The sequence below is a fragment of the Amia ocellicauda genome, chromosome 23, assembly GCF_036373705.1.
Source record: "Amia ocellicauda isolate fAmiCal2 chromosome 23, fAmiCal2.hap1, whole genome shotgun sequence".
In the NCBI taxonomy this organism is placed as follows: Eukaryota; Metazoa; Chordata; class Actinopteri; order Amiiformes; family Amiidae; genus Amia; species Amia ocellicauda.
Genome location: NC_089872.1, coordinates 22238519 through 22377734, shown reverse-complemented (window position 1 = coordinate 22377734; position 139216 = coordinate 22238519). Strand labels below are relative to the sequence as shown.

General features: G+C 50.5%; 7 protein-coding genes across 13 annotated transcripts; 4 read left to right on the top strand and 3 right to left on the bottom strand.

Annotated features, from left to right (window-relative positions):
- The first annotated feature begins 12368 nt into the window (after window positions 1–12368).
- LOC136719131 (FERM domain-containing protein 6) lies at window positions 12369–27188 on the top strand. 2 transcript variants are annotated; one of them, XR_010805360.1, is made up of 14 exons: window positions 12369–12474; window positions 18243–18401; window positions 18676–18766; window positions 20273–20352; window positions 20544–20620; window positions 21090–21276; window positions 21373–21528; window positions 21773–21838; window positions 22034–22102; window positions 22528–22702; window positions 22817–23125; window positions 25389–25520; window positions 25947–26031; window positions 26191–26322. XR_010805360.1 is itself a non-coding variant. In XM_066696976.1 (14 exons), the coding sequence occupies exons 2-14, from the start codon at window positions 18243–18245 to the stop codon at window positions 26464–26466; spliced, it is 1842 nt and encodes a 613-aa protein (XP_066553073.1). In that variant the 5' UTR covers window positions 12369–12474; the 3' UTR covers window positions 26467–27188. The 2 variants fall into 2 exon arrangements, 1 of the variants encoding a protein (XP_066553073.1); XM_066696976.1 differs by having other exon boundaries at window positions 25967–26031; window positions 26191–27188.
- Window positions 27189–28054: 866 nt separating this feature from the next.
- Window positions 28055–41809, top strand: tarbp1 (TAR (HIV-1) RNA binding protein 1). 4 transcript variants are annotated; one of them, XM_066696974.1, is made up of 30 exons: window positions 28056–29063; window positions 29592–29689; window positions 29862–29931; window positions 30064–30206; window positions 30344–30396; window positions 30496–30593; window positions 30700–30835; window positions 30946–31042; window positions 31216–31305; window positions 31560–31698; window positions 31786–31882; window positions 32040–32206; window positions 32412–32506; window positions 32760–32918; window positions 33229–33425; window positions 33716–33920; window positions 34057–34245; window positions 34351–34538; window positions 34626–34697; window positions 34788–34908; window positions 35425–35535; window positions 36686–36835; window positions 37094–37180; window positions 37417–37625; window positions 37971–38067; window positions 38160–38331; window positions 38444–38620; window positions 39158–39282; window positions 39636–39772; window positions 41107–41809. In XM_066696974.1, exons 1-30 carry the CDS (start codon window positions 28094–28096, stop codon window positions 41267–41269), a joined length of 4812 nt encoding a protein of 1603 aa, XP_066553071.1. In that variant the 5' UTR covers window positions 28056–28093; the 3' UTR covers window positions 41270–41809. The 4 variants fall into 4 exon arrangements, with proteins under 4 accessions (XP_066553072.1, XP_066553071.1, XP_066553070.1 ...); XM_066696973.1 differs by having other exon boundaries at window positions 33196–33425; window positions 37986–38067; XM_066696972.1 differs by having other exon boundaries at window positions 33196–33425.
- A 139-nt stretch (window positions 41810–41948) lies between these two features.
- Window positions 41949–46362, top strand: LOC136719133 (beta-3 adrenergic receptor). The gene is made up of 3 exons (XM_066696979.1): window positions 41949–43199; window positions 44247–44407; window positions 44579–46362. The coding sequence occupies exons 1-3, from the start codon at window positions 43007–43009 to the stop codon at window positions 45758–45760; spliced, it is 1536 nt and encodes a 511-aa protein (XP_066553076.1). The 5' UTR covers window positions 41949–43006; the 3' UTR covers window positions 45761–46362.
- Window positions 46363–49228: 2866 nt separating this feature from the next.
- On the bottom strand, window positions 49229–85440 carry slc35f3b (solute carrier family 35 member F3b). Of its 2 annotated transcripts, XM_066696977.1 has the most exons (8): window positions 85170–85440; window positions 83686–83915; window positions 56087–56417; window positions 53987–54206; window positions 51520–51645; window positions 50750–50942; window positions 50434–50523; window positions 49229–50080 (listed from the first exon to the last, which is right to left on the bottom strand). In XM_066696977.1, exons 1-8 carry the CDS (start codon window positions 85352–85354, stop codon window positions 49842–49844), a joined length of 1614 nt encoding a protein of 537 aa, XP_066553074.1. In that variant the 5' UTR covers window positions 85355–85440; the 3' UTR covers window positions 49229–49841. The 2 variants fall into 2 exon arrangements, with proteins under 2 accessions (XP_066553074.1, XP_066553075.1); XM_066696978.1 differs by lacking the exons at window positions 83686–83915; window positions 85170–85440 and adding an exon at window positions 63950–64182.
- Window positions 85441–92652: 7212 nt separating this feature from the next.
- Window positions 92653–97963, bottom strand: kcnk1b (potassium channel, subfamily K, member 1b). Its single transcript, XM_066696885.1, has 3 exons — window positions 97387–97963; window positions 94668–95063; window positions 92653–94445 (listed from the first exon to the last, which is right to left on the bottom strand). The coding sequence occupies exons 1-3, from the start codon at window positions 97739–97741 to the stop codon at window positions 94183–94185; spliced, it is 1014 nt and encodes a 337-aa protein (XP_066552982.1). The 5' UTR covers window positions 97742–97963; the 3' UTR covers window positions 92653–94182.
- An 8376-nt stretch (window positions 97964–106339) lies between these two features.
- Window positions 106340–126264, top strand: map3k4 (mitogen-activated protein kinase kinase kinase 4). Of its 2 annotated transcripts, XM_066697305.1 has the most exons (27): window positions 106340–106566; window positions 111375–111562; window positions 113505–114925; window positions 115576–115830; window positions 116635–116787; window positions 116913–117070; window positions 117279–117395; window positions 117490–117589; window positions 117764–117847; window positions 117931–118188; window positions 118301–118450; window positions 118570–118731; window positions 118834–118967; window positions 119066–119144; window positions 119319–119397; window positions 119544–119637; window positions 120416–120532; window positions 121061–121161; window positions 121279–121359; window positions 121838–122029; window positions 122130–122200; window positions 122367–122483; window positions 122875–123034; window positions 123154–123276; window positions 124567–124673; window positions 125287–125466; window positions 125565–126264. In XM_066697305.1, the coding sequence occupies exons 1-27, from the start codon at window positions 106535–106537 to the stop codon at window positions 125583–125585; spliced, it is 4734 nt and encodes a 1577-aa protein (XP_066553402.1). In that variant the 5' UTR covers window positions 106340–106534; the 3' UTR covers window positions 125586–126264. The 2 variants fall into 2 exon arrangements, with proteins under 2 accessions (XP_066553402.1, XP_066553403.1); XM_066697306.1 differs by lacking the exon at window positions 120416–120532 and having other exon boundaries at window positions 106341–106566.
- A 530-nt stretch (window positions 126265–126794) lies between these two features.
- agpat4 (1-acylglycerol-3-phosphate O-acyltransferase 4 (lysophosphatidic acid acyltransferase, delta)) lies at window positions 126795–137616 on the bottom strand. The gene is made up of 9 exons (XM_066697307.1): window positions 137491–137616; window positions 132668–132879; window positions 131472–131641; window positions 131068–131229; window positions 130631–130784; window positions 129999–130101; window positions 129720–129795; window positions 129393–129591; window positions 126795–128171 (listed from the first exon to the last, which is right to left on the bottom strand). The coding sequence occupies exons 2-9, from the start codon at window positions 132843–132845 to the stop codon at window positions 128080–128082; spliced, it is 1134 nt and encodes a 377-aa protein (XP_066553404.1). The 5' UTR covers window positions 132846–132879; window positions 137491–137616; the 3' UTR covers window positions 126795–128079.
- Window positions 137617–139216: the final 1600 nt, after the last annotated feature.

Genomic DNA, 139216 nt, shown 5'->3' with positions numbered 1-139216 from the left:
TGCAGTATCACAAACTGGACAGTAACTCGTCCTATCATTTCCACAATGCTACAGTATTCCTCTCCGCTGTGGCCCTTTACACAGTGTGACTGGAGGAGAGGCGGCGCCATGGTGAGGCGGGCGAGACAGCAGGACCTGGCCTGGGATGGAGATAATGTGACCACACTGTGCTTATCAGCCCAGACACACTCAGGTCTCAAGGCTGCAGCAGCGGATTTCTCAATTCTATTTGCAAGAGCATTTTCTCCCATATTTACTATTTCACTCTTATCTCCCACATATTTACATGAGGCTTATAAATCTCCAACTGACTGACATTTTTCACATTCTGTCTTTTCTCTGAATTGTTTTTTTAATAATAGCTTCAATAAAAAAATTACTTGATTATGTATTCATATTATTGTTTCATCATCTGAATAAAAATGTGTAGCACATCATTCACACCTAACAGCATGTTAAAGAGCTCTATTAGTCTTCTTTGGTTCTTCTGTAATTGCTCTGTAAAGACAGACAAAACACATTAGGAATTTACACCTTGTATTTCATTGAAATAAATCCTCCTGATGAAGACAGATGCGTCATGGCATTTAAACAATAACAGTCTTGGCTCCTGCCTGTCCGAACCCAAGAAAGAGCAGAGCTGTGGCCTGAATCACAGCAGACCGCTGGGAAAAGACTGTTTACTCTGGAATTAGAAGCTGAAGGCAAGACATTCCCTGTTCTACCACAGGATTACTAACAACTCCCATTCATCTGCAGTCTGTCACAATGGGTAGCAGGCTTTATTAGTATTCTTATTAATGTTATTATTATGTATTTCCTAGCAGATACCCTTATCCAGGGAGACAGTTTTCACAAAAGGGCAATAACTTCTAACTTAGTTGCTTTGAGTTGTTTTGTGGACTAAGTGTTTTAACAATGTTTCACTTGATTCAATTGACATGGAGGAAGTATATTGTCCTGTTGAGCAGTCGTGACAGGTATTTTGCATTTGCCCTTTTTTGTTCTGAGTATGTGTCCCACTGCATCAGCTGCCCACAGGACTTCCAGCTTTCTGCCCACATCCTCGAACCCAGAGTGCATCTGAAGACCAGTCCACCTGCTGGGCTGATGGAAACTGTACCTGTCTGGGTTTTATGATTGATAACCCTCACTGTACAGCTATATGATTCACAATACAGGAGGTTGGGAGATGTCTCCACTCCACAGGCCGTGTCAGAGCTGCAGAGAAGGAAATTAGATTTCCTCACAGGTTCCCTCAGGCCGTTCCCAGAGCCATTGGAGAAAATGACCTGAACTCCCTAGACCTCCATTAACATGCTCTGATGCGCATAGATCTGCTGATTGTGGATTTTATAAACTTGCCTATTTGTTTAATTCTAAAATGAGATCAAAGGCATTTGAACATTGTTCCTTAAGTTGGAATTTTTACAATTAAGGGTCCACCTTTCCTTCAAGGGAGCTCATCTTATCTGTGGATCAGGAACGTTTTCACACTCAGTCATCAACTCTTATCTCTCCTCTGGGCCCCCTGCAGAGACCCAGATAATGGGGATTTCTCCATATGTGTATGACAAAAAGCTTTCCAAGTGTGGCAGCTCCCCATGTGTTAAGAATGTTAGGCGTTCATTACACTTGGCATCAAAGCTTTGGATGCGCTTTAAAGAACAGAGGGAAGTGTGTGTGTGTGTGTGTGTGACAGAGAGAGAGAGAGGAGAGAGGGAGATGAACAGGAGGAACAAACTTTGGGTTTCATTTGAGTTCTAGGGCTTCCACCATATGACCCCAGTGTGCAAATCCAGCCCACACCAGATGACATGAGCCTGACATAATTTTACCTTAACCAGGAAGTCCATATTGTTGAAAAACAAAAGTATATTAATAGAACATATTCAGCCAGCCTATTGACGTCCAGGAGACCACGGCAGTGTGACTTGAGATCAGAGTGACATCACTGACCATTTGCCAGTCCTCACTGTGGAGCACGTGGTGCCCAAACTACACGGGACACCTGAGTCATTTGGTGGTGAGCAAACTTTGTAAAGATAACGTCTTCAGAGGGATCTCTGGAAAACAACATTGCTCAGGAAGTGAAGTTCGTGCATGTGCTCCTGATAAGGCTGAAACACAGATCACAAAGAAAGGCTGAGCTCCACCTCATTCCTTTTGTTCTCTTCCTGCTGCATCTATCTCAGAGAGATAATATGCAAACATCTCCATTTGAAGCCCTGACGCCTTTTATCTCATACAGAGGGAAAAGCACAGAGGACTATCTTCTCAAGAATGGAAACCATACACAGTGATGGTAAATCACTCTTCTGCAGAGACATTCTCTTCCAAAAAAGCCTTCATTTCCCAGTCCTTACGTTAATCACTACTCCCCACCAACATGTTCTCTTCGTGTCTCAAACCTTATTTTCCATTGAATGAAGAAGAAATGTTCAGATATAACATGGTCAAATCATATCGTTTACCTATCAGTCAGTGATTTTGTATTTTGTAAGTCTGTATTTATTATAAGGCATAATGTGTAGGCAGATAATGTCGTCTAATTCAGCACTGCAATAATGTCTCCATATCTGCCAGGATAATTAAATCATCTTTAACCATTTACTGTCTTAGAAGTGTTCCCCCAGTTCCCAGCAGGAGCATCAACCCCCTGATCTGCAAAGCCCCCGTCTGCCTAAACCTGCTCCTGAGGTGTGGTCACTAAAACTGGGGCTGTCTGTGCACATGGACGTTGAGTGCAACAGGATTGGAGTGGGGTGGTTGTGTGCTAATATACAGTGCAGACAGCGCTGTACCTGCAGTCCCTGGGGGGCTGCGCTCTGCACACACACTGCAAACACAACACACAGCCGCGCCCTGAACGGCAAGCTGCGGCTCCGCGCTGTTTAAACAGCCACATCGCAGCCGCTTTCCTGAGGCCCTGCAAGCAGACAATGAAAAGCAAAAATAACTCGACTTATCGACAACTGACTTATCAGTTGAAACGTGCTCTTACTGTCACAATGCTCACAATAAAACTAAGGAAAAGTGAGGATAATCCGTTTACCCAGGTCAGTTGGGGAACGGCTCTGTACGGCCCTGTGAACACGGCTGATACCGCGACTCTCTGAAACATGACCAACTCTGGAGCAGACTCAGAGCTAGACGTGTTATATTTATATAGTGTCTTTCTAAGTTGCCCATCAACAGCTGGCCTTCCCTTAACCCTGACCTGCTACTGACCGGCAGTCGCTGTGGACAGTACAGTAGTGTCGTGTCTTTGCTTAATGACTATTCTCCATCGGCCTGGCTGTGCAGTGTGAGTCACTAGTGTCTCTAAACTTATATTTCTTCCCTCAAGTTAGATCTTTCAAACAGAGCATTTCACAGCAGTTGTCACAGGTACACATCATGCTTTGTTCAGGCGTATGAATCTGTTTCAACCAGACCTGTGCTCGTATTGACCTGTCCTAGTGCTGCAGCGCCACCTGGTGGAGATTCTTTGTGTGCCTGGGATCCTGCCTGTGCCCCGTGTGAACCTCAGCCTCAGCCTGGAGATGACTGAGAGCCCCTGTATGTATCGGTGGAGGTGTAGGCAGGTCGCTAGGGCCCGACCCCTCGGTCACGGGACAGCAACACAGAGCTGAGAAGGTTCTCTGTGTTCGTCTCTTTTGTCATGTCTACCTGAGCTTGACTGCCATTCAGTCACACGGTGTGCAGCCCAGAATGATATTGTCACTTAACAGAGGCGCCCCCAGCAGTGCGGCTGATTCACGTTTTATCTTTAAAAACATCTGCATTGTCTGCCTGTTGCTGTGAGCCCTTGCCAGAGTATTTGTTCTAAGCCTGAGATAAACGCTCTGATTAGAGATGAACAGGCGGTGAGGGAGCCTCCTTCAGCCCCTGGTCCTCCTCCTGAAGAGGCTGTGCAGCTTGCAGAGTGCTGGGGTTACTGTTCATGGATTTCACTGAGATTTCTGCAGCCGCACTAATGAAATTGCTGTGATGCTTCAGAATTACACTTTGACACATTTTTCTCTCTCAGTCATGCGATGAAACAACGCCTGACAATTCAGGAGTTATCAGGAGTGTTAAGAATTTCATGTCATTTTGGAATAGTGCCAATAATTGGAGATGTTTTGAAATGCATTAGTTATAATGAAGCAACGATTTATTTTTCTTTAAAACACTAATTAAACTGCCATTTTAAGGGTGATAATTAAAGACTCTTGTCTGTTGTTCAGGCAGAGGACTGGGTGAAGAGTTGTGTTGTTAAGTGACAGTTCAGGTGTTCAGTGGACCCCAGGGACCCTGTAAGCTGCCTCTGCCCAGTTAGGGGGCTCAGTGCAGGTGGAAACCCACTCTTTCAATTTAATTTCATTAACTAATTACACAAAAACACAACCAGGCCATCTCCTGCCAGGAATGTGTGCCAGAATTAACTTACGTACGTGGGGAGCTGCATTGTGTTTATTTTCTGCCTTTCATTTAATTGTCTTGTGTTTATGCACTGCTAAATAATACTACTGCTACTGTACAGGTGAAGCACCGAGCAAGACGTAAGGTGTGTTCAGGTTTATCTTTGTCTTTACAGTTCACTAGCAGGTCAGTGACCCGCACTCACAGCACCCCGCTGTCACTATGCTTTCTAAAGGGCATGAGGCAGTGTAGGCAGTGCCAGGCTGGCGGCGCCCCCTCTTGGCTGGGCTGCAGGGTGAGCACAGACGTTCAGGGCGTACAGGGCTGGCCTGGCCTGGCCTGTCATTGCCAGTGATCATGTCCAGTTCACAGTGCGGCTGAGTGCACAGCACTGAAAAACAGTGATAATCAGAGTGCACACCTGTGCGACTGTCTCCCCCCGTTAACTCGATCACTCGACTGGAACAACCAGCCTCTCTGTCTGCTGGCAGGTGCCCCCCTGCCGCGATCCCCCCCGCCTCTAACCAGGTCACCAAGGGTTAATTATCAATGTAGCTCTTGGTTACATTCGACTCAGGTCAGCCCGAGCTTTTCCTCAGGAAAATTTTTGGATTTCTGCTTTTTTTACTAAATTATAATTTTACTAATAAAATAACTAGACTAACTTTAACTATAACTAACATCATAGTTTCTTCCCAGGCTGTTAAATTGAGCTCTAAACTGTGGACATGTGCTCATGTTTACCGGGGCATATTGTTATCCACATTAAATAACCAAAGGCTATGGGAATATCTATCCAAGTGCCCGTCTGCAATATGTGTAGGTTTGTAAAGCCCGTTTCGCCAGCAGGAATGTATCTGAAATTAGAAAAGCAAATAATAATACTTTCTAGAGAAAACAAGAAAACGAAACAAGAAGAGTTCTAAGAGAAGCAAGTTGTCCTGCTTAGAATGACATATACTGAGGCATTATCAAAGAAATACATTAATCAACTTCAAATTTAACAGGAAATACATATTAATAAAGACCACAGCAGTCAACTCATTTCAGCGATACGTAGCCATCCTGGTAAAACACTTTCCTTCCCAACAGGAGACATGGCTGCATCCAAAGCATAGTCACTCTGTGAATAGGAAGAAGAGTTCATGATTAAAAAGCAAGCAATACAACACCAAATACCTTATGAAATCGCAAACTATGACAAAATAACTAGTGTAACACTAATATTAAAAACTTGTTAATACTTAGACATCTGTACAATATTGTACACATGACCTGGTGGCTAATTGAATATACATAATGGAGTGTTTCAGCGGAGGCTCTGCAGACAGGCTGCCTGCACTGAGGGATTCATTCACTGCCATGGGATGCCTGCTTCAGATGCCAAAGTGCGCCTCAGGCCTGAGAGTCTGTGTGTCTACAATGAATCATCACACTCACTGTGCTGCTTTATTCTCCATTACTGATTGAAATATTTCAACTCAGGCAGGAAAGTATTTTTAGTGAAAAGCAAAAGGAGATGAATTCTGTGGTGAGCAACATGACTCTCCACTAGGGGGAGATAGAGGCTCAAAAAACGAATCTGCATCTGAATAACGGCTCTAACCTGCCCTGTACTCAAGCTGTCTGTATTGCACAACATTGTCCGAATAGTCACTTTGCTACTATAGCTGATAAAGAAAGCACTAAATAACTGTTACACAGTGTGAGCAGTAACTGCTCCTCGGACGCAGAGGTCTCTGCTATTCTGCCACTGGCACTGACCTGAGTCCTGTGCTGCAGAGAAGAGCCGCTTGTCCAGTGAGCAGTGTGTTGCAGCCACAGCGTCACAAGCCACGACACAGACATGTCTCTGAGCAGCCAGTGTGGCCCCTGTGTGGCTGACCATTAACACAGACTCACATGATGACATGATTTTTTTTTATACTGCACTGTGATGCTTCCTACTATACTACTGTACTGTATAACATGTTTTAAATATTATTTTCAATGCACTATTACCAGCTAATTTTTTTCATCTCAAAATCCTTAAGCCTACGTTGAACAAAACAATGCCAATGTGTCATTCTTCCTACCACTTTCTCTGGGAAAGTTAATGACATTTAAAGAAGACATTTATCCACAGGGTGGCGCTGTTTGTGTGTGTGTGTTCACATGCCTGTGGAACTCAGAGAAACTGACTTTTAAAATCACAGGGTTTGAAAAATATATCTGAAGTATCCAACTGTTAATTTTAATCTGACATAAAGGCAAAGTCCCATAAGGTTCACTGAAACACCGTCTACAGGGAATACAGGACATTTATACAGCACCTAAATGCTCTTCACAGCTGATTTCTGTGGCTTTGTGGGGATCCAGATATCAGTGCTTACAGTTTTTTACGATCGCTATGACAATTTTTTCAATACTATTAACAATTTTCCTAAACTCTTAACACAGTTAGCACAACATCCGTCTGTGTAGGCTATACAATTAACACATTTCTTGTTGCTTTGACACAAAATGCATACAGTTAACCCAAATTTAAAATGCTTGAACTTCTTTTACACACAAGCTCAACCATGGATTTTTACTGCCAAATTTACAAATGCTTTCGCACTGTATGTCAGAACAGATAACATCATGTTTTAAACTTAACTTATAGGCTAAAGTCAAAGTGATCAGCTGTTCATATTGTGAATTGAAACACAAATATATCCCCTGTATTTTATTCCATTGCTAATGAGAAACAGCTGATTGAAGTTATGCAAATAAATAATCTGATTCCCATCTAGGAAACAGGTGTTGAGGTTCTTTCAATCGCATGACCATATGGTATACAGTAAAAGAGGACCTCTTTGGGCTGATCTTGTGTGGAAAAGGAACAATATAGAGCAACACAAAGAAAGTAAGAAAAATGCCTGCACGAGGGAGAGGAAGACGAGTACCAGGACAAGGGAGAGGAAGAAAAGTACCAGGACAAGAGAGAGGAGTGGGACAAGGGCAAGGGAGAGGGAGAGGAGTTAGAATGCGTGGTGGTGCTCAAAGAAGGTAACCCAGAGCTAGGGTAACTGATTAAATAAGAGTTTCTATCATAGACCATGTCATAAACCACGGGCTATCATACAGAGAGGCTGGTGAACGAGTACAGCCAGATCTCATCCGGGACACAGTGGCATCCATTGTCCGGATTTTTCGAGAAACCAACAGGTAGGATATTGTATAAGGGCTTCTCCTACTGCAAAGTGTAAATAATTTTACAATGTATTACAGTGACTGTATGCCTCCGGTCTCTAATATGTAACTGTACTTAGTCTCTCTAAGGATTCAATGTCTACCTCCCTCAGGGGGCAGAGGAAAGCTCCTACATGAAGATCAGGAACTTGCTATTGTCAACATGGTGTTTGCTGACAATGAAATAAAACTGAAGGACATTCAGTCCAGAGTTGTAGAGGACAACCTTGTCTTTGCGAACATTGCAGCAATCAGCATCACATCCATTCGAAACAAAGTTCCTTTTGAAAGGAACGGTGAGCGCATCAAAGAACTCCGTCGCCAATAAGTCCAGGTAAGGTTATGCAATACAGTCATTACTGTACTATACATAGTGTGTTTTGCAGTAAACTACTCTATAAACCTGGAGTACAGTAGGACATACAGTAGGTATACAGCAAAGCATTTACACACACTGTGTCTGATTACTTTCAGAGAGTCATGGATTTGGAGGCCAATGAATTCACACATTAAATGATCTACGTTGACGAGGCTGGCTTCAATTTGGCCAAAAGGCGTCGGTGCGGAATAAACATAATTGGCAAAAGGGCCACAGTTACCGTGCTGGGCCAGAGAGGAGCCAAAAACCCCATGTGCGCCGCAATCTCCAACAACGGTGCACTCCTGCATAAATGTGAGATTGGCCCCTACAACACCGACCGCCTTCTCCTGTTTTTAGAAGACCTGCACAAAAGACTGGTGCCAGAGGTAGAAAGGGGACAGGTGGGAGACCACTTGCCAATATATGTGATCACATGGGACAAAGTGGCATTCCACCATGCCCGTGCAGTCACAGCCTGGTTTGACGTCCATCCGAGGATGATGTCCCTTTTCCTTGCCCCTTACTCCCCTTTCCTCAACCCCATTGAGGAGTTTTTCTCAGCCTGGAGATGGAAGGTTCTTGACCATCGTCCACAGGACCAAATGTCCCTCCTGGATGCAATGGATGCTGCATGCCAAGACATCAGAGCTGAACACTGCCAGGGGTGGATAAGGCATGCCAAAAGATTTTTCCCAAGATGCCTTGCCAGAGAAGATATCAGGTGTGATGTGGATGAGAACATATGGCCAAATGCAGAAGACCAGGCAGATTAGAAGATGTGTTTTTTTTCTTTTTTTTTATTCTTCTGTGGCTTTTTCTGTTTGTATATTTTGTATTTTCACATAATAAATGACAGCTATATTGCAATTTTTTGTTATCTTATGTCCTGTTGCAAATAAAGCCTTTACTGCAGCAATTCTGTCTTCTTTTTTTCATGTGTGTGTGTGTGCGCGTGTGCGTGTGTGTGTGCAGAGAGCAGGAATGTTCTCAGGGTCGGCCCCCCCGCCAGAGCAGCTGATCTCGGAATGCAGCGTTCCTATGGAAACGCGTGGCCCCAGTTGCAGCCCCCCCTCTATTGTCCAGGGGCTGATTGAGATGCTTTGTTGGATGATGTAATGCGCTGTATGCAAATGAGGAGAAGAAGCTGTTACGTCCCCTTGCAAATAGAGAAAACAGTCCATGGTGCTGCTGGGGGGCAGGGCGGGAGTGGAGTCTGTCTCTCTGAGGAAGCAGCGCAGATCCTCCTGTCTCCAGCTCAGAGACACACAGGGACAGGTGAGACTCCAGCAGAGAGAGACAGTGGTACGGCACAGGGCAGATTAGCTCCAGGAATTAGTCTCAGCTGCTTAATACAACTTTTAACCTCTTGTGGAGACTTTGTCAGATTCCTGTGAATGGACGATAATAAGTTGCTTGGGGTAGATTCTCCCCCTGCCCTCACTAAGCCGAGTTAAATCGAGCCGGTCAAGCCAGATGTTCATTCCACTTTGAAGGAAGGAAAACAAAGGCACAACAACATGCATTCTTGTGACATTCTCTTCACCACCACCATGTGCATTTCTTTGTGAAGGAGGTAATTCCCTGTATCTCCTGGGTCACCTCAAATTATATTTAATTTATAAACTCAGATTTATTATAGTTACAGATGGTTTCTTTAAAAATAAATGTCACTGAAATTTGCAGCTGGAGAAAAAGCCTCAGAATCAGACAGCCACCCTTTCTCCAGGAGACAGGAAACGATTAAAAGATTTACTGTAGATGAGTCAGAGACACAGCTTTCCCACAGAAATGTCCCACCATGACACCCAGCCACTGAACACAACCCTCCCCAGGCCTGGTCCTGAGTCCGACTGCTGTAGTCCTCCCTGCCTCCCCAATGCCCCCGTTGTCCCAGGACATGTCCTCCCTCAGTGTCCTGCTCAATGGCGAGGCCTCAGTTGCCATCCTGGCTCTTTGCGGGAGCTTGTCTTCTTCACTGTTCTGCTCTTCAGATCCTTTCTACAGGCCTTTCCACCCAGAGACCAGCTCTCCTTCCCTGGGGCTCCCTGACACCCCTCTCCCTCTCTCCTGGCCTCCTACCCGCAATCTGAGACCCCTGACACACACAAGGAGGATGGTTTTACAGTCACACAATTATCAGTTATCATAGAATAGCAGAATTTGTCAGATTATCATAACTATTTAGATAAGTGTATTGACCTGTCACACATGTTGTTTAAACTGAGAGCTGAGGAAACAGTGAGAGACAGAGGACTTGACCCTGACGAGGGACAGAGACACAGCAGCCGTGAGAGATGGGCCTTCACTCCTCTCAGGTTTATTAGCTGCGGTAACTTGAGGTGCAGGTTCCCACACCCTGACCCACTAGAGCTGTAAGTCTACAGAGACTACAGAGTTCCAGGAGATAGCACTGCACATTTGTCCTCAATCAGCTGTAAAGATAAGGTACAGACCTTATCTTTACAGCTGATTGAGGACAAATGTGCAGTGCTTCTGTGAAAGGACATGGACACACAGACTGCTCCTAATGAATCCACTGGTCAGCCCCCTTAAACACGGCCACTAAAGACATGTCTGATTAAAGTCAGGTGATGTAAACGGCAAAAGAGGTGTGTGTATTTCAGATTTAACAGCATCGCTCTCAGGGTAGCATCTTCAAAGTGGGGCTTCAGAGTCGCGCTCCACAGCCCTGTTTGAACTCGAGATGCTGAACAGATTGTTCTTAACAGGTTCACCAGTAATAAGTCTGGGACCAGGCTTATCAGCTTATCTTTAGCCTGTTAAGTCATACCTTTTAAATTGCTTTTCTGTGCTCTGGAGAATCACAGCTTCTCAGTAAAAGTGGCACAAACAATTCTCCAGAAATGTGCTGCTCCTAAGTTGCAATACAAGTGCCTACAAGTCCTTTATCAGGGTTTATTGCAGTTCAGCATTGTAAAATAACAGTCAAGGTATGAAAGCAAAGTGAAATCATGGCAAAGCATGGAGAGCTCTGGCAAACCGTCATAGAAAGCATGGCCAAGCAAAGCACAAGGTATGTGGCAGATTTAAGGTGGTAAACTTTCATTAGGAGTTCCTTTGTCACCTCGTCAACACTTCTGTGAAACAGGACACCCCTTACTGTGTGCCTCCCAACTCAAGCAGACGAGTGCGTAGGTCTGCGGTTTGTCTTGACGATTGTTAAATTGCTGGCACCAGAGTGCAGCAGTGTCACCCCCATCGACAGAACACAGGTGATTCACGGGTGCAGCGAGAGCAAGGTTTCCTCTTTAGTGCGTGACACTGTGGGGACAAACTGTATGGAGACAAACAGCAGCTAAACACTGACTCTTCATGTACACTGCCTCCTGAAAAGAAGACATGCCAGTCTGCATGTAGGTGCTCCTCAGGAAATTGAAGTGCGGATGAGTGGTTGGGACATTGATAGATTCCTCCAGGCAGCATTGTAAGGCTGTGCTATTGTCCCATTGTGTCACTCCCAGGGAACACACCACTCCCTCCTATCGGCAGATTACGATGTTGATGCAGGGTTTCTCAGCACACATCAGGGGACAAGCATGCTGGACACGGGAACCATTCACCGTGTTTCCTGCATGGCTCAGCCTGCTAGTCATGCTGCAGGAATGTAAAACACCTAAGCCCATGCGTCTTATCTTTCCCAGGAATAAGGAAGTTTGTAAATGATAATGATAATCGTGATGATGATGACAATTAAAACCAACAATCATATCAACAACCAACCAATCAAAATTATACTATTTAAACAATCATATCAACAACCCCTTGTTATACTACTTTACTGTATATGTCTTCTCAAATGTTCAAGCAAACCTCCACATCAATGTGAGAATAAACACTATTTCATAGATACAGTTAGAGAATTATCTATAAATGGTTGTGTATCGCAGGTTGCCCTTGAAGACTAGGGAACGACAGAGCAAAGTATACAGCTGTGTGTCACACTGTATACCTGCTCTGTGACTGAGTGTGAGAGTGTACTGTGTGTCACACTCAATCACAGAGCAGGACTGAGTGTGAAAGTGCGCAGTGGCGCTGTGTGACTCGTTGTGTAGGCATGCACACACCTGTGCGTCTCTCTCCTCACTGGGGCTGAGCATGCAGCACGCCGGAACTCCGACAGGGGTGTACCGAAAATAATTGAATTCCAGGTACAATGAAATATCTAATTTATTACATTTTAAATGTTGCAGTTTTAGTTTCACACAATTTACTTGAATATATAATTGAAACAGTAAAACACAGATCTCAGCACTTTCATGTCGCTCAGTGTGGGAGTGACAGGCCGCCCCCGGGTCCGGCGCTGAGTGGGCTCTTCCGATGGGCGGGCCGCGGTGTCTCGCAGGGCTCCGGCTGGCGCAGGCGCAGAGGCGCTTCATTCGGTGAGCGCAGCGGTCGCGGAGAGACCTGCAGGAGAGGAGCGCCCTGCCGGAGTTACTTCGCTCTCAGGCGGCTTTAACGCGTCCTTCATTTGGGTGAGTCCGGATCTCTGTATAGTCCACAGTGGGATTGTTATAGACGCTATTAATGTAACTGAAATAGCAGCATGTTATTTGTTGATATGTTGGGCTCTTACCCGGCTGAGAGTCGCGGCTCCCGGCAGCTCTTGTGTCCGACACTCATTTCAGCGGAACCTGACCCGTCCAGGCGCACTAACAGACTTTACAGGTCTGCGCATTACACATGCTGCTTTGGGGAAAGAGTGACTACATTAATACTGTACGCATTTTACGAAACATGAATAACTAACTTTGCAATAATATGGATGCACCTTATTATCATAGTTGTTTTTGATGTCAAATTAAAAAATCTATTTCTGTACTGCTACTGCATTATAAGCCAAGTGTTATGATATTCAGACACGTTTTTTGTCCAGAAAGACTGTTTGGATGTCTTTGGCTACAATTTCAATATAAGGGGTTATGATTTAAAGAAAGCTGTAGAAGGAATACTCTTATCTGTTCGTTTTGTTATTGCGAGGAGCCCTGTGCCAGTGTCGTGTGCGAGGAGCCCTGTGCCAGTGGTGTGCGAGGAGCCCTGTGCCAGTCGTGTGCGAGGAGCCCTGTGCCAGTGTCGTGTGTGAGGAGCCCTGTGCCAGTCGTGTGCGAGGAGCCCTGTGCCAGTGTCGTGTGCGAGGAGCCCTGTGCCAGTCGTGTGCGAGGAGCCCTGTGCCAGTCGTGTGTGAGGAGCCCTGTGCCAGTGTCGTGTGTGAGGAGCCCTGTGCCAGTCGTGTGCGAGGAGCCCTGTGCCAGTGTCGTGTGCGAGGAGCCCTGTGCCAGTGTCGTGTGCGAGGAGCCCTGTGCCAGTGTCGTGTGTGAGGAGCCCTGTGCCAGTCGTGTGCGAGGAGCCCTGTGGCAGTGTCGTGTGCGAGGAGCCCTGTGGCAGTGTCGTGTGCGAGGAGCCCTGTGGCAGTGTCGTGTGCGAGGAGCCCTGTGCCAGTGTCGTGTGCGAGGAGCCCTGTGCCAGTGTCGTGTGTGAGGAGCCCTGTGCCAGTCGTGTGCGAGGAGCCCTGTGCCAGTCGTGTGTGAGGAGCCCTGTGCCAGTCGTGTGCGAGGAGCCCTGTGCCAGTCGTGTGCGAGGAGCCCTGTGCCAGTGTCGTGTGTGAGGAGCCCTGTGGCAGTGTCGTGTGTGAGGAGCCCTGTGCCAGTCGTGTGCGAGGAGCCCTGTGGCAGTGTCGTGTGCGAGGAGCCCTGTGCCAGTCGTGTGCGAGGAGCCCTGTGCCAGTGTCGTGTGCGAGGAGCCCTGTGCCAGTGTCGTGTGCGAGGAGCCCTGTGCCAGTCGTGTGCGAGGAGCCCTGTGCCAGTCGTGTGTGAGGAGCCCTGTGCCAGTGTCGTGTGTGAGGAGCCCTGTGCCAGTCGTGTGCGAGGAGCCCTGTGCCAGTGTCGTGTGCGAGGAGCCCTGTGCCAGTCGTGTGCGAGGAGCCCTGTGCCAGTGTCGTGTGTGAGGAGCCCTGTGCCAGTCGTGTGCGAGGAGCCCTGTGCCAGTGTCGTGTGCGAGGAGCCCTGTGCCAGTGTCGTGTGCGAGGAGCCCTGTGCCAGTGTCGTGTGTGAGGAGCCCTGTGCCAGTGTCGTGTGTGAGGAGCCCTGTGCCAGTCGTGTGCGAGGAGCCCTGTGCCAGTCGTGTGCGAGGAGCCCTGTGCCAGTCGTGTGTGAGGAGCCCTGAGCCAGTCGTGTGCGAGGAGCCCTGTGCCAGTGTCGTGTGTGAGGAGCCCTGTGCCAGTCGTGTGCGAGGAGCCCTGTGGCAGTCGTGTGAGAGGAGCCCTGTGGCAGTCGTGTGCGAGGAGCCCTGTGCCAGTGTCGTGTGCGAGGAGCCCTGAGCCAGTGGTGTGCGAGGAGCCCTGTGCCAGTCGTGTGCGAGGAGCCCTGAGCTAGTGGTGTGCGAGGAGCCCTGTGCCAGTGTCGTGTGTGAGGAGCCCTGTGCCAGTGTCGTGTGCGAGGAGCCCTGTGCCAGTGTCGTGTGCGAGGAGCCCTGTGGCAGTGTCGTGTGCGAGGAGCCCTGTGCCAGTCGTGTGCGAGGAGCCCTGTGCCAGTCGTGTGTGAGGAGCCCTGTGCCAGTGTCGTGTGTGAGGAGCCCTGTGCCAGTCGTGTGCGAGGAGCCCTGTGCCAGTGTCGTGTGCGAGGAGCCCTGTGCCAGTGTCGTGTGTGAGGAGCCCTGTGCCAGTCGTGTGCGAGGAGCCCTGTGGCAGTGTCGTGTGCGAGGAGCCCTGTGGCAGTGTCGTGTGCGAGGAGCCCTGTGGCAGTGTCGTGTGCGAGGAGCCCTGTGCCAGTCGTGTGCGAGGAGCCCTGTGCCAGTCGTGTGCGAGGAGCCCTGTGCCAGTCGTGTGTGAGGAGCCCTGTGGCAGTGTCGTGTGTGAGGAGCCCTGTGGCAGTGTCGTGTGTGAGGAGCCCTGTGGCAGTGTCGTGTGCGAGGAGCCCTGTGGCAGTGTCGTGTGCGAGGAGCCCTGTGCCAGTCGTGTGCGAGGAGCCCTGTGGCAGTGTCGTGTGCGAGGAGCCCTGTGCCAGTGTCGTGTGCGAGGAGCCCTGTGCCAGTCGTGTGCGAGGAGCCCTGTGCCAGTCGTGTGTGAGGAGCCCTGTGCCAGTGTCGTGTGTGAGGAGCCCTGTGCCAGTCGTGTGCGAGGAGCCCTGTGCCAGTGTCGTGTGCGAGGATCCCTGTGCCAGTCGTGTGCGAGGAGCCCTGTGCCAGTGTCGTGTGTGAGGAGCCCTGTGCCAGTCGTGTGCGAGGAGCCCTGTGGCAGTGTCGTGTGCGAGGAGCCCTGTGCCAGTGTCGTGTGCGAGGAGCCCTGTGCCAGTGTCGTGTGTGAGGAGCCCTGTGCCAGTGTCGTGTGTGAGGAGCCCTGTGCCAGTCGTGTGCGAGGAGCCCTGTGCCAGTGTCGTGTGCGAGGAGCCCTGTGCCAGTCGTGTGCGAGGAGCCCTGTGCCAGTGTCGTGTGTGAGGAGCCCTGTGCCAGTCGTGTGCGAGGAGCCCTGTGGCAGTGTCGTGTGCGAGGAGCCCTGTGCCAGTGTCGTGTGCGAGGAGCCCTGTGCCAGTGTCGTGTGCGAGGAGCCCTGTGCCAGTCGTGTGTGAGGAGCCCTGTGCCAGTCGTGTGCGAGGAGCCCTGTGCCAGTCGTGTGAGAGGAGCCCTGTGCCAGTCGTGTGCGAGGAGCCCTGTGCCAGTGTCGTGTGCGAGGAGCCCTGAGCCAGTGGTGTGCGAGGAGCCCTGTGCCAGTCGTGTGCGAGGAGCCCTGAGCCAGTGTCGTGTGCGAGGAGCCCTGTGCCAGTGTCGTGTGCGAGGAGCCCTGTGCCAGTCGTGTGTGAGGAGCCCTGAGCCAGTCGTGTGCGAGGAGCCCTGTGCCAGTGTCGTGTGCGAGGAGCCCTGAGCCAGTGTCGTGTGCGAGGAGCCCTGTGGCAGCCGTGTGCGAGGAGCCCTGTGCCAGTGTCGTGTGCGAGGAGCCCTGTGCCAGTCGTGTGAGAGGAGCCCTGTGCCAGTCGTGTGCGAGGAGCCCTGTGCCAGAGTCGTGTTTGAGGAGCTCTGCGACAGTGTCCAGACACAGCGCTGTAGTTCAGTAGCTCCATTTGAGGACGGTCCCTTTCCCCATCCGTGGTGGAGTGCAAGACCAGACTGTGCCAAGATGCCCCCTGTCCCGGCTGCACCAGTGAGTGGACCGGCTTTAGCAGCTGTCCATTCTCTGCCTAAATGTGAGGAATGATCAACTTCCCTGAAATTGTAATGAATAATGATGGAGAACAGCCCTGCCGGTAATCACTTGTCGGGTTAATTACTCTCATTCTTGGCTGGCAGAGTAGTGTGGCCCTGTCTTGTGTTCACAGGGTCTCTTTCGGCACGGTCCCTGCCTCCCTGGCTGGGCTCTGCTATTTACATATGTATTTCCATTGAACACTCTTGGGTTAATGCCAGAACTACTGATAATAAGAGCAAAGTAGAAAGTCAGAAGTCAGTCACAGCCCAAGTAACCAATCATATGATGTCTACACAGGGGACAGGTATGCTTTTTATTATGAGGCCATTCAATCATAAAGCTCCACCTCTACAGCGTGCAGCACTAATTTATCTGAACACTTAATGTAATTCTAAATCATGTGGCATTTGGAAATCCTACTTTGAATACTACTTTAATACCAAATTATTTTAGTGCGAGTGTTTACTCACAGCTTACTGCTGGGGGGCCAATTTGTTAAGTTATATAATTGCTGTAGTGGAAACTGGAAAAGTATAGCAATGGCTTTGTTGCTTGTTTTTCGAGTTCTTCGTGTTCTCAGTGTGTCGGGGTTATTGTGTACAGAGGTGTTTACTTTCACACTCGAGAAAATGCAAATGCGTTACTTGATCAGATAGGAATGCCAGTCAAACAGCCCCTGTGAAGATAACTGTAGTTGGCAGACAATAGTGCACCGTCAGCGCGTGACCCATGTGCTATTAGTCACTGCCGTGGGCGCAGGTCTGACCATGTGGCAATATTAATCGCAATTCACCTTGGATAGGGGCGTCCACCTTTCAATTAATAAAATAGTGATTGGGACACACAAAGCCCTGACTGCTCCAAACTGTTGTGATTACCTGTTTACCGGCACTGATAGGAAAACAATCGCTGTAACAGAACAAGTGCTCATCCTTTTTCTCCACTGTCTGACCAGCTAGCCATGTTCTTTGTCTTTTATTCCCCCCCACCCGTGAATCACGCCAGCTCTCCGCTTTGCAGAGATCAGCACAGTCATCGTTTAAGCCGATTAGTTGATTTGCAGTTGGTGTTAATCGCTCGAAGGCCGTACCAGTCACTGAGCCTGGTCAGGAAATCGTGGCTCTCAAATACTAACAATTTGAACCTTGTGCTGTGAGTTCACTTATTCACGTTTAATCGTGTTGGACTGTGTGGTCCCGTTGGAGGAGACGTGGGGTGGCTGCTCGTCCACATTCTCACCGACTTTATTGCAGCAGTGCATTCGGTCACCGGTGGTCTGAGGCAGGAGCTTTGTGATCTTCATGTTTGCAGTAGCAGTTGTATGGCGGGCCAGTGTTATTTTTTAATTAGGTGCGGAAGAGACTGTGGGGGGACAGGAGGGCTCTGTAGGTCAGGAGAGGTCACCTGTTCTAACATCCTCCCTCTGCTTGCCTCTAATGGCACAGATTACACTAGGTTCTCCCAATAAATAACCTGATCATTTACAAATATTTGGTGGAAAAACAGATCGTTGTAATGATGTTGCCTGCTTGTTAAGTGTCCTGTAGGCGCCGGCAATTTGGCTTTTCTCCATCTAGTAAGCCGGGGACTCTGGTGGGCCACCACACAATCACAATGGGTTTCTTTGCCTCATTTCCCTCAAGGAATGCAGCTGTGGCCACAGCAGACCCCAGAGCTGGGTCAGCAGGGCTCGGAGTCCCAGGGTGCACTTGGAGCTGTGCTGGGGGCTCCGCACGGGCCGTGGGGGGTCCTGCTGGACTGCGGCTCCCAGATTGCGACTCAAAGGCATTTCCACAGCAGCCTCCCTTGCGTCAATAAATATAGGCACCAAGAATGAACCTTGAAAAAGTCTGTGCTGTTTTGTTTAAAGGATTGTACTGGAGGGAGGGGTCATATCTCTGTTTTATAGAGAACAGTATGTAGAGACAACTGTGCACTGCGGGGTGTAGCCTCAGTGTCGTGCAGATGTGCTTAGTAACTGACTTTGTGATGGTCCATCGGCTGGGCTGAGAGACAGAGCTGTCCAATAACTGTTATTAATGACCCGTGTGTGTGTTTGCTATTCAGATGAGATGCACAGCGCCGGGCTGCTCTCCGCAGCGCCTCGGGGGTGACGGTGACACAGGACTGTGTGTGGGTGCTGAGGACAGAGCTGAGATGGCCAAGCAGGAGCGCAGCGTGTGTGTCCTGCTGCCTGACAAGGAGCGGCTGGACATCAGTGTTGGGGTGAGTGTGTCTGCTGTTAACTGTGCCCCCACACAGCCCAGCAGGAGGGACACAGACCACAGAGAAATACAAGCAAAAAGTGTTCTCTGAAATCCTGATTTGCTCCCGTATTTGTGTTTTGAAGTGTGTGGGGTAGTTCCAGCTGGAGGTGGGTGAGGTGTCCTCGGTCTCTGTCCCTAAATAACTGCTGCTCTACCATCAATCCACAGAGAACAATTCCTCCCTGCCTTTACATCCCTGTCCCTCTCCTGACTCATTGTGTGTCTGTGCGCAGGTGAAGGCCACGGGGCAGGAGGTGTTCAGTCGTGTGTGTGAGCTGCTGAAGATCCGGGAGCCTCACTTCTTCGGGCTGAGCGTTGTGAAAGGTGACTGGCCACGCTGTGAGAGTGTGAGAGTGTGTGTGAGAGAGAGAGGTATTACCTGCTCTCCCCAGGCTTCTGGTCATTCTTGTTGTCATTGTCAATAGCCACTGGTTGATTGGGCTAAGAGTGACTTGACTAGAAAGATTTGATTTTTTTGCTTTGCTTTGGGAACCCAGTTTGGTTTTGTTTCTGAAGCTGTGGGTCAGATCCATTCTATCAACTCAGTTTTCACGCTGAATCTATTGCGAGATTAAATGCATTTTTAAACCACAGTGCCTGCGGATCATACTAACATAAGACAGTGTCCAGTTGAGAGGAGCCCATTCACCCCATCATGCTTGTTTGTTGTCCATTAATAACTAAGTGATCCAAGGATCCTGTCCAGTCTGTTTTTGAATGTTCCCAAATTGTTTGTTCAGATTGTGACGCCTCTCTGTGTGAAGAAGTGTCTCCTGTTTTCTGTTTTGAACGCCTTGAAGCCCAATTTCCATTTGTGTCCCCAGGTGCGTGTGTCCCTGCTGATCTGGAAAAGCTCCTCTGGTTTGATGTGGTCGATGCCTTTCATAATTTTGAAGACTTGATTCAAGTCCCCACGTAGTCTCCTCTGTTCCAGGGTGAAAAGGTTCAGTTCCTCAGTCTCTCTCCTCTGAACTGCCTCTAGAGCAGCTACCAGTGGCTAGTGAGGTGCTCAGCAGTGTGCACAGCGCAGTGTGAGGGTGAGGCTGCAGTCCGTTTCGCTGGGTCCAGAGTCCAGGGTCCTGGTGGGACCTGGGTGCCTCCTGCCTGCTGGTTACATAACCTATAGACCTCTCCTTGTTTGCAGTCAGAACTGCTGTGGGCGGTTTGAATAATTACAGGTTTCCAGTGTAACTTGGGTACCTTTATCTTTTGAAAAGCAGCTACAAGGTCCCCCCCATGTTAATCGTGTGAAGCTTGCCTTCACAACAAGGGCTCTGTGTCTGTGCAGGATGGAGGGGTTCAGCGCTGGCGGCGATTCCAGTGATATTATTTTCATTAGGCTGGAATGTAGTTCAGCATTCCTCTCTGGTGGAGGAGGGGGAGGGAGCTTGCAGAACACAGTTCAGTCTTTTTTAATTTCATCCTTTGGAAAGATTAATGATGTCTCCGTCAGGCGTTGTTTGTGGGAGTTGAAGTGTCTGACGTGTGAACGTGGGGCGTAGGCCTGCGTGTCATTATTGTGCTGGACACGGAAACGCAGGGCTACAACACAGAGCACCTCATACGAAACGTAGGACTGCCCTAGCTTGTCCCTCTTCACATCCTCCTTCAAGAAGAGACTGTCACCCCTTCTTTACTGGAGCGTAGCGATCCTTAAGCAAAGCACTGCCTGTGTGGACGTGATGGCAAAGTGGAAAGAGCAGGTATTCAGAGCAACAGTGTGAGTGGACCCAGCAGAGCACAGAGCGACACAGTGGCAGCTCGCCTGTCTGATTAGACACGTCTGTATAAATCACCTCACGTGTCACTGTTTCTTTTGTTCTCTTTTAGACAATGAACATATCTTTATGGACCTGGAGCAGAAGCTGACCAAGTACTTCCCCAAGGAATGGAAGAAAGACGCCAGTAGGGTGAGTCCAGGAGGGTCTGTGTTTCGGAGAGCGGTGTGGACTGCCCTGCTGGACTGGACTGGGGTCTCGGTGACAAGACACGGCGCAGTTGGCCTCCGCTGTCCCCGAGCGGCTGAGCCCAGTGTTCCGTGTGCCGTGTGCCGAGAGGGGCACTGCTTCATCCCGGTATCTGACCGCCTCTCTCCCCGCAGGGCTCGGCCCGGCCTGGTCCTCCGCTGGTGGCCTGCCTGAGGGTGCAGTACTACGTGGAGAACGGCAGGCTGATCAGGTGACATTCCCAGACTTGATGGGGTCTTTATTAACAAACATAAATAATACATCTGTATAACTCAGTGGTTTTTGCGTGTGACATTTATTCAGTAGCAGAATATTTTATTTTTAATGGATTAAAATGCTGCACGGAGTGTGATGATTGTAAAATGTTTTAGATTCCTCCTCTCATTCCTGGAACAGTGTCTCAGGCAGCCGTTTCTCAAATATGTCTATGATGTACATTTAGTTTTCACACCCATGAAACTGTCAAACGCCCATTTGTGTTCAGTTAAACGGATCCACAGTCTGTGGTAGTGTTGTCACGCCACTGCACACACACAGCGCACAGCTGAGAAGAGTCATTAAAGGAGACGCCAGCAAACTATTCAGAGAATTAGCATTCCACTGTCTCCTGCAACCTGCACTGGAGGCTGGATTAGGGTCTTTGCTTTGTCGTGGAGCTGACCATCCCCTGCCCCCCCCAGCGACCAGAAGGCCCGGTGGCTGTACTACTGCGATCTGCGCCAGCGCGTGCGGGGCTCCCGGTGCCGGCATCGTGAGGAGGCCTACTTCCTGCTGGCAGCCTATGCCCTGCAGGCCGATCTGGGAGATCACAGCGACCGGGAGCACAAGGGGCAGTACTTCCAGCCGCAGGACTACTTCCCTCCCTGGGTGGGTGCTGCACCGGGGCGTGGGGGGGCGCTCTGGAGTGCACAGGGCAGGGCGATCCTGTGCGATGGCAGTGTAACAGCTGTGCTCTCCCCCCAGATCATTGCCAAGAGGGGCTGTGGGTACATCCTGCAGCACGCCCCGGCCATGCACCGCGAGCAGAGGGGCCGCCCGGCCCGGGAGGCGCTGCTGCTGTTCATCAGAGAGGCCTGCCGGCTGGAGGACGTGCCCGTGCACTTCTACAGGCTGCACAAGGTCAGACGCACACCGAGACCACACGACACGCGTGATGCTATCATTGCACACTTTCACCAGGCATGCGTTTGTGTGTTCTGGTATTTATAGAGCTTTGTGAGAGTGTTTTCCACAGAGAGGTGAGGTGATGAATGCAAGTTTGATGATGATTGCTGTGTCTCGGGGCTGCGGTGCAAGTGGCGACAGCAGAGAGCCGTGCAGGCGGCGGCTGCTCCTGCGTGTCTAACGGCCCTTCTCTCGACAGGACAAGAATGACGAGCACAGTGCCATCCTGCTGGGTCTGACCCTGCGAGGAATGTACATTTATCAGGTGAGTCCCTGTGCCCCGTCTCGGTGTCAGTGTGTGGATGTGGAAATGGGCTGGGAGTGCAGCTCTGTGTCACGCTGCTGTAGTGAAGACAAGGAGTCCAGATAAGATCTGTCACGTATTGTTGGCACCACAGACCACGTCCCCAGAAACCAGTTTCTTGCAAACACCTTGACATGTCTTTGCTTTGTCTCTCAGGAGCTGAACAGTGATCGGCAGTTGCTGTACGAATTCCCCTGGGCCAACGTGGGCAGACTGACATTCCTGGTAGGTGGAGCCCCCTCCCCTCTCTGGAATGTCACTCAGCCTGTCTCTGGGAACCGAGCACAACAACAGCAGAAACGCATGGGTTATCATCCTTACAAATCAAATTAGCCAATATAGGGGCACTCACCAACCTTGTTGTCCAAATGCAGCCTGGCACTGAGAAGTCCAAACTATCAGCGTTTTTCCTTGATGGTGCAGTTCCCACCAGCAGCTGCAGCACCAGGGGGCTGCCACCTTAGAAAAAGCAGGAACAAAACGCTGATAATAGCCTGCAAAGCCCAGAAATGCCCTTACCTGCCGGACAGTCGAAGGCACAGGCCTGCCGTCCTCCTGCACTGACCAGAATTTCTGTCTGAGGTGTTTTACTGGGACACTGGCTGAGACGCTGGTGATGTAATGATTTGTTTTCCTCTGTGTTTTTCCAGGGAAAGAAGTTTGAGATCCAGCCGGACGGCTTGCCTTCAGCACGGAAGCTGGTGTACTACACAGGCTCCCCGTCCCGTTCCCGCCACCTGCTGCAGCACCTGAGCAACAGCCACCGCCTCTACCTCAACATCCAGCCAGCTCTGCGGCAACTGCGCCAGGCGGAGGAGGCCGAGGGTAAGTGGGCCGGGGCGCCGGCTGCGGGCTGGGTTCAGAGAGGGACGGAGTTTCGTCCATCTTGTGTGACTAGGCTGGGCCGTGTGCCTGAGCTGTCCTGTGTTTGTTCCCCAGAGAAGAACCGTTACCACGAGTCCTACATCAGTGACTCTCTGGAGGTGCTCCTGGAGCCGCTGCAGCACCCGGGCAGCGGGGGAGGTGACCTGGGGGGCAGCCCACGCCTCTGGCGTCGCTCCGCCAGCAGCCACGGCAGCTCTGGCATCGAGGCCGGCCCCCAGCAGCGCCTGTCTGTGGAGATGTCGGTGGATGCTCCCTTCTCTGCCACGAAGTCCTTCAGCTCTGGTGACAGCCACGGCAGCTCCCACACCTCGGGCATCGACACGGGCAGCAAGACGCGCCCCGAGGAGGACTGGCATGACGACGGTGAGGCCCCTGTCCGGCCAGGGCTCGAGCACAGTGGCAAGATCAGCCTCTAATCGTGGGGGACGCGTGTGCATGTGTTGATTAGTTAAGCAAGTGCAGGACAGTCACTCCGAGGGGCTGGACAGTATTGAGGTGCTTGTTCTCCGTGATCTGAGTGAGTTTATGACACACTGCCTGCTGACTCCTCCAACCCTAGCCCCAACCCTCATAAATCACATGAATGACCTGCGCAGAGAGAAATTGATACCCGGTGAAAATGAGAATCTTGTGCCCGCTTTAGAAACTACAGAAGCATGAACAGTATTTCAGCCTTAAGATTATCAGTTTCCCAGCTTTGGTCCAGTGTCTCTGTGAGGTAGATATTGAGCAGGTGGTGGAGTTGAGCAGGTGGTGGAGTTGGTCACAGTGGTGGATGTTGAGCAGGTGGTGGAGTTGGTCACAGTGGTGGATGTTGAGCAGGTGGTGGAGTTGGTCACAGTGGTGGAATGCTGTTTGTTTAGAAGCAGCTGTTTGAAATGCTTTTGCCTCTAGCGCATTGTGAACAGTTACATAAGAACATAAGACAGTGTCCAATCGAGAGGAGCCTATCCGCCCCATCGTGCTCGTTTGGTGTCCATTAATAACTAAGTGATCAAGGATCCTATCCAGTCTGTTTTTGAATGTTCCCAAATTGTCTCTTCAGCCACAGCGCTGGGGAGTTTGTTCAGATTGTGACGCCTGTGAAGAAGTGTCTCCTGTTTTCTGTCTTGAATGCCTTGAAGCCCAATTTCCAATTGTGTCCCCGGGTGCGCGTGTCCCTGCTGATCTGGAAAAGCTCCTCTGGTTTGATGTGGTCGATGCCTTTCATGATTTTGAAGACTTGGATCAAGTCCCCACGTAGTCTCCTCTGTTCCAGGGTGAAAAGGTTCAGTTCCTTAGTCTCTCAGTAGGACATTCCCTTCAGACCTCGAATAAGTCTGGTTGCTCTCCTCTGAACTGCCTCTAGAGCAGCGATATCTTTCTTGAAGTGTGGAGCCCAGAACTGTCCACAGTATCCAGATGAGCTCTAACTAGTGCATTGTACAGTCTGAACATCACTGCCCTTGTTCTCAATTCTACACTTTTGACAATATACCCTAACATTGTTTGTCTTTTTTATTGCTTCCCCACATTGTTTGGATGGAGAAAGTGAGGAGTCCACATAGACTCCTAGGTCTTTCTCATGCGTTAAAGAATATCTCCAAGAATACGGTTTTCATTAAGATGCTCCTATATTTTCTGTCTAATAATTTTTTCCACCATTTTACAAGTGATTCCGGTGAGATTGATTGGTCTGTAATTTCCTGGTTTTGTCCCCTTTCTTGTGGCTCAAAGTGTCATTTTGAATATTTGAGTTAAAATAATGTCCCTCATTTCTTTAAGTACTGTTGGAAATATCCCATCTGGCTCAGGTGATTTGTTTGTTTTTAATTCTGCTAGACCCTTTAGTACCTCCTCCTCATTTATCCTGATCTCTCTTAGGGTTTGACTGGACTGATAGTTAACCTGTGGCATGTTATCTGTCTTTTCTTTTGTGAAAACCTCAGTGAAATACTCATTTAGAACATTTGCCACATCTTGTTCATTTTCCAAGATACTTCAATTTTTGCCCTTTATCTGTTTCACTTCCTCCTTTATTGACCGCTTGCTGTTGTAGTATTGAAAAAAGCTCTTTGCATTAGTTTCAGCTCCAAGAGCTATGCTTCTTTCCATTTCCCTCTTTGATTTCCTGATCCCTCTCTTAACATCTCTCTGCAGTTCAAGTATTTTGTTTTGTCTCCTTCCCTTTCGTATGCGCAATACAAGATTTTCTTGTTGCATGCAAAAGTTGGATGTTGAAAGTGACATTGCGTAAGGCCTGATGTTTCCACTGCAGACTGCTGAAGGCTCTTGACAGTATTCTGTCTTCTGTACTGGGCTGCTGGACATGGTGTAGTTGTGCTATAATTACAAGTTCTATTGTTTGGCCCAGTTAAGAGGACTTTGCCTGTATTGGGGCCATAACCAGTTAATAAAGTATTTTACCTTTAGACTTTATAACAAACAGATTAACAAACCAGCCATCCCAGGTCACCCTCTCCCCCGAATGGACTCCACGTGTGTTTTACACCGCACGTATGTGCAGGACATGTCTAGTTAAGTCCGTCTTCGGACCCGGCTGGTGCTCTGTATTGCCCTGTGTGGGTGAGACCCCCGTGTCCGGGTGCTGTGCAGTCGGTGACCTGCTGTGACCCCCCCCATGTAGAGATGCAGCTGTTGGTGGACGGCCCTCAGGAGCTGTGTGTGGACGACCCAGTGGAGATGATGCGATTGGCCGAGCTCATGGAGGGTGTGTCAGTGGAGCCTCGTGGGATTGGCCAGGGGGAGCACTGGAAAGGTTGGTGTGGAGCCAACACTGCAAACACACGCACGGCACGGCACGGCACTGCTCTACACAACAGTCCACAGAACTGCCCCGGTAAACCGCTCCCACTACACATCGTAGGATTGCACTTCACAGCTCTGCACCACTTGGGCGGCCCAGCTCTTGTACTTTTAGTGCCGGTTCGACCCCATGCCATATTCCTGGCGCTGCGGTGCTTTGCTCAGTAACATGAGGAAGAGCTCAGTACTCTACTGCCACCTAGTGTCTGCTATCATATTTGATTTTTTTTCCCAGAGCGATTAAACTGAATGTCAGTTGTAAAGATGAGTCTGCACTTTTCATGCCAGTTCATTTTTTATTTTATTTTTTAATCTAACCAAAAATTTAAATGACAGCCATTACAAATATCAAAGTCCTGCATGTCGGTGTTCTTGACAGCCTGGTGTCCTTCCTTGCAGACGCCAGCCCTGTGAGTTGTGTGGATCCTCCCGCAGTGCTGCGCAGTGCGGACTCCTTGGAGCAGGTAGGACTCGGCCCTGTCCCCTCTCTGATTGTGTGAAGTGAGGTGGTCGATCTGGCCCTTTGCTCTGAAGGCTGATGCTCAGACAGCGCCGGGCCACGTCGGTCTCGGCCGGGCCCTGCTGTCTTTGCCCAATCACCCTGACATCCCTCTCCCTGCCAGGTGTGCCATTGGAAGGGGTGGAGCAGTGTGGACCGACACAGCCGGAGTTTGGACGATGTGAGGCTGTGCTCCCCCGCCACCCCGCTGGAAGCAAGCCTGCACACAGACGCCTCCCAGAGCTACACCTTCGGCCTGCGCGCACCCACGGACCAGAGCCACAGCACCAGCTCCTGCACGGCCGACGGCCCGGGCAAGCCCTCCTTCTACGGTAAGAGGTCGCTGAACAGCCTGTCTCTGGACCTGCTGGGCGACGAGCTGCTGGAGTTCATCCTGTGAGGGGGGCTGCTCTCAGAGATGGACCACAGGGCAGCACTTTACCTGTGGAGGAGGGCCTGTGGGGACACTGCGGGGACACAAGCCCAGGCAGGAGGGACCCACTGCCCAGGGAGAGGACACGGAAACGCTGATCCACACTGGAGTGCAGGAGAGAGAGAGAGAGAGAGAGAGAGCACCTCTGCTCACACAAGGACACGGCCACATCCCTCAGAGCAGCTGGGCTCTCGATCCACAGAGTACTGCTATATGAGACTTTTATTTTAAAAAGTGATGTATAATCCTCAGAAATTGCCTGGAGCAACATGTGGGGTCTGCAAAATGAAATGGTGTTCCCAGAACATAACGTGAAAAGTGATTCAGAAGTGTTCTTGTATTGTTTTGTGTAATGCGTGTCAGTCAGTATTACTTGTTCAGTAGCTGTGAGCTGGCGGCCCCTTGGACCCGGACACATGATCAGTCTCTTCCTGGTCGTCGGCCACCTGAGACCCTAATTTATAAGCCACTCTGCCGCTTGCCTCTGTACCAATCAGTGTCCGTGGCTTGGCTATCACTTGTGTGTATTATTATTAATTTAAACCTAGCAACCAAATTGAACTGATTCAAAGAATTTGCCAACAATGTTGATCTTCTTCGTGCCAGTATTAATTGTAGACCTTGAATATGTTTTACACACATGTATTTTTACACTTTGCATTTTTCTATATAAAAGTCCTTGTACCTTTTGGTTGTCTCGGATGTTCTTGACATGCTCTCCGGTCTAAAGGCAGCACTGCATTTCACACCTTTAGCAGACGGACAGTGATGTTCTTGACAGGTTTCATTTCTGAATCCTGCAGCAGTGCAGTTCAATAAGGCCGTATGTACAAACCCAGAGTTTAAAATGCATTTTCAGTTCCAAAATGTTAATTTTCAAAGATTCGTGGGTGTGAATATTATATAGTATTATGACATCTTTGAGAATCATTACCACAGTAGCAAACTAGCTGCAGCTGAAATATGGAATCGATACAATTTTTAAAGATAATTTATACTAGATGATGTTTCCTATAAGGATATTTCTATAATACTTGCTAATTTCTATATTAGTGGAACAAATGCATGAAAGGAGGACCTGGAGAGAAACCTTAATAATCAGAGCAGACCGTTCATATGAAATATTGGTAAATCTGACAGTGAGGGAAATTAGTTGTACCCAGTGGCGATTCTAGAGTCGGTAGGGGCCCTAGGCAAAATATTTCCTGAAGGTGCTTTCTCCGGTGAGAGGTGGGGGTGCTGACGGTGTTCTCTCTTTAGGGGCCCCCTTCCAGCTCGGGGCCCCAGGCAATTGCCTGGGTTGCCTACCCCCTTGCGACCCCCCTGGTTGTACCTATAATATGTAAAATCATATTTCCCTGCCCTTCCTGACCTTAAATTCCTGGAAACCTGTGCCATGCAATTAACAATGGCAGTGGATAATGTGGTTCTTATTAAAGGTGTGTGACTGTGTGGCATCTTTTATTGCTCTGCTACCTGCAGTGCTCAGACCCACTGCACGTCATCATGACACACCGCAGCTGCGCATGCGTGTGGAGCGCACAGGCATCCCCGAAGTGCGCAGCCGCGGTGTGAGACGCCGAGCCGCACCGTCATGGCCTCCGCGCTGCTCGACGCGCTTCTGCGGAGCTGCCGGGACCCGGCGGCCGCGCTGGACGCGCTGTGCTGGGGCAGCGACTGCTTCCCGGACAAGGACACCGTAGACGCGCTGACCTGCTTGATAACGAGACTCGGCGACGTGTCGGACCGCCAGCCCGGTGCTGCACCGGGACCAGAGCTCCTGCGCCGGGCGGAGGCGATAGTGTGGGATCGGTGTTTCCCGCTGCTGTGTGCCACTGGCCGGGACTCGGGGCCCTGCGAGCCGGATGGCCCTGGACGGAGGCGGGCGCTGGTAGCGGCGCTGTGCCGGCTGCTGGGCGCCTGTGCCGGGCTGTGTGGCGGGGCGGTCCCGGAGAGGCTGGTGGAAACAGCCCTGCCAGTGCTGCTGGCAGTCGGGGAAGAGGACGTTGTGGAGCCGGGGGGCGACACATGTCTGGATCCCTCCGTGGCGGTGGAGGTGATCGCCGCCGCCCTGCCCCACCTCTGCCCCCGCTCGCAGCTCACACACAGGCTGCTGGACGCCGTCCTCGCCTGCGCCAGGGCGGCCCGGGACGCGCTGGTGTCCAAAGTGGTGTCGAGGGTTTTATTTTCTCTGCTGAACAACAACCAGCTGAAGCCCTCGGAGCTGCTGCGCCGGCTGTGGGAGGGTCTGAAGCTCTGGGATCAGGAGGACAGCAGCCCGGCCGCCACCGCTCGCCTGCTGCTGTGCCTGACGGCCCTCTCGGACCAGCTGCTCCGCGCCAGTGCTGCCCCCTCTGTGCCCCCTGTCCCCCAGCACCCCGACCCCCATGTCCCCCAGCACCCCGACCCCCGCCTCTGCCCGCGCTTCTGGGCCCTGGTCCAGCGAGGCCTGACCCACAGAGACAACGTGTCCCGCAAACGAGCCCTGTTTCTGCTGAAGAGGTGCGTGTCGCTCTCGGAGGAAACGGGCGCTGCTCTGCACAGCGGCCCGGCGGCTGCGGACGGTAAGACGCGACGAGCAGCTGAACACGCCGTCATAACCCCTGTACCGTATTATCTAGTGAAATGCACTGGTATAAGCACATATATTACTTCCCACTATATTTTATACGTGTCCCCGGCCCTGTAATAAGGACTTCATGATGCAGTGCTCTTGGAAGTGAGTTGGAAAGGTAGGAGAGTTCATAGAGCTGTGTAGACAAACGCTTATTGGTCTTCATGCTCCTTTTTATAATGAAATCAGCAAACGTTTTCCTTCTGTGTGCTCTGACTCCTACACCAATAAACCCAGCTTCAGTGCCTCCACACTTGTGTGTTTTTTGTGTGCATTATTTTATTCCAACTCCATGTGGCACCAGAACCCCAAACACTGCGCTGTGGTGTCCTGTATGGTCTGGGGCCAGTGGGTGAGGGCAAACTGTCATTTCCATTTAAACACATACATGTCCGTGTTAAAAAGCCACAGACTCCCTGTGCGACACATTCAGAGGGAACGCCGGTGTCTCGCTCACCTGTCCTGTGTGACTCCACAGGGGTCAGTCTGTTCTGGTGGGAGCCCCACAGGCTGCAGCTGCTCCTGGGGTTCTGGGTCGACTACATGCTAATCATGGAGACGCTGGATGAAAACCAGGTATGAAACGTCCACACGATGGGCACAAGGTTTACAGACTCGACTCGGCTTATTTCGTATAGGTCATATAAATGACATAATGTTACAGTGCTGACCGGATGACCAAGACCAGGATGTCTCGGTTTGAAGGTCCCTGCGTGACGCTACTCACATGTCCTTTCGTTTGGTTCAGATCCACGTGGTGCGGCCCGTGCTCAACAGGTTCAGTAAACTGATGGAAGCAACTGTGGCTGATGGCCCAGGTGAGGCCCTGCCTGCTGCGTTATGATTGTTTGTGACAGACCTTCAGTTCAGTAGAAGTTCTTCCTCCTCCTGCTCTATGTAAAGCAGCCCCGTCTGTCTCTGCTCTGAATGTAATGACTCTTCTGTCCCAGACCGGCCCCTGTTCCACCCCTCCTGGCTGGTGTGTGTGTACCGCCGCATGTTCGACAGTGAGAATAAGACGGTGATGGAGGAGGGCGTGCGTCACCTCCTGGAGCTGCCCCCGAGTCCCTGCCTGTCGCTGGGCTTCGCGGAGGTCAGTGGACCGGGGTCTCCTCTGTGAGGGGCTGCTGCGTGGCACATGTGATTTCTTCATGATTCGGTGTGCAGGACGGCCTGCGCTCGGGCCCTGTGTGGCAGGCGTGTGAGTGAATCCATCTCCTTGTGTTGCAGTTCGTCGTGGGGCCGTTCCTGGATGTCCTGGCTGACAGCCGGCTGTTCCACAGGTGAGCTTCTGAGCCCGGGCCGCTGGACGGGAAAGTCCTGCTCTCTGTTGTCTGTCTCTAAACAAGGTTGGCAGTAACGGAGCCGGTGTGTTTCTCCAGGGCGGCTGGGCAGAGCGCGGGGGAGTGCCCGGAGCTGGCCGTCAAGCTGCAGGGGTTTCTGGTGACTTTCATCGGCAGCTTGCCAGAGGACAGCCGAGGTGAGTGTGCTCCTCTGACCGCTGGGCTGCAGCTGCGCGGTGTCGGGCGCTGGACACCAGGTGTCAATGTCTGACTGCGTGTGTATCTCTCTCCTCCCGGCTGCAGGGGCCGTGGTGCTGCAGATGGTGCAGGGTCTGGCGTGTCGTCACTGGTGTGCCGTGCCGCTCCTCTTCCTCTCGCAGGCGCTGGCCCAGCTGCCTCCCTGCCCTGCCCTGGGGCTGCCCGGCCTGCATGCTCTCAGGTAGGACTGGCAGCTACTGCGGGCTCCGGGGCGCCATGCGTCTCAGTCCTGGCTTGTGTCTCTCTCTGCCCCGTGTGCCGCTGCTCAGCCCTGTGTGCCGTGTATTTCAGGGAGGTTCTGCGCTCCACCATGGTCACCCACCAGGTCCTGCTGCGAGGGGCAGCTCAGTGCTTCCTGCTGGAGACGGCCCTCCATCTGACAGACGTGGTACGGCCGTCACCCAGTCTCTCTCTCCAGCCCTAGGCTTGTAATATAAACATGTATTGATATAGTTGTTAGATTCATTTGTGAGTAAAACCGTATTGAAAGCATTCTGACAGTCGTGTCTGAGGAGGAACCTGGATGTTGACGTGTGGTGAGATCTGGCTGTGTGTCTGCAGAGCGCTGTGACCCTGGAGGACGTGTTCAGCTTCCTGCAGCACTTCAGAGCGGACGAGTCTCTGTGCAGAGGGACCGGGCTGTGGACTCGGGTACGAGAGAGCGGTGTGGAAACCTGCAGGGGAATGGAGGGGTGGGGTAGAGTTAGGAGACTTTAGACCTTTATACAGCCGCCCAGTCTTTCTTCTCACCCTCATGAGGATGAAGATGATGAGAAATTGTATAATTTACCTTAAAAACAAAGAAGGTATCAATTCACAGTGTGCAATTAAATCATCTTTGAGCAAAATCCATAAAAGTAATGATGTACAGTGCAGCGACAGTCCTAACTGTGTCTGTGCTGCAGCTCTGTGATTGGCTGCACACCAGTGAGGGGCTGTTCAGGAGCGCGGGGCCCAGGCGGGGAGCCGAGGACGGCAGTGGCCCCCTGAGCAGCTACGTTCAGAACCTGCTGGACTCGTTCCTGAGGGTCCCGGCGAGTGCAGGTGAGCGCATCACTTCCTGCTCAGCGCAGGTCATTCCTGTGATCCCTTGTGTAGTCGGAGTGCAGTGACCCGTGTTGTGTGTCTCAGAGCCCGCGGGACCTGTGCCGGGCTGGGCGGAGGCAGAGCTTGTGGGCCGGGCGGTGCTGCTGGCGGCCGACCTGGAGCAGAGACGAGCACAGAGCGGGTAAGACCCCTATCGGCCTTCTCTTCCTCCCCTTCCTGCCTCGCCCTCCTCTCCTCTGAGTGTCCAGGAGCTGCTGCGCGTGTTCCCTGGCCGCTCTATCTCTGCGGCTGCGCTGGCCATCTACCCTGGCTGCTCTAACTCTCTCTCTGCTCCTCAGGGAAGTGGGGGTGCCGGAGAGCCCAGGCCTGCCGCAGCTGCTGCGCCCCCTGCTGGATACGCTGCACAGGGTCGGCACCAGTGTGTACCTGCCGGTGTGCAAGACGGACAGGAGTCTGCAGCTGCTGCTCTCCCTGCTGCGCCTCTGTCGCCACCAGGGCCCCCAGGGTAATCACAGACAACATACACACACACACATGCCGGCATACATGTCCATGCACGAACACACAGACATTAACACACCCACACATAGCCATCACAAGTCCTGTTAAGTGCATTATATGTTTTATTTAATGACACTTCAGTCTGGTTATGCTCTCTGTGTGTGTCTGCGTGTCTCTGTCTCTCCGTGTCTCTGTGTGTCTGTGCGCAGATGCGGTTCGGGGCGCTCTGGAGCAGTGCGTGTTCTCCGTGGCCGAGCCGGTGCAGGAGTATGTAGTGAGGAGGCTGGGTGGGGAGCTGTGCACGGTGAGGGGTGCCTCTTTTCTCTTATCCTGTTTGTGTGGCTCAGGTACGGGGGTGTCAGGGCTCCAGTGGGCGGCTCAGTGTGTGTGTGTGTGTGTGTGTGTGTCTCAGGTGTGGGGGTGACGGTGTATGTGGGTGTCAGGGCTCCAGTGGGCGGCTCATTGTGTCTCAGTGTGTGTGTGTGAGGGTGTGGGGGTGTCAGGGTCAGTGCCGGTCCACTCCTGTGCGTCTCAGTGCTATAACCTGTCGCCCCCAGCTGCAGGACGTGGAGCGTTGCCGGCTGTACCTGTCGGTGCTGCGGGCCCTGGTCCAGCTGGGTGACGCAGTGGGTCGGCACAGGGTGTCCCTCCTGCAGAGGCTCGTCCCGGCGCTGAGCCGCAGCTGCCTGAGGACCCTGGAACCGCACGAGGAGCAGGTACACTGGCAGGCTGTCATAGTGCCCTTCACCACTAGGTGGCAATGTCTTCCAAGCCTGTGTGGCCCTGGTGCTGCTTTGTTGGTCTGTTTGAACTTGAGCCCGACAGATATATCGATATATCAGATATCGGCCTTTTACAGAAACATCTGTATCGGCACATTCCACCGATACTGCACCGATATATTTTCTCAAACTATTGGCTAAACATTTTTTTTAAATGACCATAAAATCCTCCGTGAGACTTTAGACGATAAATGTTTATTTGGTTTTACAGTCAGGCCAACCGTGCCGCACTCTTCCCTTGCAGCCTCCCCAGCTGGCGGCCCAGGTGCAGCGCGCAGTGGGCCAGTCCGCCGCCGCCTGGCTGTGTGAGGTGGCGTTGGAGCAGCCTGGCCAGCTGCACCCCGACTCCTGTCCGGCCCTCGCCGCGCTGACCGCACACCTCTCCCGGGCCCCCATGAACCAGATGCTGGCCAAGCCGCTGGCCAACACCGAGCAGCAGGGGTCAGTGCCACTGCGCAGCCAGACTGTTTACTATGAAAAACATGCAGCAAATACAGCATGCAGTTAGAAAGAAACAGGACGTGTGTGTTGTGTATGGTGTATGTGTGTTGTATGTGAACGATTTCAGGGTTGATGTGACTGACTACATACATCACCAGCCAGAGTGATGGCCCCCAACAGTAGTTAGCTAGTAGGTAGTTCTATTTCTGCAAAGGCAGATCTCCACAACACCCAGCTGTGTCTCTGCTGACCTGAGTCTGCGTGTGTCTTGTGTGTGTCTCCCCGTGCAGGTGTGTGGAGGAGGGCCCCTGTCTGCAGGGCTGGGGCCGGCTGGCCGCGCAGTTCGTGCAGGATCAGTGGTCGTGTCTGCGGCTGGTCGTCAGCCGGAGCGCCCCCCCCCCCGGGGTCCTGCAGGGGGCCATGGAGGCCCTGTCCATCCTGCCCTCGGACCAGGTGCTGCCCGTGCTGTCCTGCCTGCGGACGCTGCTGCCCCAGGTCAGTGCACCGCGGTGTCTCTGTCTATCACTTGTCTCGCACGTCACAGCGAGCCGCTCTAAACTCATGTGTTGTGTCCCATGTGCCGTGTGTCTGAGAAGCAGCAGTTCCATATCTTTGTCTCTGTCTCCGGCAGCTGCTGGTCTCCGAGGCGTCGCTGTGTGTGGAGGCCGTGACCCTGGCCTGGACGGTGGTCCGCGGCCTGAGCAGCAGCCCCCACGACTTCTGGCCGGTGCTGCGAGGCTTCATCCAGCTGGTCTTCCAGCAGGCCGTGCTGGAGCTGCCCCCCCCAGAGCACTGCCAGCTCTCCGCCGCTGTGGCACGGGTACGAGGGCTGCGTTAGAGGTGTCGTGGGCTGGGCTGACAAAAACATTGAAGGTACGACATTTGAAAATATGAGCTCATCGAGCCTGATCTGTTCCTCTCTCAGATCGCCGTGGAGTTAATCGAGATGTCCCAGACGAAGGCGGGTGTGTTTAACCAGCTGATCCAGCAGTGCTGCGACACCTGGATGCCCCTCGATGCCGGCAGTGACAGTGCATTCGCCAGCGCCCTGACCCACCTGGACATCTTCACGGAGGCGTGTCTCCATGGCCCGGTGCTCCGCAGGGACCAGCGGTCAGCCTCTGCCCTCATCCTCGCTGCTGACGCTCCTGTGCCGTGTTGAGGGCGGGTTGAACTGATCTGTGCTTTGTTTGGGTTCAGGCTGCTGCAGGACGTGCAGGCATACATCGAGCAGCTGGGAGAGGAGTGCGCAGCCAACAGCGCCGTCAGCAGGTCAGTGCCGGGCCCTTTCGGGTGTGTAGCGCAGCTCCCTTACGTGCTAGGGGCCTCCAGCGCCTCACTTCCTGTGCGTCTGTGTTCCAGCGACTGCAGAGATGACCACTTCCCCCGGGTTCATGCCATGGCCTTCCTGAGCCGCTTGGATGCGTCCAACGAGCTGCACAAGACGTTCATGGAGCAGCTGGTGCTCCGGCTGCTTAACAAGGTACAGAGACACTAACTCGGTGAACACGCTGTGTTTCGTTATGAGTCTTCCTCCCTCCCAGCGCCGCTCTCGTCTGGCAGGAGGCGAGTGTTTCTGCTGGAGAAGCGCCCTCTGCTGGAGAGTCAGGGAGCCGAGCAGCTCTCTGTGCAATAGCTGTGCCGTCAGGAACCGGGTTCAGGTTCAGGTAGAGCTGAGCGTAAACAGCGGTGGCTGTGGCTCTGTAGACCCTGAAGAGTCAGGCACGTTGAGGATGATTACTTAGTGCCTCTTAGTGGAGAGTGTGGATCGGGAGCAGCTGTGAGTGCATAGAGCTGTGAGGCGTGTGCGTGTGCGTGTCGGGGACAGACAGGGGCTCCTGCTGGTTCCTGCGCAGCTGTGGCAATGCTCTGAGCTGCACTGACACCCCCCCACCCCAGTGCGGGAGCCCCAGACCTGCCCCCCACCGCGTCTCCCGTGGAGTGCCGCGTCTCGCTCAGCTGATCCTTCCCCCCCCCCCCCGCTGTGTCTCCCCCCCAGGACGAAGAGGCGGCCAGAGCCAGAGTGCGATACTATGGCAACTCCCTGCAGCACCGAGTGAAGAACCGAGCGTGGCAGAGCCTGCTGCTGCTGCTGCCCCGGCTGGAGGAGGTCAGACACGCTCACACACTCACACATGCACTCATCCTCTCACACTCACTCACAACCTCACTCGCACACACACACCACCTCACACACTCACACGCACTCATCCTCTCACACTCACAACCTCACTCACACACGCACACAACCTCACACAGATTGTGCACTAAAGACCGATTTATACTTCTGCGTAAGTACGCGTATGCGTCTCTGTGTAGCAATGCAGAGCAGGGGTTTGTGGGTAAGCACAGCCCGCAGAGGCCTGCAGACGCGCCGACGCCACTCCTCCGAGATCTCAACAGCGCGTCTCTGCATCCTGCGCGTCAGGCCAGCGCTAATTGGCTGAGCAGGATATTCGGAGAGCCGCGGCCGAGCGCTCAGTGCTGGGGGCCGGTGTGCGATGTGTGTCTGTGTGTAGCGCCGCCACAGAGAAACGATGTGGTGACATACGGAAGTATTTAAAATGCATCTCCTCATCCATGAAACGCATTTGTGCACATAATGAGTATTTTGTTAATAATTAATATGATGTGCAGCAAATAGCGTGTTTCACCAATCAACATGATTATAAATCTTTCACAATTACTAATTTGATTACAAAGCCCATATTGTCTCTATATTTATTATATTATTCAGTGGGCTATGGGCTATCACATGAACTGCGGGTCTGGTGGTTGGAGAAGAATTTATAGCTCATTAATTTTGAGGAGTTTAACAGCAGAAAAGTCATATATGTATCTAATTCAAATATATAGTGACATATAAGAACGGATATGCAGGAGAAATTCACATACACAGACGTGTGTATGTATGTTCTAGTGTTAAGTCTATAGCCAACTATAGCAAGACAATATAGATCTGCACATACAGGATGCAATTTGTATGTGTGTGTGCACATGTAGTTTCTCTAATAATAATAAAATAACGTCATAACAGTGTTAATGTGTTAATTTACATCCATACAATCGTAGGTGCACCATAGAAGTCAGCAGAAGTATAAACCAGCCTTTACGCTGATATTTATATTCCTACTTTATGGCCTCTGGAATTCACATTCTGCTGTACGGCGCCTGTATAATCGGTCGTGAGGGTCGTGCCAGGGTGTGTGTGTGTGCGTGGGCTGGGGACCCTGCGTCTCAATGTGCTCGTGTGTCCGCAGGCGTCTGCAGCCCGGGTCCTGGGCCGGCTGTACGAGGCCGGCTTCTGCGGTAACCAGGCCTCGGTGAAGTACCTGATCGAGTGGCAGATCATCCTCACCCTGGAGCGCCACCCTGCACTGCTGCCCACGCTCTGGCCCTGCTTCCTGCTGGTGAGTGGCACTGCAGGGGCCCCGAGATGCCCATACCCCCGACACAGCGGCTGTGTCATATAGGCCCAAGAGCTTTCTGTGGTCTGTACTGAGTCACAGAGGACGAGCACAGACCAAGGCTATAGGATGTTTGTGTTTCTCTGAATTGTGACCTGTAATCAGCCTGCTTTGCTCTTCCTTGAGAGGCAGGACTGAACTGGTGCCAGCTGTGCGGTGTTGTTGCTCTGGGTTCAGTGGAAGTGTGTCCTTTGTGCGCAGGGCCAGGAGAACAACAAGACCAGCATCTGCACCTTCCTGTCCGTGCTGGTGCACCTGGGCACTGTGCTGCAGCGCGTGGACGACAAGGTGGGAGGCGCCCGTGCCGTGTGTCTGGTTTTCCCATGTCTTTATGAATGGAACTGCGGAATCACTTTGGCCACAATCATCTCACCAGAGCAGTTAAACACGATCTTTATGACATTGAATTCGGCAGTTGATGGATGGTATAAATGTATTTTGAGTTTATGATGCTGCTGACAGTAGTAATGCCGTGCCACTGTGCTCTGGTTCTGATCGCCGTGCCGTTCCTCTCTCCCATGCAGGCGGCGCAGTGGAGGCGTGCTCTGGACGTGATCCTGCAGTGGTGCTTCAGTCACAACTTCAGCGTGCGTCTCTATGCCCTGCTGGCGCTCAAGCGCGTCTGGGCTCTGCGGGGGGACGCCGGGGTCGGGCCGGGCCTGGACGGGCTGGGGGGGCTAGCCGCGCTGGTGGAGTCCAGCCTGGAGCAGGCCGAGGCCATGCAGGGGTCCGGGTGTGTACTGCCGGGGCCACACGCCTCCCTGTCACAGTGTCACGCACTGTAGTGTCGTACCTGTAGCAATATGATTACATATTGATTGTTGTACTCGGACGTTTCCCACATGGACTCACCATGATCACATTCAGCTCAATTTAAATACAGTTCTTTATTGATTTGACTAATGGGTTCAGGGCTCAGGAACAATAAATACTCATTATACGTGACCTGAATTTAACAGACATTCAGGGATTATACTGAAGTGTAACGATACGCTTTGCAGTCAGTATTGACGTGTGGAATTGTAATTGCTGCTCACTGCCATGTGCCTGTGATCATGTGACTGTGATCACATGACAGCTCCTTACCACACAGGAACGCCATGAAGAACTGGCAGCGGATCCAGGAGCACTTCTTCTTCGGGACGTTCCACCCCCTGCAGGACTACAGCGTCGAGGTGCGAGGCGTCCGGAGTCGCGCCGTCTTCCGGAAGATTCTATTCCACTGTTTTTGAAGTTGTTTAAATGTAATCGTTGATTCTGGTTCCAGACCATCTTCCACACGCTGCCCAGCCTGTCTGACCTGGCGGACGACGAGTGGATCCCTGTGTGGAAGTTTCAGAGGCTGGCGGCCTTTCCCTCGAACCCCTCGCTGCCCTTGCACAACCCCCGCAGGGAGCTCCGCGAGGCGGGCGCCGGGGACTGGGTGCAGCAGGATAAGGGTGCGTGTCCGTGTTTGTGTGTGTGGCTGTGCCCATGTTTGTGATGTGACCTGTGGTGCCACGGTGATGCCGGCTGTCTGACTGGGGCGTGTGCGTGTCGTGTGCCCTGCAGGGGATGGGGAACGGGCCGCGGAGTGGGCCGAGGTGCAGAAGAAGATGACCGCCTGGTGGCTCAGCGAACCCGATCCAGACCTGGAGCTGCAGCAGCACCGAGCAGCCCGCCTGGGCAAGAGCAGCAGTGCCCTGGTGGTGGTGGCTTCCCTGATCGACAAGCCCACCAACCTGGGGGGTGAGAACATAAGAACATAAGAAAGTGTCCAATCAAGAGGAGCCCATTCGCCCCATCGTGCTCGTTTGGTGTCCATTAATAACAAAGTGATCCAAGGATCCTATCCAGTCTGTTTTTGAATGTTCCCAAATTGTCTCTTCAGCCACATCGCTGGGGAGTTTGTTCAGATTGTGACGCCTCTCTGTGTGAAGAAGTGTCTCCTGTTTTCTGTCTCGAATGCCTTGAAGCCCAATTTCCATTTGTGTCCCCGGGTGCGTGTGTCCCTACTGATCTGGAAAAGCTCCTCTGGTTTGATGTGCTCGATGCCTTTCATGATTTTGAAGACTTGAATCAAGTCCCCACATAGTCTCCTCTGTTCCAGGGTGAGAAGGTTCAGTTCCTCAGTCTCTCAGTAGGACATTCCCTTCAGACCTGGAATAAGTCTGGTTGCTCTCCTCTGAACTGCCTCTAGAGCAGACTCTTCACTGCCTCTAACCGGGGGGGCGTAATAAACAAGCTACTCCTGTTTCCAGTGATGAATTGTCTGTGTCTGTGCAGGTCTGTGCCGAACCTGTGAGATCTTCGGGGCGTCGGCGCTGGTGCTGGACAGTCTGCACCACCTGTCGGACAAGCACTTCCAGGCCCTCAGTGTGTCCGCAGAGCTGTGGCTGCCCCTGCTGGAGGTGAGCTGCTCCTCTCAGGCCTTTAGCAGCTGTGTGTCTCTGCTCCTCACGTTCACTGTTAACTGCATCACCAAATTAAAACTGTTACCTGAACACTGTTGTTGCTCTGAGTGTGCCATGTTGCCCCTGTGCTCAAACGCGTGGGTTCCCTGTGAGGTGGCGTCTCCCATGGTATCTGTCTCTCGCTCCCTGACTGCATGCCAGTCAGTGGAAACGTTGCCGACTCAGAGCTCCAAGCCCCCAAGGACCCGTCCTATCCGGTCCCGGGCCGAGCTATGGGTCCTGAGCTGACTCCAGTGGAGAGATGTTTGACAGGAGCTGGTGGGCTGTCCGTGTCTCCCGTCTCCGCGCAGGTGAAGCCCCCCCAGCTGGCTGTCTACCTGGAGGAGAAGAGGTCTGAGGGCTACTGCATCGTGGGGGTGGAGCAGACGGCCAACAGCTGCAGCCTGGCAGACTACCGCTTCCCCGAGAAGACCCTGCTGCTGCTGGGGTGAGTGCTTCCCTCGCTGGCCATTCTGTTACACCTCACCTCCTGCCCGTACGACCGGGCTCTTCAGGGGAGGAGGTGAGGGGTAACAGCCTTGGGTCATCTGTTTTCCAAGTGCTGGACACAGTGTGAAGCAGTGTTTAAAATCAGTGACTCTCATTCTGTTGCTCTGGTGTTGCCGGATGGGCCCCTGTGTGGGCAGGGACAGAGTGTGGTGAATTCACCGGTGCCATGCCTGCCTGCCCCTTCACTGTACTGAGGCGGGCCGGGCTCAGGTCAGCGCGACCCACCGACCATGACCATAAGTGCCCTGAGCTATTTGTGTGATCTGAGCAGATTGACTCCTCCTCCGCGGTGACCTGCGCTGTGTGGTGACAGCAGGGCCGTGCTGCCCTCCGGCTCTGCTCCCCCCCAGTGATGCGCTTCCTGTGGCAGAGCGGTTGGTTCTGCCGTCTCCCTGCAGCTCTGCCGCCTCTCTGCTTCTCCGTTACTCGAAGCGGCCCGTGAGCCGGCAGTGCTTTTTAATTTCATTAAGCTAATGACTTGATTTGCTACTTCCCTCTGCGGAGGCACAGACCTGCTCGGGCTTGCTGCTGCGCTAATTTGTTTACAGTCTGTAATCGCAGCGTTGCAGAGACCCGGTGCGGAGCTGTGGGCAGGTTTATGAACCGCAGATTGAAGGCACAGTATCTCCGCTGATGGAAACAAACGGCACAGTGGTGTGAAGATGCCCGGGCTGCCTTTTCCAAATGCAAACCCTGATGCAGTAACTAGTGACCCCCAGTATTTTGAAATGGTTGTAAATCACCCAACGCAATGAGCCAGCGCAGTAAAGCTGCCCCTGTCGGCCCTGTGCTGGTGCCACTCGGTCTCGGTGCCGTTCAGCCTGGAAGAGAAGGGCGAGAGATAAGCGGCAAAGACATCAGCCCACGAGCCGAGGCTGCTGGGATACGACCATATGGTGTCAGGTGAACGATTATCTGCCACAGTGCGTTGAGTCTGAGATGCGTCTGACTGAATAACAGTCAAAGCAAACAGTGTTTCCTCTCGCCTGCTGCTGCCGGAGCCAGATGGAGCCGTTATCTCCAGGACATGTTGCCCCGTACTGTGCACGGCCGATAGCAGGGCCCTCACGCATGTGTGCGTTGGCAGCGGTTCAGCAGGCGATCGCCAGGCAGGCGGAGCAGTGCCGGCACAGCGGCAGCGTTTCCTGCTCCTTTATTAATCCAGTTCCGGATGCGGCACAGAGCTGAAAGCGACGCGTGCAGGACATTCGTTTGCCGTCTGATGGTTCTTGTTTTGTTGCTAACGGGCTTCTCCGTGTCTGTCTCCCGCAGGAACGAGCGCGAGGGCATCCCGGCCGACCTGCTGCAGCAGCTGGAGGTGTGCGTGGAGATCCCCCAGCGTGGCGTGACCCGCTCGCTCAACGTGCACGTGAGCGCCGCCCTGCTGGTGTGGGAGTACACCCGGCAGCAGCTCACCGCCCCCCCGCAGCCCTGAGCAACAGCCTCTGAACATGCAGGCAACACGGGCCTGTGTGCTGAGTGCCTCGGTCCAAAGCTCAGGTCTAGATCACTGTCGCACCGAACCCTGCGAAGGAAGTGCGGTTAATAGTGGCAAACATGGGGGGAGTGACTGTACCTCCACTGGTCCTGAATGGTTCTATAGTAATTAAAGCTGAAACACCCCCCCCCACCCCCAACACACACACAGCTACACCAAAAGCAGATTGAACAGTTTTAATGACATGTAGTTTCGTGTTGTCGTCGCTCTGTCTCCGTCCGTGTCATCTCCACACCGTGAGACCACGAGCCGTGACCCCCACCTCTCCTCACCGGCGGCGCTGACGGGACTCAGACGGGCTGTGGTGCCACAGAACAACAGCGTTGGGACAGAGGGGCTCAGCTCCGATGACACAGGACTGAATGTGACCGTGATTTATATTTGCAATCAGATACTTTGTAGTTTCCTTTGAGGGGGTTTTGTAAATGAGTCCAGACTGTTTTTAAAGGAGAATATTAAACTGCTTTCATGTATAAATCTCTTTGTATCTCAAGCTGCGTGTGCATGTGTGGGGTTGCGTGTGCGGCTGCGTGTGCGACCAGGGCAGCAGTATGTGAAGCTGCATTAACACAAGAGTTCAGTCTCGTACTGTAATCGAAGACTATGTTGGGTCTGAACTGCTGAAGACTCGAGCAGAAACACGGGGCTCTGGCCCTTGAGGCCGAGGACTATTCCTCTGCTCCACTGGAGTCGCTGCTGCTCCAACCCGGGCTGAGAGTAAAGACACTCCAGGGACGAGCTCTCGCATCTGCACAATTCAGCATCGGGGACTGTGGGCCTCCCTGGAGCCCCGGAGTGGAGCTGCGCTGAGCAGAGTGATGAACACTAATTAAAACGACGAGTGGAAGAATGAGTATAATGGGAAGGGCGCTGCAGGGGAGGATGGCAGGTGTCTCTTGTTTTCCAGTGTTCTGGGTTGTTTTGGATGTGAGGATCTGCAGTCTGTTCGGAGCTGAGCCCTGTTCTGCATACTGACTGCTACATGCACTGTCCTACATCATGAGAGACACTAGAGTGTTGTATACACATGGCAGCAAACCGCACTAGTGTGTGTACACATCTGATCATTAGATGTTTCATTCTATTAGTATGTCTGTACAATAATTCAGGATGCTTTTCTTTGACAGAAGTGAGCCCAATTCATCTGGCGATTGACAAGGGAGTTATTCCAACATATACAGATAGCACTGTAGGCACAGCTGCGTGTGAAATGCCGTCTTAACCGATGGAAATAAAACAAAAAGGTGTTTCTAGTCTAGTTTTCCTCTCCTGCGGAGTCCGCTGTAGCCTGCACTGAAAGCAGAAGGCAATTGTGCCGCATTTGTCAGGCCGCCACATCGAAAGCTAAAAATAAACCATTGTGAGGACTTATCTTTCTCTCTAGGAGAAGCGCCTGACTCCTGCGGTGGCCCCGCCCGGCCCGGAGGAGGCAGAGCCGCCGGGGACACCTGCGCAGGGGCCACTGGACGCAGCCGCGGCGGGCGGAGCTGCACATCCTGCCGCAGCCCAGCTGGTGCCGAGAGAAACCGCCGAGGGACCGCCGAGCTCTGCCGCGCTTCAGGCCATGCTGCCCGCCCTCTCTGCTGCACTTCTTCACCGCGTCCAGCCCGTCTCTTGTGCCCGGGGGGCGGCCAGCGCCGTGCGGACCCCGCCGCACCTCGGGGTGTGCTAGTCATGGCAGGCATTGCCAACATGGACCTCACCGAGTGGGTCTCCGGAGAGTCGGGCGACTACAGCAACGACCCGTTTACCAGCAGCGTCAGACCCGCCAGCCTGAACAGAACCGACAGCGGGCCGGCCGGCTCTCCCCGGACACGCCTGGTCCTGGAGGTCGTGATGGTGCTGATGGCGCTGGGCGCGGTGACAGGTGAGCTCGGGGATGCTGAGGGGGACAGGTGAGCTCGGGGATGCTGAGGGGGACAGGTGAGCTCGGGGATGCTGAGGGGGACAGGTGAAGCGCTATAGCTGGCCCCTCTCTTCTTGTCTGACTGCATCTTTAGCGCTCTGTCTATCCGCCCGTCTGTCCTGACGAATGAAAGGTGCCGTCTCCCTTGAAGTTTATAGGAAGATATAAATCTATATAGTTATTTTGAGTCAACTTTGTTTTAAATGTATGCGGTTTCAGGGGAAAGCTGTCCATGTAAACCATATGTAATCTTACACACGCAGCTGCACTTTGTATTGCGATTGTCTTTTGTAAGTCGCCCTGGATAAGGGCGTCTGCCAAGAAATAAATAATAATAATAATAATAATAATAATAATAATAATAATAATAAAGCACAGAAGAACTGTTTTATGATTATATTACATAATCATATTCCATAAAACTATAGGCCTACTAGAAGCAAATATACTTCTCTGCAATACAGATTGGTGTAAACGGCCAGCTCAAGGGGAATTGGTGCCCCAGGCAAACTGCCCCTCTGCCCTTCAGCGCTGCTTCCTTTTGCTCCCTTGTACTTATGGACGGTTGCACTTCTATTGTTGTACTTACACTTGTCCTATCCTATTAGCACAGAGCCAATGCCTTGTGTCTGCATCTGTTACTTCAGTGTAGAAGGACGTCTGCTTATTGCATTTTGTACTGATTGTTATACTGCACGTTTGTAATACTTTTAAATGTTATCTGTGTAAACTGTTAGTCGCCTTGGATAAGGGCATCTGCTAAGAAAGTAATTCATAATGTATAGATAGATATTTATGTCAATAAATGGCCATAGTTTGCAGGCCATGCAACACTCACGCTGACCAGGGCTTATAACCGCTGTCTACAGCTGGCACTGTCGACTGTGTCAGCTTCCGCCACATGGGGCTGGGCTGGCACGGGCTCTGTGGGTCAGTGGCTCTAGCCGGTCAGGTGGTGACTCTCCAGGCTGGGCTTGGCAGTGACCGTGGTCCTGGTTGTGTCCTCAGGGAACATCCTGGTGATCGTGATCGTGGCCGCGACCAAAGCCTTCCACTGCGTGACGTCGGTGCTGCTCATCAACCTGGCAGTCAGCGACCTGCTGGTGGGCATCGGGGTCATGCCCTTCATCGCCCTGTCGCTGCTGTACGACCGCTGGGGCGACTGCACGGTGAGTCCCGCTGCCCCCCCACGGTCACTGCCACCGCTGCCCCCCCCGCAGTCCCTATCACCGCTGCCCCCGTCACTGTCACTGCTGCCCCCCTGCGGTCCCCATCACTGCTGCTGTGTATGTGCTTTGTTGACGAGGCGGTTTGTGTCTCCGTGTGCTTGTGGGCTGCAGGACCTGTGTCTCTACGTCGGCTACACGTCCTCAGTGTACTGCACGGCATCGGTGCTGACCCTCGCTGCCATCGCTCTGGACCGGTACCACGCCATCGTCGACTGCCTGCACTACAGCTCCCAGACCACGGTGTGGAGGACCGTGGCGGCCGTGATCTGGATCTGGCTGCAGGCCGCCGTCACCAGCTGCCCGCCACTGCTAGGCTGGAGTAACCTGGACTACATCGGGCCCATGTACAACTGTGCCGTGGACTGGTCCAGCAGCCCCAGCTACACAGGCTTCGTGGCGGCCTTGTCCTTCCTGCTGCCAGCCGGTGTCATGGTCTTCTGCTACGTCAAGATTGTGGGCGTGGCCAGGGGTCACGCCCGGCGCATCCACGACCTGGAGGAGCACCTGCAGCGGAGCCAGCCAGGGCGGCGGGGCCCGGGGGAGAAGCCCACCTTCGCCAGGCTGATCTACTGCGTCAGCGGCCTGGGCCTCCCCGAGGGGCCCGCCCCCCCGCCCTGTCGCCCGCACGGGCTCCTGGGGCGGACCGGCCTGCATGGCCGGGAGCAACTGGGCTTGCTGCGCCTCTTCCTTGTCATCTTCGCCTTCTTCTGCTGCTGGCTGCCCTACATCACCGTGGCGCTGGTGCAGGCCGTTGAGGCCGCCACGTCCCCCCGGCCCTCGCGGCTTCCCCCCAGCGCCGTCACCTTGGCCTACTGGCTGGCACTGCTCAACTCCGACATCAACCCGCTGCTGTACGCGCTGCTGAGCCGGCGGTTCCAGAGGGCGCTGCGGAGTCTGCGCCGCCGCCTGCAGGCCAGGGTAGGCCAGTCGCTGCGGGAGCCCCCTGCCTGGGCAGAGCAGCACCCCCGCGCCACCCAGCACACCGCGGTGTCCAGCCTCCGCACCGCCTCCTCCGACCGCGCCGCCGGCTCCTCGCTCTTCTCCCTGGACTCCTGCGCCCCCGAGGGCTACCGGGACCACCGGGACCACCTGAGCACCTTCCTGCCCGGCGGCCTACCCCCCAGCAGGGAGAGTGCGCGGGGCGGGGGGGAGCCTCTGGCCTCACAGCTCCTGCAGGTGCCCTCTGCCCCTGTGGATAGAGAGCGGATCCCCGTGTCGGCCTCGGCGGGAGAGACGAGGGCCACGTTCTTCTACGGGCAGATTACAGTGAAGGTGGAACACGTCAGGTCCTGACCCCCCGTCCCAGTTGTCCCTCCCCAGGTTCAGTGTCTTTGCACCGCAGCAGGGCTGTCATCCCTCTGTGCCCAGTCTGTGCCCGGCCTCTCTCAGAGCACTGTGAGCCAGAGAACTAATACCTGAAACCCCTGCCATTGCTCCACTTTAAGTATTATTATCTGCAGGCACTATTTCTAGATGTCTATCCCTGTGTGTAAGTTACACACATCTGTTGACTTATTTACTTTAATTAAGAGAGCTTGACTAATCCGACCTGGATGATTCCAGCATCGAGGCTGTTCATCACCTCTTACCTTACATCAAGGCGACGAAGGGGGCTTTTCCATGAAAGCAAGGGCTGCGGCCCACGAGCAGGACAAACCAGGCCCGGACCCAGGCCCAGGCCGTAACTGGTCTTCAGACTGGAGCACTCAGAGTGACGGACCCTTCCTCTGCCTGGACCCAGCGACCTCTCACGGTCAATAAAGAGACGGAGCTTTGCTGTTTATTTGTATTCTGTCAAGATTTATTGAATGTATCGCTCTATTTACAGTCATCTGATAAAATCTCTGGTGAAAGTATACAAAAATAAAATGTACAAAGTATATCTGTGATCAAGGTAACAAAGCTCAGATTCAATGATCTCTCAGACAGTAAGACGGCACTTGATTGTTCCCTCACGTTAAAGCTCCCCCCGCGCAGCCCCCCGAGGCTCGGCCAGACCCCCTCCACACGCTGGGCAGGGCCTCCAGGACACTAGCACCATTAGTACTTCACACCCAATTAATTAAATCAATGAATCAATATTTTAGCTGAAATTATGGGCACCTCTTCATTGGATACATTTGACTTAAAATAAGCACTTTATAGAGAAATAAGTACATAAGAAAGTCACAGTTTAACAGGAGATATGAACGCGCCTCCCTCAGCTAGTTGGGTTTCAGACGCAGATGGGGGTCTGAAGACCCTGTAGGGCAGGGGTCCCATCCCTGGCCCTGGAGGAGCCCCTACCCTGCTGGTTTTTGTTCCAGCCGAGCTCTCAATTACTTAATTGAACCCGTAATTGAATCAATAATTTTCTAAATCAGGGGTTTTAAGTTAACAATTGTATAAATAACTTATTAAAAGAGCAACCTCTTTTATTACACAATTTAAAAAGTCAAATCTAAGCAAACTGTTACTTCAATTAAGGTCCAATTAAGTAACTGAGAGCTCGGTTGGAACACAAACCGGCAGGGTGGGGGCTCCTCCAGGAGCAGCGCTGGGAACCCCTGCTGCAGGGCATGAAGCCCACTGTAAACATCGGTCCGACCCTCCCGTCGAGGCACTGTGGACAGACGTGTCCCAATCCCTCGCTGTCCTGCTGCGTCAGTCCTGCTGCGGAGGCCAGTGTCCTGGTCTTTTATCAGAGGATTTTAAAATGCAAAACCCAGATGTATTTGCAAGCGTTTAAGGCCAGTTATAAAGCAAAAGGAAAAAAGAAAAGCCAAAGGTTTCATCGCACACAAGCCTACAGCACAGTTTTAGTTTAAAGTATTCAAATCCTTCACATGAAATTTTTCTGTGATTAAATTAGTTTCATACAAACAGAAGTAACCGAGTTAGGACGGGAGGTGTGTAACGTTTTGACCGTTTTCATCTCACTCAGCTGGACTCTTTCTGCCCTGGGCCGAATCGACCGAACTCTGAAAAAGACGTCCTTGACAAATAAGCACAGTTTAATGATCAATTTGTTACAACAACAACTAAACAGGTGTGAATCCTTTAAACTACAACTGCACGTCCACTGCAGACTCACAGCGTTGTGGTCCTGTTTGAAACACTGCGCTGGGCAGACTGGAAGACGGAGTCACAGCCGCTGGTCTGCCAGTGAGAACTGGGACCAGTCTCTGTATGACAACCCCGAAGAGAGCTCCCAGTGTAAACCACTACATAAACCACTGACACACAAGAAAAGTGTCAAATATTGCGTTTGTTTGTGCAGCAGATTATAATAGACAGAAATAATACATAACCAGATTTTATAGTTTAAAGCTGGTGAGATGGATCAAATTCCTTACTATTCCTTAATATTCACACAAATTGACAATAGCGGAAATGTGCAAGCGTATATATGTATGAATGTTTTTATTTAACCAAAACTAAGACACATGGATGGCATCTTCAAGATCCTCACAGACAAAATGTACTATTGTTATTTTAATAAAACATTCAATAAAAAAAATATCCCTTAAAGTCCTCACAAAAGATGTACACGTGGTAATGTCTAAATAGAACTATTCAATTAATTCATTTCTCCAACCTATTTTTAATGTGATAATTATGTTGCATTTCAGTGTATAAATCATTCCTTACAAAGGCTTACTGTTACTTCTAGCAATAATTCCAGAGGAATACAATATAATGATTTATTGCCATTGTAGAATGACAATGGAGAACAGGGTTGGATGTTTCTTTTGCAGAAGGCAGTGAGAGCGATTATTGCAGCTCCGCGTTACCTTTGCTTCACGAGCACTGAGACGAGCAAGAGCTGATTTCTAATCACCGGCAGAATAAAATTAAAAAACTGAGTCTCTAAAGTCATTTTACTTTCATGAAAATTGCTGAGAACATAATTCGGCAGACGGCCGATTGTTGTGAGAAAACAGACATGCGTTTCCCCAAAGAAAACAAGCGTGCCTTTATAGCAACGACAATACATTCAACAAGATACCGCAAAACAATATAGCGCTGTCTCGGCGGAGCGGAGAGGAGCAGGTGCACAAACTGCCTGCGCCAACCATCGTGCCCTCCGGACACAGCGCTGGCACGGCAGGGCCTCACAGTGTAAGACGCACAAGCGGAGAAAACAATCCCACGCAGACGAACTCTTTGCCGTCAGCAAAACAGCTCTCTTCCAAATGGGCGAACCTCCCCCTGCTGTCGCTTTGAGGGAGAAATATTGCTTTTAAATCACCATCTCCTCGAGGACGGTCAGCTCTTACACACGTTTTGGCATCTTTTAATTATAATTTTTAACCTTTGTATCGTCCAACGCTGAAGGGAGCGAGCGCCCTGTACGATTGGACACATTGATCAGAGTCTAATAAGCTCATTGAAAGGGAGGTCAGGTCTTTCAGCGCAGGGGGCTGCAGCGGAGGCTCAGTTTAGTTAAAGTGCTGATGGGTTATTGACACTCTCACTATTCCCATGAAAGTGCAGGATGTAAACTACACACGGAGCCGAGCCGCTGCCAGGGGACGGGACCCGTTCTCAGCACACTGGAGCAGTGACCTGTCCAGCCACATCCGACATCCCCACGTGCAGGAATCAGACTCCATATCGATGGCAATTCCTGCCCTGACCGGGCCCCACACCACCCGGCCCTGCGGAAGACCGGCCTCACGCTCAGACAGCGCCGGTCCCCAGAGACGCGTCTCCTGCTGCGACGGTTCCCCTCACACCTTGAGTCCGTACCCTCGTAATATCTGACAAAACCCAGAGCTGTGCAAAAAAAAGCACGTTTACTTTCCAGTTTTACCACAATAATAATAATAATAATAATAATAATAATACAAATCATTAAAAAGTCTCCCATGTGTAGAAGGAGTTCCTCTTTGGATCGAGAAGGCGACACTGTGCTCAACCCAGCAATGAATTCGACAGACCAGGTCAAAAAAAAGAGTTCACAGATCCCTTGTCTGAAGCCCCATTCTGGCACCTCTGAGCTCCAGCTGTCTCCTCGTGACCTTCTGTGAAGAACTGGGAACCAGAGCCCGTGTCGGACGCTCGCTCGGGATGCAGGCTTTACGTTATGGAATCTGAATTCGAGCGGTGCATCCATGAACACCCCAGAGAAGCCCGGTGTCAAGATATTGAAAAATCAGGCAAGACGACAACATGCAGCAGTGTGTAGATTTCAGACAGCAGATGGTATACGCTGTGTGTATATATATCTATAACACGCACGCGCACACGCACACAAAGAAGTATATAAAAATAATAATAAATAATAGAAAAACTCTACAGAGATTTACAACACAATGATACCTGTGCTTTTTTGCTTTGTTTTATGGTATAAACGTCACACAGTGCTGTGAGGGGTGGAGCGGCCGGTGGGTCAGTGGGTGAAGGTGGACATGGAGGTCCGGCCCCGGCGGCTCCAGCCCAGCCCACCCCCAACCTCCGCGGCCTCGGCCGGCTCCTCCTTGCGGCGCCGGCGCAGTCGGGCCAGCAGTGCCAGCAGGGTCTGGTCCCACTCCTCGGGCAGCAGCAGCAGCAGGAAGCCCAGGCAGATGATCAGCACGGCGATGACGCGCACGCTGTTGAAGCTGATGTCACTGGTGTAGTGGTCCACCACTGCAACAACGCAAGACACAGCACTGAGCAGCTAGAAAACTCAGCACTACACACACACACCACTGAGCACCCAGAAAAAACACAGCACCACACAGGACAACACCGCAATACAGCCACACACACAACAGCAGGGCACAGCACACACAAGTCTTTCATTTGGAAGATCAACACCTGCTCCGCTCACACTGACAATAATACATAATTGCAGGAAGCTGCTGTTTTCTCAGATCCTTCTCTTTTCTGATTGTGTTTACATGCCAGCCTTCCTCCCGCCGCTCATATTATCCCTCGGCAGAGAGAGCTGAGCTCCTGTGATGGGTTACATGTGTGTGCAAACAGACACAACTACTCACCTGCATTGACTGGGACACTCAGGACTATCCCGAGAGAGATCAGAGTCGGGTACGTGATCGCAATGCCAAAGTTCACCAGGATGTTGAACGCTACAGAAGAAAAAATATGACATTAAACAAAAAAGCTTTTTCACAAGCATACATACACATATATATATATATATGTAACAATTATGAAGCTGTTTCTCAAGAACAAGTAATCTATAAACAGTTCATTGCCTTTAAGTTACTAGTAAGCTGTTCCTACAGAGACGCAGTGAGTACATTCTGAAAACAGAATAAAAGGCTTTCAATATGAAGATTTGATGTTTATTACTGAGGAGCAGGATGGCCACGCCGCACAGACAGCCCCAGGGCAGGGCGTCCAGGGAGCTGAAGTATTCCACTTTGGTGAAGTACAGGATGACGGGGATGAAGCTGATGAACAGGAAGTTGGCTCCCCCGAGGATCGTCAGAAACAGGGCTGCTTCTCCAAACTTGGCGCTGCCCAGGATGAGCTTGAACAACACCTGCAAGACAGGGACATTCAGGTGTCTCGCCCTCGCTACACAACCACAGCGGCTGCGCTGCTGGACCCCTCAGAGCTGCTGAAGCCTGCGGTAAACCCTGAGCAGCATCGTCTGCCAAATGAACACATAATCAGAAGAAATTCATAGCGCAGGGTGGTTTGGGCCGCAGTCCTGCGCTGGTTCCCTTTGGGACGTCATTTCCCAGAGATGAAAACAGACTCCAGATACACAGCAGTTTGATCTACTGCAGAACTGTCTACACGAGTGCACTCATAAGCATTTAAACATCCAGCACATGGTCTACACAGATACACAGGTTAATGTGAATGAATGCCTGACTGGTGTTCAACAGGAGGCCTGCCTTCCCAAAGAGGCCTCTCTTCTTCTGGAATTAATCCAGTTAATGTCCTCAATTGCTGACATTAATAGGGCAAGCAAGTCAGATCCATTTTGAATACAGTCATCCCTGTATCTGTTTAACACACATTGATTTGAGGAAAAAAGATTCACACAAATCCAAAGACTGTGGGAAACAATGGCCCTGTGTCTGCTGGGGGGCGATGGCTGCTGTACGAACCTTATAGAGGGCGGAGGTGGAGGCGGAAGCCACAACCAGCGCGATCCCGATCACAGAGTGGCTGTGAAAGCCGTCAGCGTAGGTCATCATTACAATTCCCGCTATGGCCAGGATCGCCGCCACAATCTGGACAGGAGGACAAAGGAGAGGAGACAGGTTACCATTTCGCACACAAACATGGGCAGCCGACACTGAGGACAATTTACACGTTCAGTCACAATGAGCGCAGTGGATTATACCGGAGCAACTGTCCAATGCACTAGTTAGAGCTCATCTGGATACTGTGGAGTTCTGGGCTCCACAATTCAAGAAAGATATCGCTGCTCTAGAGGCAGTTCAGAGGAGAGCAACCAGACTTATTCCAAGTCTGAAGGGAATGTCCTACTGAGAGACTGAAGAACTGAACCTTTTCACCCTGGAACAGAGGAGACTACGTGGGGACTTGATCCAAGTCTTCAAAATCATGAAAGGCATCGACCACATCAAACCAGAGGAGCTTTTCCAGATCAGCAGGGACACACGCACCCGGGGACACAAATGGAAATTGGGCTTCCAGCATCACTAACGGATGACACTGTCTGAGTGAACTCCACGTGAACCCTTGAAGTAGCTGTCACAGCAACACTCATTAAGTCATTAAGAAATTAAACTGAAAACTTCACAATCGCCCCCTCCAATGCTTGTTGCGATGAATCAGGCTCCCCTTGGAAGCGAAAGCTCTGAAACCTACAGATTAAAACCTCAGCTCCATTGTTAATATTCATAAATAACTTGTACAGTGACGCAGCTGGAGGGAAGTGGTGGATTGACAGCCGCCCGGGCCTCGGTGTGGTCACTTAATTGTTTTTCTGTCTGAGCTCATGAATGCGAGCTATCTATAAACCCTGTTGATCATTAGCTCTCAGCAGCCCTGCGGGGGGGCTTATCACTTCCAAACACACCCCCTGTTTGGACAAGCTGAGCATTGCCCAACTGAGCAGAGGGATGCAAACAGAAGAGCTGGGCAGGTGATGAATGGGGACGGGCCCGAGTGTGTTTAAGATTAGCAGTGAATGAGAAGTTCCTGTGCAGATAACGGAGGCTAAAGGATCTGGGGGGGGGGACCAGAGCAGCAGAATAATGGCTCCACAATAAGGACGCAGATTATGTTTTGAAGAGGATTGTGTCTTTGGGCCCATCTTCTCTAAGGTCATTCAGAAAGATCTCGTTTGAAACGCACCAGTGCAGATCAAGGCCAGTATGTTCTCCGGCTCTGCAGCTCCCCCGCCACGTCTCCTGTGGGCAAAGCTGCTCGGCCTCTCAGTGCCAGGAGCCGTGGCTAATCTCCACAGCGAGTGTGGCGCGGCCCAGAGAGAGAGACCCTGCCAGCCCTCGGCACGGGCAGGGTGACAGATCGGAGGGGTGGGGGGTTTTACTCATCTTCTTCAATACGGACAATTCTATCATATGGTTATTCTGGGCAGACTGAGATGCAACTCATGGCTTTTACAGGTAAGGCAGACGCAGCAAAAGATCGTAGAGCCACAGTTTTATCAGAGGGGTGGACTCTCTGGTGCCTCTTGGCCAGAAGCTCTCAGCGTTAAGAGCACTGCAGCCACACATCGACGGGATACATTAACAGCTCGCCTGCCTGTTTTTTTCCAGTTAACCTCCCCCAACTGGAGACATCAGACTCCTACCAGCCTCCCACTTCACTATGGAGAGCGAGAGGGCAGCAGAGCGAGCGTTAACGAGCTGCGGAGCCGCAGTGGGCTGGACTGCAGAGAGGAAGAGCCCCCAGCCTCAGCCAGCAGCCAGGGACAAAAGTCGACTAAATATATACAAATATACATCATAAATAAAGTGTCTAATTTAAACAACAAATACATCTTCAGATCTCCCAACGTACCTATTTCTAAATTGAGATCAATAACCTTCTCCGCCCCCCGAGGCCGGACGATTAAATTAAAGGAGAGCGAGGTATAATTGCTGTACCTCAAGATGATTAAAAGTGCTGTTGTGAAATGAAAGCCGTATAATCATCAGGGATTCACGAGGAAACAGTTGTGAGGCATTATTGGGCTGCATGAATATTTAACGCACTCATTCTGCATCCTATTGCAGGTCTAATCAGCGATGACAATCAGTTTGAGCTGCCCACTGTTAATTCACTTCTGACGCCTTGTTTCTCGTGCCGGTTTGAATGAAAGTAGAATTCAAGGGCACTTTCTGATCAATAAAATGCACAACTCCCACAGTGCCGTGTCTCTCTCTCTCTCTCCGAGCTGCTCATGTACAAAAGACACCAGACCGGAACACACATCAATTCACATTTTCCATTTGGAATCAGTTCTGACCCCAATCCCCCACGTTGCAGCTCTTTTTTAAATACAATTTTGTTTCGTTTTCAGCCTGGTGAATAAAGTAGACAGAGCACGGAGACGGCTGGGCCCCGCGGCCCCAGTAAACCCTAAAACCAGCCACTTACCCTGACACCCATGAACCGGTCCCGGAGCACGATCCACGAGAGCAGGAACACGAACGCCTTGTTGCAGCAGAACAGCGCCGACACGTCCGTGGTGTTTATCTTCCTCAGCGCTTGCAGGTACAGGTAGTTCGTTAACGTCCACAGGAGTCCAAAGGGGGCGGCTTTGGTGAAGAACACCTTCACTGTCAACCCATCGTCACCAAAAAACCTGCAGCATTCCCTGGAGAAGACAAGAGCAGCAGCCAGCGATCAGAGACAGGAGCAATGAGCAGAACTCACAGCCAGGCAGGACGGTGTGCTGCAAGACATTACATTACATTACATTATTTGTCATTTAGCAGACGCTCTTATCCAGAGCGACTTACATTTGTACCCATTTATACAGCTGGGCATTTTTACTAGAGCAATCTAAGTGAAGTACCTTGCTCAAGGGTACAACAGCACTGCCCACCTGGGATTTGAACCCACAACCTTCCTGACTTATAACCAGAAGGTTGTGGGTTCAAATCCTTATTATTATTATTATTCTGAAAGTCTCTACAGCTCTTGTTTTCCAAAGCAGATCAATACTCTCTTACATATTCATTAATTTGATTTGCTATGCTATCTTTACATAAATAACCTTTTCAGAAATTCAAATGCATGAACTTACAAGCAATTTGAAACCTCCAGTACATTGTATTGAACTCTGTCTCCATTAGTGCAAGTGCACCCCCGAGCTCTGCCCTCCATTGATACCTGAACCAGCAGATGAATGGCCGTGTTTTGAGGACGGTTTTAACTTTTTTAACCAGCCTTAGATCCTGGAGCATGTCCTACTCCTCACGTCAACCGAGTCGCTGCCAAGTTACAGACACACGGCTGCACTGGGACTTATTTATTATTTTTTCTCTCTTTTTTTGTGTTTACATGGGATTGCACATCATTATAAATTGGACATTTACTGCATGCAATATTAAAACATGTGGAGGAGCCAAGACTTGGCAAAGTCATCCATTCCTGTCCTGCATTCCTGCGCCCTCACTGCCCTGTTTGTCCACCTGTCCACCTGTCAAACGTCTCCTCCCGCTCTGTGGTTTGCCTGGCTCTGTCTGAACTTAATTTCCCTCCTGCAGCACCCGGTGTGTGTCCCCGAATCCCAGCACACACTTATTTTAGTAAATATGAAATCGCTTCTATTGTGCTTTAGAGGTGAAACATCCTTCAGGTGCGGCCAGCTCAGGATGTCCCGTGTACCTTCTGACCGCAGTGACCGCAGCTTGTGCTGACGATACTGCGTCTGTGGTGCTGGCGGGCTCTCAGAGACTTAGATGGGGCCAGAGTGGTCTCTGTTTACCAAGCACGTCGTTGTGATGTTCTCTCGGCTTTGCTCCTCATTGTTATTCATCCCCACTTCTCCACCTCCAGCTAGTCAGCCGCCTCGGTCTCTGCCAAACCACAAGCACTCTGCAGCCAGAGCGCCACGCAGCCCCCCACACTGCAGCACCGGGGGACAGTGCTATTGTTTGCAGCCTACAGCTTCTATGGTCCAGGTTTCTCATCTAGAGGCTGAGTCGTCCATCGTCACCTAATGTAGGATGAATGACTTAAACCCCATCAAGCTGTTTCTCAAAGGATCACAGAGAATCAGTCTTCCTGACATTTTCTTTACTCAGCAAAACTGCTCTGCACACACAATCAGTTGATGAACTCTCCATTTCTTCATGAGTAAATGCTTATGTTAAAACCCATTTGCAGCTCATCATTAATTTACCTGTCATGCAGTTAAGCGCTTAATTTAAAGCTACATACGAGTGAAGGTCAATTCAGAGCTCAACAGATAATGAACCCAGGGCAGCTAACACCAAGCAGAGTGGAGTGCAGGAGAGACAATATTACTGCCGTCAAAGTTACACTGATCTGAAGTATGAGGACTGGCTTTTCACCAGGGGTTCAGAGGAAGGGTTCAGCCCAGGGATTCATCAGCAGACAGCCTGTCCAATAACCTGCCTGGTCTGCAGGGTCTAGTGCCGGAAAGGACACACAGTCTCCTAGGAATCCAACCACTTCATCGGTATCAAAACATCACCATCAGTGGAACGACTGCGAACGCAAGCTTACCTGTATCTCTGCTTGGGAGACTGTCTCTCGGGGGCCTTGTACAGGTGTCCGACATAGTACAGGGGGAAGAACAGAGAGTTCCAGTTTGTGGCAAACCAGGTGAGGGTGAAGGGCGCGTCGTACTGCGTGAAGGTGAGCTTGGCCAGCTGGGTGGAGCCGGTCCAGGACGAGCAGACGCACAGCACCATGGCCACGCCCCACAGCGCCTTGCGGGCCTGGGCAGCCGACACGTGCAGACAGCAGTGCAGCAGCCTCCTCCGCCCGCCACCCTCCCCCGCGGGTGCCGGCTGGGCGTCCACAGGGGCCGGGTTCTCTCGCGGGCGCTCATCTCCTGAAAGACACAGCACAAGTCAGACACACGGGACCCTGGCCGGCCCAGGGAAACACTCACACAGACACACACATCTGTGTTTTACATTATTTACCGGCGTTTCACTCTGTGCTTCTGTGCTCACAATAATATAGCAATATTAACACATATATAGTAATATGCACTAATATAGCGCAGTGTTAGTTGATTGCACTGCACTATTGTACACCTTTTAAGTCATAATAATAATATGCCTGGCTGGCTTTCCTGTGCTTGTGTCGAGTGTCACGCAGTGAGCTCTTAGCAGGGTCTGCCACCCGGGCTTTTAAAAGCACAGTCGCTGCGGCTCTCTCTCAGCCCCCCCCACATCTGGATTTCAGTTCTGCATGACTTGCAACAGGCTGCTCATACACTTCCACTGAGAGACTCCTAACGCAGACGATGGCCGGGTTCAGTGCCCATGTTCTCATCAATTACACTACTGAGTGGCAATCTGGTCTCAGTGAGGGCTGTGGGTGTGGCGATTCCCCAGCTCGGACTATAATATTTTATAAGAGGGGACTGAGGGGATATAAATAAATAAGTAATAAAAATTACCCCTGCCACTCTTTCACATGAATATTTCTACTGTTTCTTTTAAATAAATTGTAAAATAACACTGATATTCTGCTGCTGCATGAAGGGAGAAGAACGCCTGAGACGATCATTTTGATTCTGGAAAATAACCACTCAATATTTAAGCACCTCTCCCTGTGGCTAATATTATAAAGTCATATTAAAGTGGGAAACAGATTACAGAAAAATAATTCCTGCTTCATTGCCATCTCAGAAGCTTACACTAAGAGTCTTCAGTGATACTCGCTGACAGATACTCCTTGTATCTTGCAGTGGCAGCCGTACAGCAGGAAATCTGAATATTTGTTTACTGATCCACCCAACAATGTTTCACTGCCATCAATCAGACAACACACTCCCGGCGAACAGCACTGAGCTCTGGGGCAGTGGCCTGTGTGCATCTCCAGGGCATGATCCATTTTCTCTCACTGTGGGTTCTTGTCTTGCATTAGCCCACACAGATCAGTCTAAACCACTCACAGAGAGAGAGGGGTGGAGGGAAACTAATAAATCATGATCGTTCTTACAGATTAACACAAATTCTTTATTATTATTCTTTCCGTTTGACTGTATTTAACTCTGACTGTGTCAGACCGTAGATATAAATCATTCAATAAATGGAAGAATTTACTGCATTTGTTCTCATCTTTATTTGACATTGAGGAGAAAAATGGTTGCCATTTGCACAGTAGAATAACGCTGTGCTCTCGAGCTTAGTGACGACACCATTTGCGAAGAGAAGTACTGCATTGAGATCACAGCATCCTACATATCCCTCTCCAGCGACAGCGAGACTCTCCAGCCCACACTGACAGTGACGCACAAACTGCTGAAGTCAGGCTTCGGCCGGCCAGCCAAAAAGACCACTGACCAATGTCCGTTTTGTGCTTCGGTCTTTGCAAAGAGATGCACAGTTTCCAACAGGAGCTGGTGTGTTTCCCAGAGACTCTAGTAATACCATTCAAACATGCACCCTGGATCCCAGCAGTGAAACCGCAGAGCTGGCACCGTCAGCGAACTCTGTCAACACCGCTTAAACAGTTTAAACCCTCTGACAACATTTAAACTGGCCACTGCACGCACACAGCACTGCTCACCTCCCCGCATGAGCATCGCAGCGCAAACCACAATCACATCACAGCCGAAGGGCAGCCCCGTAATACACAGCTTATCTGATCTAACATCACCGCTAGGGTCTTGCAGATCACGGTGAGGAGTGATATAATTTACTGCTGAACCTCCCGCTCTCATTTATCTTCCTTCTCTCCATCACAGAGTCTTATTAAAAAAAGCTGCTCTGTAAATGGTTTTCCACCAGTAAACATCTGCTGCAGGGAGACGGGCGCTTATTGCCTTCGCTTCCCATTCATCTTCACGGACTCTCGGCCGCACGCTGGCTATCTCAGTCTCTGTGCTCAGGCTTTCCCACTCATTTCTTCTGACCTCCACCAAAGCCAAAAACAAAACAAAACAAACATGTAAAAAGGTTTTATACATTTAAGAATCCCACCCCTGTTGAGCACAAAAGCAACGTTCTTACTCAAAGCTTTGTGGGCCGAGGTGGGCTGTAGGTGTCCAGGGGTCACGTGCTGGGGGGGCATGTGTGAGTCTCAGTTGGTGCCATGAGAGCAGGTGCCAGGTACGCATGCTGTGGAGTAGCTCCCACTCCCCCAGGACAGCTCTGTCTAATTAATGAAGTACCCCGTTCTTTTTCTACTCACTAATTGGGTTCACAGTCGAGACAATGCAGTTATTGACCCAGAGAAACAGGCACATGGCTTTTCTGTGGTACTGAAGCAGAGATACTCAAACACAAGCAATGCAAGGAGAGGTCTGAGGTGCGCAGCTCAAGCAGGGCTGTGTTATGGACACTGCTGGAGGTTTGTCGAGGCCCGAGGGGGCTGTGTCAGCTGCATAAGCCCACCCTCACTGACAGAGACTCCTCTCAACCCCAGAACCTCTTCTCTAAGCCTGGCCAGTAATTAAGACAGCTGACACACAGGTTTCAAATCACTCACTAAATACTCAGATCTCCCGTTTGAGAGTCTACCAAATGCATCCTCTCTTCCCAGAGAAACCCTCCCAGCCAATCGCATATGGAATCATTCTGTTTTCCAGCTTAGAAATTATCTATACTGGGTCTCACTAGGTCCTCGTTCATGCATATCTGCATGCTTTTCTCCATGGTGTACCGTGTGGTGTAGCGGTGCAGTTCCTCGCCCTGCGTTTGTATTCGCCTCCCCCTTCTGCATTGCAGATTACCTGCTGCGGCTGCAAATCAGGCTGCTGCTGCTTTTCCGATTCACGGAGCATCGGCCTGTCATTCCCATTCTGAGCACACACTCCTGTGTTTACACAGATTAGGAGGATGTTACAGCGATCCGTTCTGTTTAGCTGAAGGCGCCTGACAAGCCCTTTACTGGTCGTCCCCCGGCTTCGATCGGCTTCTGACTGACTACTCAGCAAAGAATTGTGTTATTCACAGCCCATCAATAATCGATTACTGCAGGCCGAAACCCCCTATCGGTTTTACTGCTGTGCTGAGCTGCACCTGCTGGGCTCCTGCCGGTACTGTCTTGAGTATTGATCCTGTGAGCTCTCTCACATCCAGAGGTTCATGAGGTGCACTGTACATTAAGAGCAGAACAGAAACACTACAGCCCCCTGACATTAGTCTGTACAAACATTTTCACAATCTTCACATCTCATTGCATTCTGAAACTAATGCAAGCAGGATTGAATATAATAAGGTCGCTGTAGAATCTTCAGTAAGTTTGTTAACTGCCCTCCCCCTCGGTACACACAGCTGTGACAGGTGAAACGAGGAGACAGAAAAAGCAACACACTAATTAATGTATATGTATATTTATTTAAGTGAGTTCTGGGTGCCTTTGTGTGCAGGTGTGCCTGTAGGGCAGTGACGCACTCCTTGCACACTTACTGTGTAAACAGGGCTGGGGTGATCTCAGTGAAACACACATGTGGCAGCTGCAAACACACTGGGCACTGTGGCAGAACAACAGCAGCCATCGGCTCCAGAAAAACACTGAAATGTCACGTTGGCGTGTCGGACTGCTGTTCAGATATTGTGATCAGGGAGATTGGTTTTATCCAGCAACAGCAAACGACTCCCATTGTTCATTGTTGAACAAAATGCAGAAAGAGAGGATGACTTACACCTGTATGATTGAACAGGTTGTGTAACTCCTACTGGACGATGGCGGTGTTGCAGTGACACATCAACAAAGGATTGATTCTTTGTGAAAATATTCACATGCAGGCTATTTCAGCTGTATTTACTTACAAACATAAAACACAATTACATTTCATCAACACTCTCATCTCGTAGGTAAGCATCCCACGCCGAGAGGATTTCTGCTTCTCTCGGATATTCAGGTGTTTTGGGGCGAGCTGGTGAAGGGTACCAGTTCCAGGGTGGCCGACCACTCGGCCCTGACAGGGCGACACTAGGATGTGCAGCGTGTGGGTCTGTGCTCTGACTGGTAACCCTGTCACCTTGGCATGACATTGCCCGGCCACTAGAAAGGCTGTGCTGCCATGTGAATACAGTCCAATAAAACCCAGCTTCTGTTGCTAAACTGGAACTGACCTCGGGTTTCTCGGCCCTGGCAGAGGAGAGAGCAGAGTGACCCGCCCATGTGGTCATCCTCCTCGCTAGCAGGGTGGGGGGGAACAGTCCTGTGTTACTAAAGCAGCTACTGATGCGGAGGGACGGGCCCTGTCACACTGCGCCACCCTGCGCACGGATTTTACATGTGATTTTCTGGTTATTATTCCTCATATTGCATTTGTTCAAACAGTTGTGTATTTTAAACAGATGTAACACATTAAAATACATTCAATCTGCTAGCAATCTACTAAGTACTGTCAGATGCTGGATGAATTCAGGATACGAAAGTGTGCCATCTCTGACAGCACACTGGGTCAGCCTGCCAATCAAAGACACAAACACACGCGTTAGTGAGCAGACAGGTCTGCAGGGGCGTCTGGCAAGAAGACACGAGCAACACCAGGGGAGGAAACAAGCCCGAGGAAGCCGTGAGAGACCTGGAGCTCCTGATGATGTCCAGGGGCCGATACGCCACACTCAGACACCAGATCATTAAAATATGACACAGGATTGAAAGCTACTAAACCTCTAAGGAATAAATAACAATAACCATCGCAGGGCACAGCTGTTTAAACATCTGCAGTAAATATGACTCCTGGATTGATTACTACATCACTACGCTAGCTTTGGAAAATGTTAATTAAAATCTAGAGCTACTAAGTAAATAATTGCCAAGTGTCTATTCTTGTTACAGAGTAAACAAATCCCCTGATAACCACACGAAGCCGGTCAGATTCGGAGAAAAACAGTTCAAAGATCGGCTGGTCGCCATTGAATCCAAGCAAACAGTCCTGTTTATTTCAGTCCCCAAGCACCTTGTGATAAAGACATTTTCATCCTGATAACTCAACGTGAGGCGTAACCCAGTTGGAACGAGGTGGCTCAAACATGTCCATCTCTTCGCACTGCAAATATCAGGGTGTTACAAAGGATACCAATTGCCTGTGTGATGGGGAAACCGTGGTGAGAACGACTGAGGAGCTGCACAGCGAATAGGGAGACACCTGCCTCCGCACAGCAGGACGTGCGATGCATTTTCTGCTTTTTTTCTTCGTTTTCTTTTCATCTCCTGTCCCCAGGCCCTGCGGCAATGACCCAATCACACTGCGCACACAGTCAATAACACCCTGAACACACCCGGGCTGTTCACAGAGAGAGGACTAGGGTTAAGGAGGTCAGAGTGATCCAGGGCCATCCTTATTAAGGCAGAGCCCAACACAGATACCTCTCTGCTCACTACAGCAGGAGGAAGGCGGCTGACACAGGAATAGCCCCCTTCAATAGGGGAACACGTGAACGCCCATGTTTACGAACTGCAGTGAAAACACACACCTGATGACAAACAGCCACACTGATTCATATGATTAAATCAATGCAGCAAAGGGCAGCTTAAGCCCCACATTACCCCATGTCAACGTAATAGCCTCTCCGGTGTGTGTGCACAGTGTGTGTAAACAGCGCTGTCTGCCTGTGCGTGATGTGCGGAACTGTAACACCATTAGATACGTCTGCTGCAGAGCAGGGAAGCCCCTGAAACAAGATCATTCCCTGGAGAGTATCGTAAGTGTTTAAGCAGCTCCACACACCAGACTCCTAGTGTTACAGAATCGAAATCCCAAAGGACATTACATTAAATGAAATTAAAAGAGACAAGCTTGTGAGCACTCTGTTACAGTCCTCTTATACGCATTGAATCAAACTGGTACCTTTCTACTGAGAGACAACACACTGTACACAGTAAGACATTAACCTATACTCAGGCACTCAAGCACATATATGTATATTAAACATACGTAGAGGAACAATAAACCTGCAGTACTGGTTACCAAAATATCCATTTGTTACTGTCTTTAAAACATCTCTGGGCACAGGATTGCTTCAGCGTGCATTTCTTGATGCAACAAAAGCAGGATTCAGATAAACAAAGCCAGTATGGGTCCTTAGACTATATAACGATGCAACAGCAATGCAATGTTTCACGTCACACGTCAGAGATGACCGTTCATACAGCATGTAAACATTTCAGGAAATGTAATGGTAATCTAAGCATGGAAGACAAGATGCAGCTTAAGAATTGAGATGGTAAACATGTACAGTGTGTGTTGCTAGTGTAATGAAATGTTTATAGCCAGTGTATCATTAGCTACATGTGAATTCATCCTCTTTGCTCTCTGCAGTTCTGCCAACAGAAACACATGCAGGTGGGAGAAATCAGGTGTGTTAAAACAGATGTGCTTTCCACACATGATTCCTGACACCTGCAGTACAGCAGGAGCTGCTGGCATCCAGCTGAGCACCAGACACACAATCACCAGAGCTCTGCATTCGCCTCCTCCCCTCTGAGCTCTGAAGTACACCAAAGACAGAACGGGCCCCCAGCTCTGTCCAGTGCAGAGACAGGATCACAAGATCACAGGATCTGTGCTAGAGAACAGGAGAGGAACAGGTCCCTAAAGCAGACTTCTGCTTAAATCCATCTTCACTGCCTAAATCCAAACCAAGAGTCTTGACCTTATCCACATCAAAAATAGTTGCTGATCAATACTAGAAATTCTCACAATAACAAGTCATTCACAGCAAAATAAAGCAGTGGGAGAGTGGGGCTACCCCACTGCAAAGCATAATTGTGTGATGTGTGTCGCTTGTTAAGGTGAAAAGCTTCCATTAATCTCCACATATATTATTGTGTGCTTACATGTTTTGAAAGGCAAACAATACATATATCAGATTTCACTGAGCCCTCACCTGCAGAGTCAAACAAAACTAAAAAGGATCTTCTCTGCATTACCATTAGCCTGTGTGCCAAGGAATAATCTCTACACCAATGGATACTAATACTAATTTATCTACCAAAAGATTATTCTTTATTGTTGATTTATTAAGTTTAACATTAAAAACGAATACATTGCCATAGCTGTTTCATTAAGTAAAACGCCTACTACTGTGTAGTTATGTTGGGAACCTAAGGCTTTATAAAGATGCAAGAGAAGAGCAGTACATTGGAGAGGCTCTGCTGCTGTCCCCAGTGCGGGTTAAGACCGGCTTCACATCCATTACAGACACTTTGTCCTCAACATGACCGTCATGGGTTCAGTATTTCCAATCGCCGCAATAAAGTTCCCCGAGCATCCCGCAGCGGCTCTCCCGCACGGCCCCCAGCACGGCGCCCCGCAACACGGCGGTGCATCTCCCCAGACACCGGCCCCCCGCAGCTGCAGCATCCCGGCACAAGGCAATCGCAAAGGAAACCCCCTACTGTCCATTAAGCAGGCTGGGCGCTGCGGTCCCCATCCCAAACCCCGCTTACCCTCCACTTTGGTCAAGGTGAGCACCGGGCTGTTGCAGGCAGACAGCGGCGCCACCCGGGCGGAGTGTTTCTTCATGGCGAGCTCGGTGAAGCGGAGCTCTGCCCGGTCGACTACATCCCTGAAGCCGGTGTCGCAGCAGATGCTGTGCTTCTTCTCCCCCTTTCCACTCGTCTCTCCCTCGGTTGCCCCTCTCTGCAGCAGCCTCGCAATGCTGATCTGTCAGCCTCCCATCACCACTGCTGCAATTCGGCAACGTCACCAGCGCTCAGCACACCCCTCCCTGCGCCTCTCTCTCTCAAACACACCCCTGCCAGGGCAGCCGGCTAAGCGACCCCCTACATCCCCGGGGGGACTCGGGGGACACCGGGAGAGCGATGCGCTGTCGGACAGCGGGGACAGCGGGGACCCCCCGACCCCCCACAGCACTGCGGCTCTGCCTGAACACGCGTGCTGACGGTCGCAGGTACACTCACATACATGCACACCTCAACATACACAAACACTCATGTGGCATTGATTGAAGTGTAAAAACAATGCAAGAGACGATGCTAGAGAATTAAACAAATGAACGAAAGCGAGCGCATTGTCCAACATGCTGCAGAAATAAAGTGGATGCTGTATCAGTGTAATGATGTCTGTTGTGATATCACTAGAATGCGCAAAGGAGTTCGGTACCTGGAGGCAACAGATCGATAACGCAGGTTGTTTGTGGAGACGGCAGGAATTTCCCTGGTTTCATCTGTCATGTAGCATGGAGGCTAATGAGCAGCTCTGGAAGAACAGCGTCTGACTGCGGGCATGGACGGGCAAAGCCTCGGTGCACACCCCGCTGTAAGATCCCCAGGCTCTACCTGCACCTCTTTAAGAGTGGAGACGTGTCTACAGAGAGCAGAGACAGGAGGAGCAGCTGCCCACAGGCACTGACAGCAGGCGTCTTACATTAAACAGCTCTGCAAGGATGTAGTCTCTTCAGAGCGCAGCCACTTAGGAGAGCTCAGCTGACTCTGAGCAGAACTGGTGCAATAGCACAGTGACATGGGATCATAGCTCTACCTGCTATTGTTTAGAAGATAGTCCTAACGTACTACATTGTCCTTGGTGAGTAAATACCCCTGTTTAGCAGCTCAGAATCAGTCAGTGCAGCCTGAGCACAGTCTCCTGAGCAGCCTATCAGAGCATCTGCAGGCTGGCATGGGTAGAGGACCTGCTTCCACAGGGCAGTGCGTTTCTTTTAAAGGGCAAGTCCACTGTGCTCTGTGAAGAGATTATTCATTCTGTTACAAGTCGTTTGTTATGGACCAATAACAAATGGAAACGGTCACTAAAATTGTGAATGTCCCCGGATGTGAATGTCACAGAGATTGCCTTGCTGGTCCATGCAGACGGAGCTGCTGCACTGTTTGAGCGCTGGCTGAGTGGCTGAGCCTGGGACCATCAATAATTTACTGCGGTGAAAGGAAGGGCTCTCTGTCTTAAGCACTGACTCTATCCTGGGGGGGAAAAGAAATGAAGGGGAAATAACAAATCAGATATTGACTTGATTCCTGTGGTCAATTTCAAAATATAATATGTATGGGTTTGTTTACCACAGAACACCACATCACACGTGACTGTTTTCACCATAGTTTACCGCACTTTACTGCAGAATAGAAAAGCAGTGTCAAACTGGGTCAAAATGTGTCACAATCTCATCTGTGGCCCATATCCTGTATCTGCTTGTTCTCTGCACTCCAGAAACAGAAGTTATCTTAACTCCAGACTACTACCCAGAGGGGGGTGGGACACTGTCGTTACCATCCATGGGAACTCGTGAACGATTTTTCGAACAAAGCTGCCTATAGGCCGCTGTGCGCTGTCACTCAGCCAGACCCTCCCCTGCCTGCTTTAACTAGTGCAGCTACAGACTCCCATCGGACTCCGGAAGCCTCTCCTGTCTTATTATTATTAATTCAGAACAATATGATAACTGATTAACTGATTATTTAATACCTTTGTATTATTAATTTAGTTCCTCCATGTCATGGGGCCCCAGCGGAGTAATAACCCTGCTGTACTCTATATAAACTCCCACTACGCGACAGTCCTGTCCTGTCGGTAGTCTGATTGTGAATGTTGTTGCTGACTGCTATAAATCACTGTGGACGCTCCCAGTGCCACTGAGCACCGAGCCGCGTCTCTGTGCTGCACTCGGGATAATAAACTGCTCTCGGATGTCATCGTGGTAGAGGAGCCAAACCACGATGAGACCGCTGAAAGCTTCGGAGTGGGTTCTCAGGACAGACGCTGATGATGCCATGGAGAAATGAGAGAAATCACATGAATCCCCTGAAGAGAGTCATGTGGTCATACATACCACACATAACCCAATAAAACACAGGCATAACCGCATGATAGGGACTTAATTTAGCAGAGACCTTAGTGTACTACACCATAGTACACCTACCACACTTTAACACCGTACACTACACTTTACCAAGTTTGTACCATGGTACACTACACTTTACTCTATTTTAACCGGCATCAGTCAAAAATGGGCTTTGAGATAATGCAGTGTGGATTTGTGGCTGGCTTTAATATCGACAGGCACTCCTGGAATAAATCCGATGGAGACGGAGACAAGTGGCTCACTGTTATCGACGGGATCTTGGGGGAGATCAATGGCACCCCCCCCCACAGCCCTGTTCTTCTCATTCACACAGCTGCACCTCATGGTCCCACCACTCTCAGAAAGACAATACTGATCAAAACAAGCATCATCTGCTTCCATCCACGATTCTCACCGGTCTTGTCAGAAAGCAGAAGTTAAAGCCACATCTCTCTTTCCAGGAGATTTTTCTCTCTCATTTCTCCATGGCATCATCAGCGTCTGTCCTAAAAACCCACTCCGAAGCTTTCAGCGGTCTCATCGTGGTTTGGCTCCTCTACCACGACGACATCCGAGAGCAGTTTAATTATCCCGAGTGCAGCACAGAGATGCGGCGCGGTGCTCAGCGGCACTGGGAGCGTCCACAGTGATTTATAGCAGTCAGCAATAGCATTCACAATCAGTGGAAACAACACACAGGAGGGTTTCGGGATAATGGAGTCTCCCTCGTCTCACTAATGAAGCAGAGCTGCTGCCAATAAGCCCGGACTTCCTCATCCTGTCAGGGAGTTAGATTAGTAATACTGTGATAGATGAGACAGTGGACAGTGCCTCGGGTGAGGCTACAGCGGAGGGAGGGTCTGCAGATGGGCTGCCCTCCGTCAGAGAGAGAGAACGGGACACACACAGAGGAGGACCAGTGTGGGGGTGGAGCCTGGACATACACGGCACATACCAGGCTGCAGAAATACAACACATGGGACATTAAACTGCCAGCACTTTAACAGTTAATTAATTGTACCTATCAATTCAATGACCTGACAATCTACAGATTGCTCATTGATTACAGAATATGCTGAGCCCTTTGGACTATTGTCTCCAAATGTCAATTAAAAATCATGAAAAGCGATCAGCTACTGGTACTGGTCTCAAAACTGTGGTCAATTACAGCACAGGGTCATCACCTCTTATTACTCTTAATATTGATCTTCAGTGCCTCTGCTATTTCACTGCCGTACTTCATGCCTATCCAGTGCCTGGTCCTGTTGGATTGTGCACCCAGTACATCAGCATGGCTTCACCCAGTTTACCCATCTCAGAAGGCCAGGGGGGATAAGTCCACTGAAGACAGACAGATATCTGAAAAGCGGCCAGGAAGCTACTGTAGCATATGAGGTTAGGAAAAAACTGACATCATATCCTACATGTCCCGTGGTTAATGGGGTGATAGTGTGTGTTAACTGCACAAACTGGCAGCCTAGCCACACACAGATGAACTTGCTTCTCCTACTGCAATTATTCCAGGCAAACTTTACAGCAGGTGTGTCCCGGGACCAATACAGCACTTTATAAACGCTTCCCAAACAGGATTCCTCCCAGAAAGCAGCGCAAATGTCGCCGGACCAATAGAGAATGGAAGCACACCCTTATTGCCAGTAAAAGAAATAATTGAACAGCTTATTAACGGCAAGCATTTAGTCATTAAAGCTTTAACAATGTGAGGCAATGACGAAGTCTTTTAGATATTTTAAATACTGTGTAAGTATAAGAAAGTATCGGAGTCCAGTCCAATCTACCCCTCGACCCAACCCGCGAGACAGGAGGGAGACACTAGGGTGTACTGCAACTCACTCACTTTAATTCTCCCAGACTGATACGGATGCAAACTGCCAGCCTAATTTACCCAGAATGTGACTCAGCAGTGACTTTATCTCCAGATCTTATCCCCTGGAGTCACAGCCGCACACTGGCACGCTTTACTCCATGACATTCGGTGCCATTAGCATTCATGTCATCTAACTCAGCCTCTCCTCCCTTCGCCAACAGAAACTTTTACTTGGCTTGATCCCCGGCGCACACTCACAAGGCACCCCTCGGATTATATTAATCTGAAATGTGATGGGCGTGAGAGGCAGCGCAGTGGGTTACAAAGTCTAGCTGGGTTCTTGTGCTCCTCTGTGTTCACCTACAAATGTCAACAACGGACCCTTTCTGTCAAATTCCTGGCCCTCATTTCAAACATAATGAGAAGGTTCTACATCTACACCTGTGATCTGTGCCTCCAGCTCAACACAGCAGGAGACTAGAGCCATCGACACTGCGCAACACCTTCCCACACAACCTGGTGTCTGCGTCTCAAAACACTGCAGAGGAGCAACATGAACAGCTTGAATGTTATTCAATTTAAGGGCGTTAGCATTCAGATCAGCAAGTGTCTACACCGTCAGTACAGTTCTCTAATGTGCGATACAACAGCGTGTGCTCACAGGCGGCTCCTGGCTCTCACAGGACACCCACTACAGTCTCCGATGTGAATGCTCCTCGAGCACAATGGGACATTCAGAGCACAGCTTTGAGGGTATTATATTCACATGTACTGTGTATTCATTCACTCATTTCAATTGTGTACAATCAGTGTTTGGAGGATTATTTCTCTTTACTGCAAATACACTTTATTTTCATTTTATTTGGCAAAATTACTGCAGGTGTGTGGCCAGCCTTTGCTACAGTGAAGGTGGAGTGCAGTGGGAGCACCCTGGCTGTGGTCGTGCAGTACAACCCCGTGCAGCAGCTGAGCAGCTCTGGGGGTTTACTGTCCTGCTTATAAAAGCAGGTTAGTCCGATCGTGATGGATCTCAGAGCTACAGGCTCATGGATAAACGTTTGAATTCCTGGCATGATTTATACTTCACATCCTGTTAACCTCTCACTTGAGTTATACTCTCCCCGAGCTCTCGCTGCTCACCCCAGGGAGAGAGAGCGAGAGAAACAATCCATGAGAGACAGGTCTTTCAGGGGCTTCGTATGTTGCCATTGCTCACTGTCCTTGTTTGCGGCAGACACAAGAGCTGAAGACACCTGCCTGCCTGCGTTCCAGAGGGCAGTATGCATCCTGACACCAGCCTGACACGTGTGCTGTCTCGAGAGCTTCACTATGAGTGGAGACTAATGGCCACCGTCCAACAGCAATAAAAGGAAGGCCTGTCAGGTACAACTGGAATTGGAGTGACTATTGTTCATCTCCAGATATCATCACAGAGGGGCCGCAGCTCTGGTAGACAAGGTATGATTTTATTGTGCGTAAGAATGTCTTTTAGGACTGTTAATTAATGATGGGCTGCTCGGCCCTCGATACTGTCCCAATCTTTTGACACTTCCAACATCGGAACAACATTCCAAAAACTCTTCTGGTCAGGTGATCCTGGGTTTCTAAACACTTAGTCACATGATATTGAACGAAACCTGCTCCACTATGCGTCACACACAGCTGACTCAGGTTATACAAACGAGGTGGAAAAAACTAAAATTGTGAATGCATGGGGTCACTCTGTGGCAAGAGAGATCTGCGAGATCACGGGGAGATTGTGAGAGTCAGTGTGAAAACTGTTTATAGCTATTCTGAGAGTTTATAGTTTTCAGTTTTATATTTTGTACAAATCAACACACATCCCCTCACCTGTCCCTTTCCATAAGCAAATAAAAGCACAATGGCCCCCAATATCAATGTATCACTTCCAATTGCACTGTCATCTAGTGATGTTACGCCCGAAGCAGCTTCATGATGCAGTACCGACACTTCCCAAGCACAATGTTTCGACACAGTGCATCAAAGTCTTGTGACACCTTGCCAGAAACCACGTGAGCAGTGCAAACGAAGCGTCGCTGCGTCACAGCAGCAGCTGAGTGTCGAATTGGTGTGGGATACGTGTCAGTGTATCAAACCCCCATCATGCTCAGAAGAGGTCTGAACCACCTCAGATCCGAGGGTTATAGAGAGGAGACGGAGTAGCGGACCCTACAGACTGCATTTATTGAGACGGAAAGAGAGGTACGTAGATAGACGTACAGATAGCGAGTTAGACATAGATTTAGCGATAGATATTATGGTACAATCAGCCCCAGCACTGTAGAAACTGTATTTAAATAAAAATCTTTAAAGTACACCAATTGTCCAGTTGCTTAATCATGTCTTTCTAATACATTTGCCTCTTCAACACAATCCCTATTCTTGTTTATAAAAGCACCTCCGTCTCTCTCCACTTCCCAGAATACAGTCTTCTTGTGCCCTCTGTTATATAAACCATCACTCTCCCAGCAGCACAAGCACATCTGTCTGATACACACAGTGCAGGCTTTACTCTGTATCTGCATCACTGGGATCATCACACAACCACATCCACACATATGAATAGGAAATACATGTAACTTGACTATAGGCCATATGAAATTGTAAACAATTAGACCAATTAAGTTTTTGAGGAGTCTGTTAGAAGCAAAACATACACACGGCCCTCCAGGAACTGAGTTTGAGACCCCTGGTTACAATACTATTATTATTATGCTATTATTATTATTCTTCTCCTCCATCATCTCACACATTCATTTCACATAGCTAGCGATCTAGAGTTTAACTGTACATGTGACAAAAGAGGAGACACCTTTTTCAAATTCCTATACAAGTTGGCAGCAATTTGTCATGTAGTCATTTCCTAAGAGAGGCTATGCTATGGTCGCAGGGTTGCCAGATGCTACTCCTGAATTCCCCCCAATGAGGAGCCAATTTTCTTCTGAAATCCCTAATCCTATGCTCCTTAATAACATAGCAAACTATGGTTTGATATGCGTGTCACGGATGATGCATTTAATTAATAAGTAATTCATATCAAGATGAATAAAGATAATACTCTGTCAAAATACTGTACAACGCTGCACTATTTCATGCAGTCATATGTAGACTTTCTATAAAATACAGACACTACAAAAATCGATCGTATATTTATTTGTACATAACTGGTTAAAAAAAAAGTTTGATTATGTTGCATAATACACAAATAATTCAGCATCAGAATTTATAGAAATGTGGCCCAATGAAAAACAATATTTAATCTATTAAATTAACAATATAGAAAATAATGTGGATGATTTGAATTTAACATGTTCACACCACTAGTTACATGTATTACATACAATATGTTCTATGCCATTGCATGCATTACTGCACTTCATTAAAGAAAACAATGGAGGCTATTTGATTCTGTAATTCATTAATATTAAAGGTCACATCACGTATAACTTAATTTTAAATTCGATTATAAAAAAAACTTCGTTTTACAAATACAAATAGCATTACATCTTATTTAATAATCAGCATCCACTTTATCGCCGAGAAATTATTATTCTACTTTAAAACGTAAGCGCAGTTTCCTTCCATTAATCTAATGTATTCCCGGAGTTTCGAGGTCAAAACGCAGTTGCTGCTGGGAAATGAAGTTTGCTCATAAGAGATTTCGAGGTTACAAATACGCATGCGCAGCTTTGCGTCGAAACCGGAAAGGGTGGGAACGGTTTCTATACCGGAACCAGAAGGGGTGGGGACTGATTAATCTACACCGGCGCTGCTGCGGTTATACTTCCGGAGCAAAGACAATGCGGAAATTCAAAAATAGACATTTAAAATTATTAAAATTTAAAATAGACAGTGTCAAATTTCTAATATTTTGTAGCAAAACGTAATATAAAAAAAATGGGGAAAAGAGTCTAAATCTGTTTTTGTATTTGATACTTAAAAATAGAAAACGACTTGATTGTTTTGTTTTTAATGTCCCTGATGAAAGTCAGAAATACAAATAGAAAAACAAGTTGTTTTCTGGTTTTCCGATTCAGAAACGAAAAACGGATGGACGGAAGATACACGGACCTACATTCAACATGCAGTCTTGAGCCTCTGTATTGACCACAGAGATAAACGGACATTATGTTACTTGATTTATGCATGATTAAGCATGATTCATGACGCATGTGTGGTCACGTACACAGACATTTTCATGACCGCTGAACTGCAGACCACAGGCACTGGGATGCGCAGATTCCTCCCCCCACCGTCGCAATGGCGGTACTGACCAGCAGACGGACCAACCCCGCGCTTTTCATACGGGCCAGTGCGTCGCAAAGCTTCCCCTCACTAGAAAAGACATGAACTCACCTCTGGGGTTGTTTCTCTGGGAATGTAGGCGGCCATGTTTTGTAGGGCAACGAGGCCATTACAGAGGCCATCTTTCTTAGGGGCTTTGTGCGGTTCTACTACTATTCCCAAGATGGGGGCAACATGTTTTTCTTGGTTTGGAAAGTACATCATTTGCATTTGTATTTCTTTTGTACATACGGTTTTGTTTTGTGATTTGTATTTAAAAAGAGCTATTACGATGTGTGATTTTGAATGAGCCACTCCTGATAACTCAGTCAGAGAACAGTCTGTATGATATCCCTCCAACACAGAGTCGCAGACATTTAGGAAAACGCGCTTTATCATCAGAGTGGGGGTGTGAGGGACAGAGCTGTGAAACCTCCCTCCTTGCACTGAGGTTCAGCACGGCACCACTGCCATCTGCTGGCGTCTGAGCTCTCCGTTTTATTGTCATCATCATCATCATCATCATCATCATCATTATTATTTAATAGTATTCGGAGGAGGAGCAGGCACAGTATCAGTGTGGATTTATTTGGCTCATGCCCAGGCAACCCACAGTTACTTGCATTTCATTGAAATAATTATAATAAGCTCACAGGTCACTGTAAGAAGAGTGACTTTGTGCAATGCTAAGATTAGTCTAACAAATGGTCATTTAAAATGGCCACTGAAATAAAATTAAAACACAGATCTGCAGGTGAGGTGGGCAGTGAAGTTGCTCTAATTTGATCACTGTTATATATTTATTCATTTAAGACATTTAAGCTCCCTAGCAGCAGGTGGCGCTACACACTTGCTTTTGAACACTTCCAGTCCACACTGTTATTTCAATCCAGTTGAACCTTTCAGCTGAATCCACAGCTTAGAATAAACAGAGACATTCATTGTTGATTACAACCAGCACCTTGAAAAACGTGATTTAAAATGTATTCTCACAGGCAGTCCACAGCAGATCTGTGCCTTTTAAACGTGGTGCAGCCAGTCGGGACGACGGGTCACAGAAGTCTTCGTCAGTGTTATAATTGCATGATGGGGAGAATAAAAGTTCAGTTAGTCTGAATCATGGGTATATGAAGCCAGCGAGTGAATCACGTCTGAATCAGCAGCACTGCTCTAATGGACAGTCATTATACAGCACCTGTCAAAACAACTGCTGCCGCACTGTAACCCCTTCAGCTCCAGGATCACACAGCACACTTACTCTACCACACAAATGACCACAGATCTCAACAACCTCCATCTCCAATGACACACTGACGCACACACACGCACGTACAGATGCCTGATTACAGCTAATTCAATCACTGCACCACGGAGAATCAAATAACACTTTTCAGCCACGTTCATTTAGTCATGTGGACTTTGTGCGTCTACCACGAAGCAGCTCTGCAGCCTCCAGGCCAGGAATGACTTTCAGCAGCTTCTCAAAGTCAGCTTTGATGAAGGCTGTTCCACCAGGAAACGCATCACTCCAGCCCAGCTACTTCACTGGGTGCCAGAGCCCACCCCACCGCCCTGTCACTGTGCCTGTGGACGCCCAATATATCCACTTAAAACATTCTGTATGTTTTTAGGATTATTAAAGCATTAAGGTGCTATAGAAAAAGCTTGCATGAGGCAGAACAAGCTCAGAGGGTCCTGGTTAGTTGTTATGTGGACTCCCCATCCAAAGAATGTGGGGAAGCAATAAAAAAGGCAAACATAGTGTTAGGGTATATTGTCAAAAGTGGAGAATTGAGAACAAGGGCAGTGATGTTCAGACTGTACAATGCACTAGTTAGAGCTCATCTGGATACTGTGGACAGTTCTGGGCTCCACACTTCAAGAAAGATATCGCTGCTCTAGAGGCAGTTCAGAGGAGAGCAACCAGACTTATTCCAGGTCTGAAGGGAATGTCCTACTGAGAGACTGAGGAACTGAACCTTCTCACCCTGGAACAGAGGAGACTACGTGAGGACTTGATTCAAGTCTTCAAAATCATGAAAGGCATCGACCACATCAAACCAGAGGAGCTTTTCCAGATCAGCAGGGACACACACACCCGGGGACACAAATGGAAATTGGGCTTCAAGGCATTCAAGACAGAAAACAGGAGACACTTCTTCACACAGAGAGGCGTCACAATCTGAACAAACTCCCAGCAATGTGGCTGAAGAGACAATTTGGGAACATTCAAAAACAGACTGGATAGGATCCTTGATCACTTAGTTATTAATGGACACCAAATGAGCAGTATGGGGCAAATGGCCTCCTCTCAATTGGACACTATGTTCTTATGTAAATGCCCTACGATTCACACAAGATGTTGGAAAAGCAAATTAATGAAACAATATCAAATAAATCGAGGCTCCCTGTGATGCCCCTTACTCTGCACAGTGACTCTTCAGTGGATGATTAGCTGTGAGGAGCTGAGAAACTCTCCTCTCATTATCTACAGCAGGGTCTGGGATCTCATTAAACTGAGCCCTGCAATCTGATCATCTGTGAAGGAACGGTTTACTTCCTTCCCACTTTAACTGCCCAATCCATTTTTGGTACAGTGTTAAGCACTTTCCTTCCCTGCACTCATGCACAGCTCCTGCAGTATGTATTTAGACAGGAGTGACCACACTCTTGCATCGTAAACAATGTATTGTCTCAGGGTAGCATTTCCATGACAAAATGTGGTTCACTGTGGCCTGGGTCCTCGTGCCCTGGAGCTCACGGGCTCCCTGTGCTGCTGTGGATGAACCTAAACTGTCTGAATCAGGTAATGACCTACTGCCAGTGGCCAGGACACGACTGAGGGCCGCTGTGCAGGAGAGTGAATGAGATTGAGCTCTCTGCGCTCAGGGGAGTGAGCCCACAGCATGGGTCTCTTCAGTGCTCTGTGGACACAGCAGGTCCACCTCCAGCTCTGCGCTCCAGAGACGCCCTGCCAGCACTCTGCTGACTCTCTTAGCAACATGAATTGCCTTCTGCCACCAGTGCTCGGCACAGTGAGCGACTCTGAATCACGATTCTAAACGTTTTCACTGAAGAAGTGCAAAAATATTCTGGGGGGAGGGGGTAGAAGTGACACACAGCAGAGGCACACTGAGGCACCAGCTCCTGAGCGTCAATAATGCAGCCCGGAGAGAGCAGGGCCAAGTCCAGGGTTCGGTCTCGAGGCTGGCTGCACAAGAAGCTGCACGCCGCACTCTAACCATGCGCAATTATTTAACACCGGAACAACACAAAACTGAGTTTTATCTCTTTGCCTCAAAATATTTCATGAGCTGCACTTTTTGTGAAATAGTTGTGTAACTAGAAGAGGAGAAGAGCTAAAACCAAAGTGAAAACCAGAAAACTGGAACAGACTCAGCTCAGCACCAAATTGCATTGTGCTGCACTACATCACACTACACTACACTGCTACTCCAGTGACTAATCCCACGAGGGGAGTGACAACATGAACAGCATCTCCCTGTTCTGTTCTCATCCTTCAGCCGCAGCCCTGACCGTCTCACTCAGCCCTGCAGAGAACAAATCACTCACAGTTGGCTGCTGCACAGAGCCCCACTGGAGCCCAAGAGGCGCAGGGAAGCGAGGTGAAGGGCGTCCGCGTGGTCGAGCCCAGTTCCCACTCAGCGTCTCTCTGCAGCTCTACAGCCCACACACATTAGCACTGAGCTGCCCTGCCTGTGCGCTCACAATCACCAGCTGTGTGGGAGGAGGTGACCAAACACAACACTGATACATAGTGTAGCGATCTGGGCCTGTGGATGTGTGGGAATGTCTGTCTGTCTGCGTTTGGGGGAGGGGGTTAACCCCGCGTGGGAAAAGGGTGCGCTGTGATTAAGGGAGCGCAAGGACATCAACAGGGGTGCACCGGTTCCCACTGGGGAGAAGTGGTACAGAAAAAAGGAGTAAGAAGTATTGCTGCATTGAGATGCTGTTGCTCTGCAAAATAAAGTAAAACTAAACCCTTTGATTATTTGTTGTGAACCCATCTAGCTAACAGTCCAAAACACTACACTGGTGTCAACATAGTGGGATAAAATCCATACAGCTATCCACCCGAAAAAGAAAGAAAAGAATGGTTTTGCCACGTGCAACAAGAGAGGGACAGCAGGGGGGCCGTCTCATGGTGGTCCCCCGAGGATTGGATAGGGTGGCTGAGGATGAAATTCCGGCTCCGCCAAAAGCCTTTGGCAGACAGATGGGGAGTTCACCAGGGAGCTCTGGGAAACTGTTCAACTGGCCGTCCCCACGGAGAACTTGTCTAAGACTTGTCCTTGTGCAGTTCGAGTGCCAGTGACAAACCCCAGCTGGAGGAAGACCTTGAGAGAGACGGCCCAGAAGCAGCGTGGTGGCCGTGACGAGCCCCCACCGCAGGCCACAACCGAGATGCAGAGCGACAGGAACCAAGAGCAGCAGCGCAGCGACAGTGTAGAGGCCCGGCGAGAGGCAGGCTGTGTAAAGCGGTGTGTGCGCCCCAGCGACAGCTCCCGACTGGCGAGAGACATGCAGGCTCTGCCAGAAGAGGCCAGCACTGTGTCGACGGGGCATGAGGAGGATGATAACGAGGCTCCACCCGAAAAGAGTGTCCTACGCCCTTTTCAGGATGGTCTCCTGTCCCTCAGTACTGACTGCAGCTCTCGTGCCCAGCAGGAAGAGATTACCTGCTCCGCTGTGCCGAGCGCCCCCCTGCCGCTCTCCTCCCCTCCACGCTGTGTCTCATCTGGTTTAGCTCCGACTGCTCACCCACTGATGACGGCTGCCCTAGCCCCGCTTTCCCGGCCGTCACGGTGACAGGTGCACAGATCGGAGCTGGCTCCTGCTCGGCCTGGTGCGGAGACGCGTTGGTACCACTCTGTTGACTGATGTACGAAACGGCAATACGGTGGAGGAACAGTGTGGATCGTAATCAGCATAGACGTGGGACTCAGTGTGGAGCTGGGAGAGGAGTCCCAGCTCTGTGTTTCAATGCTGCGTACTACAGAAAATTCATATTCAATCCCGGTTTGCTCAGAAAGGGGTGGCAGTCAGAACCGGAAATGATCCAAATGATCGCTCCCACGGAGCTCTGACACGGACAGAACATTCCCGGCCCAAGCTGCTCCTGTGCGCGCCAGCGTGGCTGCGATGGAAAGTTTGGTTCTGTGACAGGAAACCTCTGTCAGCGCCCCGACAGACATGCATAATGAATAAGTCATGAATAATAACCAGTCTAAACAGGGACATCTGGTCCCTTCACAGCGCATACTTAATGAAGACCTTGTGTAACTCACACGGACAGACAGAAGCCAATTCTCCACAACTCCAAGTTCCTGAAGTGGGGAAAATGAGACATGGGGTACAAGGTGGTTTTTAAAGCCCTGTTCATTTACAAATCGATCAGTTTATACCTGAATAAGGTTCAGAAAGTGGAAACATTCATAATTGTCACACAATCAGACACACCGGTCCGTTGCAACATCTCTGCCAGCCCTTTGATTCTGAGAGCAGGGACCTTCCCACAGAAGGGCCCTTGAAGACCCTTTCAGAGAGATTGTCTGGCTCTCAGGGATGTTGAAAGGGTTTGGGAGATGCTGGGAGAAGAAAGTGACTGGATCTCTATCATCCTGAGCCCTGACGCATAACTCTGAGCACACAAACACAAACAGGCTCATTCCCCGCTCTCCGTCTCCTCCTGCAATCTGACAGATTCAGCTCTTTGTACTTTGTTCTGCAGTCAGAGCTGACCTTTCCTTCCAGCTCCCTTTCAAACAGAACTTTTCTGGCAGGAAAATAAATAAATATCCTCGTGCTATTTAGTGTGTCAGAGTCTCAGCAGGATTCCGCTCCACTGAGCACTCGCCTCTCAACACAATCAGTGAGTGTCCTAGGAGAGAGAAAGCAGGAGCAGACCCTTTGAATCATGGTCAGCAGTGGGACCCCAGCACAGGCAAACCCGAGTAGGGAGATGCCTGTGGCTCCGGGGCTCGTGTTAGCAAGCTGCGGTCTTTGTGTTTGCTAGTTGACCAGCACTGGGTCTGTCGTACTCTATTGTTGAGTGGTTGTTTGCTCGTCTCTGGAAGTGTTGCCCTGCAGAGTCGATGCCCCCAGCCCGACCGCCCTGCCCTCACTGCTGCTGCCTGGACGAGCTCAGACCAGTGTGCCCTCGTCACTGGAGACTGGTCACAGAGCTCCATCCCTGCTGGTGGCCGTGAGGGATCACAGCCCCCGAGAAGACCCTTCAGCTCCAAGAGCTGGGCTTTGCCTTGGTTTTCCTCAGTTATGGCACTAACTGTAATTGCTGGCACCTTATGTTCTCTCGGTGGAACGTAGCGTGATGTCACAGTGCTGTAGTCTGTTAGTGTTGCACTGACCTGAGGTATAATGGAACAAAAGAGAAGTGTGTGTGTGTGCATGCGTGTTTGGGGTTGTAACTCTACTGAGGCTTAATTTGCCCTAATCCCACGGAGCACAGAAACAGGGAAATGCGGTTTAATGAAGTGCTGAACTAATACAAAAAAAAAGTAGAAAAGGAAACGCAGCAGAATTTCCTTCACTGCTGTACATAATCAAATCTGTACCCGACGGGCATAGGAAGACAGGCAGCTGCAGGGCTGCTCATCCACAGGTACACAGCTCTGCTGCAGGGCACGGCTCGAACCCGGCTCTCACAGCACCTCGGCACCCTTCCTGCTCTGGGATCTCCTGTTATTTCACCGCACAGCCAGGGAACCCCATTCCCAGCAACCCCTGCTTCGCTCCGAGAGACTTGACTCTCCGCTGCCGCCCTCTCCTGATTCTGAAACACAATAAACCTGCCTCTGAGCACAAACACAGGCTCCTGTCAGCAGCACTAAGCTGGTTGGCTCATTAATATGCCATCTCTTTGTTCCCTGGCTTTTATCTCTCTCCCCTCTGGGTTTCGCCTGCCTGTTTTGGCTTTTCCTTCACATTAATGTTTTAAAATCTCCCCAGTTTATTCTAAAAAACCCTTTATTATAATGTTTCCCCTTCCTCGTGCATCACGGAATCACACAGCTGGATTCGAGGTTAAGCACAGTCAAGCATTTAACTGCATGGAATCAATTATTTACTCAGTTTGTGTTCAGTGGAAGGAGGCTGGTTTCACAGATTTTCTGGCAAAGAGATTCCGGTGTAATCCAGTCCTGATGACAACCTCTCTACTCTGCCATCGTCTCCCTGTCAGCTCTGCAATTGCCTTGACCTTTACTGGCCTTAATTGGGCTGGCACAGGTGTGAAGACTGCTGCTGAGCTCCGTTTCAATCCTTGAACACCCCCGGATACTCCAGGGGAGGGAAATCAGGGCTTTTCCTCAGCTGGAAAATATGATCCGAACAAATGTGGTCAGAGCTGCTCAGGCTGCAACTCCCAGCTGGCCCAGTACACCAGGACAGAGTCTGGACAGGAGCTGCCTGGTGAACCACAGAAGACCAAACAGAAACAGCCCTGGTCTGTGTCCAGCCCGCTCTGTCTGACATGTGCCCAGCCCCAGCCTCTGCCTGCCCTCTCCGCAGTGGAAACACAAACATCTGCCCTGCAGACGGCCCCAGCCCCTTTAATAATGAATACAACGTTGCATAACTGTTTTCTGAAGCATAAATAACTTTAACCAAAAACATAGATCTATATGAATTATCATTTCTTTATGAAATTGTTACTGCAGGTGTATTGTCTCATCCTCTGTGTATTCTATGAGGTGGGAAGGTGGGTGGGGTGATATTAAAATATTTCAAGGACCCAAACCCAATAACTTTAATTCCAGGATTCATCTGTACAAACCTAAATGCAGCTCTGACAGTCCAGGCTAAAAATATTGCTTCAGTTCTGTCATCAAAACAGAACCCCAAAATAACTGCAGACGCTCACATCTGAGAGAGTAGCTTTGATGTAATAAATGAACAAGACATTAACAGAAGGAAAATGTTCTCTGCAGCCCTGTTCCTGGGGAACCACAGCTCTTCTAGGCAGTAATGGTCAGTGAGAGACAGCTAAGACAGAGCCGGTCCAGCTAAGCTGGAAAAAACAACAACCCTGTGCCCCCTGTGAGTATCTGTATCCCTCAAAATCACCAACACTGAGATGCTGCAAAAGAAGTGAAAACACCCAATGAAGCACATTTTTAGATTAATATTCAGGCAGCAGTGTGGAGTAATTGTAATTGTAATGTGATCGTGTAACAATTGTAAGCTGCCCTGGTGAAGGGCATCTGCTAAGAGCTGGAGTACCAGACCCCCTCCCACCTAGTGCAGGTTCTCAAACCCTGATGCCGACGGGTTGCCATGTCTCCCGGATTTTGTTCCAACTGGGTCTCACAGTTAGTTAATTAACTGGGAAATTGTATCGGTTTGAAATACAGAACACGCTCTGAAGGTCTTTTGCAGATTCTTTTGATGTCAGGGTGTAGCTGCCTTTCATGTTCTCTGCAGTCCTTACAGGAGTATTTACATCCAGTTAATTGGCTAGTTGAGTTTCTGGGAACAGAGCTGGAACAAAAGCCAGCGGACAATCCAGCCTGTGTTCAAGACCCCTGCCCAGCGCACCCCCCTGTGCCTGGAGCCTGCTGTAATGTTCGGATCGATGTGAACACTCTCTGGACCTGCTGAAGTACCCCATTCCTGCACAAACACATCTGCAACAGCAATCTAGCCCAGTCAGAAAATCAAAACGAAGAAAGGAATACAAAATATATATATATTTTTTTTTTAAACCAAGAAACATGAGAAGCATGCTGCGCTGTTCTGCACCTCACAGTGTATGTGCCTCCCTGCAGCTGGCCAGATGTGTTCAGCTGTGCAGTAGTGTGGAGGCACATGTGTTCAGACGGTGCTGGGCCACTCACCCTGGAGTCTGCAGATCTGTGGTCCACACTGCGTGACCAGCATCCCTCCCTCTGCATAATTGAGCAGCAGAAGGCAGGGTGTGAAGTGAAACAGCATGCATTATTAACAGCGCTGCCTACAGGAGACGGGCGGATGATGACATTTCTACAGCAGCTGTGTAAACAACCCAGAGCCGTGTACTTGGCCTCGCCGAGCCGCCCCAGTCCCAGCACTGCTGCGCGTCACGCTGGCGTACTGCCTGCCTGCGCCTCACAGGGACACAGGGCGCCTCCTCACCGCGGCACAGAGGAAGAGACACAAAGTACGGACAGGAAGTTTAGGTATCACTCCTGTGCATTATTTACTGCGAGACTCTGCTCGGTTCATGATGCTGGTGTTGAGCAGACTGTGTGATCGAGAGTCTGAAGCCGAGGATGTGACAGAAGTTGGTCAAGGTCACAGACATCACCTACCACAACTCCCCCGCCCATATATTCCACTCTGAGCCCCAGTGTCTTGGTTGAGGAGGCTGGGCAGATGAACAATGTGTCCTTGTGAGAGAAAAATGCTATTCCAATTACAGGTTTACAAATGTGCAGCATTCCAGTCTCCTGAAGACGAGTCAATGGTGCACAATACAGCAATGAATGCTATAATGCACGCGTGTCACACTGAAGTGTCATACTGGACAAACAGAGGGGTTTTCTTCTCTTTACAAAACAGAATCACGGATTCATCCTGAATCACTTTCATTTTGAAGATTATCAAACGCCTAACTTCTCAAATTAGGTGAGTGGCAGGAATTGATTGACCGGTTCATTCAAATTAAGCAAATGCAGCAAAGTTAAAACTAATTGAATCACTGATTTCAATCAAAAACTTTGAACTGATAATAGTATTCCTTCTACAACTTAACTGTACAGTGGAAATCATTTCCAAGTCTAACTAAGCACTATTTAAATGTGACATTAAATGACATTGTGTTTGCACAGGACATGTGTGACTATCAAACGCATGCGGCCAAGACATCCTACATGTGGTTCCCATTTCTTTTTGCTGGATGTTTCTGCTTTTGGCTTTAGAACAAACTCCAAGTGAATAATAAAAGAAAAGGTTCTCTGGAAATTACATCCATTCCTCACCCAGATTACACCAATTGGGATTCATTCATCTTAACTAAACACTCAAATAATACTGCAACAATGAAGGCAAATCCTCCAGCTGATAAAATCAATAATGGGAGTGGAGAGATTAATGCTCTGGGTTCGAGCAGTGTTGAGCAGTGCTAGCGTCTCCTCAGCTGCACGGTTGCTCTGGGCGCTGCTCCTCACTGATCCTGGGGCTCGCTCTGGTATCCGAAGGATAACAGCTGATTACCCACAACTCAGCAAAAATAATGAAAATAACAAGTTTTAATTTCACGCTTTGCTGCACCCTAGGTGCACCCAGGATGACAGCAAATACTTCTGGCCCCGTGCAATCCTTCCCCTGGACACGCCACCAGCGCACTGCCTGAGCCTCGATTCCCAGCATGCCAGCCACGCCAGCTGTGCAGATTACTGCACTCACTTCCATTATTTCACCTGATCAATACGTAAACCCAAATCACATTTTACTGCAAATAGGCTAAAAGCATTTTTACATTACACAAATCCATATGATTCGTGTTCTTTCTTTTTTAAAAGTCCTTAACCTTTGTCCTCTATATGGTAGAAGAATTGATCCTATTATCCGCTGGGCCCTGTGATTTAACAGGAAGTCCTCTTTACCTCCGACACGGGCAGCTCTGCTCTGTTCTTGCTGTGGGGGTTTCTAAACCTCTGTGATGCCAGAGCCGGACACAGCCCAGATCGATACCTCCAGCTCCAGTGTTACAATAACTGCCTGAGGCTCCTTCACAGCTCACCAATCTCAGTGTGTTCCCACACGTGTGTGTGCAATACTGTATGTTGTTTTATCATTTTGGTTTCTGTCCATACATCCGCCTGTCCAGCTTTTGACATGAAAACAAAAGCTTTCACTTCTTCCAACTTTTTGTCTCTGTGAACAATTATCATCGCTGTTGTGCAGTGTGTGTGTGCTGATTGCTCACATTGTGTTGATCCAGTTGTGCTCTGTAGCCTTGAAAGCCCTGCATCAGCAGTGGCAGTGTGTCTTTCACTGCCAGTTAATAAACCTGGTGTTTGTATATCATTGTTGTGGCTTTTAATTTAAAAACCTTAGGGCTCAGATTGAACATGAGGAACTGCAAGAATGTCTGTCAGAAAAACACATAAGGATCTCTTTTACCTTTCAAACACTGTAAATAAAACGCATATTAAAAGTTAATGTATTTGTTAAATTTGGAATAAATCATCATTCAACCTAATGAATCGGGGTCTTACTGTTGTAGATGGCGCTCCAGGGCTGGTATCCGTAGTAGCCGGTGATCCGCAGGATGCGCTCCTCGATGGACGTCAGCCCGATGGAGGCGCTGTTGATGTCCTCCACTGACCGAGACGACTTCAGGTCCTCTTTGATCGACTCGTCCACCACCAGGTACTTGAGTTGGCGCAACTGGGGGCTGATGTCGGACAGCCTTCGGGGGCTGACGTCCGGAGACCTGCGCATCCCGCTGCAACGACAGGGCTCAGGTGACAGGGGACACACTAGTGGTGTCGGAGCTATAAACCCCAGTGCACTGCAAATGAAATCGGGCAGCGGCGACGATTAAACGCACCACGCATCACTTAGTTACTATATGAATGCACAGTCCCTCGATACACACACGCACGGATACACGCATACACGCACACAGGCGCTGCGCCGGCGCTCGGCACTACGGTAGCTGCACAGCCTCCAGTGCTACAGCCTGAATGAAACGGAGTGACAGGGGTTACACTTACAGGCAAGCTGAACGCGTCCCTTTAGCTCGAAACTCCCCGATCCCCATAAGAAGAGTGCAGAGCGGATTCAGGCAGTTTGACTCGATAGCGGCCGAGGCGAATCAGAAGTCCTGGAGAGGAAACCGCCAACAGCAAAAGCCGATATCGCGTAACGCACGGATCGCAGGACTGGAAGCGCTCCTCTCCCCCAGAACCGGAGACGCATCTGATCTGTCACATCTCTGCGCTCCCGTCTCTGTCTGCCACTGGGAGGCACAAACCCGGACATCGGCGGATATCCATCCTTTACACGACGGGCAGGGTGCGACTAACGGCGCAAAGCGTGGACTTGGCTGGGCAGTTTCCCTGCGGTCGAGGGCGCACTGGGCATGCACGGCGCATCAAGGCGCTTCTGGACGCGTTTTAAAGCGCATCTCACACGTGGGTCTCAGTGGTGCAGATACTGTTGCTCATTAACGACATCATTTAGAAAGCGCACAGTGTGTTATATATATTATTAATTATTATTTATTTATTAGCACGCGCCTTTGTCCAGGGCGACTTGCAACATACAAGAGCAATACAAAGTGCAATAATACAGTGCAGTTCAAGACACATTACATTTTACTAATTCAAATGTACACCAGTGTATAGGCGCATGGCAGTGCTCGGTCAGGTAGACTGTGTTAATAAACTGAAGATCCAGACAGACGACGCACCGAGCCGCACAGGTGCGCCCCTGAGCCCCAGCCCGGGAGACGGAGCACCGGTGCGGGTCAGAGCTGTGGCTCTATCTCCACAATGGACTCCGTTTATACTTTTAATATTAAACACATCAAATACGAAGCTTTTCTTTTTAAAAACCCGTTTTCAACTTATCATCATCATTATTATGATTAGGTTATTATTGCAGTTTTAGTAGTATTAGTAGTAGTAGTAATAATAATACTAAATGCAGTGTATCAGAGTACAATGCCTGTCTAAGAGTTGCGCTGCGCTCTTACTCGGGCTTCAGGGTTGAAGGCGCCAGGTAGCGCCGGCAGTCCCGGCGGGGGGTCCCGACACAGTCCCACACATCCCCCGTGAGCAGCTCCATACATGATACCGCACGACCGACCCACCGCTCTTCTGCTCCCGCAAGACGGCTGCAGGAGTCAGCAGGACCACGGTGCGTCTCCCACGCACTCATCCATCGACACACCTCGGCACAGACGGGCCAATGCGCACACCTCTCCGGGCTGACAACTGCGCCGCCTGCCGGACACAGCAGGTACCACAGCCGCTGGGGGGAGCGATTTAATATTATTCGCTATTCATTTAAAACTGGAAACAAAACCCGTTTGTTTAGGCAGCTGTCCAATGTGCCATACACTATTGCAAGAAATAAGACTGGTAAGAAATATAATTATAATAATCATAATATGTGTGATATACTGACCTGGTCATGCAAACCGCTCAGAAGCTTAATAACGGCGTATTCTATAGATAATTGAAACGCTGTATTGAAATTGCACACCGTCCTTATTCGAGATTTCTGGCCTTGGTAAATATCTATTTATAGACCAGCACTTTGCAGCAAAATGCAGCATTTTTGCTATTTATTTCATTTACTGTAATCACGTTCTTATTTGAGCTGAGGACACTGGCTAATGAAAACCTCACAGATTAGAAACACCTCAATTAAAACATCATAACCATAGATATTCCCAAAATCGTTTACTGATGCAACTACCGGTCTGTAACTCATCCCAAAGCAAACCCAGTAGAATACAAACCTATAATCTTATTAGAAGCCTAACTAAATTGGAAGCATGAAACCCAGAATAATCCTCAATAAAACATAACAATAATAGACCCAACCGTTTAAAATATATATTCTAAATGCATCAACGAATCTGTTACTCATCCCAAAGCAGCAAACCATAGAAACACAACCCTAACCTGATTACGAGCCCTAGTAACTGGATCTAAGAAAACCTTTAGCCCTAGCAGTCCTTATTAATGATGATTACAGTGTGTGTGTAGGGGGGGCAGCTCTTCAGAGACTAACTTTATTCAGGTGCAGCTTCATGCAATGCAATCACACTCACTGCTGCTCGCCTCAGGGCAGGTTACCCGCGGAGGACGTCGTTAACACCCGCAATTAGGAACTGAAAATCAGGCAGCAGCTGCAGCGTCTGGGCAGGCGGGCTGGGAGCAATGATTAAAAACACCGACAATAACACACGCAGGCACAGGGCTGACACAACTCCGCACAATGCACGAATAACAGTGTGTTTTGAGCAAACAAGCGTGTGTTAAAATGTATATTTAATGGTTATCTGTAGGCTCCCAAGCTACAAACAGCCCCGGGATAAAATAACACAGTGCCCTGGGCACACAGAGTCATCGTCCAGTGGGTGGGAAGAAGGATCTGCTATCACACAACCACCTGCCACGGAGCTCTGGGATATAAATCAGCGATGGGTGGGTGTGCTGGAGTATCGATCTGATCCAGGAATTAGTTCATTGTGAAGGGAAGATAATATCTGGGGACAGCATTTATTGACATTATTGACAAGTGCATCAATAGACTTTCATCACATGAAAAAAAAAACGGATGCATAGACTGATACATATTTTAGCTTTTCATTTGACATTTGGAGCATTTATATATAATTATGATTATATTCTTATAGAAATGCAACACGTGAGAGTTCAAGTGATTTGCTGAATGAAATGTAATCGTCTAATGTTCTGGAGCGAGAACAGTGTGTTGATGTTCTGCAGGTCGCTGTGTGGAACAGTGAGAACTCTGGGGATGGACAACTCTGTGACGCTGCTTGTGTGGAAAATCATTGTGTGCTCATCTGAGACCGAGAGGAGGAACAATCGCAGGACATCGACACTTTCTATATTGTGGCGTATTGTTGTTGTTTTTCAATCATCTTGTATTCACAGCACACGCTTATTTTCTGAAACGCAACGAGCAAGGACTGTGTGAGTCTGAGTCTTGGGCCACACCAGCACAGCACAGCACAATATAGCACAACACATGACAAACATCAAAATATAAGAAAGTGTCCAATCGAGAGGAGCCCATTCGCCCCATCGTGCTCGTTTGGTGTCCATTAATAACTCAGTGATCAAGGATCCTATCCAGTCTGTTTTTAAATGTTCCCAAATTGTCTCTTCAGCCACATCGCTGGGGAGTTTGTTCAGATTGTGACGCCTCTCTGTGTGAAGAAGTGTCTCCTGTTTTCTGTCTTGAATGCCTTGAAGCCCAATTTCCATTTGTGTCCCCGGGTGCGCGTGTCCCTGCTGATCTGGAAAAGCTCCTCTGGTTTGATGTGGTCGATGCCTTTCATGATTTTGAAGACTTGGATCAAGTCCCCACAGTCTCCTCTGTTCCAGGGTGTAATGGTTCAGTCCCCTCAGTACAGCACAGCACAGTGCCACCTTCCCCTGTGCTATGGCTCCCCTGCTGGCTGCTATTACCAGGCCATATCCTGCGGAGAGCCCCACGCCTGGGATCCGAGGTGGAACCGCACATGTCAGATCAGGGGCCCCTTTAAGTGTCACCTCCTAACATCTCACTAACTCATACTGAGGTGTTTGCAGTGCAGTGTTACATGGGCAGTTTTAATAATTCAGCTCGTTCCTGGGCTCTGTGTCTGGCTGAAGAGAATCCCCTGTGACTCCAGTCACAGCGCCGGCCCCCCGGGGGGCAGCATGGTCAGAGACACAGCGCCGGGCTGACGGGGGATCCACTGCGCAGCAGGTGAGCGCTGACACGCACCTCTAGGGGGCCTTTCTGGAGCGCTCTCCTGCACAGGCTTTCAATCTCCATATCTGCCCAGATTTCTACAGTGAAGATACGAGACTCTGAGGCATGTGTATTCGTGTATTTTTCTTTACTGCTAAGAGGGGCAAGCAAATTTTGTCAAACGGGCAAAGAAAGTTCTCAAAATAAAGACAGATTTCTAATGAAGTCAGATATATCAAAATCAGATCTAACCAGATCCATGTTGTTCCTGCTTTATCCTGTGGGTCCTGTTAGGAGACACCTGGATGGAATTATTATATTGATGATGTAGAAACCAAATGAGAAAGATGGTTATTTTACTAACTGCTCTAATTTCTGTGGAAGAGACCTCTGGCACTGACTACTGGTGAATTTACTGCCGGTATGTGTGCATGTGTGTTTTTCCTACAAAACAGTACTGTATTTGAAATGCTGGTACATATGTTTGGAGTGATAGAGACCCGTGGAGGCTACAGTTTGTCAGCCATCAAACATTTTAAACTCAAATTCAAGGAGCAGAGCCTGAGATCAGTCTTCTCTCTGTTCTCTTATTCCTTTTCACACCAACTGCTCGGCACCATTCTGACATTCTTTGAAAACACCAGCATCCAGAATCGGTGTCGCCCTCGTGTCACCTCTCCGCCTCGTGGCGTCAGACCCCGAGGCGTCTCTTCAATAAAATGTTTTCCTTCCCCGTCAGCCTCTCTGCCCAGCAATGGCTGGTAGAGGAGCCGAGCAGCGGGTGAACGGCAGGAGGGGCAGTTTTGGTGAGTCATTCACAATTGGTCTTGTGAAACATTCAACACAACAATGGCAGGCAGTCGTGTTGCTGTGAGAGGATGACGGAGGGAGAGAGCTGTATGCGCAGTTTGTAATTGCTGTTATATCTCCCTCAGTTTCGCTCTGATTGCTGTGTATTATTTGCAGAAGCCCGGGGGCCCAGCGCCGACTGAGCCGTTGCTCAGGACACTCAGATGAAATTGCAGTCTGCTGGGAGGCCGTGGAGAAATAAGAGCTGACTGTGTCCTGTGTTGTTTTAAAAGCTGCCAAACAGAAAGGTGCTGCAAATTCAATCGTTAGAGGACTTGAGAGGCTATTGTGAAGAAGCAGGAAAAGAGAGTCTTGCCTTGTTTCTGCTTTTCACCGGGAGTGATTTGTACGCCTCCATGGGTCTCATCAGAAACATGAGAGCATCTGATTTGCATTGGTGAATGAAAGCCTACAGCCCGTAGAACTGGTCCGGACCTACAGAATCACAAGTCAGTGTGGGGATCTGTTGGTAGGTGACCTATCTAGGTCCAATGCATGTCCAGGAGGCAGTGACCGGCGAATCAGTGCGTGACCAGCTGTGAGGGGTGTCTGTCTGTGTGAGTGCTCACCCTTGGGGTACAGACCAAATTAAGCAATGGACCAGAACAGCCTTGGCAGCAATAAAACAGAACAGACTCGGTCACTACTCATATGAAGCAAAACAGGCCAGATTGGAAAAGGCAGACAGATGGAGAATTGGAATATAATAAATAATTAGTCATTTAGCAGATGCTTTTATGCACAGCAATTTCCTGAGACTAAGGGGGTGAGCTGTGCATTAGCAGCTAGTGCTGTGAAGTCACTTAAACAGGAGCGTTGAGTTTGTTTTGGAAGCTGCAGAACAAGCAGCCCAATCGGTTCGCTCATGGTGACACAGCAAGGCAGTGGAGGAGACACGAGCCTCCAGGGAAGACCCCTAAACTGAGCCACTGGACCCCCGAGCTCTGCAATGGCTGGAAATACATCTTTGGGTCTTCAATAATGGAAGCAGAAAGTATAGGAAATGCGATGGCATGCAATACAAATGTATACATTTCAACATAAATATAAATCACTGACGTAGATGTGCCTGAGGCAACTTAATATATATACAGTGCATTTGAAAGTTATACTTCAAAACTTTTGCCAATTGATATGGAAATATTCAGCTGGTATCAGACTCATGCCTTTAATATCATCCAGTCAGATGAACACTTACCGGCAGGTACTCTCACATAATTTGGACCTGGAGAGCAAAAATAAACACAATCTGCTATTTTTAGTTTGTCTGTACTTCTGATATGGATATTAATATGAATATTTTTATACAGGATCATTAATATTTAATATCCCAGTTCAGAGAAAGTGAAATCACTTTGAATGTTCGTGTTTGTTTGTGTGAAAGGTACCTCTCGCTTGCAGAAACCCAACTCTTCCTAAATACTGAGACGCGCCGATCAGTCCTGTCTGCAGTAAGAATATCTGCAATGTCACAGAGCTGAGGGGAGACTCGCTGTCAGGTGTTCATGTATCACTGGCTGGAGCTCTTATCGTCCAGAAGAATGGGTGATATATGTGGCATCCCTGGAAGAACTCCCCTCCACAGGGAGAGGGAGAAGGCTGGCGGGTCTGTGCGCATTTCCCCAGCTCCTGATATAGAGAGATGCAGCTGAGAGACCAGGATAAACCTGAATCAGGAAAATCAGAGAGACCAAGCGCCATCATTTCAACAGCAATGAAAACTTCTCACCTCTATAAGACATTCTCCCCTCCTAAACGATTGCCTTCAGCTTCACGGTATACAATGTCAAAAGCCACTCTGTGCTGTCACCACCGTCACCGGCTATTTCAAGCTTTGTTAAGTGGGTCAAGATGACATTCCAATTAATATCTGCTTTTTCCCCCTGCTGCAATAAAAAGAAGAAAAGATCCTGATTAATCCTCTCAGTGTCTTTGGGAGACAGATCTTCATTCAGTAATCACTGACAGAGTCTGGGTGTGAGTGTGTGTGTTTGTTTTCACTCCTGAAACTCACCACTATTGTTTGTAATGCTCTCAGAAAGGTGTCACATATCATCACATCATTATGAAGTATAATGCCAATGTTACATTCTTAAAGTATCTTCCAGTTATTCTATACTGCCCTAATGTAGGCATTCTCTTTACTGGTTCTGAAAATTGATCCCTTTAATTGTTTTCCAGTTTCGCTATGTAATTCCTGGTTTTGGAGCTATATTATAATTGGCCATAATGTCTAGATTATGCAGGCTGTTTGTGGCACATTTTTAAACCATGAAGTGCCTGCCCTTCGTCAGTTAAGAGCTGCATTTGCATATATATTAAATGAAAGAAATGCACTGTAATCATGAAAACACCAAGGCACGGCTCTAAACCCTGTGCATTTCACAACCCCTGTGAATGGTGGGCGAGGCTCTTGTGTGAGCGCAGGAGGGCTGCACAATAGACATCCCCCAGACGGCACCGCAACAGCAGAGAGGCGCTGGGTGCGCTAGAGCGAAAGTCATAGAAATCTCTTATTAAACCAAATTATAGCCTTCTAGCACTCTGTTCAAAAGGTGGGTGAAAACAATGGCCTTGCACTTCAATTTAATAACTAATAACACAGGCTGGAAGAAAAACAGATAGTGTTTCTGAAAAGGCACATGTGCTTGTCGTTTATGCAATAAATAAGCACCTCTCTTGCTGTGCAGGGTCAACGCAGAGACAGACCCAGAACCGGGCCGATCCAGGGAACAGGAGACACTGATCCAGCTGAAATTTCTGCTGACAAGCCCCACAGCACGAGTGTTCTCTGCCGGGCCTCTCCTCTCCCTCTCTGAGAAACTGCACCTGCGGGCTCCTGCTCTGGATTACTGCATTTGTTCTCACGAGAAGCGTCTTATTTTATTTTAGCTCAGCAGATCGTGCCAACAGAACAGTGCTGAGACTTAAAATTAACAATTGCCCAACAGAAGGCCTACACAGTCCTGCCCAGCTCAGAGAAACAGGTCCGCAGACTCATACAGAAGCAGTTTATCTCTGAGTTTGTGCCAACAAAAGGCTTAGGTTGGGCGACTGAATTAGAAAACCCTCTTCTGCTGCCAGAGTTGAATGCCTTAGGAACTCACAGCCCTGTCTGACAGCTGTAGGTGCAGGGACTCACATAGCAAAGCCATTTAGGATATTACTCGGCAAGCGACACCCACACCCTAATCTCCATTTACTAACGTGGTTTATAAACTCGTGCCAGATGTGGGACCAGATAAGCAATGGGCGAGAGCTGCGGTACAGAAGGAGCAGGTTGCGTTAGATTTGCTGATAATTAATTATTAATAATTGCGTTCAGCGGAGGAGGAACACAAATTGCCAGGAGCTGTCAGTCCGTGCAGTGAATAGGGATGCCTGGCTCTCAGGTAACCAGGTTTGCTGAAGTCGGTCGGACAGGAAGGCCCATCGCGGTGCTGTGCACCACACGCGTGACGCAGACTTTCTTCTTCAGCGTTAATGCCCGGAACGGAAGACAATACCAGCTCCCGAGTTAACAGAGACCTTGCACTCTTACTCTTTCATGAGGAACAGTGTAACTGTTACACAAACTTGGCAAACGCAAACAAAAACAAGAATCTGTGTCCCTGTCTGCTATTCGATCAACCTTGGCAATGAAGAGTGAGCAGGCTGGGTGGGAGGCAAGGCTGAGGATCTGACAGACATGTGTCATGCGTTTACCCGTGATAATACCGACATTTTAAGATTAAGTGAGCTTGAAGAGACAGATGAAGGGGGACAAAGCATTCACCCTAATAGACAACTGGCAGGATTACACAGAGGTGAACTTTTAACACAGTTAAACCTCTCAAATACGTGAAATGAAACCTGTAAAACACCCACCCACACAGACAGGAGCAGACAAATCATTTAATAAACACCTTTTAATGAACATTTACAATCCATTCTTCGGGTTTCATATATATATATTCAGTATATATGTATATTCTGTACCCCATCTGCTTGGGTGAGCTACATGAAGTACAAGCGCCTGACGACAGTGGGCGGGTGTCAGGTCAGGTCTATGAAGAGACACAGCGCCCCGAAACAGGACCAAACCTTCCAGGTGTGTCGTCTGCTTCACACCATCATCATCAATTCAATTACAGCAGCCTGCACTTCATCAGCACGCCAGCATCCCTTTATTTCCATAGAGGTTCACAATTTACCACAAATAAAAAGAAACAAAATTCGCTGCTTTGCAGAGACGCATCCTGTTTGTCGCTCACAGCAGCGCATGCAGTGTATGTGATTCCGCCTCGACGCAGCCTTTTCTGCACGTCGAGGAGTTGTGCTTGAGATCCGTTGTTGAGACAACGTGCCACACTGACTGTGCCACTAGTGAACCAGCAGATACACAGGACTAGTGCAAATACCAGGAAACCACTGCGCAACAACACAAATGTACAAAATTCAGGACACATAGGATGAGAAAACATTGCAGTCCCTTCACACCAGCACTGCGCCACTGTGGTGACCGGTTGCGAAAACACACTCCCTTCATAACGGCTCTGTCTGTACCCCCCCATGCAGGGCCACTGTAGGGCCCCTCTGTACACTGCAAAGTCTGAATGGAGATCAATCAGGGGCCAGCCCCTACAGCCTTTTGCAAAATACCATTTAAAAATACATTTCCCGTCTCTATCTGTACACACATAGGAAATAAACACACAGACGCGTTCACGCAATCGTATATAATACTAAGTGCAGTTTTATACCCCGTGTGCAGAATATCTGCGCCTGGAACACAGAGACGAGCTGCCCTGTGTTGTGGACACAGCAAGGGGGTGCATTAAAGACATTAGTGCCCCGACGCCCACCTGTCACCCATGATGCCCCTCTGTGTGAAGCTACAGACAGACCATGCTCTTCCTGATATGTTAGATGAACAGTCCTATTATTGTTGTTTAAATTACACTACTATTATCCTTCGACACAAGGTCTTTAAAGCAATAATATATATACAAACACATACTGTAAATTAAATATTATAAATATACATTTATAATATGTATACATTTATGCGTCTATAAATGTACATATATACGTATATACATATATATCTATATATATATAGACGCACACACACACATATTAAACTAATTTCCCACATTTTGGGAGTTCAATAAGTTGTGATTTTGGCTGCTATGTGTTCCCTTTGTCTTTGCTGTCAGTTATAATCGCTACCCTGCCTGACAGACACACTGCGCAAAGTGTGTGAAGCGTATAAAACTGCTGAAATACACTGTTTATATAATGTAAAGCATAATTGAATAACAACCAAAAAGAGCAATGTTGTGGGTCTGTGTTGGGTCTGTGTTGGGTCTGTATTGGCTATGATTGTGAAGCGTCTCCCTGCCCCCCCCCTACACACGCTGTGCACACAGGCGCCCTCAGGCCTATCTGTTGATGGAGCCATCGGGGGAGAGGTAGGCCAGGGGCGGCGACTCGACGAAGGGCTCCCCGGTCTTGTCCTCGCGCAGGGAGGACGCCTGGTCCGACACCGAGGAGAAGGACAGGTGGTCGTGCTCCAGGATGGTGACGCGGTCCTCCGGCTTCTCCTTCTTCAGGTAGAACATCTTCCTGAAGTGCTTGAGCTGCTGCAGCTCACAGAAGGTCTCCAGCACCACCAGCATGGCGATCAGACCCAGCAGCAGGTACACTGGCAGAGACACAATGCACACTCAGAGACCGCACACTGACCACACACACACATTACTCAGCACTGCACAGTGTCGCAACCAGACACTGCTAAGCATTGCACAATGACACAATTACTTGTTGCTCGTAGGCCACAGCATGTGCACACATACCCTTAAACATGCTCACACGCACACACACCCTTAAACACGCACTGAAACACATTTGAGCCCAGGACACTCACATGTGATTCCCACTTTGTAGATCTCTCTGAACCTTTGGTTGTAGCCCTCGCCTGGCACGTAGTCCCCCAGGCCGATGGTGCTGAGCGAGATGAAGCAGAAGTAGAAGGACTCCAGGAAGTTCCAGTTCTCCTCCAGGGCGGAGAAGATGGCAGCAGGGATGAGGAAGAAGCAGGAGGTGGTGATGAAGGCCAGCAGGATGGCGTGCACCATCCCCACCAGGGCCTTGGACAGGCCCCAGCGCGTGTGCACGTACTGCACGGGCCGCCTGGTGCTGAACACCATGATGCGCTGCACCACGGCCGTGAGGAACAGCAGGGTGAAGGGGATGCCGATCACGGAGTACACGATGCAGAACGCCTTCCCTCCGTCAGACAGGGGCGCCGTGTGGCCGTAGCCTGCAACGAGCACATGCACATGAAGACGACGCAACAGCATGGACATGAGCAGACACAGATGGACACAGACACAGGCTGTCAGAGGAAGAACACACACACATCACACTGCTCCTCCCCAGTGGGAAGTCAATTAAACTTTCCATTAGCACAACATGCTAAATGAATAATTTTCTGCATGAATCGTTCTGAAACCCTGTTGCCAGAGGAGCTCTGATCAGCGCAGCTCTGCAGTTCAGATAACAGAGATGATCTCTCGTGACAGGCAGGAGTGTGGGAGCCGGGCGTCTGCTGACCCCGGGAGTCACCCCTTTGCGTCCGAGCCCATGCAGAGCCCGGGCAGCAGAGAGGCACGGACTGAACCCGGCACTCACAGCACCCAGACCACACAGAACGCAGGCGGCCGGGTGACGCTGGACTGAATCTGCACTTCCTCCTCAAGGTTAAAGTCACAGAACGCACCTTCACTATGACATTTAACCTACAGGATCTTTTTCAGTGATTCCACCGGCACGGTTCACTTCAGCAATCGTTGTTCTTTCAATGAACAATATCTGAGAGAAACTGATACTTTTTTAATCTAAAAATTTAAGTGTGTTGTATTTTAAAAATGTAGGATTTTATCAATCTACTTTCAAGGTCACTGAACGTTTAAACCCAAGTAAATAGATGACCGTGCTGGCGAATGCTTCTGAGAAAACCACACAGCGCTGCAGTTCCTCTTCCTCCACCCCGATACAGATGGCTCTGGGTGGCTGCTTATGAAAGCACAGCTCACTTCTGCCCAAGACAATCACAGCTCTGGGTTTCGAATCCATCGCTACACCCAGATCATTTCCCATTTTAGCTTTACTTTGTAATGAGTGTTATACTACTTCCAAGCCACACAGTTAATGGAGTTGATATGTACAGCGTTTTTTAAACAACCCTTCCATGTGACCCATTGTATTTGAACTATTTTGTGAAAGGTGTGACCGTGTGGCCAATCTTTTGAGTAGAGAAAGCCCTGAATGGCACATGAGTTCATCCTCTGTGGTGAAATGCTTCCACACATGACAATGAACCCTCCTAGTGTTTTGTCCCTCTGTAGGGATGGTGACAGGGAGGATAAATGCCTTTAATTCGGCTGAACAGGATCTGCCAGTTGTGTTAACACATTGTGTTGGCACACAGCAGAGCTCTGAGCAGACCTGGGGGTGGCTGTCTATAATGCACTTCAGTGTGACTGCTGTGCTCTGGGGCCAGGCAGTGTGTGGATGGAGGGGCTGCACACCTGGTTAATGACAAACCACATGCACGTCAACAGTGCCCAGCCCAGGCAGGGCGTTCAGTTCCCAGCCCAGGCAGTGTGCTGGCCTGCCATTGTGCGCTTGTGTGCCCTGTGATCCGGCTCGGGTTTCCTCCGCAGTCGCACAGCAATGCGGGCAGGTTTGCGCCCTGGCGCTCCCAGGTGTCGGGTTACACATGCAGGTGCTCGAAACCAGGCTGAGCCAGCGGGAACGGAAACTGTTTCCATATAACGTTAGTGCTACAATATACAGTAGTTTCCATATAGCTTTCACCCACAGCGACCTGAGCAACAATGTCACACACATTCAAACACATACACAGACACAATATAGTCGCGAAACACATTCCCAGATAGCGTGCGGTTCTGTTTCAAATGACCAGGAAAAACAAACAAGCGATGCGCTTATATATGGAAATACATGTGAATAATTATGCGTGTGTGTTTGTATATATATATATATATATATATATATATATACATACACACACACACACACACACACATGCATACATACACACACAGACACACATAATTATTCACATGCATTTCCCTTTTGCAGTTAAGCAAACACCACTTTCGTTATCGGTGTATCCGTCCCGCTGTGTCTGTCTGTCTGTATCAGTGTGTGTGTTTGGATGTGTGTTTGTTTCTGTCTCTGTCTATATCTGTCTGTCTGTCTGTATCAGTGTGTGTGTTTCTGTCTCTGTGTCTATATCTGTCTGTCTGTCTGTATCAGTGTGTGTTTGGATGTGTGTTTGTTTCTGTCTCTGTCTATATCTGTCTGTCTGTCTGTATCAGTGTGTGTGTTTCTGTCTCTGTGTCTATATCTGTCTGTCTGTCTGTCTGTATCAGTGTGTGTATCGGAGTGCGTGTTTGGATATGAGTGTTTCTGTCTCTGTGTCTATATGTCTGTCTGTCTGTCTGTATCAGTGTGTGTGTTTCTGTCTCTGTGTCTATATCTGTCTGTCTGTCTGTATCAGTGTGTGTGTGCGCTGGTTTCCTGGCCGCCTCTGCCGGCTCGACGGCTCTGCTCACCGGTGGTGGACAGCACGGTGCTGGCGAAGAACAGGGCCGAGGTGAAGTCCCAGTTCCAGTTGGCCGAGGCGTTGTTCAGCACCGACACCCCGTAGTTGCTGGCCTCCAGCGCCCGGGCCAGGAACTCCTCCAGCCGCTCCTCCGACAGGCACTCGTGGTCCTGCAGGAACTGGCGCTTGACCTGGCGCAGCTCCTGGCGCAGCAGGTCCTCGTAGGGCAGCTCGACCGAGGAGAAGACCACGGCCCCGAAGACCAGGTACAGCGCGTAGCCCAGCGCCAGCAGCACGAAGTACCAGGCCGATCTGTTGCTCTGGATGAGCCGCACACACGAGTTGCTGCTCAGGGACTGGAGCATCTTCGCTCGGGCGGATGTCTGAGCTGGACGGGTGACGGCGCTGCGGGTCTCGGCGATGCCTGTGCGCCGGCGGCCGTGTCTCTGCCTCCCTCTCTGCCGGTGCCGAGGCTCGCTGATGTGGCGATGACTTCAGCGTGACGTCGCGGCTGCTCAGCCCAGGTAACAGGAGGAGGCGGCGGCCAGCGGCTTCCTTAGCGACCGGGGGACGGAGCGGCGCAGCAGCTCCCACTGCGCATGCGCCGCCGCTGCGCCGGCACTGTAATTATGTATGATTCAGTATCATTTCTCTAAGGAAGTCCCCTTTATAGTGTGCAGAAATGCGGGGTGGGGGTATGCATAGAAAACACACGTGGGCTGGCATAGAAATAGACACATACGTGTGATAAAATACATGGATGTATCCTTTCTGTTGTGTGTGAGATCATACACGGTTGCTCAGACACTGGGTCGCCGCAGTGGCAGAGCAGGTGGCCAGCACTGGCAGGGCTGCAGTTCAGTGCTGCCATGGTCTCTGTGAACTGGCACCAGCAGCTGCCTGTGTGGGCGCAGGGCTGTGCAGAGCAGGGCTGTGCTGAAGGAGCAGAGACATGTTACAAACGTGTCCCGGTTGTTTTTCGTAATACTGAGGTTTCAACAGGAAACTCCCACGCCTCTGAAATTCAGACCTCTAATATGCCATGACGAAAACGAAAAGGCATTGCTCCAAAGCTGCAAACTACAGTTGATGACCTTTGTTTTGCTTTTATCCAGTGACTATGGAAAGACAGGCCGATAAGCGAGAGACTGCAGTTGAGCGAGATTAACAACCCAGACCTGTCTTTTAAGACCAGAGCTTAGCTGACAAGACTAAAGCAACGATTCAGGCTTGCCAGTACTGTGTTCGCATTGCATTATGAACAGCAGTTGAATAACTGGCTCTTGGGAATGTGAGTGTCACTGTTCTGCAATGTTCATATAGGGTTTGCATGCTTTGTCTCTGATGTCATGCTCCGCACCCCTCCGCCCAGGGAGCCCAGGGTTAATAGACTGACTGACTGGATCTCCATCCAGCCTCCTGATGCCCACCCTGCCCTGCTCTGTGCACAGCTCTCCAGCACTCTAATTAAATGAATAAATGAACACACCAATACATTCATCAGCCCTATTAACAAAGCTAGCCACGCCTGTTAATTAGCACGTGTTTGACTTCTCCTACCCCTTTCATTTCTCACAAAAGTGAAGACTTGATTTAGGGACCACACAGTCCACGGGGCCCAACCCATCATTAATAATCTAATTAAACAACTAGTTCAGCAACATCGTACAGCAGATTAAATCTCGATGAAACAAGGTCACCACGTCTCAGACTCCTGTCAGCGCTCGTCCACCATCTCTGTGCATCAGCTTCAGTTTGTCTGGCTTTTCTAACGTATGTAACTGGCTGCACAGTGTCATTTTTAAATATGTGCACCCCCGAGTGAAGCTTGATTTTGTAGCAGCTCCTCATGACCCAGCAGCCACAGCCGAGCACAGCTAAAAGCACCGTAATTGCCTGCTCTACTTTCCTCTACTGGCAGTGGCCTGGTTTTCATTTTTAGCTCGAGGGCATAAAGCGGCATAAAGATTGAATAGATAGATAGATAGACAGATAGATAGATAGATAGATAGGATAATAAGGAATAATATTAATAATAATGACAGTACCTTTTGCATAAATTATTATTGAAAATCTATTATTATATATGGTAGAATAATAATAATTAAATTGCATGAGGTTCTGCTAGATGGTAGGGAGGGACAATGAGAATCTTGTTCATGGGTTTATGTTTCATAATTCACCCTGGACAAGGGCGTCTGCTAAGAAATAAATAATAATAATAACAACAACAACAAAAACAACCACAATAATAATAATAATAATAATAATAATAATAATAATAATAATAATAATAATAATAATTGGCTGTCTTGGAAATTATATAAGTACAGTTCAAAGTATCACTTGTGTGTTTCTTGAATTATCTCTCATTTCCCAGAGTTATACTATGAGACTTTGAGTCCATAATCAGCACTGATAAAGATAAGCTGCAGTGTGGACTGGGGACTGGGCGTGTCAGGGGGCTGTCTGGACCCAGCACTGTGGGGACGGATGCTAGGCGTGTCAGGGAGCCGGGCCGTCCTCCAGGACAGGACATCCTGCTGGTGTCGATATCTGTGAGCTGCTGGAGACAGAACCAGCATGCAGGCTGGCACTACACTTATTTATTCATGTGTTTATTTTCAGTACATTTCATTTTAAAGTGTTGTCATTCCAAACGTGCTGCTGTGTATTTTTGCTCTGCATTAATATTACCTCCTACCATCTGTCTCCCTTCTTCATGTTTACAAGTATGTGCACACAACCTATGCAACAAAATAGTCACATCTATAGTCAAACACATACACAATCACAAACAAACACCTATATAGCACACAGGGAAATTACAAATCCTGATAAATGGGAAGAAAAAACAATATATGTATGTACGTTTTTATATATTTTTAAGTCTGTTTGGAATTGCTCACTGTCTTCTCAGGTAAGATCAATGGTGCTGAGCTGAGGACCATGAATTAAATATGAAGCTCCTATCGTTTCTCTACTGAAAGGGATTCTTCAGATGCTGATTATTCAGAACTTTCTTTTTTTCAGAGCTCCTATAACTAATGATCATTGCAGGGGCTGTCCATTGCAAATGATCCAGAATGTGTGGGGATGAATCATAAACCAGGAATAATTACACACGAGAAGAGCTTAAAAGAAAATATAACAGGTGCAATTGAAATATTTTAAAGAGAGATTAAAGGCTCTTTGTTCGTTAAGGAGGTGGGCAAATGACAGAGTGTCACTGTACATGTCTCTCTCTATTTATATATATCTTTTTCATCTTCTAGGTCTTTTGTCATCCCTTGATATCCATTCAAGAGCTTCCTTTGTCCATCTTTGATCTGTTCTTCAATGTGTCCAGCCACATGCCATTTTAACATTTTCACCCTGTCAACGATGTCACATTTTTTCGTTTGTTCTCTGATCTTTCAAAATCTCTTATTATATCAAATATCAAATCAAATACTTTTCTCTTCTGGCAAATGGGTGCAGCGTTCTGGTTCTTTCCAAGGCACTGCATCCCATTTTCACTCTTCTTTTGATTTCTCACCTCTCCAGTCATCTCCACAGTCACCCTCACCGCTCTTCAATGGTCCAGAGTCACACTTAGTCAGATAAAGCTGAACAGAGATAAAGTTGGCTGTTTCAGGGGAGCTGATTCACAGAGACAAGATGATGCTGCTGCTGATACATGAGTCTGGCCATCAGTAAGCTATGACTTCCTCCTGCCTTGGTCTAGTGCCAACTGATGCTCTGTTCCCCAGAATAGACGTGCTCTGTGGCTCCCGTTACTTCCAGGCGCCGTGCTGGGAATCGGACCCTCTCACGGGCCCTCGGGCATCAAGTCAGCCAAGGATGTTCCAAAGGAGCTTTAGTTTAGTGCTCGTGTTCAAGTTTGTATCAAAAGTAATTCTGATATTCATTTGTATTTGTTGTTAATTTTCTTTTAGTTTTTCTACTTTTCTTACCAGTCTTTGCACTCTGTTCCGATCACTTCCCAGCATCAGCACCAGAGGGCACCACTTCCCTCCCCGCAGCAGGAAAAACCTGTCCAGTGTCCTGCCTCTCTGAAGGCATCTCCACACGCAAACCGATACACCTGACAGCGCTGTTGGAAACACAACTGGGAAGGATGCCAGAGAGCAGGTGACCGTGCGCCGCCTCCATTTGGTAAAATAACCTGTCCTGTGTTCAGACACAGTCCGTTGTGCTGACGTACGCATTTTGGTCGGGAATTTAAGCCAAAGAAGTCATTCGGTTACCCAGCATGCAACAAACAGATTGTAGGTGCAGTTGTTTGACATGAAACAGGAGTCTAATTACTGTGTAATACGACATTGTACTTAATCACTTCTAATCCGATTAAACACACAGGCTCAGATCATTAGTTCCAGTTGGTCTATAGCATTTTGAATAATGAATCTGTTGCTGTATAACCTGTGAATGCGTTCCAGCTCTTTAGCATTGCAGTCACTTACAGGCACAAGCTTAGAACTGCCTTTAAACGGGACGCACGACTGCTCTGGAGCTCTTTCATATTTTATTGGTCACCTGTGGCCCATAGTCTGCTGGCCCAGAACGGGCTGCTGCGTCTCACAATATGTCAGCTCTGAGGCACAGTCGGCACCTGGGAGCCGATCTGTTCCTTCCTCTGCGGCCTGTCATCGCATCACAGAGGGACACCCAGAGTCCTACGGTTTCTCCAGCGCACAGAGGACTGGAGTGTCCCGGACCAGACAGTTACTGTTTTTCTTCCCAAATAAAACTGAAGGGCTCCTCATGTCCAAATGAGAGGAGGCCATTTGCCCCATCGTGCTCGTTTGGTGTCCATTAATAACTAAGTGAACTAACAGCTCCAGTCTGTTTTTGAATGTTCCCAAATTGTCTCTTCAGCCACATCGCTGGGGAGTTTGTTCAGATTGTGACGCCTCTCTGTGTGAAGAAGTGTCTCCTGTTTTCTGTCTTGAATGCCTTGAAGCCCAATTTCCATTTGTGTCCCGGGTGCGTGTGTCCCTGCTGATCTGGAAAAGCTCCTCTGGTTTGATTTGCTTGATGCCCTTCATGATTTTGAAGACTTGGATCAAGTCCCCACGTAGTCTCCTCTGTTCCAGGGTGAAAAGGTTCAGGTCCTCAGTCTCTCAGTAGGACATTCCCTTCAGACCTGGAATAAGTCTGGGTGCTCTCCTCTGAACTGCCTCTAGAGCAGCGATATCTTTCTTGAAGTGTGGAGCCCAGAACTGTCCACAGTATCCAGATGAGCTCTAACTAGTGCATTGTACAGTCTGAACATCACTGCCCTTGTTCTCAATTCTACACTTTTGACAATATACCCTAACACTCTGTTTGCCTTTTTTATTGCTTCCCCACATTGCTTGGATGGAGAATGTGGACTCCTCACTTAGACTCCTAGGTCTTTTTCAGAGACGGTGTGGTAATGATGCTGACGGTGTGTGCTGTGCAGTGGTGCGGCGCAGTTACCCGTCAGCAGCCACTCAAACCAGCATGGCTCTCTGTGCTGGGCATGGAGAGGTTTTAATGAGCCTCCCTTCGTTGTCACGGCCCTGTGAGTTTGCTCTCTGCCCCCCAGGGATCCTGCATGCTGACCGGCCAGCCCTCCGAGCAGGGGCGAGTATAGGACCACAACACAACGTCACACTCCTGTGTTCCTGTAACCCTCTGGAGATGGGCAGCTCCGGCTCTCAGGGCCTTCTGATGCAGGTAACACGTTTAATTCATTTAATTGAGTACAGTCCACAGCAGCTGCACATCCTTATTTCAGTATCAAATGATAGATCAGAAGATGTGAGCGTCTCAGGGGGGTCTAATGAAGGAGGGGGGTGAGCCTTCATTTAATTTCCTGTGCAGATCTGACAGCTCTGCCTGCTAACTGTAATTGGATCAGTGACCGAGGGACTCCTCTCCTCTCTCTCACACTCTGTGTATAAATGAAAGAGTCTCTTGACCGCTGTCTGTGGTGCAGACTGGGAGATGACAACAGTGGGGGGGGGCACTGCTGAGTGCTGTCCTAATAGGAGTCTCGGCCCCGTGGTCACATCTCAGGGCTCGGTTTCTCCCCCTGCCATTACGCTGAGGCACAGAAGAAGTGACAGCACAGCTCTGCAACAGACATGTAATCAGCATCTAGATCTGTAGAGGCTGTGTGTGTGTATGTGTGTGTGTGTGTGTGTGTGAGAGAGAGAGCGATTGTGTGTGTGTGTGTGTGTGTGAGAGAGAGAGAGAGAAAGCGATTGTGTGTGTAAGAGAGAGAGAGCGATTGTGTGTGTGTGTGTGTGTGTGTGTGTGAGAGAGAGAGAGAGAAAGCGATTGTGTGTGTGTGTGAGAGAGAGAGACAAAGAGAAAGCGATTGTGTGTGTGTGTGTGTGTGTGAGAGAGAGAGAGAAAGCGATTGTGTGTGTGTGTGTGAGAGAGAGAGAGAGAGAGAAAGCGATTGTGTGTGTATGTGTGAGAGAGAGATTTTGTGTGTGTGTGTGTGTTTGTGTGTGTGAAAGAGAGAGTGATTGTATGTGTGTGTTTGTGTGTGCGTGTGTGTGAAAGAGTGAGAGAGAGTGTGTTTGTATGTGTGTAGCTCTAGGTGAAGTTTACCAGATGATTCCTTTACCCTCAATTTTAATTTTGTACCGATTAATTTACTATTCATATTTAAACATTTGTAGAGTATAATCTATTATTATTTATCTAAATTAATCACTAATTAACATTGTTTCAAATTAAGGGTATGAATACTTTCAACTACAACTGTATTTATGTATATATGAATGTATGTATGTATGTATGTATGTATGTACATATGCATATATGTAAGATCTATCTATCTGTGCACCTTTACATTGTTGTTATTTCTGCAGGAACTGTGCGACAGTGACACCTTGTGGTCTAGTTTAATGTTTCACGTTAATAAATGAAAGCAGCAGAAACATGGTACAGTCCTGGGCTGGCCGCTCTCTGCCCTTGGTACGGCAAGGCCTGGGGGGTCGGGGCAGAGAGGGGCATCTATACGTCTGTTCCTGAGTCTTAGGTCTAGAGGGAACAGCCCCACAATTTCCTTCCAATAGCTGAAGCTCTATAATCTGCAGAACTCCAGTAATAATACCAATGCGGCCAGTTAAGCTGTATTCTGCTAACTTACTAACTTGTTAAATCATCTAAATATTCAGCCATCTCAAGAGAGGCTGTTGTGAAGCACATTTGACGTTATCTCTTACACAAGGTAACATTTATACGCAGAACCTTTGCAAGCACAAGTGATCCTATACTCTGGGTTCACACTGACACAGTAAGTGCGGTGATGTGGGTGTTGAGGGTCATTTTTGAGGCAGATTTTCACTGAGAAGTGGCACCACATCGACTGCCATTCCTCCTCATCCACAGTCTGCGGCTCTGGGCAGCCGTGCTTCCGTACAGACTGTAGGTTCAGGAATGACAGCTATGTAAATAATGGACAGATTGTTAAAAAGTCAGTGTGGTCTATGAAAGGACACATTCATTCAGCAGCAGAGCACTAGCTGAAGGTCAGGCCTCTCCGCCCAGCGCCCCGAGACTCGCGCCAGGCGTGTTAACGCCGTGAAACTGGAGTCTGCACATCACAAGGGCTCGTTCATGATCAAACTCGCATGGACAGTTGACAGAATTGGTCCTCGGGCCAGGACCCTTGGCAGGATGTCACATCTGCTGTACCTGCACAGCCACCTTCATTAACAACAGCCTGGCTGGGCAGGAAATCAAAAGCAGCTCAGTGTAAAAATAGAGACTCTTTTGTGCTGTGATTTGCAAAGCCAACATGCAGAATCTTGTAAGTCATGAACCCTGCAGTCCCAGGAACACAGTGTCAGTGTGCTGTGTGTTGTCACAGTGTGCTGCAAGTGTGTTGTCTGCTGTCACAGTGTGCTGAATGCTGTAAGTGTGCTGTCACAGTGTACTGTAAGTGTGCTGTGTAGTGTCAGTGTGCTGTGCTGTCAGTGTGCTGTGTAGTGTCACAGTGTGCACGGGCCTCCGTGGCTCCCATGAAGAGGACAGATTGTGCAGAAAGATCTGTCATCCAATTCCTTCACAGCCATTAAACACAGAATGAAGCTTCTGTTTTTGTGTTTTGTATTTTTTTATTATGAATTGCGGAAAATCCCCCCTGTTCCTAGTTAGCGCACAGAGATCTGAAACAGAGCGGCGCTGTGTCCGTCAGCCTCCTGACCCTGAGCCCACGCCTTGGACACGGCTGCGGAGATGAGGACCCTTAACCCTTTGAGAGTGATGTGTGAATCAATCTGCTAATCAGTTCTAATGGCTCCCATTTCCTCTCTCTCTCTCAGCTCTGCTTTTGTGCTCTTGCCAAAGTAAAATGATCCCCATTCTTCCTGATTGTGTTACTGATACGAGGCGGGGAATGTCTCCACGCCGCTCCTCTCTGTCCCACTACACCGCTCCTCTGTCCCACTGCAGCGTGTCATCCAGGAGATGACCTTCATTGTGTGGGAAAGAACGACTGTGGGAGAATTCGAAGAATAAATTAGAAAATAACTCCCATATGCTACACAAACTCTCCTCACTGCACAGCCCAGCTACACAAACTCTCCTCACTGCACAGCCCAGCTACACAAACTTCACACAAAAATGCTCCAAATGTTTTTAATAGCGGTGTGTATCTTGTGGCACAGTGTGAGGTATTTCGGGGGTGGTGGGGGTACGTTTTCGCAGATGCTTTTTACCACATGCAATGAGGCTTTTTAATATGATCACAGGGTTTGTGTGTCTGTGTTTTTGTAGTACCTATGGTGATGTATGCATTGGGCTGGTGGTGCAATCATTAGTACAGTACTATCTTATCTTATCTCTGTTGCATGTGCAATATGCGTGTGCAACAGGCACTCAGTCTGCGCGGCTCATTAACGGGTGTAATTAACGCGCGGCAGCAGCCGTCACGACGCGCCGTGTGTCCCGCACGGGCTGCCGTAGCGCTGCGCTCTCACTCCCTCACGGAGCGCTAGCAAGATGGCCGCCTCGCACTCGGAGAGGCGCTCGGGCTTTGCAGCCGGATAGCGACATTGTGGAGCCAGCGCCGATCTCAGCAACTCCTGCGAAAGTGCAAAACACACGGGGCTTCGTGCAGACATGCGGGGTCCCATGCACGGGTAGAGAGGAGCCCCTGTCGCCCCACCATGGAGCCGCCCGACCCCAGCGAGCTCAGCAGGTAAGCAAATGGGAGAAACTGGTGCGCTTAAAAAAAGAAAAGGAAAAAACATTAACTACACAGCCGGGACCCGGCCCTTGCCACATAGTGAGCTTGCACTGGAAACCAAAGGCGTCGGTGGGCGCGCCTGCGCATTAGGCTGCAAGTGCCTTCCTGTCAGATAGTGCGCCGTGCAGCTGCATCTCCAGCGCTCGGGACTGAAGTTGAGAGGTTTCTGAGAAACGCGCGGCTCCAGGCGGGGCGGCGGGGCGGCGGGGCCCGGGGACATGCTGGCGGACTAGGGAGGTAATTCGTGCAGCAATTGGTGCAAAGTGTAGCGGCGGGGGGAGCTGCTGCTGCAATGCTTGCTTATGGTCTGCTGCACGTTTCCCAGTGCACTCTCTATATCGCGAAGTTTTAAAGTGTGATCGTGTGGCAAAGCACGGATAAACCCCCGAGAGAAGATGCGCTTGGACGGTGAAGAGCATTGGCCGCAGCCGGGCGGGGGGTGTCCCTCTCTCTCAGGCCGGACAAAAGACTGCCCCCACACCCGCCCCCACGCACAAAAGATGGAGGGATACCCGTCCTGTGTAAATGCATCATTTTGATGCACTGGTCCTGCATGTTTACTAGACACTATAATCCACACAAAGCCCGCAGATCTGCAGCCGGGCTTGGGGCGCAGATGTGCCACCTGTGCAGACAGATTGCTGTGAGGATGAGACCACGGACAGCGCAGCAGGGCTGGACAGAAAGCCCCCAAAGAAGACTCATGGTGTTGAATTGAGTTAGCCTTTAAACAGTTGCTCCTAATCTTAGCCCGCTTCAGCAGTGCAGCATTGAATAGATCCGTGAGTGAGTGAAAGCTGCAGCATCCAGGCTGACTGGTGATGTGGGAGACTGCATGCAAACAGGACTCAGTTTGAATAAGGATATAGTTCATAAAGATCTCACTCGTTTGGTTCAGTAGTCAGGATAGCCAAGCTCCTTGAACGCCGCACAGACTTGCATTTGCGTGTTTGTGGTCGTGCATGAAATCCACGCAGGCACAAAATTGGTGTTTTGTGTGGGGCTCCGTTTACAGAGGTATATCCTATTGTAAGGAGCGAAAGCGAAGTATGATGGTCGTGCCGGTAATCGACGTCATCGTGAGTGTTTGCAGCCCCCCCCCTCCGTGACGTGTGCAGCAGAGGCGCACTGTTGCTTAGGAATGCGCTGCTGAGGCTGACAGTGTGCGTGTCAGTGTGTGAGTGAGTGTGTGTGCGTGTCAGTGTGTGTGCGAGTGAGTGTGTGTGCGTGTCTGTGTCATTGAGTGAGTGTGTGTGCGTGTCTGTGTCATTGAGTGAGTGTGTGTGCGTGTCTGTGTCAGTGAGTGAGTGTGTGCGCGTGTCTGTCAGTGTGTGAGTGAGTGTGTGTGCGTGTCAGTGTGTGCGTGTCTGTCAGTGTGTGAGTGTCTGTCAGTGTGTGAGTGAGTGTGTGTGCGTGTCAGTGTGTGCGTGTCTGTGTCAGTGAGTGAGTGAGTGTGTGTGCGTGTCAGTGTGTGAGTGAGTGTGTGTGCGTGTCAGTGTGTGAGTGAGTGTGTGTGCGTGTCTGTGTGTGAGTGAGTGTGTGTGCGTGTCTGTGTCAGTGAGTGAGTGTGTGTGCGTGTCAGTGTGTGTGCGAGTGAGTGTGTGTGCGTGTCTGTGTCAGTGAGTGAGTGTGTGCGCGTGTCTGTCAGTGTGTGAGTGAGTGTGTGTGCGTGTCAGTGTGTGCGTGTCTGTCAGTGTGTGAGTGTCTGTCAGTGTGTGAGTGAGTGTGTGTGCGTGTCAGTGTGTGCGTGTCTGTCAGTGTGTGAGTGTCTGTCAGTGTGTGAGTGAGTGTGTGTGCGTGTCAGTGTGTGCGTGTCTGTGTCAGTGAGTGAGTGAGTGTGTGTGCGTGTCAGTGTGTGCGTGTCTGTGTCAGTGAGTGAGTGTGTGTGCATGTCAGTGTGTGCATGTCTGTCAGTGTGTGAGTGTGTGCGTGTCAGTGTGTGTGTGAGGGAGGCAGGGAGTGAGTGAGTGTCTGAGTGTGTCTGTATCTGTGTGTGAGTGTGTATTCAGCACAGCGAAAGTGTGTGTTTGTGTGTTACTGGAGATGGTAATTGTCTCTGCAGTTTCTTTTCTGATGCAAGGCATTGCTGGCTGTTATTCAATCATTGAAGTTCCTTGTGTTGTAGTCGTTACACCCATTTCTTTTGTATTGGGTTAAACACTATGCAAATGAGCAGCATTGTTCTGGTCCAGAGGCCTCTTTCGGGATTGCTCTCCCTGCACTCCGACACGCTGTAGGTCTCAGAAATCAGGAATGACCCTAGTGCGGTTTGGGTTTCGTTTTCAATGCTATACGCAGGCGCTGAATCAGCAGTCAGTGCAGTCAATGCAAAGTTTGTGAGTGCTTTTTGTGTGTGTGTTTTTTATAATTATATAAAAGTTTCTTGACCTGCGTCCCTCCGTGCAGCGCGTCTGGAGTGTGGCCCGCAGCAGGGCAGTGTTGCTGGCATTCACTCAGATCTGATCCCTGCCCCCCCAGGTATTCCAGGCCACCGATCACAGCCGTGCCCCGGGGGGGACGCGGCTTTGCTCCGCTCTGACCCTCGTGTTGTGCTGCAAGCACACGCCCGACTGCCTTATGGGGAGAACACCCAGAACCCATGGGCGCTTCATTACAGCATCGAGAATCAAATCCTGAGTGAGGGTGAAATCAGACACTGGAGAGTGAGAGGGTCGCAGTGTGTGTCTGTCCTCGTGCAGAGCCTCTCCCGATTATTGTTCAGCCAATTTGAAAGGGTGTGAGCGCCGTCATTCCTACAACACCCTCTGTGTGCCGCGCCGCGGCTCTGCCCGTCCAGTTGCCAGCTGCCAAAAATGGGCAGCCGAGCTCGGCATCCCGTCGCTGTCTCAGTGCATCTGAGAACAGTCTGCATCCCTGCTCTCAGAGAGAATGTCAGGGAGCGTCCCCTGCGCTGGCGTCGGAGGCCCTGCTCTGTGGCAGGGTGGGGTCGTGTGGATGTTGTGTCTGAGTCAGACTCTGGCCCGAGAGAGTGGTGCGGGCTTCGTCGTGCGGTGGATTTGTTCAGGGAGGTTTAATTAGGGAGTGGAATCTGCTGAGTCACAGGAAGCGGGCTGGTGATTTTATCAGCTTACAAGGGACTTAAGTACCAGTGTCTGAAATGGTAATTAAAAGAAGAAAAAAAATCACATCCAGGGTTATGTAACCTGAACATTGGCAAGCGTTCTCTGGGTGCTCGGAGCTGCGTGACGCTGCAGAACAAGACTATAGGACGCAGCTGCTTTCATGTCAACAGTTATTGCTTCACCGCTGCTGTTAGTTTCCCAAGGACTTGAGGAAATGGGCAGCCGGTGTGTTTTTGAGGCACTTAGCTGCCCGGGTCTCCTGTTAGTCCTGATTTGGTGCAGCCCTGTGGCGTCTGCAGTGCAGCGTGATGTGAGTTATTAATAATGGGGGTCTGACCCACAGCAGTCTCTACATAATGTGCTGCTCAGTGCAGGTCTGCTGTGCCAAATGGTTTCTTCTGATCTGCACGTCATACTCACTGCAGCCATTCATTCTGATTCGTGCAGTCAGTTACTAGAGTGCAGCGTCACTGTATTTTTGGTCAGCTGAAGTGTTTTGCAGACAGAAGAGCCGGTATCTGAGATTCATATTTTTCTGCAAACTGCACTGCCTTCAGTCACTCGTAGCAACCAAACAAACAGCCGGAGCCATGATGTCATGCCTCTCTCCTCCAGCCCTGGAGTGCTGCGCTCTCGTTATTACTCACTACTTAAATATACTCCGGCACATTTCATTTCCTCGTTAGCCCGGGGGCTTAAAACAAAGGTGCATCTGTATCTGATACTCTTGCTAAATATTAACATGATGTGACTTCTGGGGAAATCCTGGAAGTGGGAGGAGGTTCATGTCAGGAGGCAGGAGGTGCCACACTGAGGTTAAGAGCCCTGCTGTGCCAATGCACGCGGTCTGTGTGGCACCTCGAGCTCGGCCGGCTGCACCGGATTCCCTGCGCTGTGCATCGTTAATTCCGTGGGTCAGGGACGCTGTGTAAATCCTGCACACCAGACGGCTGCCCCCGCAGTGCCGCGTGTCTCGGCTGCTCGCTGTGTCCTGGTGTTGTGGGTGTTGCTGTGCCCGGGTAGGGTGCAGTGATTAGATCAGCGCTCTGGAGAGCAGAGCGGAGGGGGGCTGCCCCAGATTAATCAGACACTTGATCCCCGCCGACAGCCCAGCGCTGCCATTGTTCCGCAGGTCAGGCCCTCGGACTCTAATCCTATTACAGCGTCTCTAGATGAGCCGAGGGGAGAGCGATCTGACTGTGATCGTGCGCTGCCTTCACTCCACTGAGGGGCTTTAGAGCCGTTTCAAATGAAAGCAGTGCGATATGGAGCCTAATCTCTTTATGAATATATCTGTGTATCTCTCTCTCTCTCTCTCCATATGCAATATGCAAAACTGCTTTCTGGTAAAACACATTTAAAATGGCCTGGTGTTGAATTTGTGCGATCCAGAGGGTCTTGGAGCTCAACCACACATGATATAATCATTCTAGTATGAATCTTAGCCGAGAATTATTTTAATAAGGTCTGTGCTGAATACAGTATGATGTCATGTAAAACGCAAATCCATGGGGAATGAGTCATCTGTTTACAAGCGAGTTTAAAATGCGCTTCTCGCTTCCCTTCTTCAGTGTGCCACATTCAGATTCTTTAGCGTTGATAATTATACACCGATAGATCAGTAACGCAGTGGGAATTGACCGACTGTTGCCGTGTCTGACTGTGTTGCTTGTCCAGGCAGGACAGCCCCCCGGAGGACGCTCTGTGTGGGAGCACCGAGGCGGAGGACTTCTCGGACGAGCCCAGCGAGGACGCGGCCTACAGCACGTCCCCGCCATGCACGCCGCGCCAGGTGAAGCGCATGTCCGGCAAGCACCAGAGGAGCAGCCTGGGCCGCAACGCTGCCAGCCGTGGAAATAACAAAGGTAGGCCGACCTGCTGGGCCGGGGATGGGGGTCGGGAGGGTGATGGCGTTCATATGAACATAAGACTCGTTTGGTGTCCATTAATAACTAAGTGATCAAGGATCCTATCCAGTCTGTTTTTGAATGTTCCCAAATTATCTCTTCAGCCACATCGCTGGGGAGTTTGTTCAGATTGTGACGCCTCTCTGTGTGAAGAAGTGTCTCCTGGTTTCTGTCTTGAATGCCTTGAAGCCCAATTTCCATTTGTGTCCCCGGGTGCGTGTGTCCCTGCTGATCTGGAAAAGCTCCTCTGGATTGATGTGGTCGATGCCTTTCATGATTTTGAAGACTTGAATCAAGTCCCCACGTAGTCTCCTCTGTTCCAGGGTGAAAAGCTTCAGGTCCCTCAGTCTCTGAGTAGGACATTCCCTTATAATACAAATAAGTGTCCCTTTATTGAAGTGGTCCGACTCTTTGGGATCCTATAAAAAATAGAATAAAAACTGCTTGATGAGCAGTACCAAGCAGCCGAACCGACAAGGTGTGCCCAATGGCCTAGATGGGTGTTTTTGACTCACCTGTACTAGAGACCCATGACCCGGCAGCTCAGATGAGCCCCTGTCGGTCGGCTCCTTGCTTCTGCCCAGCAGAGAGAGAACTGTGCAGTTGTGTTGGAGCTGTTGCAGAGGAGGAGAGCAAGGGGGCGCTGTGACATCCACTCAGACTGGTCTGCCGGGACGAGACTGGCAGGGTTGGTTTCTGCCGTGGCAGCCGTCTGCAGCCGCAGTACATGCTAATGGAGATTGTGTGCATCTCCGTGACCTTGCGCAGAGCCGTGAAAAGCGAAAAAGAAAGAGAAAGAAGGCTCTTCATCCCAGACAGCCTGTTATTAATCTCTATTGATTTCCTCATGTGGATGCTCCACTCAGTCGTTTTGGGCAGGATGTGGTGACTTCCGCTTCCCTGGGAGCGCTGCGGTGCTGAGCGGTGAAGGCTCGCTCCTGGGAATGAGAAATAGGTTGAAGAGGTGGATTTCAGGAATTGTTGAGCTGGTAAATATTTTCTACGCCCTCCATGGTAACCAGCAGATAATGAGGCCCTTTATGCGGCGAGCTCAGTGTCTGTGTGCCAGGCGCACAGGGCTGCGGGAGACTTTGCTCTCACCTGGCACTTGCATCCAGCGTTTTTATTTCTATGATGAAACTGGCATCGAGTGCTCAGACAGATGGTCTCTCTGAGTCCAGTCCAGCTGTTGGCGTTTCCTTTCGGTGGCTTCGAGGGTTCCTGCTCACTGCAGCAGAGCTGGCTTTCATGCCGTCGCTCAGTGGGTCAAATATAATTGGGTATGAGATGAGCCGGCTGTAATTAGACCAAACTCGAATCGGTCCTGCATTACTATAAAGACGAGGCCGTGTGTTTTCTCAGTCTCCGGTCATTGGGTTTAAGCTGTAATTGAACTAGAAGAAATGCTCAGAGCAGAGAAGAGCCCCAGGGTATGTGTGTTTGCAAATTTGAACAGTGCAGTCTATTCCTTCAGACATCATATAAGTCAAGATCTGTCAACGTAATATTTTAGGGACTGGAAAAGTCAGGAGTGATATCCGCCTGAATGTGACCAAACAAGAATCGATCCATAATAGAGTATCATCATTTTTAAGATGCAGAATTGTGGAGAATTATGAGGACAGTTTGAATGTTGTCCTTTGTGACACAGGGGTTAAAACTCCTCATCAGGGTGTCCTTTTCTCCAAACATTAAAAAACTGTTTCAACAGTGAATTTCAGTTTTGAATACTGACATAATCTCATGCAGCCCTTCATTTCAGAAGCATGTTCCTCAAAATTGGCACGACTTGTTCTTCAGTGGCAGCTGAGGACCTGGAGAGACCAGTAGGAGGAGATACGATGCATATAAATATATCCTTGCTGTCTGTAATTGGTTTGTGATGCTTTTCCCCCGGCAGAGAAGAGCAGCAGCTCCGGCCAGCCCCAGAACAAGGAGAGTAGCAAGCCCGGCGAGGCTCCGGAGGAGCACAGCTACAAACAGGGCAAGAAGCTTCGCGCCAACCTGCGCTCCACCGAGCGAGACCACAAGAAGACCTTCGAGGGCTCGTTCATGCTGGACTCTGTGGCCGGATCCCTGCCCAAGACCTCGCTGCTCAGCATGGACCCCCGCAAGCCCTACCTCAGCCTGGCCTGCGGCAGTTCCAAGCTGCCCCTGCCCATGCCCGTGCCCCTGGCGCGGACGGCCCGGCAGACCTCGCGCACCGACTGCCCCGCCGACCGGCTCAAGTTCTTTGAGACGCTGCGGCTGCTGCTCAAGCTCACCTCCATCTCGTCCAAGAAGAAGGAGAAGGAGCAGCGGTATGAGAACACCACGTCCATGGGCTTGAACAACGAGGTCATCTGGCTGGAGCTGCAGGCGTGGCACGCGCGGCGCAGCACCATTGACCAGGACTTGTACCTGTACACGGCACGGCAAGCCATCCCCGAAGTCATCAACGACGTCTTGAACTTTAAGGTGAACTACAGGAGCCTCAGCAGCCCGGTGGCGGGGCTGGACAGCACCGAGGGGGGTGGGGAGGCCGAGGAGGAGGGCGAGGGCGATGCGCAGGCCTTCCACTGCAGCCGGACTCGAAGGGCCAGCGCTGCTGCGGCCCAGTCGGAGTGCCAGGAGCACCTGCAGCGGCAGCGGCTGGCCTTCGAGCAGGTGAAGAATGTGATGGAGTCGATGGAGTCAGTGGAGGCGCTCTACCCCTCGCTGAACACAATGCAGAAGGGCTACGAGAAGTACGCCGACAAGGACTTCCAGGGCAGGGTGCAGGCACTCTGCCTGTGGCTCAACATCACCAAGGACCTCAACCAGAAACTGCGGGTCATGGGCACCGTGCTGGGCATCCGTAGCCTCTCGGACATCGGCTGGCCCGTGTTCGAGATCCCGTCACCACGCAACTCCAAGGGCAACGAGGACGAGGAGGACGAGGAGAATGACTCCACCGCCACCTATACGGCCGACAGCGAGGCCGAGGAGCTGCTGGAGGAGGACAGCGGCGGTGAGGGCAGCTTCCCCAACAGCCACCCCTACAGGGAGGGAGAGGAGGAAGAGGAGGGCGAGGAGGAGCACGGGGAGAGGGGCCGGGCCCGGTCGCCCTGCCTGACGCCCAAGCTGGAGAGACTGCTGTCCGAGGACGATCTGCTGCCCCTGGGGGCCCCGGACGCTGCTGCAGAGGGTCGGCACTGCCCCACCTCCATCTACCGGCCCTTCGTGGACAAGGCCCTGAAGCAGATGGGCCTGAGGAAGCTGATCCTGCGCCTGCACAAGCTCATGGACCGCTCGCTGCAGAGGGCCCGGGCCGCGCTGATGAGCAACAGCCTGCCGCAGGAGGTGAGTATAGCAGGGCTGTTTTATTGGCCTGTTCCAGTGTGATCGGTGTATTGCATCTGTTGGTCTGTCGGTATGAAAGAAAAGGGTGTTTATTGGCCTGATTTGCATCGAAATGCTGAATCTGCAGGAGCCGCTGTGCCAGAGCTTCAAGCTCCACTCCATCTCGCATTGCAACCTCTGTACGTTCCTGTTGTGGTTTCCAGGTGAGGCAGGACACACAAATAGCTGTGCCGTCCGGTGCCGCAGTCTGAAACGCTGCTGGTAGCTGAACAGGGCGAGATGTTTGAGCTGGGAGAGGAGAAAAGACATCCACACATAATTACAGATGTTTGAAAATAGATTGAGAGAGAAATTGCGGTGGCTTTGTCATTTCTGAATGGTCCCGTTCCACAAATAGGCCTCTGGCACACGTGCTCGAGGTAATTACAGCCCTGTGCTCCAGAGACGACGTGCGAGGGGGGCCACGTGAAGCGTAGGGAACAGCTTCAGAACTGGCTCTTCCTAGCAGCCCCCCCACCCCAACTGTAGCTCAGCTGTAAGGGCGGAAAGCCAGGGGCTCCAGGGGTTTCCTCATCGCTCTGCAGACTGAGAAGATCCCACGCTCTGTGGAGAATCCTTTTGAGAATCGTCCCGTGTTGTCCCCCCCACAGTACTCGGAGTTTCCGGACCCCATGCTCTACAACGACTACCTACCGGAGTTGTCGCGGCTGCCCCCCGGACCCCCCGGCGACGAGGAGAGCCAGGGCCGCGTGTCCTGGGCGGACCTGGTGGCCATGGACCTGCCCTCCTTCCAGCCGGCCTTCCTGGTCCTCTGCCGCGTGCTGCTCAACGTCATCCACGAGTGCCTGAAGCTGCGGCTGGAGCAGCGGCCTGCGGGGGAGCCGTCCCTGCTCAGCATCAAGCAGGTGTGTCTGGCGGCCGGCCGGCCGGCCCTCACAACACACAGAGACATACACACACACACACACACACACACACACACACACACGTGCACCTATCACAGCTTCAATGGAACCTGACCTTCTGAATTAGTCTGGATTCAAACACCATTGTACATATCCGTACAATAAAAAGTTTAATGACCAGATGTTGTACTGCAGTGTTTGTAGCTATGGATGCGTTGCTTTACAGATGATTCTGCTGGGCGGCTGCTCTTTCACAACTCGCCTTCCCTGTCGTAGAGTTCTGTGTTTCTCAGCACTGTGGTATTTGTTTCTCAGTGTAGTGGTATTTGTTGCTCAGTGCCGTGGTTCTCCACAGAGGCACTTCTCTGCCGCAGTGTCCTGAGTAAAGGGTGACTAAGGGAGTATCTTGCACCACTTATTTGAAAAACATGGCAACAATATTGCGCAATGTGATGGGAAGGGAAAACAAGTGGAATAAACAAGTGTCCACGTTCACAGCCTGCCCTCGGGCCGATCGGCTGGCCTGCCCGAACCTCTACTGGGCAGGAGCTTCTCTGCACAGGGGCTGGTTGTATGTTGTGTGTGTAACGACACAGAGCAGGTAACCTGGCCACCCACAGCCCCGGCACAGAGACGGGACATCGGTGACTGAACGCCAGGTGCAGACGGGAGCCTGACACAGGGCCCTGGTGTTGGTGCAGAGGACACATGTGGCAGAGATGGTGCTCTGTGTGGGGGAGGCTGGCAGGTCTGGGGCCGGGGGCCATGCCATGCTGACGTGCCATGTTGCGTGTCATGTTGCAGCTGGTGAGGGAGTGTAAGGAGGTGCTGAAGGGTGGGCTGCTGATGAAGCAGTATTACCAGTTCATGCTGCGCGGGGTGGTCCAGGACCTGCAGGGGCTGCAGGGCAACGCCAATATCGACGAGTTCGAGGAGGACCTGCACAAGATGCTCATGGTGAGTGGCTGTGCTGGGTGGGGTGGGGGTTCACACTGCTCGCTGTTCTCCACGGCCGCGGCGCCGTTGCGCTGTGCCTCTGTGCCCCACTCTGACGGGGTGTGTGCTGCTGTTGTCGAACGCAGGTGTACTTTGACTACATGCGGAGCTGGATCCAGATGTTGCAGCAGCTGCCGCAGGCCTCGCACAGCCTGAAGAACCTGCTGGAGGAGGAGTGGGACTTCACCAAGGTCATCACGCCCTACATCCGCGGAGGAGAGGCGCAGTCCGGCAAACTCTTCTGGTCAGTTGGCATCACTCGGCTAGAACGGCCGTGGCGCCGTCAGGGGGGTGGCTGTGTGTTTCAGGAGCGGAGAGGAGGAGACGAGCATCACCGGCCGAGGCATAGTACCGGCCTCTGCGGAGGTTTGACTTTGGTGAAGCAGTCAGAGGAGAGGTCAGCAGTCAGAGGTGTACTAATGAACCTCTGACTCTCTCTCTCTCTCGCACAGCGACATTGCTGGCATGCTGCTGAAGTCCACCGGGGACTTCCTGGAGACGGGGCTGCAGAAGAGCTGTGATGAATTCTGGGAAAGCGCCGATGACAGCACGGCCTCTGACGAGATCAGGTAGGCCCGGGCCTGGGGCAGAGTGCGCGTGGAGCTGGGTCAGGTGGTCCAGAGGAGTCCGGTGATTCAGGCTTCGTCTCCGCTCTCCCCACAGGCGCTCCGTCATCGAGACGAGCCGCTCGCTGAAGGAGCTGTTCCACGAGGCCAGGGAGAGGGCCTCCAAAGCGCTGGGCTTCGCCAAGATGCTGCGAAAGGTAGAGGCTTAACGAGCCTGGTGTGAAAGTGTTCCTTTTGATCCTCTCTGCTGTGTCTGTCCTGCTTCACGCTCCCGGGAGAGCAGAGCACAGGGGCAGAGGCGTGTCCTTGGGGGGTTTCCATCTGTCTTAACCTCTCTGACCTGGTCTCCCTCCTACCTGTCCCACCCCCAGGATTTGGAGATCGCGGCGGATTTCATCATCTCGGCGGGGGTGCCGGAGCTGATCGGCTGCCTGAAGGAGAAGCAGTTTGTCAAGGTGAGCTGGAGAACCGAGTGTGCTGATGGGGGGTGGGGGTTGTCCAGTGAGCGTGTGAGTGGACTGTCCGTCTGTGTGTGCAGGTGGAGCTGCCGGGGCTTGAGGATCTGCAGGTGTTGGTGCCGGAGGCCCTGAGTTCCCACCGGGCCGTGATCCTGCAGCTGCTCAACGCCGCGGCCGGGAAGGACTGCTCCAAGGAGCCTGACGACGTGGCGGAGGAGGCCTACCTGCTGATGACCAAGCTGAGGCCCAGCGAGCCCGGGGCCTGGGCCCAGTGGCAGGGCACGGTGCTGCGCCTGGTGCCCCAGGTGGAGACGGTGGACACGCTGAGGTCCATGCAGGTACGTCGGCCCGTCGAGATTTTGATTGATGGATGCTGCCGTTGTGTTTGCTGGAGCGGGGGGGTGGGTGGGTCCCTGACACACTCGTCTGATTGGCTGAGCTGTTTTCCAGGTGGACAATCTGCTGATGATTGTCATGCACTCCGGCCTGCTGGCGAATCACCGGAAGAACTTCCAGCAGAACATGGAGGACAAGGTGACCCTGAGCCGAGAGCAAACCTCCAGCCAGCCTGTCATCGCCCGGGCGCTGGAGCAGCTCAAGGTACAGAGTCCGGCAGAGAGAGAGACCACCAGAGTCTCCTATGTTCTCCTCACACTGAGCTTCTCTTTTGGTTTTGATGCTGTGATTCAGGCCCGTCTGTCTCTCCGCTCCTCCTGCAGAACGAGGCGCTGCAGCTGTCCATCAAGATCAACAACGCCATCGACCGCGTCGAGTACATGTTCACCTCGGAGTTCGAGGCCGAGGTGGAGGAGTCGGAGTCGGCCACGCTGCAGCAGTACTACCGGGAGGCCATGATCCAGAGCTACAACTTCGCCTTCGAGGTGGGTGGGACCTCGAGCGCGGGGGCTCTGTGGGCTGGTGTTGTGGACCCCCTGGGCCTTTATGACCCTTGTTAACCCTTTCCCTGCCCCGCTCTGTCTCAGTACCATAAGGAGGTGGTGCGGCTCATGTCCGGGGAGTTCCGCCAGAGGATTGGAGAGAAGTACATCACCTTCGCCAGGAAGTGGATGAACTATGTGCTGACCAAGTGCGAGAGCGGCCGGGGAACTCGACCCAGGTGAGACAGGGCGTCCGGCCGTGGTGGTAGTCCAGCGTCCGCAGCCCGGCCCCGTTTGCCGCCGTAACGCGCTCCTCTTTTGGTCTGTCTTGTCTCAGGTGGGCCACACAGGGCTTCGACTTCCTCCAGGCCACTGAGCCCGCCTTCATCTCTGCGCTGCCTGAAGATGACTTCCTGGTAAGTGTGCGTTCCTGGGCATGGAGCCTGCGTGCGTGTGCGTGTGCGTGTGCGTGTGTGTGTATCATGGAGCTGATGGGGTCTGAAGTAGATCACTGTCTCTCTCTCTCTCTCTCTCTGAGTCTTCAGTAAACACTACTGTGGGCTTCTCTCGCCTGCCTGTCTGTGTTGCAGAGTTTCCAGACCTTGATGAACGACTGTATCGGGCACGTGATCGGCAAACCCCAGAGCCCCGTCAGCGGCCTGTACTTCGGTAAGCCTCTCGGCACAGTCCTGCACCAGCCTGCCCCCCTGCTGCTGGGAGGCCTTGTTAGACGGGCCCAGTGAAGCCGGACAGATTCCCCACATGGTCGCCCGGTGTCCTGGCAGCTGATCCACTGGGTTTCTCTTGTCTTTCAGTGCCGCGGAACAGCCCCCGACCCGTCAAGGTGCCGCGCTGCCACAGCGACCCTCCCAACCCCAACCTCTTCATCCCCAACCCCGAGGGCTTCAGGTAGGCCCCTCTGCCAGCGCACTCCACCCGGGCCGGGACAGGCCTCGGCACAGAGACTCGTATTCAGAGAGCGGTGGGGTGGGGCTGAGTGGTGGTGTCTGATTTACAGGTTGTAACAAAAACGTACAATCCGTGGAATGAGGGCGGGGTGGGGGATCTGTCACTCCTGCATCCGTGTTAAAAGATCAGACGCACAGAGGCGGCGTTGTGGGTAAACAGGCCGGCGTCTCCTCGGACTGGAGACCGAGACACCGGGACGGACCCACTGTCACAAAAACCCATTTCCACCCCCACAGTCAGATGGGCACTGGGTTTGAGAGAGACGTGGATTTGACTGATTATCATTCCGCCGCTGACTTGGATTCTTTGTGCCAGTTAGTGTCAACATCCCCACACGCATGACCTTGTGCGCCGCTCCGAGGCGCAGCTCTGGATGTGTTTAGTCTGCGCGGGGTGTCGTGTCTCCTGTGTGTGCTGCCGGGGCGCAGTGTGCGTGTTGTGTGTCTCTCTGGTAGCATTTCTCAAGCCTTGAACAAGATGTACGCTGCAGCTCTTATCTGAGTCGTGTGTTGTTGAGATTCAGTGAACTATTTGAAGAATGTTTAGAGAAGCAAACTAATTAGAATTGTTTGAAGGCAACCAGGCACGAAGCGGAGACAATCGAGGTGTAAACGCCTGTCCTGCGTTTTCACCGAAATGTTGCTCGAGCCGCAGAGCTGCCCCCCCCCCCCCCCAGCTGGGTTCAGACCGTGTTCCTCAGTGTGTTTTTTCGCTGCAGCTCTCGGAGTCTCCCCTGTGACCTGCGGAGCCAGCTGTCCCCTGCGCCCCCCCGCCCGGTCCCCGGCCCCGGGGAGCCCTGCCCCCCCAAACCAGGCAGCAGCGCCGGTGACACCAGGTAGTCCGGATTACGCCTTTCAGCAGAGACTGGCGCAGTCTGCTAGCCCTCGCCCACCCGCCGGCTGCTTGCCAGTATTATCATTACACTTTGTGTTGTTTTTGTGTCCTTGCTTCATTTCTGCGTTGGCATGGCATGCTGCCCTGTTAGAGCTCCTGAACTCCAGTGTGCCCTCTGGTGTCTGTCCCCTGGCAATGCAGGCAGCTGCACACGGTCTCCTGCCGTAGAAAGATGCTTTAGGTCTTTAGGACAATCTGGGCAGCATACCGTTCCTGGCACGAGGTGGTCAAGGGTTCCCGTGGCCCTGGTTGATAGATAAGACTCGCTTCCTTACTGCTGAGACCTCGCACCTAGAACACAGCTGTGCATTTTGCAAGAGGCGCAAACAAATGCTACCATAGTTAATCGGAGTGAATGATGGTTGATTTTGCTGTCCTTCCTGGTTTTCTGTAGCCACCAAAATCTACGTGCGTGTGCGTGCGGACCCGTCTCCGTGCTCAGTATGTGTCTGTCTGTCTCCCTGTCCAGAGGCACAAACCTGCACGAGAACGACCGCCTGTCCTCCGTGGCGGCCGAGCTGCAGTTCCGCTCCCTCAGCCGACACTCCAGCCCCACCGAGGACCGCGAAGGTGAGTCGGGCCCTTTCCTGCACCGCGGCGCCGCTCTGTCCGCTCTCCGGGCTCTTCTCTGCGTCACGGCAAGCTCGGCGTTCGTTAACAGTGTCTCTGTCCGTCCGTCTGTCTCAGAGCCGTCCTACCCCAAAGCGGACCCCAGCACCACCGCGAGGAGGAGCTGGGAGCTGCGGACCTTCATCACACAGTCCAAGGGTGAGTCATCGTCCTTCTGTGCATTTTATTTTGGACGTGGTAGCATGTGACGTTAGTAGCTCAACAATGTATTCAAATAACACAAGTAGTTAAAGTGGAGTGTAATTAGTGATGAGTCTTTTTAAAATTGGGGCTGGTTTGTGGTTTTGGCCGATGTACAGAGTCAGAACATAAGACGGTGTCCAATCGAGAGGAGCCCATTCGCCCCATCGTGCTGGTTTGGTGTCCATTAATAACTAAGTGATCAAGGATCCTATCCAGTCTGTTTCTGAATGTTCCCAAATTGTCTCTTCAGCCACATCGCTGGGGAGTTTGTTCAGATTGTGACGCCTCTCTGTGTGAAGAAGTGTCTCCTGTTTTCTGTCTTGAAGCCCAAGGTGGTGGTTGTTGTGAATAACGGTGTAGTTGTTAGAGAACCCAGTCTGTGCTGTGAGACGGTGCCCCCAGTGAGACCGTCTTCCTCCCTCCCATCTCTCAGACACGGCAGCCCGGCAGAGCCCGATGGAGGCGGTGCGCCGCTCGATCCGGATGTTCGAGGACGAGCGCTACGCCGTGATGAAGCAGAGGAACATCATTGGCCAGGTGTGCAACACGCCCAAGTCCTACGACAACGTGATGCACGTGGGCCTGAGGAAGGTCACCTTCAAGTGGCAGAGGGGCAACAAGATCGGTGAGGCTGGGCTCCTGCCCCCGGGTTCGATCGCCACTCGTTCTAAACCCAAGCCCCCTGGACCACGTCCGTATCTGAGATGTGCTGTGTGTGTTTGCAGGTGAGGGACAGTACGGCAAAGTGTACACCTGCATCAATGTGGACAGTGGGGAGCTGATGGCCATGAAGGAGGTGAGAGAACGTCCACACCTGTCCCTGAAGGAGCTTTTAAAATGGACAATGTATTGATCTGCTACAGTGGACATTTTAAAGTGTTTAAATATTTATTTTATTGAACATCCTTGTTTGCGATCGATTTTCCCTGAACCCGAGGCACACCCGTTACTTTGCTTTGCAGATCCGCTTCCAGCCCAACGACCACAAGACCATAAAGGAGACGGCGGATGAGCTGAAGATCTTCGAAGGGATCAAACATCCCAACCTCGTGCGCTACTTCGGCGTGGAGCTGCACCGGGTGAGTCACGATGTTTGACAATATTGAATACTGAAGATAATCACAATAATATAAAACTGTTACCTGCCTGTCACTGTGGCTCCCGTCCCCTCTCTGTCTCTGTTTGTGTCTCTCTGTATGTCTCTCTCTCTCTCTCATGTCTGTGTCTCATTCCCTCCCTCTGTCTGTATCCCTCTGTGTATCTGTCTTTATTACTCTCTCTGTCTGTGTCTCTATGCCTCTCTCTCTCTCTCTCTCTCTCTCTCGGTATGCCCCTCTCTGTGTGTGTCTCAGTCCCTCTCTCAGTCTGTCTGTGTCCCTGTGTGTGTGTCTCTCTCAGACACACAGACAGAGACACTCTCTCTCTCCCCGTGTCTAATGTCTGTGTGTCCCTCTGTGTGTCTGTGCGCAGGAGGAGATGTACATCTTCATGGAGTACTGTGACGAGGGCACCCTGGAGGAGGTGTCCCGCCTGGGCCTGCAGGAGCACGTCATCCGCCTCTACAGCAAGCAGATCACCACGGCCATCAACACGCTGCATGAGCACGGCATCGTCCACAGGGACATCAAAGGTCAGCGCCACGGCCTGCCCCTCACCCGAGTCTGGGCTCCGTGACGTGCGATTCCTTTATAATGCAACAGACCCAGCTTTCTATTGACGCCCGCTGTGTTGATCTTGCCGCCCTCGTAGGAGCCAATATCTTCCTGACGTCCTCGGGGCTCATCAAACTGGGGGACTTCGGCTGCTCGGTGAAGCTGAAGAACAACGCCCAGACCATGCCCGGCGAGGTCAACAGCACCCTGGGCACCGCAGGTGAGGAGCCGTGACGCCCCAAAGCCCAGGACCAGCGAGACACTCCCACTGTGGGCTGTGCTGGAAGGACTGGCAGCCCTTTTCAGGAGTGGGGAGAGAGAGTAGTGTATGGGGGGGGGGGGTGTAGTGTAGTGTATGGGGGGGTGTGTAGTGTAGTGTATGGGGGGGTGTGTAGAGTGTAGTGTATGGGGGGGTGTGTATAGTGTAGTGTATGGGGGGTGTGTATAGTGTAGTGTATGGGGGGGTGTATAGTGTAGTGTGTAGTGTATGGGGGGGTGTATAGTGTAGTGTGTGTAGTGTAGTGTATGGGGGGGTGTATAGTGTAGTGTGTATAGTGTAGTGTATGGGTGTGTGTGTATAGTGTAGTGTATGGGGGGGTGTGTAGTGTAGTGTATGGGGGTGTGTGTATAGTGTAGTGTATGGGGGGGGGGTGTGTATAGTGTAGTGTATGGGGGGGGGGTGTGTATAGTGTAGTGTATGGGGGGGGTGTGTATAGTGTAGTGTATGGGGGGGTGTATAGTGTAGTGTGTAGTGTATGGGGGGGTGTATAGTGTATAGTGTAGTGTATGGGTGTGTGTGTATAGTGTAGTGTATGGGGGGGTGTATAGTGTAGTGTAGTGTATGGGGGTGTGTGTATAGTGTAGTGTATGGGGGTGTGTGTATAGTGTAGTGTATGGGGGGGTGTGTGTATAGTGTAGTGTATGGGGGGGTGTATAGTGTAGTGTAGTGTATGGGGGTGTGTGTATAGTGTAGTGTATGGGGGGGTGTGTGTATAGTGTAGTGTATGGGGGGGGGTGTGTATAGTGTAGTGTACGGGGGGGGGTGTATAGTGTAGTGTATGGGGGGGGGGTGTGTATAGTGTAGTGTATGGGGGGGGTGTGTATAGTGTAGTGTATGGGGGGGTGTATAGTGTAGTGTGTAGTGTATGGGGGGGTGTATAGTGTATAGTGTAGTGTATGGGTGTGTGTGTATAGTGTAGTGTATGGGGGGGTGTATAGTGTAGTGTAGTGTATGGGGGTGTGTGTATAGTGTAGTGTATGGGGGTGTGTGTATAGTGTAGTGTATGGGGGGGTGTGTGTATAGTGTAGTGTATGGGGGGGTGTATAGTGTAGTGTAGTGTATGGGGGTGTGTGTATAGTGTAGTGTATGGGGGGGTGTGTGTATAGTGTAGTGTATGGGGGGGGGTGTGTATAGTGTAGTGTACGGGGGGGGGTGTATAGTGTAGTGTATGGGGGTGGGTGTGTGTAGTGAGTCTCTCCTTGACACTAACGCCCGTCTGTTGTGCTGCAGCTTACATGGCCCCTGAGGTCATCACTAGGGCAAAGGGTGAAGGTCACGGCCGGGCGGCGGACATCTGGAGTCTGGGCTGTGTCCTCATCGAGATGGTGACGGGGAAGGTGAGCACAGACACCCTGCGCCACTCGCACTCTCTCTCTCCTAACTCCTACCCTTGTTCTCCTCTTCCTCTCCTCCGTCCTTCGTCCCTCGTTTCTCTTTTTGCCCTTCATCTAAGGCTTTGAAACACATCTGTCTCCCTTCAGTGTAAGTTATCTGAAGTGTCCAGGAGGGGGCGCTGCTGTGCAGCTTATACCTCTGCAGACTGAAGGAGACTTAAGTACAGAAAAGAAAAACAGCCGTGATCGCAACTAATGTGTGGCTGGAAATATGTGGGCAAATAAAAAATAAATGTGTTTTTAGTCTGTGATAGAGATCCCATGTGGGACTTGATTCAGCTGTTTTGAATGCTCTGAGAGAGTCCTCTCTAAATCACAATCACTGGACACCCTGAACACACGGGGACACTTTGCCTAATTAAGACCCACAATTGTCTCCGTGATGCAGTTAATGATCTAGATAACACAAAAACCTGCGGCGCCGCAGGACCAGCTGCCCCGGCTCTCACACAACGCTGCATGGACGTGGTGGACTTGAGTGTAGTCTGACCAGGAGCTTTCAGGATAGCAGATAACCGCAGACGGTCTGTACTGTAACCCTCTTGTGTCCCGACAGCGGCCCTGGCACGAATACGAGCACAACTTCCAGATCATGTACAAGGTGGGCATGGGCCACAAGCCGCCCATCCCCGAGAAGCTGAGCACGGAGGGCAAGGACTTCCTGTGCCACTGCCTGGAGAGCGAGCCGAAGCAGCGCTGGACCGCCAGTGCCCTGCTGGACCACCCCTTCGTCAAGGTGACGCTGGCATAGACGCGCACACACACACGCTCAGACGGACAGATATACACACACACGCAGACGCAGTGCCGCTGACTGTTCCATTGCAATTGCAGGTCTGCACGGATGAGGAGTGAAGGCAAAAGTGACAGGCTGTGGTTCTGAGATCAGACCGATCACTACTGTATGTAATATTTACAAGAGACGGTGTTCAGAGAAGACGTTCAGCCGTCGAGGTTCACAGAGGGACACGGCCACCCCCCCACCAGAAACACTGAAGTCCAGCGGAAGAGCAAGTCTCCTGTACAGTCGGGGCATGTGTGTATATAGAACGGGATTGGTAATCCTTGTACATAGAAATGTAAAGCTTAAATCGCCACTTCCAGACTTGCTGTTCAGCTGACTTCTGAAGAACAAACCCCAGGGCCCTGTCTGGAGCGCTCTGGCCCGGTGTGACCTGCCTGTGACGAGGACAGGGCAGGGCAGAGACACGGGGTCTGTCTTCACAGAGTGTGGGGGATCAGGCTTGGCAGGAGGGACCCTCCTTTGTGTGCCGGACCTTTGCCAGGTCCGGTTCTCTTCGGCCCCATTGTGGTTCCTCTCCCTGTGGATCTGACCCATTCTGTAATGACTGAGAGCGAGGTGTGACGCTGCGGCCCTGGTCCCGCCCCGGCCGTGTGAGGGGTCTGTCCCCCCGTCCCCCCGTCCCCCCACTACACTACTGCTGCTGCACCTGTGACTGGCACATGCTGCTCCTGTGATGTTTGCAATGTACAAACTAAGTTAAAATCATAATAAAAGATCATACAAAATGCATGTTTCAGTACAAGTGCCATTACTACTGTACGAGGGCCACGCGTGGACTCTCCTCACCGGAGCGCGAGAGCAGTGAGACAGTCCGACCCGCAGACCCCGCCGTGCCGGATGGCGTTCAATGTTTTCATTTGTCTTTAGGTTTGCCTGTTGTGTGGCCTAACGGTTTTTATCTGCACTGACTTCCGTGAACTTGCCCGCTTCTGTAAGACTGTGCCGCAAAGACTGATCAAAGAGTTTTTTTTCTTATCAATAAATTGTTTATTTTAGGAACTGTGTCCTGCGAAATGGATTCATGGAGGGGAAGGAAGGCGGAGGTTTGATCTTCCTTCTCGTCTCCTAGTTAAACGCGAGTTGCGCGGTTGACCCACCGAGATGGACTAGATCTGATCTGTGTTGATTGAGTTAAGTGGGCTGCAGGGATTGCAGTCTGAAATGAAACGCTGCCCTGTGCTGTAGAGAACAGACACCATGTAGGATTTAGGAACTTTTCCACAATCCAGTTAAGAAAATGGAAACACAGGAAAAAGGTAAACTGTTTTAATAAAGTAATTTATTAAAAAAAAAAAAAAAAATTATAATGGGCTGAAGTGCTTGTGTTTATACTGAGTGCTGGAGCAGGGCAGCAGCATCGGGGGCTCAGATCAACGCCTATGGCACACCGGTGCAGGAGGACGAGCAGCGCTTCAGGCTGGCCGTCGTCCCAATGCAGCCGAATTGCATCTGAGGAAGAAAGTTAGGAGGAACACGTGTGGCACGAAGGCAGCGGCTGGGCTGGAGGCATAGCACCATGGCGCCACATGCCTTGCGAAGGGTGCGGCGAAGACTGCGGAGAGGCCGGGATGAGATCTGTGCGTCGGAGGCCTGCTGTGCACGTTGCGATTGTGCTGCTCTGGGGAAGGGGCTCATAGGATTATACATGGAAGTAGTGGAAATACTGGGGTTTTAAAGATAACCCATCCCAACGTGCAGAGCTTGCCTTGACCTGCAGAAAGACAATCCATCAGCCAGCATGAATCCAGAACTGCTTCTGTCACCAAGGTCCGATAAATACTGACTGGAACACTCGTCTTCAATACTCTTAGAAATACTCCTGAGGAATAAGAGAATGGCAACCAGGCCCTACCTTCACACACTCCTGCTTACCAGACCTGGAGTGGGAAGGGGTTGGAGGGTGAGTTGGACCCTGCCCGGGTCCTGGGTAGGGCAGCCGTGGCACAGTGCCCTGTGTGGCAGAACCTGTGGGCTTAGGGGGGTGTGGGCTATTCAAGGGTTAAACCCAGTGCAGGGTAAGAGATGTGGTCAGGGGAGCAGGTTGTCACACCAGGCCGCCTGGTCACTTCTCAGCCCTGGCATTAATGGGGTTAGAAGATCCAACTCTGTACATCATGGCAAATAATGGATTCTGCAATGATAATGAACATGGCAGCTCAGATTAGATACACCGGTTGATTAAGCCAATGCAGGCATAGTGAAGGAGGCCGGAAACACTTTCGATATGAGGGGAGAGGGGGCTTGTGTGTGCTCGGTGCGTGTTGGTGTTTTACAGTGGTAGAGCAGAAAGCCCAAGGCGGGTGAGGGCAGCTCTGACTCAGGTGGGCACAACGGTGAGGGAAGGTCTATAAGACCTCTACACGTGTCCATAACAGTGAATGTTTGTAAGGCATGTTGGAGTTTCAGTCTGAAGATGATCGCACCAAGGTCCCGAAGCGGCACCAGGTCCCGACACGACTGAGCGCAGTCCTTCTCGCAGAACCCGTGGCCGTCGCGTGTCCGTCCGTGGTACCGAGCTGCGGTCCGCGGGGCTGCGGCCGAGGCTCAGTCCTGCTTCTGCTGCCCGGCTCTGTCCCCGTAGGTGGAGCCCTTGTCGATCTCCGTCACCGCAATCATCCACCGGACGCCGACAGACACTGGAGATAGAAAGCAGGAGGAACGTGGTGAAGACCTGGTCTGTCGAATCGAGATTAGAGACCCGGTCCGAGAGTTGGCATGAGCTGGGCGGGCTGGGGCTGCAGAGGCCGTGGTCAGTCAAAGTCAACGTGTTCATAGGCCACGGTGTCGCACATACAGTGGATGCTCCATGAGAAACTAACTATGCATTCAGTGCTTCAGCTCATGCATTACTCAGAGTCATGACTGCGGCTACATGCACAGTAGTTGGTCATTCAGGATCAGTTCATTCCGGATGGACGTTCCGAACCAACAGTTTACATGATTCATGAGTTTTTTTTATGGGTACCTGCTTACATGTCAGTGATATAACCCTAACAGGCTACTGTGTGACCTGTGCCTTGTTGTCTGGCCGCACAGTTTGCCTTTCCTCACATAATAGACGTGATTGGCATGCTGTTATCCTTGAGCTTAAGAGACTGCAAAATCTTCCTAATATTCAGACGACATGACACAGAGATATTTACTTCAACTGTCATGACCATGTACAGAAATCAATAAATCCACCTCTACCCCCAAGAGTCACACGTCCTTTAGTATCTCTATTAAATACATCAGACCAGTCCTGTCTGTTTGCTGCTGCCACCATGTCCTCGAATGAGGAGCTGCACTAAATGCCAACTCATCCCGATTCATAATGTAATCTGAACAAGCGTTTATATGGCTATGTCCACTGCCCTTCTCCCTGGCCCGTGGGCCCCCGTCACTACAGACGCCCAAGGATCTAAAGCCAGGCAGCGCTTCAGATGGGGGTCTCCGTCCGAGATCATGACTTGACCGCCTGCGGAGACGAGCGCTTGTCTCGCTTGTTTTTGTTTCAGAGGCTCGGCTGTATTTAGGGGCTCACTGGCGCCACCGTTCTCTGTCACAGCCTGTCTGAGCTCTGGGAGGCTGCGGCTCTAAGCGCACTGTTAGCCGATGTGGTGAGAGGACCGTTACTTCTTTGTTTCTCCCAATTAGATAGGACATGAAATAAACTGGCATTGAAAAGGTGATGCCATGCAACTCCACGCAGTAAAAAGCCACAGCGATACTTACGGCACTTTACCCACAGTCAGTTTGCCAACAGTGTGTGGATATAAAGAAAAAAGGATTAATCACTGAGAAAGCAGTCAATATCCCCCCATGGTGTTCAACCTGCAGGTCTGACCACACCAGGCCGGGCCGCTGGGCACACTGACCTGCCACGCAGAGCGCCGCGAAGCTGAGGAGGGTGACGGAGGAGCCGGCGCTGATGAGGGTGACCAGCAGGCGGAACAGCGGGTAGAGCAGCACCGAGGCCCAGAACAGCCAGTTGAGCAGTGGCCAGATCCGGCGGGGCGGGTGGGCCGTGGGGCCGGGGAAGCGCCCCGTCTTGCAGTACTGCTCCTGGAAGGCATCCTGAGAGAGACGCACAGACACACGGAGAGAACAGATCAATCCGCAGTAGGTGCACAATCATTTCGAGGTCTTTCAGCAGCAGTCTGTACAGTTCGTGTGCCTGCCCCCCACCCCCGCCCTCACCTCACCTTCTCCTGGTACAGTTTGTGCAGCCAGGCAGAGCACTCTGCCTCGACCTCCGGGATGGTGTCCATAGGGATCCGCCTGGAACAGGAAGTGCATCATCAGCTGCCACGCTCTCAGGGCTCTGAGTTTTAATCTAACCCCTACTGGCACTCATACATATGGCAAGGTACACACCATTATACATACAGGACTATGAGCTACACACAGGACTACACACTGCATCCATTCCTATTTTGAGTCGTGAACTGGGCTGTGATGCTGCAGAGAGCGTCTCCTCTTACCTCACATACAAATCGGCGTGATACTTTTTCCCACTCAGAACTCCCAGCAGAGTTGGGTTTTCATTGTTTCTGAAATTAATTGTAGAATCGTACACAGCAGTAACTACAGGGAAGACAGACAGAGTCAGAAACATGCAGACAGCGGCCGCACTCCTGCCCTGTCTCTCTGGACTCGGCCCTGCTTCCTAAACAACACAAGCCTTTAAAATGACGCTCATTTACGTCCTCGTCACTAATCTCGTGGTTTCCATGGGTATATTAAAGTGGTGTGTTAAAGAGTGGTGTGTGCTTTCCACAGAAACCGCCCGTGAAGAGCAGTCTAAGGAACAACAGCATCTCCCTCCTGCTACCGTCCAGAGTTACTCTCAACTCAATCATCTAGCTTCCTCTCAGCACAGCCTCCAGTCAGTACAGAACCACGCTCTCTATTCTAAATTCTACATCTCTAGCATTCTAACCTCCATTCTAAATCTAATGCTCTAAACTAGACCCGAGTCGTAGTCTCTCTCTGCTGGGCAGTCTCTGTATTTTATTCTTTCTCCAGACGATCGGGGCTGTGCTTGCAGAGGCTGTGGGGTCACAATCGACCCGTAGTGACTCCTGTGAGAGGGGAGGAAGGAGGGGCTGCTTACCAGAGTTCCTCAGGTTCTGCGCGGTGATGCAGAAGCCCTTGGTCCGAGGCAGCAGGTGGTGCTTGAGCTTGGGCAGCCCCTTGGCCTCGGCCACCTGCATGCTGATCTGGTGCTTCTTCTCGGTGAAGCGCGTCCCTTCACAGTGCAGCAGGAACTGTGCAAACACAGACGGACACGGGGTTCATTCTGCCTGCCACGCCAAGGGCACTACTCTGCTGCTTTAGGACAAGAGTTTGCAGCCATGGGAGCATAACACAGGGACCATAGCAGGCAGAGCGGTCTGAGTGGAGGTCAGGTTTAGCTTGGTGCTCTGTGGCAGAAATCAACAACAGTGATCATGAAATGGCCATGTGTGCGCTCTCTATCCTGGTCCCCGTCTCTGTTAATGTAACTCTGTTGCCTTGGTGCTGTGGCTCCGGTGCCTCACGTTTGCTCACCCAGTAGTTCTCGGGGTAATCACGGATGTTCTGCAAGCTCTGCGCCACCGTCCGCCGGTCCTCCTCCCACTTCCTCTTGCAGAAGACGATCTCCAGGAAGTACCACATCCAGCCAATCACAGGCACGTAGGACAGCTCCTTCTTGGCCAGCACCTTGGAGCTCTGGTTGAAGGAGAAGATGGGCGGAGTGGTTACCAACAACAACTCTGTGCCTTAACATTTTGTACGTAAACGCAACATGATACTGTGCTTTACGCTCCACACATTAAGGACACATTTGTCCAAAAGTCACTCTTTAAAATTCAACAAACTTGCACATTGTTTTCCCTAAGAAAGTCTACAGCACCCAGGCCAAACTGCACATCACTTCTAGACCTGTAAGGACCGTCAGTACTGCCTCTTACCCCCAGCACCCCAAATCTCTCACAGAAGGTCCAGCCGCACAAGAAGTCGATCTCGAAGTTATGGTTGAGAATCACGATGGCGTTCTCCTTGCCAAACAGCTGACAGCTCTGGGGGTCGGTGTAGAGCGTGCACTCCGTGCCGGACCACCAATCCAACAGAGCCACCATCTCTGCAGAGACACGGGAAAGAGGGGCTGAGGACAGGACAGGGGGCGCAGTCTGCACCTCGGCACAGCCCGCTCTCTCTCTCTCACAGCTCTGCACCCAGCACCGAGCTCCGCTGGAGACCCGTCAACATCATTATTATTAGTCTGCAAGTGAGATCAAGCAGAGACTGCTCTGGTAAGATCTTTATTATTATTCCTCCCATACAAACCTCCGCGGTTGCGTGTCCTTTATCAAAGAGGCTCGTTCACTATGGTCCTAAAATAAGTCCGTTAGCTGGTGACTCTCACAGGAAACGCAACAAGCTGGAGATAAAGTTATGCTATGTTATTGAGCGTATGTAATGTGAACAAATTCAAGATAACTGTGCGTGTGTGTGTGTATCTCACGGGACTCACGCAGCGAGACACTTCTGCTTTAGACCAGTTTAGCAATCTTCCTGTTTATAGGGTGCTGCTGTGGTTGCGATGACAATCCAGAGCACTGACAGAGGTCAACACATTTGCATCGCTGCTGTTTTTATTATTTATGTTAGGTTGTTTAGATAAGGAAGAACTGCTTTCATTTGGTTAAACCAGGATAAGAATTTAAAAAAAAAACAAGGCACACCTGTTCTAACAGGGTTGTTGGTTTTATGGTTCTCTTATTTCACAGTTGATTACTTTATATGTTGTTACTGTGGCGCCTATTTCTGCAGACGCTCCCAAGAGCACTACGGGTTTTTATTATCTTTGAAGAATAATTTGCTAATACAAGTGGACTGCGTGGAGCCGTGGGACTGGCTGGGCAGGCTGGGAGTGCTTTATCTTCACAATCACCCATTTGCATCCAATTAACATCTTAAGTTTTTATTTTTTCGGGCTTGCTTTTAAAATGCTAATAAATGAGACTGAGGCTTAAAGCATGTTTTCTGTTAACTTGACTAGCTCCGCACTAGAGCCGATGATTCTCTCGAACGTCTCTCTCATGGTTCGCCAGCCCCGCATGAATGGGACCGGGTGGACGATGGCGGGGGGATGGGGGACACTCACGGCTCGCGATGCTGTATCCCAGCCGGCAGTTCACCTTCCTGTACAGCTGCTTGTCGATGGGCCACAAGGGCAACGTGAACAGCTGCAGGAAGTTGATGATGAGGCCGCTGGCCAGGAACACATAGCAGATGAGCAGGTGACACAGAAACTGGGACTTCACAAACTGCAGCACCCCCATGTTTCAGAGGACAGACGGACCCGGCTGGAATGACCTGTGGAGACATGCGGCACAATGCAGACTGTCACAAACACAGGCAGACCTCACTGTACAGAGCATTAAAACAGCGACGCTCAATGCAGGTGATGGGACTGATTTAACCGTTTTCAAGACACCACAGCAGCCGCAGAGTCTTTCTACAGGCAGGTGTCTGGACCTGATGGCCGATGGAGCAGAAAGCACAACCTCCTCTCGGCACTGCACACAAACCCCCTTCCAAGCAACAACCCGACATTTGCTATCATTTCAGTAGTATTTTGGTCACAAAACAAAACAACAAAGACGAATCTGACACCGTGAGAGAGTGTTGCGAGATTGTGCGCATCTGAACATGCGTTTACGGGTGTGGTGACGTCCGTGGTGTCGGACAGGTTTCCTCAGCTCTTGGTGTTGTGACACGCTGCTGCTGGGCAGGGAGGGAAGTATCCAAGAGGAACCTTCCGACTCAATTCGAAGGTTAACTGCACCAGAAGGCCCCTGTGCCCTGAGGCCCGTGGCCTAGGCGTGTCTACACATCCCTGTGAAGCACGTATGCGCACTGAGAGCTCAAAGCTCCCCCACAGGCCGCAAAGAAACATTGGTGTTGGTTTGAGTTTAAGCTCAGCCATAACATTTCACAATCAGGCCAACATGTTGGGCCAATCCTTTACTTATCTAAGCAGTTAGTACATTGAAGAGATGCTTTATTAAAGGAGCTGTTGTACACTCATGCAGAAAATCTCTCATTTAAATAAGCACATCCAGCCCTGTTTGCAAATGGAAAACGATTAGAAAAGAGCAGTAACCCTCCAGGGCTCAGCCCGTGAGTCGGCAGAAGGTCACTCTGAGACCTAGTCCTCAGAATCAGCTCACACCTTGATTGGCACCACAAGCTAATAAATCCCCCATGGCTGTGGCCTTATCATTGTGCACACACAGCGCTCTGTGTACCCACTTCGCACACTGGGGCCCTTTGTCGGGTCGTGTTGGTGGGCCGCTCGGTTATCAGTAACAGGGAACTTTGTTGTACAATAGGAAAACAATACTTGTCGTCAAGCCTCAGGCTTGTGGTTTTGCCTTTTAACAGGAAGGGAGGTTTGAGTGAGAGTACAGCCCCACTCGGGGGGAAGGCAGGGCCGACACGGGAGAGATGGAAACCTGGCCTAAAGTCTTTTTCCAGTTCAGATGTGCAGTTTGTTATCAGCGTGTCCGTGTTGTGGTCGAGAGGCTGCCCTGTTGAAGCGGACAGCTGTGAGCCTCCCCAGAGTGTGACTAGTTTTACCAAAGGCTACAACAAGCATTTCAAAAAAGCCACAAAACTATTGTTGAGACACCAACGCCACCGGCAAATACCGCACACCACAGCTCACAACTGACGTGCGCTAGACAGCTCCCTGAGGCCTGGGGGTGTCACATGCGGCCCGGCCGCACACAGCTGGTTGTTAAAGAATACTATCTCGTCAACCGTTTGGCTGCGGAGGTTAGGTCTGCTTCGGATCAGTGTTTTGTTACCTGTCCAGGACTATCTCTCCTTCAAGGCAGCTTTAAGTGGCCTTATTTTTGGAGTTCGGGCAACATTAAGGAACAGAACAGAGCGAATGAGAGTTGGGCAACAGAGGCATGTGTTCCACAACAATTAGAAGCAATTGGACAACTTCCTGTCAAGCTTGCTAGGAAATGTAAAAACTGCTGACCTCATCTGACACAGCTGCCCTCACACACACACACACACCAGGAGGAAGTGGTCAACACACAGCCCTGGGATTGGGCTCACAATACCTCTTGTACTAATCCAAAATCACCACTTTGTAAAGGTTTTATTTTCTCTCATCATCAAAGGAAATGATAATTGCTTAATGACACAACTGAGACAAGGCAAAGAAGCCTGTCTGCGCTGAGGACCGAATGGTCACAGGACCCCGGGAACAAAGCATCCATGGGATGGCCTGCCTGTGCTCACACCCAACTCACTGCCCAGCTTAAGTACACAGTCAGTCAATAACTTCAACCCAGAGGTTTGTTTAAGAACAAAAACATGTCAGACAGGATGACACATTGAAGCGGTGACAGATATGGAGAGTTGACAGGTGTGGGCTCTACAGTGCTCAGAGGCAATACACACTTCCGAGAGCTGGGAGACCGACACGCGTGGGTGTGGTGTGTGCCTGGCTGTGGCTAACACTCCCCCTGTGGGAATGTGCTGTCACTGGCTCTCCTCCCACACCCCCTTCATGCCGTTGTTTAATGGTTCACTCCCTGTTGGCAACGGGCATGATTTGACTATAATCTAGAGTTAATATTTGTCAGCGGTGATGTGTTGCTTCATGCATCTCTTTTGTCCTCGGTCCAGCTCAGAACATGCTGACTCTGCAGCTGTCTCACCCGGCTGCTTCCCACTAGGTTCGCACACGCACACACGGATGTTAACTCATGTTCGCCCTCCAGCTCCTGTCCTAACTTTCCGTTTGTCCCCTCAGGCAGACCCTACAGCACACCTTCACAGATCAAAGAAGCCTCACCTCGCCCGCTACTCGGGATAAGACAACCCACGGGACCCACGAGTGCAGTCTCTCTCCTGTTCACCTCAGGGCTTCAGAGGACCAGACCGACATTCCTCATGTGTGAGAGTGTCACAGCCAGCACACCCCGGGCTGATCTGTGGAGATCATTGTGCATTGTCACAGTCCCAGTGCAGGGCTGTACAGAGCCGAGCGCACGGCCAGGAGGGGGAGGGAAAAACACAGCCCATCCCTCTGACCGAATGTATCCAGTGCATTCTTCTGAAATGCAGTCTAAAGCTCACAGTGAACATCAGTGGCTGGTGCGCCTGCCTGCGCTGCTGCTGGCCAACAGTGTGGGGATTCCCACAGCCGAACAGCAGGGAAAACATTAGTAAACAGAGAGAGAGAGAGAGAGAGAGAGAGAGAGAGAGAGAGAGAGAGAGAGAGCTGCACTTTATTCTAAAATGTGAAAAATATAAACATTTACGAGCACAATTTTTCCCCAAAATAGCAGATCTCTATAAGAGATTTCCAGACCTGCCAGACTCGGAGAAAGTGCCAGTCCTTTTGGGAGAGGAGACCAGCTGCATATTACTGGCCCAGTACAGCTTCCTGCCACAGCCTGAGGGACACAGTGGACACTTAGTCCACACACAGGGGACACCCCTAGACACAGGCAATGACACCCATGGTACACCGATTTATTACTATTAATATCAATTTTATGTCTCTGACATATGGTTTAAATTGTATTAATTGAAATTAATCAGTTAACTGTTTTAACATACATATCGTGTATTTATGTATGCAAATGTACATGTATATGTTCAAAACTGTTGTTTGTCACCATTGCTTTGGCAATACTTCTTTTTGGTCATGCCAATAAAAGCACGTTGAATTTGAATTTGAATTTGAGAGAGAGAGAGAGAGAGGGAGGGGGGGGTGTCTGTCTGTGTGTCTGTCTGGAGGGCACGCCACACTGAAGGCCCCCCCACAGCAGGCTTGGTAAGTGCTCAGGAACAGTGCGACTCGCCCACAGCAAACACAGCAGCCCCTGTACTGTGAGGCCACCTGTCTGTCAGGAAGACTGAACCTGAGCAGACAGACAGACAGACCCACAGCGTGTCTGGTGAGCAGAGCCGACCCGTCCTGGAGAAAGCAGCAGCGAGACAAAAGCGCTGGAAACTCGCTGGTGCTGCCATCGGAGACGGTGAGCTCATCAGGAAGGAAAAACACTGGAAACACACTGAGACACGCCAGCTCCACACGGAGCAGCTCACGCACAGATATAACCCCCACCCTCTCCCTCTCTCAAATTCAAATTCAAAACAAGCTTTATTGGCATGATATGTTTTCACACAAGTATTGCCAAAGCAATTGGGTACATTAAAATTATATACAATAACATTAAGAACTTTACAAATATAAAATAAAATAGTGTTATTTACTTTCTCTCCCTATCTCAGGCTGTAAACACACACACACAGATATAACCCCCTCTCTCTCTCTGTCAGGCTGTACACACACACAGATCTCTCTCTGTATCTCTCTGTCTCTCAGGCTGTACACACACACACACAGATATCTCTCTCTCGGTCTCTCAGGCTGTACACACACACAGATATCTCTCTCTCTCTCTCTCTCTCTCTCTCTCTCAGGCTATACACACACACACACACACACACACACACAGATCTCTCTCTCTCTCTCTCTCAGGCTGTACACACACACACACAGATCTCGATCTCTCTCTCTCTCTCTGTCTGTCTCTCTGGCTATACACACACACACACAGATCTCTCTCTCTCTCAGGCTGTACACACACACAGCGCTCAGACTGAGGCTCTTCCTCATCAGTGTGAGCGTGGTTGCCGTGGGAACGGGCTAGCAGACGCTAGAACATTCCCCGGCCCCCGCCAGCCCCCAAGGCTCTTACATGTGCCATCACGCCTTCCACAATCTGCACACACACATGTGCTTCCAGCCCCTGAACCTCTGCTGGCTGGGCAGCTTTCTCAGGAGCAAAAAAAAAACTAACAAGAAAAACAGTTGGTGATGTTGAGAAGGAAAGGAGGCAGGGACAGATCGAGAGAGATGCACAGGAATGCCAGGCAGCAGTACGGTACCTCGTGTCTGGTACTCCTGGCCACATGGACTGCTAATCTCCGGGGAGGGGAAGTGAGGAGCGCCGGGAAGGGCAGGCAGCGATGGAGAGAGGAGAGCAACAATTGCCTGTGGAGAGTATCGGCAATGAGTCTGAGACCAGCCCTCTGCACAGACCCCACCCAGTGCGGGGGTGGGATCCCAGCTGGAGGGGGAAGGGGTGGCGCTGCTCTCTCTCAAATAACTTCCTGTCACAGAACCGAGGGGAGGAGGGAAGTGAGCACACACACACACACACACACGCACGCGCACACACACAGGATAACACAGACAACAGCCCCCCCTGCAGGCATACAGTCATGCTATTGTCTGGAGAGGGACCACCACTGACACTGAAATAAAATCAATATTAACATTAATACAAAAAATACACTCCTCTAGCATGACAGGAGAAACCAAATCTCTGGGTGTTCAGGGCTTAGAGTCCGTGCCCAGTGTTTGCTTCCCTCCAGGGGATAGAACAGAAGGAGATAAAACCATCAGATCAGATAGTCCTGTCTGTATGTAAACAAGGCGTCAGGCCAGGGGAGGTGTTTTTTTTCCATTAGGGAGTCAAAGACAGGAAACTGCTGCACAAACTCCTCTGCCAGTCTGAACCATGTTAGAGAATAACCTATCTAAACAAGTATCCAAAGAAACCATACAGATGTACTTATGCTATCAAGAAGATCAGAATCAGTGAAGAATGTATCCCACACGCCTGAACATTGAAGACTTCCAGTAGGGCGTGTGTGATCAGACACAATCTACCCAAGATGGCCGTCAACTGTTCTTACATTAGTGTGCATTATTTTATTTTTTCCCCCGAAGTAAACACTGAATTTCCGCCTTATTAAGCTGCAGTCACCTGTATTCATGAAATAACCCGAACTTAATATAAAACCCACAACTGACTTAATACATACATCTTAAGTATTCAACACTGGAGGGAGATGTTGAGACACACAGAGTCAAGAGGCTGCAGGGAGAGTTAGGAGGCACTTTGATTTTAATCTTCTCTAATTATTCGTCACGTCACTTCATTCTTGACCTTATCATTATGATGAATTACTGGAGTTTTTGTTCATTAATAAAACTAGTCGGTCTGATCAACTGGAATCTTTACAGTTCTCTCTGAGCTGAAAAGGATAGAAGGGTCTCAAAGACTTTCTATTTCAAGGCTGACATCCCCAGTCTTGCTTCTGGGTCTACACATGGGCACTGTAGCACGTCCCAATCAGCCCTCCACGGAGGAAGGAAACGATCTGACACAAAGAACATGCTTTACATCCAGATCTGCTTCCTGCCCCTGTTATAAAAAGGGAGGAAAACAAAAAATTGAGCTGTAGTACTTTAAGACAGTGGAGAAAACAAATCACACCCTAATAAGAGGGCTGGGCTTCTGTGCTGATATTTAGAGGCTGCTTTGCCCCACAGTCCTGGAACAATGAAAGACAGATGGAATAGTTCTGTAAGAGGAAAGAGACATTTCTCTAAATTACAGCAGGGTGCAGTTTATTATCTTTCATTTGTGTTCGAGAAATGCGAACCATCCTGTTCCTGCTCACGGTATCTGAGTTTTCAGGAACTAATCGTCTGTCCCCGTCACAGATTGATTCCCTGTGTAAATAACGCCCAATCATCTCAACAGAAAAAGTGCAATCTGCCAAAGTCTATGTGGACTACTCACTTTCTCTATCCGAACAATGT

Excerpts from the sequence above, each read along its gene's own strand:
- LOC136719131 (XM_066696976.1), top strand. The coding sequence starts at position 18,243 with ATGAGATGCACAGCGCCGGGCTGCTCTCCGCAGCGCCTCGGGGGTGAC. Across the intron at positions 22,103-22,527 it reads TGGGCAGACTGACATTCCTG|GGAAAGAAGTTTGAGATCCA; the intron begins GTAGGTGGAGCC and ends GTGTTTTTCCAG. Across the intron at positions 25,521-25,966 it reads CCAGGGGGAGCACTGGAAAG|ACGCCAGCCCTGTGAGTTGT; the intron begins GTTGGTGTGGAG and ends CCTTCCTTGCAG.
- tarbp1 (XM_066696972.1), top strand. The coding sequence starts at position 28,094 with ATGGCCTCCGCGCTGCTCGACGCGCTTCTGCGGAGCTGCCGGGACCCG. Across the intron at positions 29,932-30,063 it reads AACTGTGGCTGATGGCCCAG|ACCGGCCCCTGTTCCACCCC; the intron begins GTGAGGCCCTGC and ends CTTCTGTCCCAG. Across the intron at positions 30,836-30,945 it reads CCCGGCCTGCATGCTCTCAG|GGAGGTTCTGCGCTCCACCA; the intron begins GTAGGACTGGCA and ends CGTGTATTTCAG.
- LOC136719133 (XM_066696979.1), top strand. The coding sequence starts at position 43,007 with ATGGCAGGCATTGCCAACATGGACCTCACCGAGTGGGTCTCCGGAGAG. Across the intron at positions 43,200-44,246 it reads GGCGCTGGGCGCGGTGACAG|GGAACATCCTGGTGATCGTG; the intron begins GTGAGCTCGGGG and ends TTGTGTCCTCAG. Across the intron at positions 44,408-44,578 it reads ACCGCTGGGGCGACTGCACG|GACCTGTGTCTCTACGTCGG; the intron begins GTGAGTCCCGCT and ends TGTGGGCTGCAG.
- slc35f3b (XM_066696977.1), bottom strand. The coding sequence starts at position 85,354 with ATGAGTGCGTGGGAGACGCACCGTGGTCCTGCTGACTCCTGCAGCCGT. Across the intron at positions 83,916-85,169 it reads CCTTCAACCCTGAAGCCCGA|CGGGATGCGCAGGTCTCCGG; the intron begins GTAAGAGCGCAG and ends CTGTCGTTGCAG. Across the intron at positions 54,207-56,086 it reads TCTCCCAAGCAGAGATACAG|GGAATGCTGCAGGTTTTTTG; the intron begins GTAAGCTTGCGT and ends TGTCTTCTCCAG.
- kcnk1b (XM_066696885.1), bottom strand. The coding sequence starts at position 97,741 with ATGCTCCAGTCCCTGAGCAGCAACTCGTGTGTGCGGCTCATCCAGAGC. Across the intron at positions 95,064-97,386 it reads CACCGTGCTGTCCACCACCG|GCTACGGCCACACGGCGCCC; the intron begins GTGAGCAGAGCC and ends TGCTCGTTGCAG. Across the intron at positions 94,446-94,667 it reads CTACAAAGTGGGAATCACAT|TGTACCTGCTGCTGGGTCTG; the intron begins GTGAGTGTCCTG and ends TGTCTCTGCCAG.
- map3k4 (XM_066697305.1), top strand. The coding sequence starts at position 106,535 with ATGGAGCCGCCCGACCCCAGCGAGCTCAGCAG. Across the intron at positions 122,030-122,129 it reads GCAGAGGGGCAACAAGATCG|GTGAGGGACAGTACGGCAAA; the intron begins GTGAGGCTGGGC and ends GTGTGTTTGCAG. Across the intron at positions 125,467-125,564 it reads TGGACCACCCCTTCGTCAAG|GTCTGCACGGATGAGGAGTG; the intron begins GTGACGCTGGCA and ends TTGCAATTGCAG.
- agpat4 (XM_066697307.1), bottom strand. The coding sequence starts at position 132,845 with ATGGGGGTGCTGCAGTTTGTGAAGTCCCAGTTTCTGTGTCACCTGCTC. Across the intron at positions 130,785-131,067 it reads ATTACCCCGAGAACTACTGG|TTCCTGCTGCACTGTGAAGG; the intron begins GTGAGCAAACGT and ends GTGTTTGCACAG. Across the intron at positions 129,796-129,998 it reads CACGCCGATTTGTATGTGAG|GCGGATCCCTATGGACACCA; the intron begins GTAAGAGGAGAC and ends TTCCTGTTCCAG.